Source organism: Nerophis ophidion, linkage group LG11 (assembly GCF_033978795.1).
Source record: "Nerophis ophidion isolate RoL-2023_Sa linkage group LG11, RoL_Noph_v1.0, whole genome shotgun sequence".
In the NCBI taxonomy this organism is placed as follows: domain Eukaryota; kingdom Metazoa; phylum Chordata; class Actinopteri; order Syngnathiformes; family Syngnathidae; genus Nerophis; species Nerophis ophidion.
Window position 1 is genome coordinate 13652382 of NC_084621.1, and position 144179 is coordinate 13796560.

Genomic DNA, 144179 nt, shown 5'->3' on the forward strand with positions numbered 1-144179 from the left:
AAAACGTGCGCAAATCAAGTTTAAGTAAAAAAAAAAAAAAGGTAAAGAATTGTGTAAGTAAGTTTGCAAAAAAAAAATTTAGTCAAGATGAGAAGTGTGAAAAAAAATGCAGAAATTTGAAAGAAAAAATTAAAAATTTGTGAGCAAAGTAACAAAATAAGCAACCATGTGTGTAAAACGATCCATGCAGGAGTCGGAAAATAAAAAAAAGCAAAACGAATATTTGAACTAAAAAAAATTAGTAGAATCTGGTAAAAAAGTTAAATTACAGAGAAGTTAAAAACTATTTTGCGAGGTAACTGGTGACATTTTTAAGAAAAAAAAATTCTGTTTAAGTCTGAACAATTTGTAAAAAAGCATCGTGTTAAAAAAAAACAAAAAAAATGCATGAGTGGGGAAAAAACGTGCGCAAATCAAGTTTAAGTAAAAAAAAAAAAAAAGGTAAAGAATTGTGTAAGTAAGTTTGCAAAAACATTTTTTTGTCAAGATAAGAAGTTGTGTAAAAAAAAAAAAAATACAGAAATCTGAAAATAAAATGAACCATTTGTGAAAATAAGCAACAATGTGTGTAAAACAATCTATGCAGGAGTCGGAAAATAAAAAAAAGCAAAACGAATATTTGAACTAAAAAAAATTAGTATAATCTGGCAAAAAAAGTTAAATTACAGAGAAGTGAACAACTATTTTGCAAGGTAACTGGTGACATTTTTAAGAATTTTTTTTTTGTTTAAGTCTGAACAATTTGTGAAAAAGCATCATGTAAAAAAAAAAAAAAAAAAAATGCATGAGCGGGGAAAAAAACGTGCGCAAATCAAGTTTAAGTAAAAAAAAAAAAAAACGTAAAGAATTGTGTAAGTTTGCAAAAAAAAAATTTAGTCAAGATAAGAAGTTGTGTGAAAAAAAAAAAAAATACAGAAATCTGAAAATAAAATGAACCATTTGTGAAAACAAGCAACAATGTGTGTAAAACAATCTATGCAGGAGTCGGAAAATAAAAAAAAGCAAAATGAATATTTGAACTAAAAAAAATTAGTATAATCTGGTAAAAAAGTTAAATTTCAGAGAAGTGAAAAACTATTTTGCAAGGTAACTGGTGACATTTTTAAGAAAAACATTTTTTTGTTTAAGTCTGAACAATTTGTGAAAAAGCATCGTGTTAAAAAAAACAAAAAAAAATGCATGAGTGGGGAAAAAAACGTGCGCAAATCAAGTTTAAGTAAAAAAAACAAAAAAAAACGTAAAGAATTGTGTAAGTTTGCAAAAAAAAATGTAGTCAAGATGAAAAGTTGTGTGAAAAAAAATGCAGAAATTTGAAAAAAAAATAAAAAATTTGTGAGCAAAGTAACAAAATAAGCAACAATGTGTGTAAAATGATCTATGCAGGAGTCGGAAAATAGAAAAAAGCAAAACGAATATTTGAACTAAAAAAAAATAGTATAATCTGGTAAAAAAGCTAAATTACAGAGAAGTGAAAAACTATTTTGCAAGGTAACTGGTGACATTTTTAAGAAAATAAAAATCTGTTTATGTCTGAACAATTTGTGAAAAAGCATCGTGTTAAAAAAAAAATGCATGAGTGGGGAAAAAAACGTGCGCAAATCAAGATTAAGTAAAAAAAACAAAAAAAGGTAAAGAATTGTGTAAGTAAGTTTGCAAAAAAAATGTTTAGTCAAGATAAGAAGTTGTGTAAAAAAAAAAAAAAAATAATACAGAAATCTGAAAATGAAATGAACCATTTGTGAAAATAAGCAACAATGTGTGTAAAACAATCTATGCAGGAGTTGGAAAAAAAAACAAAAAAAAACGGTTATTTGAACTAATAGTATAATCTGGAACAAAGTTAAATTACAAAGAAGTGAAAACTATTTTGCAAGCTAACTGGTGACATTTGTCAAGAAAAGCTACGTTTAAGTCCAAAGGGGGAACACATTCTGGTGCGAGTTCAGTTAAAAATCAAATAGCTAAATGTGTAGAATTGAAAACACAAGTCCGAAGTCAAGTAAGTGTAGCTTAAATTGGTGGCAACATGGCAAGAAATGGAGGCTACTTTTAGTCATGATTGTAGCTGAAGTGAAGAATAAATAGGAGTCATCACAGCGGGAAGAAGAGGAGGGCATAAATAGTGGAGATGAAGAGTACAACAAGTCGCTGGTGCTTGGCTTTGACAGGCTTGAAGACAGAGGAGGGGGGGGGGTTATGAACTAGAAACTTATTAAACCGGTTTAAGCACCTAAAACAGTGGGATAATAATATTAATAATAATTATAATAATAATACATGCATGTACAAGGGCTGAAAAGATTGCTTGGTGTTGGTCTTGGCTTTTTCACAGTGTGCCAGATAACTTAGTTGTTTTCTTGGGTTTTTTTTAATGGCGCTTTTCCATTGCACGGTACCGACTCCGCCCCGTTGATCAACTGTCACACGGCCCCCTGCTGGCGTCAGCTTACCCTGTTGTGCTGCCCTCAGTCTCCTCTTGGATAACATTCAAAACCGCAGGTAAAAAATTACAAAAAAAAAAAAAAGGTGGTCGTGCAGTGGAAAAGCGTCCAAAAAAAAAAAAAAAAAAGGAGGACTGGAGGATAGCTTAAAGATGGCCGCTCGGCAGGCCTTGGCTAGAAACTCTCACACACACACGCACGCACGCACGCACGCACGCACGCACGCACGCGGCCGTCCTTCACATTCACACTACAAACACGTCTGGATAGATTGAAAACGGTACCTGGAAGTCGCTTTTTAATCCTTTTGTGAGGACGCGGGTACCAGTTCCGTGGCTTTTTAGGACATGATGTTTGGCGAGTTCATGGCCTCATGTCGGGGGCAGAGTGGGCGGGTGTTGGCATGGTGACTTCCAGGTTCCCGCATGCTAGCTGCCTGCTGCTAGAAAAAAAAAATTCAAAATGAAGATCTCCACGACGACGACGACGACACGTTCTCGTGTGCCCGCTTCCACGTTAAAATGCTACTCCAAGATCATGATTAAAAAAAAAAAAAAAAAAAAAAAAAAAAAGCTTATTCGTTTTTTCCCGTGATTTCCCAGGCATCAGGAACGTGGACGCTTGATGTCACTGGTGTGGTCTCAGAACAGTGGGCGTGGCTTACCAACAGAAGAGAAGATCAGAGAGGTAGATTGATTTGAAAGTACAGACTTATTTTCCCAGGACAGGAAGGAAGGAAGGAAGGTGGAATGGGGGAGGGGCTGCTACATGATTCTGGTCCAGTATTGCTGAAGAGTTCCAACACGGACAGGTGAGAGGAGAGGAAAATGTCGGGGGGGGGGCTGGGGTCCACAGTGAGAGCAAAGCGACCTTTGGGTCTTTGCATTTGCAGTTTGTCCGCTTGCACCATCAGGTCCCACACACACCCACACGAGGGCGGTGGACACCCTGGACCAGTTCACGTCCTCAGTTCACGTCCTCCTGGGTTCTGGGGGACGTTTTGCCGAGGGCTACTTGCGCAGGAAGCGTTGCGCCAGGATGGCGGCGTCCAGCGGGCTGACGGGCTGGGCGTCGTGGCCGAGCCGCCTGACCGGGGGGAGGCTGCCGAACTGCCGCTTGCTGAGGAAGCTCTTGGCCTCGTGGATGCTGTTCTTCTCCTCCGCCAGCAGGAGCTGCTGCCGCATGTAGTTCTCGAACTCGTACTGCGACGACTCCTCCGTCACCTTGGCCTGGACCCAGGAAAGAGGTTTTTAGACCGGAAGTAACGACTTTGATGGACTGTAATCCTGACATTAATAACGACATCAGATATCCTCATTTATGCTGTTTCAGTGAAGGCCAAATTGCAGTGATTAAAAAACTAGGGCTGGCCGATACATAGCGGATTTGTCTCTGTGCGATATAGAAAATGACTATATGGTGATATTGGAGTATACCTTCTCACGCAGTTGTTTTTAGCTGCTGGCATTACACTACAGGCTCTTCTCACTCTTTATTGTCTCTGCTTCACACAGAGACAAAAAATAAGCGCACCTTCTTACATACGTCACATACGTATACGCCCTCGCGGAGCAGAGAGGTAGCGGCATGGGTAACGTTAGCTGTGGTGCAAGCGGTGTAGTGCGAGTGGTAATATGACAGAAAGAAAGTGCGAGTCTGGTCACAAGTGAAGGAAGAATTAATTCAAGAAAAACATCAGGGGGTCCATTGTCTGGCGGTGGTTTGGCTTCAAGCGGGAAGATGTTGAACAAGTTTGCGGCAAAAGCGTTAAAGTAGCACCTACTGCTAATGTGTAGCATCATTTTAAAAGTCCCCTGCTAGAGAATGAAGAGTGCTTGAAACTGCTTGTCAACATCTCGCCGGTGACACACCCACAAAATGCTGGAGCAACCATTTCCATATTGTATGAAACAAATAGTCAACAACAGAATTTAATAACATCCACAGGAACCTACCACATAGTGGACATACACTATTTGATTTCCTATTATGCAGCTCATTTTTATTTGACACTTATTAAAATATCTTGTGTGACATCATGCACAAAAGTGCACTTTATTTGTTTTAAACTATTGTAGTGGCATTCTGTACAAAAAGTTCACTTTAATTTAGTGTTGTTTTGATATGTCATCTTAATGACATCATGCACAAAAGTGCACTAATAGCTTGTTTTAAAATGTCTCTGACAATCTTGCACTTTCTGTTTTGGAAATGACATGAATGTTTGTGCCACTGCTTAATAACTGTTTAATAAATACACTTTTAGTTGTGATTTCCCTCTCTGCATGAAAGTTTAAAAGTAGCATATATTAATGCAGTATGAAGAAGAATGTTTGAATGTAGACACATAGAATCATCATACTGCTGTGATTATATGCATCAAGTGTTCATTCAAGGCTAAGGCAACATATGGAGATATATATGGTGTATTGTGATATGGCCTAAAAATATGGAGATATTAAAAAAAGGCCATATCGCCCAGCCCTACTTTATTATTCAAATGTGTACAGAGGTTAAGTCCGCTCATGAAGGTAAGCCATATTTATTTATACAGCATACCGTATTTCCTTGAATTGCCGCCGGGGGGCTAATTATTTTAAAACCTCTTCTCACTCCGGCACTTACCAAAGGCATGCAGTAAATGTAGGCCTGCGCTTCAAAATTTGAGTGTGATGTAAGGATACCTTCATGAAAAGCACATTTAATAAAAAAAAACGTTATTATGGTCTTACCTTTACTTAAAAAATGAAGTCCATGCGCAGCTCCTTCTGATCAAAAGCATTGATAACTTGTTTATAGAAGTCTTCCTTATCTTTCTTCAATTTTAAAAGTCTCTCTTGATGGAAATCTCGCTTTATTACCTCCTGCTTCAATTGAAAGTCCAGTTTAGAAAACCATTTTATTTTAGATATGTAATCCTCCATGTTAAAAGTGCAAGCGAGAGGAAAAAATTAACTCCTGCTGCTTGTTGTCTTTTCTTTTGCAGCCGAGTAGTCGCAAGAAGGATCACTAGCGCCCTCTACCACCAGGAGGCGGGAGTCATTTAATGACTCATATTTGACACACGCAGCTACGGTATATTAATAAAACATAGCTGCTTACTGTTCTCTCTAGCATATTCAATAGCTTGGACCTTAAATCCTACTGAATAGCTCTTAATCTTCCCTTTATGCAATTTCAAATGATTGAAATCAGCCTCCTCCATCTTGAAAATGATGACAGGTGAAGTGTCACTCGTGACGTGACGAGTTTGACCCGGCGGAAATTCTAGACTTGCGCTAATAAAAATAATATTTTGCGAAACGACTTTGACCCGGCGTTAATCCTGAGCCGGCGGTAATGCTAAGCATGCGCTAATTATTTTGCGAATCGAGTTTGACCCGGCAGTAATTCTAGGCAGGCGCATACTATATAACCGGCGGCAATTCAAGGAAATACGTACACGAGTAAATTCAAAAGGAAAATAACAAAAATAAAAATTACAAAATGATTAAAAAAAAAGACATAATGTATATATTAATAATTCTCTCTTTATAATACATTGACCCACTTACAAGGTGTACAATATCTTTACCTGATGCAACCTACCTCTTGTAGATGCTCTGGGTGGTTGACCTGGTCGTCAATGTCCGGCACCACCTGCAGGGGGCCACTCAGCGATGAAACTGATTGCCTGCAATTCCAAAACAAGACCATCAAGGAAACAAAGGCGCCTGTCACGGCCGAGGCATCCAGCAGGGGGAGCCCTTACCAGGAGGCGATGATGTCACTGAGGGACTCCAGCACCTCTCCTGCAGTCAGCCTGTGCTGAGGATCCAACACCAGCAGCTTGCGGATGAGGCAAACCGTGTTCTCCGACACGCGGCCGTCTCTGCAGGGCGCACCGGGAGGATTACATTCACCGGCGTGTGCTACAAACGATCGCACAAATCAGGTCTCTGCGGCACTCACTCTGGGATGGAGTACTCTGCGGCCTTGATCTTGCGGAAGAGCTCTTGAGGTATGCTGTCGTAGAAGGGGAACTGGCCGTACAGCATGGTGAACAGAACCACGCCCAGAGCCCACATGTCACTGGGCTTACCGCGGTACGGGCGGCCTGGAGGCGACACAACTTCATTCAGCCGATAGTCGTACATTCTCACCATTTGGCACAGAACAAAATGCAGAAAAAGTGATATTTAAGAGATGGCTTGGCCTGCAGGAAGTCTTCGATATGTAACTTAAGACCACCCACACTCCATATGGAAGCTGTAAAAACTACAACATGGCTGACGTGGTGGAGACGTAGTTAAAGGGGGCTTGGCCTGGAGGAGGACTTGGACTTCCTTTATTGTCATTCAAATTTGAACTTTACGGTACAGATAACATTTTTGTTGCATTCGCTCGTTAAAATAAAATAGCACTAAGGTGCAGATGTGTGCATTTACAAAATAAGGTGCAGATATAAATAGATTACTGTACGGAGAAATATATTGCACTTTTGCATATGCATCCATGTTTATGGACTTGTGTTATATTCCCGCCATCAGTGTGTGAATGGGTGAATGTGGAAATAGTGTCAAAGCGCTTTGAGTTCCTTAAAAAAAGGTAGAAAAGTGCTATACAAGTACAACCTATGTACCATGTACTAGGGCAGGGGTCGGGAACCTTTTTAGCTGAGAGAGCCAAGAAAGCCAAATATTTTAAAATGTATTTCTGTAAGAGCCATAATATTATTTTTTTTATCACTGAACACAACTAAACACGTGCATTTTTAAGTAAGACCAACATTTGTAGAGTAGAATAGTTCTCTTGTTCTTTGTAATAACATTGCTATTCTGAAGCTAACTGTGGAGAGGGTGTGGCCTGCGGGCCTGCAGCAAAGCAGGGCGTTGCCAGGATCGGCCTCGAAATCAGTGACAGGTGCGTTGATGATGAGTCGACTTGAAAGTGTTTAATGTTGCTCTTTTTATACGTAGAAGAAAAACTAGAGATGTCCGATATTAGTTTTTTTCTTTAATAATGTCCTATACAGGTCAACAAAAAAATCTGCGCTGCACAATTTGACAAACTTTGAACACCACTTTTTTCTATATTTTTATTGTAATATTATCAGAACGTGTTTGTTTTCTTCGTCTTGCTTTGGCCAAAAATAGAACAATCTGAAGTTGTCTTTATTTTTTTAGTTTTAATGCCATGATTGTAAAAGTCCGGCCCGCATGTGCAGAGATTTTCCTCCATGCGGCCCCTGAGCAAAAATTGAGTTTGACACCCCTGGTCTATGGATGCAAATATTCAAGTGTCCACCAGGGCAAACCCAGAATGCCATTTCAATGTTTTTTTTTTTTTTTTTTTTTTTACTTCGTGCAAGGACAACTTTGCCCCTCAGTGACTCAGGGTGATCGGCAAGTTCCCGTCAAGGCAGCGAGTGTAATGATTAACAGGATGAGCCGAGGCAAACAGTTGACTTCTACGTGCTTACATTTGCGTGAAATCGCCACAACAGCAGTAAGTAACATTAAAAACCAGGAAAACTACGAGTGAAATTAACCTTAGGCCTCAATCGGATGCTTCAACATTACACAAGTACGGAGAGGGGGGGGCGCATCATCTACGGGTGAAGTTACAGTTAAAAGCCGCAAGCTATTATGTTGAGCTTGTGACACACACACAAGAAGATAGGAGGGCGTAGATGGGAGTAGCTTCCCTCCAGTGAGTCATCAGTGTGTGACTCACTGACGCTCACTTTTAATTGAGTGCCAGTCACGTTATGTTGACTTGACACACACACACAACCGCCTAACTATCTACAAGGCTTTGAGAGGCTGATTGTAAAAAACATTTTGTCAGCGAGCGCAGATGAAGCGGCGTCAATCAGCAGCACTCAGGACTCATCAGCATGGACAATGTAGTAACGTTGTAAAAGTTGAATGATTAAACACTGGCTTCCTCTTAACACGGACAAAGAAGCTTCCTCTGCAGACACATAATTATTATCAACTGTTGCAGAAAGCTAGGTGGGACAAGGGGGGGAAAAGGCTAATTCGTGTCTCCCCGAGTCCTACATTGCGAAACAACCTGCTTCTCGGTGCTTTGTTACTAACACACTACACCGGGCTGCAGAGCGTTGCACAACACTCCTCGGCAAGATCCCACCAAGGCGCCGTCTCACACCAGTGTGCACACGGTGCAATAAGTCAGAAAAAGGATGTGCTGGTGTCGATTTCAATCTTCTCGCTCACCGCTCAGCACGTCGGGGCTGATATAGGCCGGACTTCCTCTCTGGTCTTTCAGCAGGTCGTCCTCGCTCACCAGGTGCTTTCCTAAGCAGAAGTTGGTGATGGTGATCCGGTGCGTCCTACAAAGCAACACACACAATTCATGAGTGAAATGGTCCAATCAACGCCTCTGTTTCACAACCCTATTTTCTGGACTGTACAGCGCATAAGTCTACAGACCCCGTTTCCATATGAGTCGGGAAATTGTGTTTGATGTAAATGTCAACGGAATACAATGATTTGCAATTCCTTTCCACCAATTATTCAGTTGAATATGCAACAAAGACAACATATTTGATGTTCAAACTGATAAACATTTGTAATGCGGACGTTGTACCGATCCGTTGTGTTGAAGAAGGAGCTGAGCCGGAAGGCAAAGCTCTCAATTTACCGGTCGATCTACGTTCCCATCCTCACCTATGGTCATGAGCTTTTGGTTATGATCGAAAGGATAAGATCACGGGTACAAGCGGCCAAAATGAGTTTCCTCCGCCGTGTGGCGGGTCTCTCCCTTAGAGATAGGGTGAGAAGCTCTGCCATCCGGGAGGGACTCAAAGTAAAGCCGCTGCTCCTTCACATCGAGAGGAGCCAGATGAGGTGGTTCGGGCATCTGGTCAGGATGCCACCCGAACGCCTCCCTAGGGAGGTGTTTAGGGCACGTCCAACCGGTAGGAGGCCACGGGGAAGACCCAGGACACGTTGGGAAGACTATGTCTCCCGGCTGGCCTGGGAACGCCTCGGGATCCCCCGGGAAGAGCTAGACGAAGTGGCTGGGGAGAGGGAAGTCTGGGTTTCCCTGCTTAGGCTGTTGCCCCCGCGACCCGACCTCGGATAAGCGGAAGATGATGGATGGATGATGGATTAATTTCAGAACACGTGACAAAAAAGTTGGAAAAGGTGGCAATAAATACTGATAAAGTTGAGGAATGCTCATCAAACACTTTGTTGGAACATCCCACAGGTGTGCAGGCTAATTGGGAACAGCTGGGTGCCATGATTGGGTATAAAAACAGCTTCCCAAAAAATGCTCAGTCTTTCACAAGAAAAGATGGGGCGAGGTACACCCCTTTGTCCACAACTGCGTGAGCAAATAGTCAAACAGTTTAAGAACGTTTCTCAAAGTGCAATTGCAAGAAATTTAGGGATTTCAACATCTACGCTCCATAATATCATCAAATGGTTCAGAGAATATGGAGAAATCACTCCACGTATGGGCTGAGGAACACTTCCGAAAACCACTGTCACTAAATACAGTTTGTCGCTACATCTGTAAGTGCAATTTAAAGCTCTACTATGCAAAGCAAAAGCCATTTATCAACAACATCCAGAAACGCCACCGGCTTCTCTGGGCCCGAGATCATCTAAGATGGACTGATGCAAAGTGGAAAAGTGTTCTGTGGTCTGACGAGTCCACATTTCAAATTGTTTTTGGAAATATTCAACATCGTGTCATCCGGACCAAAGGGGAAACGAACCATCCAGACTGTTATCGACGTAAAGTTCAAAAGTCAGCATCTGTGATGGTATGGGGGTGCATTAGTGCCCAAGGCATGGGTAACTTACACATCTGTGAAGGCACCATTAATGCTGAAAGGTACATACAGGTTTTGGAACAACATATGCTGCCATCCAAGCGCCGTCTTTTTCATGGACGCCCCTGCTTATTTCAGCAAGACAATGCCAAGCCACTTTCAGCATGTGTTACAACAGTGTGGCTTTGTGAAAAAAGAGTGCGGGTATACAATAACTATTTGTTGAAGACAAATCTTTTAGGCCACAACGTTTTAAAAGCTGCAGGGTTCAAAAGCGTAGGAAAAAAGGAGTGGCTCAGTCATGAGTTCTCTACAGCCGCCATTGCCTCCTGATGTAGTTTGCTTTTCATTCAAACAAACTTTTAAATTGAAGTAAAAAAAAAAAAGTACCAGGTTTTATAGGGTTCTTGTTAGATTTGTATTAATATACAGTAAAAGGTTTGAAGACACGTGCTCATGTTATGGAAGGGTGGGTCCAGAGTTTTGCCTGGCACTGTAGTCAGAGAGGAAACTGCTGCACAACAAAAGTAATGCAAGTCTGATCTATTAAAGGAGAAATGCAGAGTCTAAAAAAGGAACACTTTCGACAAACATGAGTCAACTTGCGGCTGAGCATGATTGTTCATTACTAAGACTGCATGGTGATGTGATGGCAAGCCAATTTGGTATTTACAAAGCTCACAAGCATGCAAAACACGGACACAGGCACGCAGTTTCAAGCGCATACCCACACAATCAGGCCCGGCGAGCAAGCAGGCGGCCTGTGTGAAACCATTAATGCCTTTCCGGATCGCACCGTCCCCCCTCCCCCCATCTGCTTTCTAAAAAAAGGTCAACAGCTTCCCACTGTTCTCTCGCACTTTCACACCACGCTCCCGCACAAACCCTCAATTTCTAGCTCCAGGCTCGTTCTGCAATTTGCAGTCTTAAACGGTGTATTCAAATTCACCTCACACGGGCGGCCCTGTGAGGAACAAGGCGCAACCGCTTTGAGGACCCTCACTCGCGCAGCTCGGATCTTTTGTCTGCACGAATCACGACTTTCTTCTATTCCCACACACAAGATGGTCTAAAGCAGGGGTGTCCAAAGTGCGGCCCGTGGGCCATTTGCGGCCCGCAGCTAATGGTTTACACATCCTGCAAAAATTGCAAAATTTATAGTATTGCAAAAATAAATTAAAAAACATTTTAAAAAAGTGGAATGAGGTGAAATCTAATGAGAAAACGTGGCAATGTTGACACAAAGCTGCCATGCAGGCAGTTTTTTTTCCTTTTGTCTTTTTTTCCATTGCTCAAAAAAAAAAAAAAAGACAAAAAAATCTGTTATAATGAATTATTACTTAAAAATTATCACTTTAAAATGTTTTATGTGGAAAAAATATTGCATATGTTGTGTGGTTGCCATATAAAAACATCAAAGTTTGGACAAAAGAGCATAAAACGAACAAAATAATAGTTCAAATTAAAATCGACAGATATATCGCAAGCTGATCTTGAAATTAAAGTGTCAAAAGTTAAAAAAAAAACTAATAAAAATGCATCACTTTATGAGTGGGGAACCTTTCGGATCTCAAATATATTTAGTAGGATTGTATTTAACTTTTCACTGTGATTACTCAAAAATATTAAATAATTAAAATCAATGATGTCCTGCATTATTGATCTTTGAGGGCTTTAATTGCTAAATAAAAGGAACTCTTCTGAAGGAATCAATAAAGTACTATCTATCTATCTATCTATTGCATATTTCATGCTTACTATAAAAAACAAAGTTGTCTTTAACAGAAAAGGCATAAAACCTTATTTGTTTTACTTTATATCCACCTCAAGTTGATATAGAGATTTACTGGAAGCATTAAATAAAAAATAATAATAATAATTTGACTTATTTTTAACATTTTAGTGACTGAGACCCTCTATGCTCCCCAGGAGCCCTAAGGATAAAAAAAAAATCCATATATTTTGTTATGGTTTGAAAGTTAAAAATATCAAAATGGCCCCCGCATGCTTACATTTTTCTGTGTGCGGCCCCCTGTGGAAAAAGTTTGGACACCCCTGGGCTAAGGGCTGTGCGAAATATCCGTATTATACTTAATAGCAGTGTATTTTTGAGACAATACCGCCATGCCGGTTTCTTTTGATGTGCCTTTGTTACAGCCATTTGCTCTTCTTGCGGCATAGCTCGGTTGGTAGAGTGGCCGTGTCAGCAACGTGAGGGTTGCAGGTTCGATTCCCGCTTGTGTCATCCTAGTTACTGCCGTTGTGTCCTTGGGCAAGACACTTTACCCACCTGCTCCCAGTGCCACCCACACTGGTTTAAATGGAACTTAGATATTGGGTGTCACTATGTAAAGCGCTTTGAGTCACTTGAGAAAAGCGCTATATAAATATAATTCACTTCACTTCTTAGCGCCTGACGGGCAAAGCACAGTGCATCCTCTTTGGCTCACCTCCGCCCTTTGCATGTTTATGGAGGCTCCTCTCTTTGACGCACAATGACAAGATGTGCATCCAACGTAAAAAAAAATATATACGGCGCGCAGTAGCAACTTCTCGACTTCCGAATGGGATTTAACGCTTTGGTCAGCGACTGCATTTGGCTTTTGGTGAGTGACTACAGCTTTATTTACATGTTTATAAGTTTGGACACACCTTCTCATTCAATGCGTTTTCTTTATTTTCATGACTACCGTATTTTTCCGACTATAAGTGGCAGTTTTTTTCATAGTTTGGCCAGGGGTGCGACTTATACTCAGGAGCGACTTGTGTGTGAAATTATTAACACATTACCGTAAAATATCAAATAATATTATATAGCTCATTCACGTAAGAGACTAAACGTATAAGATTTCATGGGATTTATGGATTAGGAGTGACAGATTGTTTGGTAAAGGTATAGCATGTTCTATATGTTATAGTTTTTTGAATGACTCTTACCATAATATGTTAGGTTAACATAGCAGTTGGTTATTTATGCCTCATATAACCTACACTTATTCAGCCTGTTGTTCACTATTCTTTATTTATTTCAAATTGCCTTTCAAATGTCTATTCTTGGTGTTGGGTTTTAGCAAATTAATTTCCCCCAAAAATGCGACTTATATGTTTTTTTTTCTTCTTTATTATGCATTTTCAGCAGGTGCGACTTATACTCCGAAAAATTCGGTACTTATACTTGCTTTTTTATGCTGATATCAGGCCGATTTCAGTATTGAACTGCGGCCACACCTAATTTAAAACGCATTTTCACACTCGTGTGCAGTGGTTTCAGGAGTAAAAAATGCTGACTTGCACAAATAATACACACTCATAAGGAATTAGAAGTTAGTATCAGGAAAAACAACAATGACCGAATAACATAAGTCACGTTAATGCTGCTGCAGTGTGTGCCTATGAATAGTTGCAGACACATTTAACACGCAGGAAGTCAATACGGGACCCAATGTGAGCCCAGAATTGATTTACGACATCCTGCTTTCCTGGACGCTGCCACAGGAAATCGCATCAGTAGTGCATGAACTGCTGAGCTCGTCAATGGCGTCCGAGCACGAAAAACGCAAGCGGAGAGCGTGCTTCTACTTTATTGGCGGGCGAGAATGACGACTGGTGTAGATGGGGAAGAGTGGAAAAGGATGTGAGAAAGGGGTACACTTTGTGTGGACAATGAGCAAGAAAGAGGGGGAGGAAAACAAAGGGAGGGTAAATAAATGATGACAGTGTGTGTGTGTGTGTGTGTGTGTGTGTACATGCATGACGTGCATTGCCGTGTGAGTCAGCTCTGAGCTATGGACCCTTTGGCAGGCCTCTCCTTTGTCTCTGACGGGGACGGAGTGTTCCACTCGTGTGCTCCGTTGCCGCCACCCTCCCGACTAGAGCGCCGTTTCATCACCGGCGCTGTCAATGAACGCTGAGATACGGCACAATGCTAAAAACCTCACTTGACGTGTTACTGCAATCTTCCCGGTGTTCTGCACTCGCTCACCTAACTAAGCAGCCGTGACTCAACATCAAGCTTACAGGAAGCAGCAAAAAAAAGAAAAAGAAAAAAAGAGGCTTTGGGTTTCTATGACTGATCCATCTTGTCGGTGCAAGAATGTGACCCAAGGACTGGCGTGCCGAACCAACAGCATGGGATGTTCTGTACCGGCAGGTTCAAAAGTACTGACCCTTTCCCCCCCGTCTAATGAACAACTTAAGTCCTACCGTTTGTTTAGCACCATGTTGCCCAGCTTGAGGTCTCGGTGCACGATGTTCTTCTGCAGGCAGGAAAGAGACAGGGAAGAATGGTTTTAATTAGGGATGTCTGATAATATCGGCAGTCCGATATTATCGGCCGATACATGCTTTAAAATGTAATATCAGAAATTATCGGTATCGGCTTCAAAAAGTAAAACTTATGACTTTTTAAAAACGGACGTAGGGAGAAGTACAGAGCGGCAATAAACCTTAAAGGAACTGCCTTTGCGTGCCGGCCCAGTGACATAATATCTATGGCTTTTAATACACAGAAGTGAATGCAAGGCATACTTAGTCAACAGCCATACAGGTCACACTGAGGGTGGCCGTATAAACAACTTTAACACTGTTACAAATATGCGCCACACTGTGAACCCACACCAAGCAAGAAGGACAAACACATTTCGAGGGAACATTCGCACCGTAACACAACAAAACAAATACCCTGAAACCCCTTGCAGCACTAACTCTTCCGGGACACGACAATATACACCCCCCGCTGCCCCGTACCCCTAAACCAACCTCCTCATGCTCTATCAGGGAGAGCATGTCCCAAATTCCAAGCTGCTGTTTGGAGGCATGTTCAAAAAAATAATGCACTTTGTGACTTCAATAATAAATATGGCGGTGCCATGTTGGCATTTCAGTAATGCGGACGTTGTACCGATCTGTTGTGGTGAAGAAGGAGCTGAGCCGGAAGGCAAAGCTCTCAATTTACCGGTCGATCTACGTTCCCATCCTCACCTATGGTCATGAGCTTTGGGTCATGACCGAAAGGATAAGATCACGGGTACAAGCGGCCGAAATGAGTTTCCTACGCCGTGTGGCGGGGCTCTCCCTTAGCGATAGGGTGAGAAGCTCTGTCATCCGGGAGGAACTGAAAGTATAGCCGCTGCTCCTCCACATGGAGAGGAGCCAGATGAGGTGGTTCGGGCATCTGGTCAGGATGCCACCCAAACGCCTCCCTAGGGAGGTGTTTAGGGCACGTCCAACCGGTAGGAGGCCACGGGGAAGACCCAGGACACGTTGGGAAGACTATGTCTCCCGGCTGGCCTGGGAACGCCTCGGGATCCCCCGGGAAGAGCTAGACGAAGTGGCTGGGGAAAGGGAAGTCTGGGCTTCCCTGCTTAGGCTGCTGCCCCCGCGACCCGACCTCGGATAAGCGGAAGAAGATGGATAAATGGATGTTGGCATTTTTTTCCATAACTTGAGTTGATTTACTTTTGGAAAACCTTGTTACATCGTTTAATGCATCCAGCGCGGCATCACAACAAAATTAGGCATAATAATGTGTTCATTCCACGACGGTATATATCGTTATCAGTTGATATCGAAATAGGTAATTAGATTTGGACAATATCGGAATATCCGATAGCGGCAAAAAAGCCATTATCGGACATCTCTAGTTTTAATAGGTGACTAGTAGCTCGATATCTGTATGTGATTACATTATCTTGTTTGGAGTTCATACAGCGTCCAAGAAAAATTCCTATGTTCCCCAGTAATTCGTACTTTGAACACAGTTCTCCTGAGACACGACGCTATAGGAGCATCTCGGCAAATGTTGCTTGCATTTTTGGACTTTCCGTGGCAGATAAATGTCATGCCAGACGTCAGGACATGGTGCCTATCATGAGGGCATCACATATAGCCTCAAATCAGTGAGCATTAAAAGAGACCTATTATGCAAAACTATTTATGTATTAGTACCTGTCGATATATCGCGGGTTTTAACTCTGTCGATACAGAAAATGACTATATCGTGATATTCAAGTAAACCTTCTCACGCAGTTGCTTTTAGCTGCTGGCATTACACTCCCGGCGTTTCTCACTCTTTCTTGTCTCTCCTTCTCCCAGAGACATAAACAAGCGAACCTTCTCACATAAGTCACGTGGGCAACGAGCAGAGAGGTAGCGAAATGGGCAACATTAGCTGTGATGCTAACGGTGCGTTGCGAGTGGTAATACGAGAGAAAGAAGGCGCAAATCTGGTAACAAATGAAGGCAGAATTACTTCCCAAGAAAAACAGCAGGGGGTCCATCATCTGGCGGTGGTTTGGCTTCAAGTATGCGGCAAAGGCGTTGCTACAAAAAGTAGCAGCACTGCTATTTAATTTCCTATTATGCAGCTCATTTTTATTTGACACTTATTGAAATATCTTGTGTGACATCATGCAATTAAGTGCACTTTATTTGTTTTAAACTATTGTAGTAGTGTTCTGTACAAAAAGTGCACTTTAATTTAGTATTGTTTTGATATGTCATCTTAGTGACATGCACAAAAGTGCACGAATAGCTTGTTTTAAAATGTCTCTGACAATCTTGCAATTTCTGTTTGGAAATGACATGAATGTTTGTGCCACTGCTTAATAACTGTTTAATAAATACACTTTTAGTTGTGATTTCCCTCTCTGCATGAAAGTTTAAAAGTAGCATATAATAATGCAGTATGAAGAAGAATGTTTGAATGTAAACACATAGAATCATCATACTGCCGTGACTATATGCATCAGGTGTTCATTCAAGGCTAAGGCAAAATATGGAGATATATATATGTATTGTGAAATGGCCTACAAATATGGATATTAATAAAAGGCCATATCGCCCAGCCCTACGTCAGTGGATTATCCATATATAGTAGAAATTTACCCTAAGTGCTTACTTAAGTCCACAATTGTCGCCCAACGCTGTTGTCAAAACCTTCCTTCTTTTTCTCTATCCTCCCGTCGTGGGGCAGACTGGCTCGTACATGCACATGCATCCTCCAGTGATGCCATTTCAAATACAAAGCAGCATATAGTTCAAACTTATATCTGTCAGCAGACTCTATATGGAAGCGCAATAAACTACAACATGGCGGACGGAGGGAGGACGCTGTCGACGTGAAGGCCTATGACTAAGACCGCCCACAAAACGGCGCATTCTGAAGTGATTGTCAGAAAGCAGCTTGAAGATGGTCTGTAAAACATCATTTATGCAACATTTTGACCAAAGAACCACCATTACATCTCATGTACACAACAATGAAATGTTTAAGTGTATAAAAAAATCAATCTTTTCAACATTGTGACCAAAGAACCACCATTACATGTTATTTAGACCACAAGGAAGTGTTAAGTGTGTATATATATATATATGTATATATATATATATATATATATATATATATATATATATATATATATATATATATATATATATATATATATATATATATATATATCGCAGTTTTTTTTCATAGTTTGGCCGGGGGTGCGACTGATACTCCGGAGCGACTTATGTGTGAAATTATTAACACATTACCGTAAAATATTAAATAATATTATTTATCTCATTTGCGGAGAGGAAAAAAATGTCAGCAATCGTCACACACACGTCAACCAATAACAATTCGGCGAGGGAGGGTCAGGGCACAAGTGCATTGTGGGTCATGGGATGCTAACTGCTATATGCTACTGTGGTAGCATATAGCATTCACACACTAGGGACCATTTAGTGTTGCCAATCAACCTATCCCCAGGTGCATGTCTTTGGAGGTGGGAGGGACCTATCCCCAGGTGCATGTCTTTGGAGGTGGGAGGAGCCTATCAACAGGTGGATGTCTTTGGAGGTGGGAGGGGCCTATCCCCAGGTGCATGTCTTTGGAGGTGGGAGGGGCCTATCCCCAGGTGCATGTCTTTGGAGGTGGGAGGGGCCTATCCTCAGGTGCATGTCTTTGGAGGTGGGAGGGGCCTATCCCCAGGTGCATGTCTTTGGAGGTGGGAGGGGCCTATCCTCAGGTGCATGTCTTTGGAGGTGGGAGGGGCCTATCCCCAGGTGCATGTCTTTGGAGGTGGGAGGGGCCTATCCCCAGGTGCATGTCTTGGAGGTGGGAGGGGCCTATCCCCAGGTGCATGTCTTTGGAGGTGGGAGGGGCCTATCCCCAGGTGCATGTCTTTGGAGGTGGGAGGAAGCCGGAGTACCCGGAGGGAACCCACGCAGTCACGGGGAGAACATGCAAACTCCACACAGAAAGATCACGAGCCCGGGATTGAACCTAGGACTACTCAGGACCTTCGTATTGTGTGGCACATGCACCAACCCCTATACCACCGTGCTGCCCTTAATTCAATGAGAATAAACAGAAACTGCGGTTCTGGATCGTTTAGCTTTTTGTAAAATGTGCTCTAAAATGAAGTTGCGGGGGAAGTGAATATTTCTGTAATATTTAAAAAGTCGTCACGCTCAAGAGAAAAACGCTACAAAATTGAAGACTGCATTTGACGTTCTGGAGTGTGTGGGCCTCAAGGCTCACCTTGTGCAGGGCCTCCACCACGCGGACCACGTCGTAGAAGATGATGATGGCCTCGCGCTCGCCCAGCCGCTTTTCCTTGATGACGTAATGCTGGAGGTTGATGAGGTCAGCCGTCTTGTCGCTGAAGTCGTGGGCGCACAGGCAGTCCAGCACCAGGCAGATGCGCTTCTTCATCTTGCGCACCTTGTTGGCCTCCGTGTCCTCCACTATTTCGTAGGCTCGATCCTGGGGGAGGAGGAAGGGTCAGACGGAACAGTCTCACTATGTAAAATGGTGTGGTGTTATAATGCTGAAGAGACTTCTATTAGATGTAAGCAGCTCACTCGACAGACTCATTGACCTTATTGCTACATTTCCCCTACCAGCTTCTGTTACATTTCTCTATCTCACGCCTGTGCGGGTTTTCTTTTTAAGGCCCAGTCGGCACACCTTTGAAAGCTTCTATTACGGTCTAGATGGCCCTGCGTAGATGCAACTATAATCCAATCAATACTTGGGTGCTCAATGAATCTGCCTGCTGTTCTGAGAAGTCTGGCTGGGCAGACAGGATGCAAGAGATGGAACAATAACAAAGTTAGAAGGATGAGGAGGAGGTCGACGGGAAACGCAGGTGAGGGAGGCGTTCGATCACGGGTTAGGGGATGAGGCCTGCAGCAAAACTGTAAACCATGGGTGCCCATTACGTCGATCGGGAGCTACCGGTCAATGGTGTAGGGCAGTTGTTCTCAACCTTTGTTCAGTGATGTCAACATTTTTTTAATTCAAGTACCCCCTAATCAGAGCAAAGCATTTTTGGTTGAAAAAAAGAGATAAAGAAGTAAAATACAGCACTATGTCATCAGTTTCTGATTTATTAAATTGTATAACAGTGAAAAATATTGCTCATTTGTAGTGGTCTTTTGGAAAAAAAGATATAAGAATAACTAAAAACTTGTTGAAAAATAAACAAGTGATTCAATTATAAATAAAGATTTCTACACATAGAAGCAATCATCAACTTAAAGTGCCCTCTTTGGGGATTGTAATAGAGATCCATCTGGATTCATCAACTTTGATCTAAGAAATCTTTAATATCAATATTTATGGAACATGTACACACAAAATCTAGCTGTCAACACTGAATATTGCATTGTTGTATTTCTTTTCACAGTTTATGAACTTACATTCCAATTTTGTTGAAGTATTATTCAATAAATATATTTATAAAGGAGTTTTGAATTGTTGCTACTTTTAGAATATTTAAAAAGAATCACACTACCCCTTGGCATACCTTCAAGTACCCCCAGGGGTACGCCTACCCCCATTTGAGAACCACTGTTTTAGAAAAGCGCTATATAAATCTATCCATCCATCCATCCATCCATCCATCATCTTCCGCTTATCCGAGGTCGGGTCGCAGGGGCAGCAGCCTAAGCAGGGAAGCCCAGACTTCCCTCTCCCCAGCCACTTCGTCCAGCTCTTCCCGGGGGATCCCGAGGCGTTCCCAGGCCAGCCGAGAGACATAGTCTTCCCAACGTGTCCTGGGTCTTCCCCGTGGCCTCCTACCGGTTGGACGTGCCCTAAACACCTCCCTAGGGAGGCGTTCGGGTGGCATCCTGACCAGATGCCCGAGCCACCTCATCTGGCTCCTCTCCATGTGGAGGAGCAGCGGCTTTACTTTGAGTTCATCCCGGATGGCAGAGCTTCTCACCCTATCTCTAAATCTAATCCATTATTATTATTAGTATTAGACAACGATGGGTCAGATCTAGTCTCCGACTTAGATGGGTCAGATCTAGTCTTGGACTTGGATTGGTCAGATCTAGTCTTGGACTTGGATTGGCCAGATCTTAGATGGGTCAGATCTAGTCTCCGACTTAGATGGGTCAGATCTAGTCTCCGACTTAGATGGGTCAGATCTAGTCTCCGACTTGGATGGGTCAGATAGAGTCTTCGATTTAGATTGGTCAGATCTTAGATTGGTCGGATCTAGTCTTAGATTGGTCAGATCTAGTCTTATATTTAAATTGGTCGGATCTAGTCTTAAGATTGGTCAGATCTAGTCCGGTGGCTGGTGCCAAAACCCCATTATGTATACTCCAAAAGCAGCACAGCTTGTTTTCGCACCTGGAAGAGGCCGTGATGATGCACCACTCCATCCTGGTTGTGCAGCAGTGACAGGAGGGAATACTCGGTGTGCAGCAGCATCTTCCCCTGCCGCTCCTCCTGTGTCTCGCCAGCAGAGTCCACTCGCTCCTCTAGCGTCAAGATCTGTGGACAAAAGAGAAAGGGGGGTTGGCGGGGAGAAAAAAACCATTAGGGGTCTTTTAGGGTCGGCTTTGACAGTTTACTGCCATTCGAAGACGGCCCACAGTCTTGACACTAAACCTTTTAATATCGCAGAGGAAGGCAGACTGGAGCCCTTGTGGAGCACAGGAAGCCAGAAGCCAGTTTCTTGAAGGAGGTCACCAAGGGTAACAAGCCGTACATTGCCATCCTATAACGTGACCCCCATCCTCTCCCACTCGCCCACACACTTAACTTGCACTGGATGCCTGCTTTGTGACCATGAACTGCTTAAGGAAAACAACCTGGTGATTGTAGGTTGGGTTAATGTCAACAACATTTTCAAATGGACTCAGAGAGTGTCTACAAAACAACTCCACTAATGTTTTTTGGCTTTTTTTTGTTTTTCTTGCCGCCTCAGAAAATGTTACTTATTGTGACATAGTGCTAATATGTTTTTGTCGTGACTGCTCAGTACATCATGGATAAAAGCGACAATACATTAAAGGCCTACTGAAGGCCACTACTAGAGACCACACAGTCTGATAGTTTATACATCAATGATGAAATATTAACATTGCAACACATGCCAATAGTTTACTAAATTGCAATTTTAAATTTTGCGACGAAATATCCTTCTGAAACATCTCGGTATGATGACGCGTGCGCGGGACGTCACGCATTGTAGAGGACATTTTGTTCCAGCATTGTGGCCAGCTATTAATCGTCTGTTTTCATCGCAAAAATCCACAGTATTCTGGACATCTGTGTTGGTTAATCTTTTGCCATGTATTCAATGACAATGGAGACAACATAGAAGAAAGCTGTAGGTGGGAAGCAGTGTTTTGCGGCCGGCTTTAGCAACACAAACACAGCCGGTGTTTCATTGTTTACATTCCTGAAAGATGACAGTCAACCTTTACTATGGAACAGAGATGTCAAGCGAACACGGTTGGATTGGACCACACACACAAAGTACAGTGTATTATGCAGCCATCATTTTTACCATTCTGTATTCTGAAGGCGATCTATGTCGTGTGCTACTGCAGCATCATTATCAGCAGCGTCCTCCTGACCGTCACCGTCAGCGTCGGGTTCAAAGCGGTATGGCTCTACCCCTTGTTGCTGTTGGGCCTGGCCGAGTGGTCCTGCCACCTCCACGGCTGCCACGGCGCCTCTCACCGCCATCTTCTCTAACTAAATCGCTCCCACTGCCCTCTAGTCTTTTTTTCCTTTCTTTTTTCTAGTCCTTCACTCTCACTTTCCTCATCCAGGAATCTTTTATCCTCGCTCAAATTAATGGGGGCATCGCCGCTTTCTCGGTCCGATTCGCTCTCGCTGCTGGTGGCCATGATTGTAAACAATGTGAGGATGTGAGGAGCTCCACAACCCGTGACGTCACACGCATATCGTCTGCTACTTCCGGTACAGGCAAGGCTTTTTTATTTGCGACCAAAAGTTGCGAACTTTATCGTCAATGCTACTAAATCCTTTCAGCAAAAACATGGCAATATGGCGAAATGATCAAGTATGACACATAGAATGGACCTGCTAAATCTCGTTTAAATAAGAACATTGCATTTCAGTAGGCCTTTAACATTGATTATAAATACTCTACCAAGTGGGACTGAACAAAAAACAAGACCACTTATTCATTTCAAAATGTGGTCATATTTTCTAAATATCAATGTTAAAAAAAATTAAAAATTTGTTGATTGACGTGTTCCTATTACATGCATGAATGCACTGTAGAGTGAGCAAGCTTGACATTTAGAGATGTCCGATAATATCGGACTGCCGATATTATCGATCGGTAAATACTTTAAAATGTAATGAATCGGAAATTATCGGTATCTGTTTCAAAAAGTAAAATGTATGACTTTTTAAAAACCCACTGTACGGAGTGGTACACGGACGTAGGGAGAAGTACAGAGCAGTTGCGTCTCCCAGTCATACTTGCCAACCCTCCCGATTTTCCCGGGAGACTCCCGAATTTCAGAGTCCCTCCGAAAATCTCCCGAGGCAACCATTCCCCCGAATTCCTTCCGATTTCCACCCAGACAACAATATTGGGGGTATGCCTTAAAGGCACTGCCTTTGCGTGCCAGCCCAGTCACATAATATCTACAGCTTTTCACACACACAAGTAAATGCAAGGTATACTTGGTCAACAGCCATACAGGTCACACTGAGGGTGGCCATATGAACAACTTAAACACTGTTACAAATATGCGCCACACTGTGAACCCATACCAAACAAGAATGACAAACACATTCCGGGAGAACATCAGTCTGGCAGTCCGATATTATCGGACATCTCGACTTTGTATGGTAAATGGGTTGTACTTGTATAGCGCTTTTCTACCTTTTTCTAAGGAACTCAAAGCGCTTTGACACTATTTCCACATTCACACAGTGATGGCGCGAGCTGCCATGTAAGGCCCTAACCAGGACCCATCAGGAGCAAGGGTGAAGTGTCTTGCTCAAGGACACAACGGACGTGACTAGAATGGTAGAAAGTGGGGATTCAACCAGTAACCCTCAGATTGCTGGCACGGCCACTCTCCCAACTTCGCCACGCCGTCCCCGTTCAAGACTTATGGAAATTTAAAAACATCACTGCACATCATAACGGCAGCAACAAACCCCGTTTCCATATGAGTTGGGAAATTGTGTTAGATGTAAATATAAACGGAATACAATGATTTGCAAATCCTTTTCAACCCATATTCAGTTGAATATACTACAAAGACAACATATCTGATGTTCAAACTGATAAACATTTTTTTTTGCAAATAATCATTAACTTTAGAATTTGATGCCAGCAACACGTGACAAAGAAGTTGGGAAAGGTGGCAATAAATACTGATAAAGTTGAGGAATGCTCAGCAAACACTTATTTGGAACATCCCACAGGTGTGCAGGCTAATTGGGAACAGGTGGGTGCCATGATTGGCTATAAAAACAGCTTCCGAAAAATGCTCAGTCTTTCACAAGAAAGGATGGGGCGAGGTACACCCCTTTGTCCACAACTGCGTGAGCAAATAGTCAAACAGTTTAAGAACAACGTTTCTCAAAGTGCAATTGCAAGAAATTTAGGGATTTCAACATCTACGCTCCATAATATCATCAACAGGTTCAGAGAATCTTGAGAAATCACTCCACGTAAGCAGCATGGCCGGAAACCAACATTGAATGACCGTGACCTCCGATCCCTCAGACGGCACTGTATCAAAAACCGACATCTATCTCTAAAGGATATCACTACATGGGCTCAAGAACACTTCAGAAAACCACTGTCACTAAATACAGTTTGTCGCTACTTCTGTAAGTGCAAGTTAAAGCTCTACAATGCAAAGCCAAAGCCACTTATCAACAACATCCAGAAACGCTGCCGGCTTCTCTGGGCCCGAGATCATCTAAGATGGACTGATGGAAAGTGGAAAAGTGATCTGACGAGTCCACATTTCAAATTGTTTTTGGAAATATTCGACATTGTGTCATCCGGACCAAAGGGGAAGCGAACCATCCAGAACCAAGGACCGTTGTGTCCTTGGGCAGGACACTTCACCCTTTCCCCCGGTGCCGCTCACACTGGTGAATGAATGATAGGTGGTGGTCGGAGGGGCCGTAGGCGCAAACTGGCAGCCACGCTTCCGTCATTCTACCCCAGGGCAGCTGTGGCTACAGATGTAACTCACCACCACCATGTGTGAATGAATGATGGGTTCCCACTTCTCTGTGAGTGCTTTGAGTATCTAACAATAGAAAAGCGCGATATAAATCTAATCTATTATTATTATTATTTTTATTGTTATCTACGCAAAGTTGAAAAGCCAGCATCTGTGATGGTATGGGGGTGCATTAGTGCCCAAGGCATGGGTAACTTACACATCTGTGAAGGCACCATTAATGCTGAAAGGTACATACAGGTTTTGGAACAACATATGCTGCCATCTAAGCGGCGTCTTTTTCATGGACGCCCCAGCTTATTTCAGCAAGACAATGCCAAGCCACATTCAGCAAGTGTTACAACAGCGTGGCTTCCTAAAAAGAGTGCTGGTACTTTCCTGGCCCGCCTGCAGTCCAGACATGTCTCCCATGGAAAATGTGTGGCGCATTATGAAGCCTAAAATACGACAGCGGAGACCCCGGACTGTTGAACGACTGAAGCTCTACATAAAACAAGAATGGGAAAGAATTCCACTTTCAAAGCTTCAACAATTAGTTTCCTCAGTTCCCAAATGTTTATTGAGTGTTGTTAAAAGAAAAGGTGATGTAACACAGTGGTGAACATGCCCTTTCCCAACTACTTTGGCACGTGTTGCAGCCATGAAATTCTTAAGTTAATGATTATTTGCAAAACAAATAAAAATGTTTATCAGTTTGAACATCAAATATGTTGTCCTTGTAGCATATTCAACTGAATATGGGTTGAAAAGGATTTGCAAATCATTGTATTCCGTTTCTATTTACATCTAACAATTTCCCAACTCATATGGAAACGGGGTTTGTACAGTTTCCATCTTAAAGATCTAAAAAATGATTTGGGAATGTGCGGCGGGCCAGATTGAAAAGCTTAACGGGCCGCATGTGGCCCCCGGGCCTTAATTTGCCCAGGTCTGGCGTATATGGAGGTTCTACAGTACGTAGCAGCAAAATAGAAGTCAAATACTTTGTTGACATTCAGGAAGACATTTGAGGAATTCATCATCTGTCTTTCACACCCCACAGCTGACATGGGAGCATCACCTCGGAGTGAAAAAAAACCCCCAAAACACCCGCACACACCCACCCCATGTTGCCGGAGGACACTCCCACTTCAGTTGATTGACTGCGCTTGATTGCATGCTGCAAAGTTGTTCACTGTACGGCTTTTCTTGGAAGCTGCAGAGTGGCGGCAGAGCTGTGTGAAGAAAACATGCAGCAGACAACGCTGCAGTCGCAGATACGAGGGGCAGCTCTGACTCACCGCACATCGGCGGGAGGTTAAAAGTCGACATTCCAGGTGGGGCACTACCCCTCCACCCGTCTCCCTAACACGCCACGCTTGTGTAACAGACATTGGATAGCCCCCATAAACAGAGCGCACAGACTGCCTTGTTTGTGCCAGACTGAAAGTGGAGGACCATAAAAACGAGCACACACACAAAAGGAAGGTCAAAAGTTTGCGTGTCCACTCTCGCCGAGCGTGATATTTCATCTTCTTGTCAAACCATGCGCACAAAGCAAAAAAGGAACGCCTGACTTACTTTGAGCTGATAGAAGTCGTCGCTGCCGTCTTTTCTGGCTAGACACTGCACTATACTGGGCACTGGTGAGTTGCCCAGACGAGGCCCTGCAAGGAAGGACAAAAAAAAAAAAAAAGGACAGCTGCATGACCAAAAGGCAGGCAACATACCCAAGTGTATGCTCTTGCTGCAGCTCTCTAAAGAAAAAGGGTGTGCACGTGCCCATTAACACCCCACGTGTGATGTTTAGTTTAGCAGATGGGTGGTAGATGAACAGACATTCATGGGGGCTGCATCTTCTAACCTTGCATGGACATAGACCTCCCTCCCACTAATGTCATGGGGATCAGCAAAATTCCTCACATTCTTGTCTCATGCAGGCACACACCGACATCCCACAACGCTTACCTTTTCTGCAGTTTGACAAGCAAATGTACAACAAGCAGATTTTGGGGAAATTACAAACCCCGTTTCCATATGAGTTGGGAAATTGTGTTAGATGTAAATATAAACAGAATACAATGATTTGTAAATCCTTTTCAACCCATATTCAGTTGAATATGCAACAAAGACAACATATTTGATGTTCAAAATGATAAACATTTTTTTTTTTGCAAATAATCATTAACTTTAGAATTTGATGCCAGCAACATGTGACAAAGAAGTTGGGAATGGTGGCAATACATACTGATAAAGTTGAGGAATGCTCATCATACACTTATTTGGAACATCCCACAGGTGTGCAAACTAATTGGGAACAGGTGGGTGCCATAATTGGGTGGAAATTCAGCTTCCAAAAAAATCACATCCTTTCACAAGAAAGGATGGGGCGAGGTACACCCCTTTGTCCACAACTGCGTGAGCAAACAGTCAAACAGTTTAAGAACAACGTTTCTCAAAGTGCAATTGCAAGAAATTTAGGGATTTCAACATCTACGCTCCATAATATCCTCCAAAGGTTCAGAGAATCTGGAGAAATCACTCCACGTAAGCGGCATGGCCGGAAACCAACATTGAATGACCGTGAACTTTGATCCCTTAGACGGCACTGTATCAAAAACCAACATCAATCTCTAAAGGATATCACCACGTGGGCTCAGGAACACTTTAGAAAACCCCTGTCATTAAATACAGTTTGTCGCTACATCTGTAAGTGCAAGTTAAAACTCCACTGTGCAAAGCGAAAGCCATTTATCAACAACATCCAGAAATGCTGCCGGCTTCTCTGGGCCCGAGATCATCTCAGATGGACGGATGCAAAATGGAAAAGTGTTCTGTGGTCTGACGAGTTCACATTTCAAATTGGTTTTGGAAATATTCGACATTGTGTCGTCTGGACCAAAGGGGAAGTGAACCATCCAGACTGTTATTGACGCAAAGTTGAAAAGCCAGCATCTGTGATGGTATGGGGGTGCATTAGTGCCCAAGGCATGTGTAACTTATACATCTTTGAAGGCACCATTAATGCTGAAAGGTACATACAGGTTTTGGAACAACATATGCTGCCATCTAAGCGCCGTCTTTTTTATGGACGCCCCTGCTTATTTCAGCAAGACAATGCCAAGTCACATTCAGCACATTACAACAGCGTGGCTTCGTAGTAAAAGAGTGCGGGTACTTTCCTGGCCTGCCTGCAGTCCACACCTGTCTCCCATCGAAAATGTGTGGCGCATTATGAAGCGTAAAATACGACAGCGGAGACCCCGGACTGTTGAACGACTGAAGCTCTACATAAAACAAGAATGGGAAACAATTCCACTTTCAAAGCTTCAACAATTAGTTTCCTCAATTCCCAAACGTTTATTGACTGTTGTTAAAAGAAAAGGTGATGTAACACAGTGGTCAACATGCCCTTTCTCAACTACTTTGTCACATGTTGCAGCCATGAAATTCTAAGTTAATTATTATTTGCAAAAAAAAACAAAGTTTATGAGTTTGAACATCAAATATCTTGTCTTTGTAGTGCATTCAATTGAACATGGGTTGAAAAGGATTTGCAAATCATTGTGTTCTGTTTATATTTACCTCAAACACAATTTCCCAACTCAAATGGAAACGGGTTTTGTAAAAAAAAAAAAAAGGTTGTAAGGGGGTTATTTACCCAGGATGAATGGCCCAGCTCGCTTGGCATTGCTGCCAGATATCCCAGGACAATGCAGCTTGCTGGCCCTGCCTGAGGTCTCTCCGGCCCCTCTCTCCGACGCACGCCGCTTGGACATACTGGAGCTCTGCGGGGAGGCGGAGCAGAGGATGAATTAGAAGCATGCATCTAAACACACACACGGACGACTTAAAACAATGACTTTTATAAAGAAGGTCGAGAAAATACCAGGAGCTTCAAAGACGCAGTGCTGGCTGAAGGAGAGCTTGATGGCGAGTGACAGGAGGACCTATTTGAAAGTCCCTCCCACACGTTTACCAACACCTCAGTGTCAATGTGAGACCATTACAACTCCCATTCAAAGTAATGGCCACTGGTGTCGAGGACGACACCCCAGATTTCAACCCTCCCCCTCAATAACAGACAACCTACAATTTACACACATTTAAAAGAAAAAAAAAAAAAACAATTTGTCTCGCAGCACTGAGGCACATTAAGCTTTTCCAGCCGGCTTTAGAATAATCCTTCCGCTCTTACTTTGCGCGTTTTATCTGAAAATCTGCACAGGCGGCTTATCTGGACAGACCTTCCTCTGACATGCGTGTGGCGACAAGGCCGCCGCGATGATAAGACAGACCGTGACAGCGTGACACATCGTGACCTCAGCTGGCACCCGCCACCCCAAGACTGGAGAGGTATGCTTTTGTTTACCGGAGCAGCGCAAGTTCCCCATGTGACACAACCGCGTCGGCTTCCCGTAACGAGGAAGTAGTGCCTTGAACCGAGAGAAGCGGTGACTCACTGCTTTCGACTTCCATAGGACGGCGGTGTTTAAATGCTCAGGTGATGACACCATTGGGACGAAATGTGGCCCCAGGCATGAAACATGCGAGAAAAGCAGCAGCGTATGTGAAGTAAACATACCTAGCACTGTGAGCTCGATTTCCTGGTACACTTGCCAGGGTTGTTGTGTATATACACACACGTGTGTGTTTGTGTGTGTCTCAATGTGAAGCTTCACTGATTGGTCCATTTGGAACGGTGGCATCACAACGGGGACGGAATGTGTAACTATGGCTTCACATGCGTTAATGCAAGTCACAAAAAGAAGCAATTAGCCTGAGGTTTGCATTTCTGTGCGATATAGAAAACGACCTCACAACAACCTGGAAAAGTCTACCAGATTACTCTTTATTCACAATTGAAGTTAAAAAGTGGCTTTGGAGCAATCAAAGCTGCTCACACGGTCACTAAGGTGGCCACTATGTTTGACACATCAACTTAACGTGAATTATATTTTTCCATGACAGCATTTTGGTTGTAAATTTTGAGGTGTCTGTTAAAATCTTGGTTATTTTACAAATGATGCCAGATGTGAACAATAGCATGTATTGTCTTTGTGTAATGATGTAAATCAATCAATCAATCAATGTTTACTTATATAGCCCTAAATCACTAGTGTCTCAAAGGGCTGCACAAACCACCACGACATCCTCGGTAGGCCCACATAAGGGCAAGGAAAACTCACACCCAGTGGGACATCGGTGAAAATAATGACCCAGTGGGACGTCGGTGACAATGATGACTATGAGAACCTTGGAGAGGAGGAAAGCAATGGATGTCGAGCGGGTCTAACATGATACTGTGAAAGTTCAATCCACAATGGATCCAACACAGTCGCAAGAGTCCAGTCCAAAGCGGATCCAACACAGCAGCGAGAGTCCCGTTCACAGCGGAGCCAGCAGGAAACCATCCCAAGCGGAGGCGGATCAGCAGCGCAGAGATGTCCCCAGCCGACACACAGGCAAGCAGTACATGGCCACCGGATCGGACCGGACCCCCTCCACAAGGGAGAGTGGGACATAGAAGAAAAAGAAAAGAAACGGCAGATCAACTGGTCTAAAAAGGGAGTCTATTTAAATGAGGCGTGGTTGTATTGTATATTAAGTATATGTCCATGAAAGGGCATTTTATGACTTTTCTTCAATTTATTACTTGCTATGGAATTATTTTATTGTCATCATTTTAGTGCATGATTTTTGCATCCCTTTATTTTAGGCAGCCAGAGACTGCAGATGGAAATTAGCTATTTAGCTATAACCTGATACAGAACATATGTGTCTTTGAGCTTAATGTTTCTGTGAATAGTCCCTTCAAATAAAGACTAAACTAAACTATATCGTGATATTCGAGCCTACGTTCTCACGCAGTTGCTTTTAGCTGCCGGCATTACACTACAAGCTCTTCTTCACTCTTTCCTGTCTCTCCTTCTCACAGACAGCAAGCGCACCTTCTTACATACGTCACATATGTATACGCCCTTGCGGAGCAGAAACGTAGCAGCATGGGTAACGATAGCTGTGGTGCGAGTGGTAATACGACAGAAGGAAGGTGCAAATCTGGTGACAAATGAAGGAAGAATGAATTCCCAAGAAAACCCGCAGGGGGTCCATCGTCTGTCGGTGGTTTGGCTTCAAGTGGGAAGATGTCGAACAGACAACTGTAATTTGTCAAGTGTGGGGCAAAAGCGTTGCTACAAAAAGTAGCACTACTGCTAATATGTAGCATCATTTGAAAAGTCACCTGCTAGAGCAGGGGTAGGGAACCTATGGCTCGGGAGCCAGATGTGGCTCTTTTGATGACTGCATCTGGCTCTCGGACAAATCTGAGCTGGCATTGCTTAACACGATAAATAATGAATAATTCCACTTGTAATCACAGTGTTAAAAATAATGTTCAAAATATAAAACATTCTCATGCATTTTTAAGCCATCCATCCGTTTTTTACCGCACCTGTTCAAGAAGTTGCGTTAATGGTAAGAAGTTATTTATTTATTATTGGTTAGTGTGGGGCTTTCCCTTCTGGGGGTTCTTCAGACCACCAAGCACCGACATGAGAGCCTATTTCAGGGTTACTATTTTTCAATAACTCCCTCAGTTGCTTTCCAGCAATTGTATTTTTCTCTTTCGCTCGCGCTCGCGCTCTGGCTCCAGCCCCTACCCCGTCTCTCCTCCTGGCTGCTGCTTATAACAGAGTGACAGGTGATTAGATAACAAGGCCCAGGTTGGCCGTCTACGCAACTATCGCTGATTTAGAGGCCGGTCCTGGCACACCCCAGTTCACTGCAGGCCCACAGGCCACGCCCCCTCCACAGTTACCTTCGGAATAACAATGTTATTACAAAGAATAAGAGACCTATTATACTCTAGAAATGTTGGTCTTACTTAAAAATGCATGCGTTTAGTTGTGTTCAGTGTTAAAAAAAAATATTATATGGCTCTTACGGAAATACATTTTCAAATATTTGGCTTTTTGGCTCTCTTAGCTAAAAAGGTTCCCGACCCCTGTGCTAGAGAATGAAGAGTGCTTACTGCTCATGTCAACATCTCCATTCGGTGCAACACAACCACACAAACAAAATGCCAAGTCAAACATTTCCAGATCAACACTGTATGGAAAAAATAGTCAACAGCAGAAGGAGATCATGTCCGCAGGAACCTACCACAGAGCGGAGAACATACACTATTCGATTTCCTATTAAGCCACACAACATCACGTGACATTACCGTATTTTTCGGACTATAAATTGCAGTTTTTTCCATATAATCCGGAGCGACTTATGTGTGAAATTATTAACATATTACCGTAAAATATCAAATAATATTATTTATATCATTCGCGGAAGAGACGAAGAAAATGTCAGCAATCGTCACACACACGTCAACCAATAAGAATTCAGTGGGGGAGGGTCATGGCAGAAGTGCATTGCGGGTCATGGGTTGCTAACTGCTATATGCTATATGCTACTGCCGTAGCTATTAAAATGGATCATTTCATCGTTGGCGGTAACTTATAAAAACTGAGAAGGGCTGAACAAAAATGGCGTTGAAAAGGAAATCATGTAGTGCAGATTACAAACTGGACGTAGTGAAATATGCAGCAGAAAAGGACAAGAGGAAGCGGCGCATACCTTTGGAGTTGGCAGAGTTGTTTATAAGCAACATCGAGGAAGAAGATTTCATTGGATTTATTGATGACGAGAGACAGATAGTTTGGTAAAGGTATAGCATGTTCGATATGTTATACTTATTTGAATGACTCTTACCATAATATGTTCGGTTAACATAGCAGTTGGTTATTTATGCCTCATATAACCTACACTTATTCAGACTGTGGTTCACTATTCTTTATTTATTTTAAATTGCCTTTCAAATGTCTATTCTTGGTGTTGGGTTTTAGCAAATAAATTTCCCCAAAAAATGCAACTCATGTTTTTTTCCTTCTTTATTATGCATTTTCGGCCGGTGCGACGTATACTCCGGAGCGATTTATAATACAATAAATACGGTACTTCATGTAATTTTCTTCAATTTATGTTTTCTGATAATCAGTGTAGTAATCAGTTTTATTGGCCAAGTGTGTAACTCACAAGTAAAATACAAAGTAAACTAATATTTGTAAAAAATAAAATTTAACAGTTTGAACGTTAATTATCTTGTCTTTGCAGTCTATTCAATTGAATATAAGTTGAAAAGGATTTGAAAATCATTGTATTCTGTTTTTATTTACCATTTACACACTGTGCCAACTTCACTGGTTTCCGGGTTTGTAGTTGTGGATTAATGCAAGAATTTTCTAAATTCGAAAGAAAAAAAACGGTTTGTGCCCTGGCCGATACGGTTTTGGATGAGGGTTACGATTGCTCTGTTATGCGGAATACAGAGTAATTGTTAATCAGTTTAGCGAGCACAAATGCAGCGTAAATCGGTTTGTGTACGCTTAAAAAAAAAAAAAAGGTTCTAATAAAGACCCCCAAAAATATTTGTTCTGTCCTTCAAGGCTATCAAGAATGTATCATGCGCCACTCGCCAGTTAGCACTTTCGGGGGCCAGAGCGGAGGCAGGACAGTTGGCGGCCATGGATTCTCACTTCCATGAGGCTTTTTTGTGAGAGCAGACAGCAGACAGTGTCATCATAGAGTGTCTCTCGCCCATCTGTCTCCATCCTTGCCACTACTAGTCATCACCCACTGAGTCTGATGAAGCGGCGGCTTTTTTTGAGAAGCCTCTGTGGCGTAAGTCGCAGTGACACAAAGTCACGCTGCAGAAAGTAAGAGAGGATCAGCAAAAAATGTAGACAGGAAATAATATCAGCCTTAAAACCTACTATGTTCCCACGGATAGATGAATGCATTTTCAAATTGCCGGCTTTGAGCAAAAGTTACTTAGATTAGAGTTTAAAAAAATACCCCAAAAGACAGACATACAAGCATTACATCCACTGGCACGATATGTTTTTGTGTGTGTGTTTACAGTGCCGTGCAACTGTGTTGCAACACACTGATAACATCATATCATGGCTACTTTATACAGTTACAAGGAGGAGAGTCGTCCACTCTACTCTACCCCTTTTGGGAGCAAAATCCCTGCATTGAAAGTAGGGCTGGGCGATATGGCCTTTTTTTAATATCTCCATATTTTTAGGCCATATCACGATACACCATATTTATCTCCATATTTTGCCTTAGCCTTGAATGAACACTTGATGCATAAAATCACAGCAGTATGATGATTCTATGTGTCTACATTCAAACATTCTTCTTCATACTGCATTCATATATGCTACTTTTAAACTTTCATGAAGAGAGGGAAATCATAACTAAGTCAATTGACCAAAAGTGTATTAATTAAACAGTTGTTAGGCAGTGGCACAAACATTCATGTCATTTCAAAACAGAAAGTGCAAGATTGTCAGAGACATTTTAAAACAAGCTATTAGTGCAATTTCGTGCATGATGTCACTAAGATGACATATCAAAACAACACTAAATTAAAGTGAACTTTTTGTACAAACGCCACTACAATAGTTTAAAACAAATAAAGTGCACTTTTGTGCATGATGTCACACAAGATATTTCAATAAGTGTCAAATAAAAATGAGCTACATAATGGGAAATCAAATAGTGTATGTCCTTCACTATGTGGTAGGTTCCTACGGACATTATCTCCTTTTGTTGTTGACTATTTTTTTCATACGGTACATTTTGATGGCGTGGCGCCAGTTGGAGATGTTGACGTGCGGAGTAATCACTCTTCATTTTTTAGCAGGTGACTTTTCAAATGATGCTACATATTAGCAGAAATGCTACTTTTTGTCGCAACACTTTTGCCCCGCACTTGACAAATCTGTTCGACATATTCCCCCTTGAAGCCAAACCACCGCCAGACGATGGACCCCCTGCTGTTTTTCTTGGGAATTAATTCTTCCTTCATTTTTTACCAAATTGGCACCTTCTTTCTCTCGTATTACCAGTCGCACAGCTCCGCTAGCATCACAGCTAACGTTACCCATGCTGCTACCTCTCTGTTCTGCGAGGGCATATACGTATGTGACGTATGTAACAAGGTGCACTTGCTGTCTGTGAGAAGGAGACACAAAAAAAAAAGAGCGGGAAGAGCCTGTAGTGTAATGCCAGCAGCTAAAAGCAACTGCTTGAGAGGGTATACTCCAATATCACCATATAGTCATTTTCTATATCGCACAGAGACAACCCCGTGATATATCGAGTATAACGATATATCGCCCAGCCCTAATTTAAATCATCAGACCAGGGTTATTCCAACACCAAGATTTCAGTATCTTTACTAAAATTCATATAACAGCAAATCTTATACATTAAAGATGTTTTTTTTGCAATCAAAGAAAAATGTTGGCAATAAAAAGGAAAGTGAACATACTAGACAACTTCTCTTTATGTAGCAAGTAAGAAAACACTTCACAAGGGCTCCTCTTTTGGTTGCTGTAGCATGACGTAATCAGTCATTTCCTTTTCTATTTTGTCGAAATTATAAAAGGGAAATTATTAATCTACTTGTTTTATTTATTTGTAATATCTCATGGTATTGGTCTGGTTATTTTGTTTTTAAAATGTTCCATTTGCAATTCTGTTCAAATGGAATAAGCACTTGTTTTTTTTATTGTTTGCATACTGTACATAAGTTTCGGGTGATACTACAAATTTTAAAAATTTTGGTGTGGATCCAATACCGAGAACTTACGTGTTGATCATGATTAAAGTTCTTCTGCGGCCAGGGCAGTATTTTCTGGGTTTATAAACAATAAAAAAGATAAAAGGCTTTGTGTTAAGAAAAAAATATTGATACAATCATTGTATTGACTATACAGTCTTGCTCAGAATTTACACACCCAGGGAGAATTTATGATTTCTTGGCCATTCTTCTGAGAATATGAAGAACACAAAAACCTTCCTTCCACTCGTTCGTAATGGTTGTGTGAAGCTATTTATTGGCAAACAACTGTATTTACTCCTTTTAAATCAAAATGACGAAAGAAAGTACCCAAATGACCCTGATCAAAAGTTTACATACACCAGTGACTTTGATCTGATAACATGCACAAAAGTTAACACAAACAGGTTTGAATGGCTATTTAAGGTTCCAATCCTCACCTGTGTCATGTTTGTTTGTAATTCATGTGTGAGTATAAAAGGTCAGTGAGTTTCTGGGCGTCTGACAGACGATACAGATGTTTCTGGATTCTGAATCATGGGGAAGGCAAAATAATTGTCCAAGGATCGGCGAGAAAAGGTAATTGAACTGCATAAAACAGGAAAGGGGTATAAAAGTATATCCAAGGAATTGAGAATGCCAATCAGCAGTTTTCAAACGCTGATTAAGAAGTGGAAAATGAGGGGTTCGGGTTAGACCAGCAAAGATTTCAGCCACAACTGCCAGGAAATTTGTTCGAGATACAAAGAAAAATCCACCAATATCTTCAACTGAAATACAGGACTCTCTGAAAAATGGTGGTGTGGCTGTTTCAAGATGCACAATAAGGAGGCACTTGAAGAAAAATGGGCTGCATGGTCGAGTCGCCAGAAGAAAGCCATTTCTGCGCAAATGTCACAAAGTATCCTGCTTACATTACGACAAACAAGCCTCAAAACCGGTTTGGTAACCGCAGGATTAGGTCTCTGCTTTTTGCAGATGATGTGGTCCTGATGGCTTCATCTGACCGGGATCTTCAGCTCTCACTGGATCGGTTCGCAGCCGAGTGTGAAGCGACCGGAATGAGAATCAGCACCTCCAAGTCCGAGTCCATGGTTCTCGCCCGGAAAAGGGTGGAATGCCATCTCCGGGTTGGGGAGGAGACCCTGCCCCAAGTGGAGGAGTTCAAGTACCTAGGAGTCTTGTTCACGAGTGAGGGAAGAGTGGATGGTGAGATCGACAGGCGGATCGGTGCGGCGTCTTCAGTAATGCGGACGTTGTACCGATCCGTTGTGGTGAAGAAGGAGATGAGCCGGAAGGCAAAGCTCTCAATTTACCGGTCGATCTGCGTTCCCATCCTGACCTATGGTCATGAGCTTTGGGTCATGACCGAAAGGATAAGATCACGGGTACAAGCGGCCGAAATGAGTTTCCTCCGCCGTGTGGCGGGGCTCTCCCTTAGAGATAGGGTGAGAAGCTCTGTCATCCGGGAGGAACTCAAAGTAAAGCCGCTGCTCCTTCACATCGAGAGGAGCCAGATGAGGTGGTTCGGGCATCTGGTCAGGATGCCACCCGAACGCCTCCCTAGGGAGGTGTTTAGGGCACGTCCAACCGGTAGGAGGCCACGGGGAAGACCCAGGACACGTTGGGAAGACTATGTCTCCCGGCTGGCCTGGGAACGCCTCGGGATCCCCCGGGAAGAGCTAGACGAAGTGGCTGGGGAGAGGGAAGTCTGGGTTTCCCTGCTTAGGCTGTTGCCCCCGCGACCCGACCTCGGATAAGCGGAAGATGATGGATGGATGGATGGATGGATGGAAGCCTCAAAACTTCTGGAACAAAGTCATTTGGAGTGTTGGCTTTCTTCTAGCGACTCGACCAAGGGCGGCCCTTCAATGTTTGTAGCACCACATTTATTGTTAGTTTTAAAGCCAAATTACATACATTCTTATTTCTCCACCCTTTTTCGGCTTGCAAGTGGTCTGGGCGTGTGTTGTCTCGCAGCATGCGCCTTGGTGCGCCATTAAGCCCATAAAAACAAAGTATCATTATTTTTCAAAGGTAGTTTAGTAGCTTTAGTGAATAATGTCGTAGCTGAGATAGGCGCCAGCACCCCCCGCGACCCCGAAAGGGAATAAGCGGTAGAAAATGGATGGATGGATGGATGTATACCATCATTAGTAATGGTACACCATACAAAAATGTTATTACACAGCAAACAAAGAAGGATGGACGGAAATTTTGGGTCTATTGTATTTAACTTTTAATAAGGAGGCAAATTTGAGGGCATACCCACCGGCTCAAAAAAGTATCGGTTCCTCACCCTTTATTTTTAAACTGGCTTGACGGTGACATTGCTAGTTTTAAGAGCAGAGGAGCATGTTCGGCAGCGCACCATCACGGAGTACTTAAAAGCAAACATAGTGTGTAGACAGAAAAAGGAGAACGGACGCATTTTGGCTTAAAAACTAACGATAAAGGTGAAGCCATGACACTGAAACACACAGGAAGGTTCTTTAAAAAATGGCTAACTGGCTAGTTGCTAATGTCCATTCGCTATCTGTATTGTTTTAGCTACTTCCAAATCACTAATCTTGCCTCTGTGGCGACAAATAAAGTAAGTTTCTTACAATTATCATTATCACTGAAGGATGAGGAATAGCTAAACATGCTTCACTACACAGGATAAAATAGCTCACCTGCATCACAATATTTACAAATGCCATGAGTGGATCTACCCCTGACATCCACTGTAATGATACCAAGTACAAGAGTGTATCTAGTCGATACTACTATGATGATTACATAGATATTTTTTATCGTCACAAAATTCTTTAAAATTCATATCATATTCACAAACTCGGGAAATAGGTCCTTGGGCACATGAGAACATGAATTATGACCAATGTATGATCCTTTAGCTACTTGGTATCGGATCGATACCTACATTTGTGGTATCATCCAAAACAAATGTAAAGTATCAAACAACAGAAGAATAAGTGATTATTACATTTTCACAGAAGTGTAGATATAACATGTTGAAACAGACTACAAGCAGATATTAACAGTAAATGAAAAACTTGATTAATAATCAATGAATAATGCTTGCTCTTTATAATTTTAACAAAATAATAGGTAGATAAATGACAATATGTATTGCATACGTCAGCAGACTAATTAGGAGCCTTTGTTTGCTTACTACTAAAAGACAAGTTGTCTAGTATGTTCACTATTTTATTTAAGGACAAATTTGTTCTTTAATTGCAATAAGAGACATTTTAATGTACACTAAGATACTTTATTAAAATAAAGCCATTAAAGCATTTTTTTGTGGTCCACTTTATTTAGAAAAGTATCTTGATACATTTTGGTACCAGTACCAAAATATTGGTAACAAAACAACTCCACCTGTAAGATTATAATTATTACATTGAACAGTCGGTTTAAATCAGGAATCGTGTTGAATCAAGGATTGATTCAGAAACAAATCGTCGCCCCAGGAATCAGACTCTGATTGAATTGTTCGGTGCCCAAAGATTCACAGCTCTAGTCCAGGGGTCGGCAACCTAAAATTTTGAACGAGCCATATTGGACCAAAAATACAGAAACAAATATGTCTGGAGCCGCAAAAAAATTAAAAGCCATATTACATACAGATAGTGTGTCATGAGATAGAAATTGAATTAAGAGGACTTAAAGGCCTAATGAAAGCCACTACTAGCGACCACGCAGTCTGATAGTTTATAAATCAATGATGAAATATTAACATTGCAACACATGCCAATACGGCCTTTTTAGTTTACTAAATTGCAATTTAAAATTTCGCGCAAAGTGTCCTGTTGAAAACGTCGCGGAATGATGACGCTTATGTTGATGTGTGCTTGTGACGTTATTGGTTGGAGCGGACATTTTTTTCCAGCCCGATCCAAGCTATAAGTCGTCTACTTTAATCGCATAATAAACCAGTATTCTGGACATCTGTGTTGCTGAATCTTTTGCAATTTGTTCAATTAATAATGGAGAAGATAAAGAAGAAAGATGTAGGTGGGAAGCTTTTAGCCTTTATCAACACAAACACAGCCGGTGAAGCTTTACTATGGAACAGAGCGGTCCAGCGAACATGGATCCCGACCACATGTCAACCGGCAGGTTTCGGTGAGAAAACTGTGGTAATGAGTTGGCTCTTACCGTTGTTTTGAGCGGAGCTTGCGTCCTCCTGCAGCTGCGGACTATTACCTCCTCCCACCGGGGACACTGGCGGTCACCACACCCCTCCGACTTTCAGGTACCATATAATCTCACTAAAACACCAGTAACACAATAAACAGATAAGGGATTTTCCAGAATTATCCTAGTAAATGTGTCTAATAACAGCTGAATCGCTCTCACTTTTTTTTCTAATCCTTCACTCTCACTTTCCTCATCCACGAATCTTTCATCCTCGCTCAAATTGATGGGGAAATCGTCACTTTCTCGGTCCGAATCGCTCTAGCTGCTGGTGGCTATGATTGTAAAAAATGCTCAGATGTGAGGAGCTCCACAACCCTTGACGTCACACGCACATCGCCTGCTACTTCCGGTACAGGTAAGGCTTTTTTATTAGCGACCAAAAGTTGGGAACTTTATCGTCGATGTTCTCTACTAAATCCTTTCAGCAAAAATATGGCAATATCGCGAAATGATCAAGCATGACACATAGAATGGACCTGCTATCCCCGTTTAAATAAGAAAATCTAATTTCAGTAGGCCTTTAAAGGAAACCAAATGAGCTCAAATATAGCTACAAATGAGGCATAATGATGCAATATGTACATACAGCTAGCCTAAACAGCATGTTAGCATCGATTAGCTTGCAGTCATGCAGTGACCAAATATGTCTGATTAGCACTCCACACAAGTCAATAACATCAACAAAACTCACCTTTGTGCATTCATGCACATTAAAAGTTTGACGGACAATATGAGAGGGAAAAAGAAGTGGCATAAAACACGTCTTAGAAAGTCGGAAAAAGTTTTACATGTAAACAAACTACGGTGAGTTCAAGGACCGCCGAAATTAGTAGGACAAAACGCCTCTCGCCAAATAGTCGAATCAGTGTAGCATGTTTAATATAAACAGTGTGCTTTATAACAATTAGGGAGGTTTGTGTCATGTTTGTCCTCCTACAGAAACTATATTAAAACAAAAAACATAATTTTTTATATTTTTTTCCCCTCATCTTTTTCCATTTTTCATACATTTTTCAAAAAGCTCCTGAGAGCCACAAGGGCGGCGTTAAAGAGCCGCAGATTGCCAACCCCCGCCCTAGTCTGTAGCCAGCAAAGCACACCCACATAAATAAAAACATGAAAGATTCTTGAACATTTGACTATGCATAAATACCTAATATAGTGGCCAGTGTCGTGTGTTCGATCCCCTGCAAGTTGCACAATGCAAGTGTCCGTGCACCTTGGACCGATGCAAATGATTCATTGGGAGAGGAGCTCAACAACAAGAACCTCCAGCCTTCAGTACTTCCAAACCGATCCAACCCCTGACACGCGTTTAAAAGCAAAAGGTCAAGGCAGCCAACAAAAGCGCGCCGACCTAGATGACATCAGCGCGGTGACGGCACACATGCAGCTATTCCCTTTCGGACACAGGCAGATACAATCTGCGATGGTATCGCATCGCACCGGAAGGACAGGATCCTGCCGGTGGCCCACGAGACATACAATGGTATGGCTCGCAAACCGAGCGCGTGAGGTGTCGGACTAGATCCGCCTACAGCTTCTTGGTACCGCTGGTTTGGCTCTGCAGGAGCAGCCCACATGCAAAACATGTCAACTGTATAAACGGATGGTACCGCGTCAAAGAAGTGGAGCAGCACGAAGCTCATTAAAAATAGTCCACTACTTGAAACAAAGCAATAGATGCAGTTGTATTAAAATGCAACTTACAGGAAGTGAAAATTTTTGCAGTCATTACCATACTTGCCAACCTTGAGACCTCCGATTTCGGGAGGTGGGGGGTGGGGCGGGGGCGTGTTTAAGAGGGGAGGAGTATATTTACAGCTATAATTCACAGAGTCAAGTATTTCATATATATATATATATATATATATATATATATATATATATATATATATATATATATATATATATATATATATATATATGTATGAATGAGAGAAATACTTTAATTTCAGTGTTCATTTATTTACACATATACACACACATAACAGTCATCTACTCATTGTTGAGTTAAGGGTTGAATTGTCCATCCTTGTTCTATTCTCTGTCACTATTTTTCTAACCATGCTGTATCTTCCTCGTTCTTCTGTTTCGTCGCCTTGTTGTGTGCGCAGTTGTGCTCTGCACTCTCTAAAAGCCGTAGATGTATTGTCCTGTTTAAGAGTGTCACAACATTGCTGTTTACGGCAGACGAACTGCTTTACGGAAGACGAAAACGTGACTGCTGTTGTTGTGTGTTGTTACCGCACTGGGAGGACATTAATGAAACTGCCTAACAATAAACCCACATAAGAAACCAAGAACTCGCCCCTCAATCATTCTACATTTATAACGTCATTGGGCAGGCACGCCGTTTATATTGTGGGAAAGCGGACGTGAAAACAGGCTGTCGACACGTCACTCAGGTCCGCATGAAGCAGGAGGGGGCGTGGCCTCCAGCTCCACCTGAATTTCGGGAGATTTCTGGGAAAAAAAATTTGTTCCGGGAGGATTTCAGGAGAGGCGCTGAATTTCGGGAGTCTCCCGGAAAATCCGGGAGGGTTGGCAAGTATGGTCATTGCTGAGAAATGGAGAAGTGGTCGGAATAAATAGACCCAGCTTCTTCCTACTCCTTTTCGGAAACGTTTTGGGACTAAAAAACGTTTTCAAAAGATTAGCCCACAAGATTAGGTACACTTGTAGGGTTGCAGAGCGAGGACAAAGATAGCAAACAGGGATCTGTTGAGCATCGGTATGACACATGGCTTATTAACGTGCTTGTACACTCTTTCCCATAATAATCATTTATTTGTGGCGGTCTGCTATAAATACATTCTGACAGGTTATGTTAGGTCAGAGCTGGGCAAATATTTGGACTCGGAGGGCCACATTGAGAGAAAAAAATGTGTCTGTGGGGCCATGGTGTATGTGTGGATAAATTAGATGAGCACATATAGATGTAAAAATCTGCTGTACAGTCAGTGTTTCGCTCCCTTTTTTTCCAGGAACACTGAAACCAAAAGTCACAACGTCCGATAGAATTCTAAAAACGTTACGACAGACCACCTAAAAAAAACAACTGGAATTTTACAGGGTTTTTTTTACTGAATGGGACACCCAAAACATACATGAAAATAGGGCTGGGTTACATGTCGTATACCGTATTTCCTTGAATTGCCGCCGGGTATATAGTATGCGCCTGCCAAGAATTACTGCTGGGTCAAACTCCATCCATCCATCCATTTTCTACCGCTTATTCTCTTTTTGGGGTCGCAGGTGGCGCTGGCGCCTATCTCAGCTACAATCGGGCGGGTCAAACTCGTTTCGCAAAATATTATTTTTATTAGCGCATGTCTAGAATTTCCACCGGGTCAAACTCGTCACGTAACGAGTGACACTTCACCTGTCATCATTTTCAAAATGGAGGAAGCTGATTTCAATCATTTGAAATCGCATAAAGGGAAGAAGATTAAGAGCTATTCAGTAGGATTTAAGGTCCAAGCTATTGAATATGCTAAAAAGAACAGTAAGCAGCTGTGTTTTATTAATATACCGTAGCTGCGTGTGTCAAATATGAGTCATTAAATGACTCCCGCCTCCTGGTGGTAGAGGGCGCTAGTGATCCTTCTTGCGAGTACTCGGCTGCAGAAGAAGTGACAACAAGCAGCAAGAGTGAGCTGCGATCGTTAATTTTTTTCCTCTCGCTTGTACTTTTAACATGGAGGATTACATATCTAAAATAAAACAGTTTTCTAAACTGGACTTTCAATGGAAGCAGGAGGTAATAAAGGAAGATCTCCATCGAGACAGAGAGACTTTTAAAACTGAAGAAAGATAAGGAAGACTTCTATAAACAAGTTATCGATGCGTTTGATCAGAAGGAGCTGCGCATGGACTTCATTTATAAGTAAAGGTAAGATCATAACATTTTTTTTATTAAATGTGCTTTTCATGATGGTATCCTTACATCACACTCAAATTTATAAGCGCAGGCCTAAATTTACCGCATGCCTTCAGTGAGCGCCGGAGTGAGAAGAGGTTTTAAAATATTTAGCGCATGCTTGCCTTTACCGCATGCCTTTGGTAAACGCCGGAGTGAGAAGAAGTTTTAAATTAATGAGCGCCCCGGCGGCAATTCAAGGAAATACGGTATTCAATATTGTTGTTCTTTTTTATTTGAGGCAATGTGGAGTACTTGGGGCAATTATAATAATTTAAACAATAGTGGCGGTATAGCTCGGTTGGTAGAGCGGCCGTGCCAGCAACTTAAGGGTTGCAGGTTCGATTCCTGCTTCTGCCATTCTAGTCACTGCCGTTGTGTCTTTGGGCAAGACACTTTACCCACCTGCTCCCAGTGCCACCCACACTGGTTTAAATGTAACTCAGATATTGGGTTTCACTATGTAAAGCGCTTTGAGTCACTAGAGAAAAGCACTATATAAATATAATTCACTTCACTTAAACATCAAATCCTGGACATGTTGAATACATGTAAGTGGCTTCAAAAGTGATTGTTACATTAAGAAATATTTTTTTTAAATAAATAATGGCTGAAAAATTTGAGGAGTGATTAGTCCAGCAGCATCACAGTCAGGAGATTGCGAGTCCATCGCACATTACAAAAACATACGTGCAAAAAGGCCATTTTGGTAGTTTTCACCTTCAAAACCAACGCAATATATACATTTTTTCCATCCATTCATCCACTTTCTACCGCTTATTCCCTTCAGGGTTGCGGGGTGTGCTGGAGCTTAGCTCAGCTACAATCGGGCGGAAAGCGGAGTACACCTTGGACATGTTGCCACCTCATCACAGGGCCAACACAGATAGACAGACAAGATTCTTTCGAAAGAACTAAAAAATGCAATTTCTATAGAAATGTGTGAATGCTGAGGAACTAAAGAGATACTAAAATTTAAGTAGCGTCAGGTAACAAAAAACTTGAGCAAAATGAGTAGAAAAAAAAGATGCCAACATGTTAACAATTAGTATTAGTGAAAACCATATATGTCATTGCGGTGTACACATGCTAAATTAGCTAAAAAAAGCTAGCACGCTGATGTTAGCATTCTTAAATGCTAACGCATGGGTGTCAAACTCAAGGGCCAGGGGCCAAATCTGGTCCGCCACACATTGTTTTATGTGGCCCGTGAAAGCCTGGAAATAATATGCTTTAATAAAATGTTTCATCTTTTTTTTTTTTACTAAATATAATTGTTACTTCCCTTTTGACATTAAAAACAATGTACTGCATGCAATTGAATATCTTTTAAAATGCAATTATTATCAAAATCAAAATATTATATTATGTATTACAAAAATATTTTTTGTAAAAATAAAGATGAAAAACTGTACTTAAATATCTGCCTGACGTATGATTTCCAAAAAAAATATCAATCAAATTGTAGATTGTAAAATGTACATTAAATTGTATGGTTAAATTCCACCGACTGAGTTTTTTTTAACCGTAAAATCAACTTTGGTACTGTTTTTCGTGTTTTAGTGAGACACTAAAACATGGAAAACAACAACAACAGAAAAAACATTTAAACAACAAGGTTGTATGGTGAAAATAATTGCACCTCTGTTGCTAGAATTTTACTGCTAAAAACAGAGGTATTGCTTTTCTGTTCCATTTAATTTATTAAAATATTTTATTATAGGCTGTAAAAAAACACTGCTTTTACTGTAAAATTCTACTGACTTTTTAAAGTAAATAAAAAAAACTGCATCTTATTTTAAAACAATATATTGTTAATGTATTATTTGTACACATGTATTTTACCGCTAAAAACAGTGGTATTGTTTTTCCATTTATTCAATTTTTTTATAAGCTGTGAAAAAAACAACACTGCTTTTAGAGAAACATTTTGGTGACTGAGCTGCCAGGTTTTAAAGTATCCATCCATCCATCCATTTTCTCCCGCTTATTCCCTTTCGGGGTCGCGGGGGGCGCTGGTGCCTATCTCAGCTACAATCGGGCGAAAGGCAGGGTACACCCTGGACAAGTCGCCACCTCATCGCAGGGCCAACACAGAAAGACAGACAACATTCACACACTAGGGACCATTTAGTGTTAATACATTCTTGATGTATTATTTATACGCATGTATTTTACTGACAAAAACAGTGGTATTGTTTTTGCATTTATTAAATTTTTTCATATGCTGTAAAAAAACAAAAAACACTGCTTTTAGTGTAACATTCTGGTGACTGAGCTGCCAGTTTTTAAAGTAAAATTTTCAATATTTTTTTTGCAGCTTATGTAAAAAAAAAAAATCTATTGTTAATGTATCATATATACACATGTATTTTACCGCCAAAAACAGTGTTGTTTTTCTATTTATTAACATTTTTTATATGCTGAAACAAAACTACTTTCACTGTAAAATTTGGGTGATTGAGCTGCCAGTTTTTAAAGTAAAATGTTCAATATTTTTTTTGCAGCTTCTGTAATTTTTTTTTACTGTTAATGTATTATATATACACATGTATTTTACCGCTAAAAACAGTGTTGTTTTCTATTTAACATTTTTTATATGCTGAAAAAAACTACTTTCACTGTAAAGTTTTGGTGATTGAGCTGCCAGTTTTTAAAGTAAAATTTTCAATATTTTTTTTGCAGCTTATGTAAAAAAAAAAATCTATTGTTAATGTATTATATATACACATATATTTTACCGCTAAAACAGTGTTGTTTTTCTATTTATTAAAATTTTTTTATATGCTGAAAAAAAACTACTTTCACTGTAAAATTTTGGTGATTGAGCTGCCAGTTTTTAAAGTAAATTTTTCAATATTTTTTTGCAGCTTATGTAAAAAAAAAAATCTATTGTTAATGTATTATATATACACATGTATTTTATCGCTAAAAACAGTGATGTTTTTCTATTTATTAAAATTTTTTATATGCTGAAAAAAAAACTACTTTCACTGTAAAATTTTGGTGATTGAGCTGCCAGTTTTTAAAGTAAAATGTTCAATATTTTTTTTGCACCTTATGTAAAAAATGTTTCTTGTTAATGTCTTATATATACATATGTATTTTACCGCTAAAAACAGTGTTGTTTTTCTATTTATTAACATTTTTTTATATGCTGAAAAAAACTACTTTCACTGTAAAATTTTGGTGATTGAGATGCCAGTTTTTAAAGTAAAATTTTTAATATTTTTTTTGCAGCTTATGTAAAAAAATATATTGTTGATGCGTTATATATACACATGTATTTTACCGCTAAAAACAGTGTTGTTTTTCCATTTAACATTTTCTATATGGAGCCAAGAAAACTGCTTTCACTGTAAAAATCTGGTGACTGAGCTGCCAGTTTTTAAAAGTAAAATTTTAACATTTTTTTTGCAGTTTATGTAAAAAAATATATTGTTAATGTATTATATATACATATGTATATTCATATATTACTCTTTGTTAAAACCGGCCCTCTCAGGGCCCCCATAACAACAACGTGGAATGAGTTTGACACCCCTGTGCTAAAATGTGTCAAATACCCAAATGTATTACTTTGAGTTGAGTACATTGGAGCATGAACCAACATACGACTACATTAGCTATGTACATAAAAAAGTTAGCAGGTATCATTTGTCAAATTAAAAACACTGACAACGCGTTGTACACCTACAAAAATATGCAAAAAAATATAGCATTCTATTATTAGCATGCTAATGGTGGTGCCCCAGGCCGCTAAACAGTTAGCTAGGGGCCACACTTTGGACGCCCCTGATTTATGGTCTTTCCCCCAAAAGTCAGCTGGGGTTGGCTCCAGCGCACACGTGAGCTCTAATAATAAAGTTGTACGCTGTATAACATGTTGGCAAATAGGAAGCATGCACACGTCTGATCCCTAAAAGTATGTTTCATTAAAATATACTGTATGTTTCATTAGAAAGTATGTTTCATTAAAAAGTATGTTTCATTAGAAAGTATGTTTCATTAAAAAGTATCAGTTTCATTAGGAATATTTCTATGTACTTCATACATGGATCCACCAGCAACAACAACAAGCAGCTGATGGCAGTGCACACATAAACAACAACAACATGGTCAGATCTCATTAGATTGTGGTGTGTGCTCAATGGAAGTTTAAGCAACAATATTTGATATTGTTTGAGTCTTCTTAACCATGCACACCTCACCTTTACCATTCAAAAACCACTTATCTCCAACGCTGTTAGACACTTCCATATAGATTTTGCAACAGGGTAGTCCAATTAATGCATACTCCGCCAAGGCAGTAGTAGTAGTACTAATCATAGTAGTAGCAGCAGTACTAATTGAAGTAGCAGTAGTAGTACTTATTGTAGTTGTAGTACTAATACTATAATACTGCTACAATCAGTACTACTGCTGCTACTTCATATAGTACTACTGCTGCTACTGTAATTAGTACTACTAGTACTGCCAGTACAAATAGTACTGCTACTACTACTGCTACTATGATTAGTATTACTACAATTAGTACTACTAATGAGTTGTGTGCATTGGAGCATGTACCAACATATTCGTAGTAGTAGTACTAATTGCTACTAATTGCAGCAGTAGTAGTACTAATTGCAGTAGCAGCAGTAGTAGTACTAATTGCAGTAGCGGTAGTACTAATTGTAGTAATTATAGTAGCAGAAGTAGCGGTACTAATTGTAGTAGCAGTAGTAGTAGTACTAATTGTAGTAGTCGTACTAATTGCAGTAGCAAGAGTAGTACTAATTACAGTAGCAGTAGAACTAATTATAGTAGCAGTAGTACTATTTGTAGTAGTCGTATTAATTGCAGTAGCAAGAGTAGTACCAATTACAGTGGCACTAATTATAGTAGCAGTAGTAGTAGTACTAATACTTGTAATAGCAGTAGTACTGATTGTAGTAGCAGTAGTACTAAATGTAGTAGTAGCAGTACCAATTGTAGCAGTAGTACTAATAATTATCGTAGTAATAGTACTAATCGCAGTAGTAGTACTAAATGTAGTAGCAATAGTAGTACTAATTTTAGTAGCAGTACTTATAGTAGTAGTATTAATTGTAGTAGAAGTAGTATTAATTGTAGTAGTAGTAGTAGTAGTAATTGTTGTAGTAGTAGTACTAATTGTAGTAGTAGTAACAGTAGTAATTTTTATTGCAGTAGTAGTACTAATTGTAGTAGTTGTACTAATTGTAGTAGTAGTAGTACTAATTGTAGTAGTAGTAGTAATTGTAGTAATAATTGTAGTAGTACTAATTGTAGTGGTAGTAGTACTAATTGTAGTATTACTAATAGTAGTAGTAGTAATTGTAGGAGTAGTACTAATAGTAGTTGTAATACTAATAGTAGTAGTAGTACTATTAGTAGTAGTAGTAGCAGCACTAATAGTAGTAGTACTAATAGTAGTAGTAGTACTAACAGTAGTAGCACTATTAGTAGTAGTAGTACTAATAGTAGTAGCACTATTAGTGGTAGTAGTACTAATAGTAGTAGCACTAATAGTAGTAGTAGTAGTACTAATAGTAGTAGCATTAAAAGTAGTAGTAGTGGTAGAACTAATAGTAGTGGCACTATTTGTAGTAGTACTAATAGTAGTAGCACTATTAGTAGTAGTAGTAGTAGTACTTATAGTAGCAGCACTAATAGTAGTATTAGTAGTACTAATAGTAGTAGCACTAATAGTAGTAGTACTAATAGTAGTAGCACTAATAGTAGTATTAGTAGCACTAATAGTAGTATTAGTAGCACTAATAGTAGTATTAGTAGCACTAATAGTAGTATTAGTAGCACTAATAGTAGTATTAGTAGCACTAATAGTAGTAGCACTAGTAGTAGTAGTACTAATAGCAGTAGCACTAATAGTAGCACTAGATGTACTAATGGTAGTAGCACTAATAGTAGTACTATTTGTAGTAGTACTATTAGTAGTAGCAGCAAAGACAGCGGCCACACAAAGAGGACACAAACGCGAGACAAGTTTGAGTTTTATGTGCGAACTAGGAGACTCTAATGTAACACTAATGTAACACCATTGTAACACTATTTTAACACTAATGTCACACTATTGTCACACTAGCGTCACACTAATGTAACACTAATGTAACACTAATGTAACACTAATGTAACACTAATGTAACACTAATGTAACACTGGTGTCACACTGGTGTCACACTGGTGTCACACACGGGCCGGCAGTGAAGTGTCGCTGTGTCGGTGAGAGAGAGAGCGGAGCCGCAGTTAAAGAAGAGAGAAGGAGGACATATAAAGAAGAGAGGAGGAGGAGGACATTTAAAGAAGAGAGGAGGAGGACATTTAAAGAAGAGAAGGAGGACATTTAAAGAAGAGAAGGAGGAGGACATTTAAAGAAGAGAGGAGGAGGACATTTAAAGAAGAGAAGGAGGACATTTAAAGAAGAGAAGGAGGACATTGAAACTACTAGCATGCATGCATTAGCCGCCGAGGCTAGCTAGCAGGCGAGCTCACCTCAAGCTTCAAGCCTCAAGCTGGCTGGCGGGTTACAAGTCTGGCGTCGCGGCCTCACAACGTCCACATTTCTCGGGGGCAGCGCCGTGGAAGCAGTGCGTGCGTGGAGTTATTCCGCCCGCGTCGTGGTCCGGCTGAGTGTTTGTGTGCTGTGTGAAAGCAGCAATTAGGGAGAAAGCTGCTCTCTCGCCGCTGATCGCATCTTTCCACAGCGACAGCGCCACCTGACAACGGAAGTGACGCACGTCGCTTTTGTGATTGACAGCTCGGCTCGGCCAATCACAAGCGGCGACTGGTTGAGGATGACATTGTTTTATTTTTTTACCTCCCTTGGCGTAATAGAAGAGGAGCCGATGACGTCACTGTTTAAAATCATTAAAGGGCTGTTACTTATTGTGTCACTCTCTCACATCAGACGCCATACCTTCTTTTTTAATTATGTTTTTCATAAGAAGTGGGACGAAAATAATGTCTTCCCATAAATCAGGGGTGTCCAAACTTTTTCCACAGGGGCCGCACACGGAAAAATGTAAGCATGCGGGGGTCATTTTGATATTTTTCATTTTCAAAACATAGCAAAATATATGGATTTGTTTTTAATCCTTAGGACTCCTGGGGAGCATAAAGGGTCTCAGTCACTAAAATGTTAAAAAATAAGTCAAATTATTATTATTTTTTAATATAATGCTTACTATAAATCTCTATATCAACTTGAGGTTGATATAAAGTAAAACAAACAAGATTTTATGACTTTTCTGTCAAAGACAACTTTGTTTTTTGTAGTAAAACTGAAATATGCAGTATTTAAATAGAGAGATAGTACTTTATTGATTCCTTCGGGAGAGTTCTTTTATTTAGCAATTAAAGCCCTCAAATATCAATAATGCAGGACACTATTGATTTTAATTATTTAATATTTTGGAGTAATCACAGTGAAAAGTTAAATAAAATCCTACTAAATATATTTGAGATCCGAAAGGTTCCCCACTCATAAAGTGATGCATTTTTATTATCATTTTTTTTTACTTTTAACACTTAAATTTCAAGATCAACTTCCGATATATCTGTCGATTTTAAGTTTGAACTATTATTTGGCTTGTTTTATAGCAACCACACAACACATGCAATATGTTTTCCACATAAAACATTTTAAAGTGATCATTTTTAAGTAGTAATTCATTGTAACATAGATTTTTTTTTTTTGAGCAATGAAAAAAAAAAAGAAAAACAAAAGGGAAAAAAAATGCCTGCATGGTGTCATGATCCACTACTTGGATCATGGCATGTTTTGGTTTTGTTGTTTTGTATCACCCTGTTTAGTATTTGACAACCTTAGTTCCTGGTGGCACTTCCTGTTTTGTTTCTGTTGCCTAGCTACGCATTTAGTGTCACCTGTCTCTTGTTTGTTGTCGCGCAGCTGCCTCCTAACTTTCTGTCCCTATTCAAGCCGGCCTTTGTTTGTTTTTTTGGTCTCGCTGTGTAGTTTGCCTCCCATGCAACGGGTGACGTGGCTTTCCCGCATTGTGGTAAAAACCCTTTTGTACTCGTTTAGCTTCCATGCTATTTTGTTCATTTGTTTTCCTAACTCACATGCTAGCGTCTTTTGTTCTTTCTAGCTCACATGCTAGTTCAGTTGTTTTTGTTTGATAGTGCCTTCGTGCAAGTATTTTGGTTCTTAGTTTGTTCATTAGTATATAAATAAATCAACATTCTTACCTCAACGCTGTGTTCCTTTCCGCTTGCATCCACGAGAGAGCGCAACCACACCAGCAATGCCAGCCAAACGTCACACATGGCAGCTTTGTGTCAATATTGCCACTTTTTCTCATTAGATTTCACCTCATTAAACTTTTTTTTAAAGTTTTTTTTTTTTAACTTTTGCAATACTATCAATTTTGCAATTTTTGCAGAATGTGTGGCGGGCCACACATTGGACACCCCGGCCATAAATGTAAATATTTTAAAATTGTAAACTTTATGCAAGTACATTCCTCTAAAACAGGGGTGTCCAAAGTCGAATTTTGTAGGGCGAACCAACTATAATAATAACTATAATGCAACTATCCAACTAATGTCTCGTGCAAGGGTTTTTAACCTTTTTGACCTCTGGGCCCAACTCTAAATTTTACCACAACTAGTGTGTGTGTGTGTGACAGTCATTAGTACTTTAACTTCACTTATATATAATATATATATATATATAAATATGTACATATTAATATATATACATATTATATATATGTATATATGTATACATACATATATATACATATGTATATATTCATATGTATTTATATGCATATATACATATGTATATATATATACACATATGTATGTATGTATGTATACATATCTATATATTTATGTATACAAATATATATACATATGTATATATGCATACATGTGTATATATGTATATATGTACATATGTATATATAAATACATGTGTACATATATATAAATATATGTATGTATACATGTATATATGTACAGATATATACATATGTATATATATGTATACATGTATACAAGTGTATATATATGTACATATGTGTGTGTGTGTGTATATATATATGTATATGTATACTTATATGTATGAATATATATGTATGTATATATATGTATGTGTATATATATGTATGTATGTAAATATATATAAATATGTATATACATATGTATATATGCATGCATGTGTATATATATATACACATATGTATGTATGAATGTATATATGTACATATGTATATATAAATACATGTATATATATAAATATATGTATACATGTATATATGTACAGATATATACATATGTATATATATACATGTATACAAGTGTATATATGTACATATATGTGTGTGTGTGTATATATATATATATATATATATGTGTGTGTATATACATATATGTATATGTATACTTATATGTATGAATATATGTATGTACTGTATATATATGTATGTGTATATATATATATATATATATATATATATATATGTATATATATATACTGTATATATATACAAATGTATGTATGTAAGGCCTATATCAGTAGTTCTCAACCTTTTTTCACCAAGCACCACCTCAGAAAAAAACGTGGCCCTCCAAAAAATAGCATAATGAGCAACATTAAAATACAATATTATAGTAGGGCTAAGTATTCATTAAAAATATTTCTTTTTCAAACAAGTATAGTGAATAACTTTGGCCACTGTAACATTACACACAGTTTGAACAGTAACACTGTGTTTAAACATATAGGAAAATAAAACACTACATTAATCATGTGATCTTTTAGCATAGCACAGTTTAAGAATCACTGGCCTATCATTTTGTTTAGCCTTCTTACAAAATTGGACAACTACGTGCACCGTGTTTTTATTAAAGTTTGTACTTTTATTCAAAGTTAGAGCAGACAGAAAGTGAGCAAAACATGACTAATTGCGGCGGCATGGAGAAGTGGTGCCAGGTTAAATAAGATCTGCTTCGTCCTGCTTCTTTCCGGGCGTGTTGCATTGTTGCCAAGTGGAATCATTTTCTCTTTCGGCAAATGTCGTTAAGCGTGTTCAAATTAAACTATGACTAAGCCAACCCTTTCAGAGGCCGTCCACCACGGTGAGTGCACCTGCACCAACTTTGAACACAGATAAATAATTACATCACATGAGCAGCTTTATTTACATCAACTAAACGGCCCAAAACAACCTTAAACTCTATCAGTCTTTCCCATATTGCTACCTGGAGTCATGTGTGCACCAGTTCAACTTTACAAACCCTGTTTCCATATGAGTTGGGAAATTGTGTTAGATGTAAATGTAAAAAAATACAATGATTTGCTAATCATTTTCAACCCATATTCAGTTGAATATGCTACAAAGACAACATATTTGATGTTCAAACTCATAAACATATATATTATTTTTGCAAATAATCATTAACTTTAGAATTTGATGCCTGCAACACGTGACAAAGAAGTTGGGAAAGGTGGCAATAAATACTGAAAAAGTTGAGGAATGCTCATCAAACACTTATTTGGAACATCCCACAGGTGTGCAGGCTAATTGGGAACAGGTGGGTGCCATGATTGGGTATAAAAGCAGCTTCCCAAAATGTGCTCAGTCTTTCACAAGAAAGGATGGGGCGAGGTACACCCCTTTGTCCACAACTGCGTGAGCAAATAGTCAAACAGTTTAAGAACAACGTTTCTCAAAGTGCAATTGCAAGAAATTCAGGGATTTCAACATCTATGGTCCAAAATATCATCAAAATGTTCTGAGAACCTGGAGAAATCACTCCACGTAAGCGGCATGGCCGGAAACCAAATTGAATGCCCGTGACCTTTGATCCCTCATATGGCACTGTATCAAAAACCAACATCAATCTCAAAAGGATATCACCACACGGGCTCAGGAACACTTCAGAAAACCCCTTGTCATTAAATACAGTTGGTCGCTACATCTGTAAGTGCAAGTTAAAACTCTACTATGCGAAGTGAAATCCATTTATCAACAACATCCAGAAACGCCGCCGGCTTCTCTGAGCCCGAGATCATCTAAGATGGACTGATGCAAAGTGGAAAATTGTTCTGTGGTCTGATGAGTCCACATTTCAAATTGTTTTTGGAAATATTTGACATGGTGTCATCCGGACCAAAGGGGAAGTGAACCATCCAGACTGTTATCGACGCAAAGTTGAAAAGCCAGCTTCTGTGATGGTATGGGGGTGCATTAGTGCCCAAGGCATGGGTAACTTACACATCTGTGAAGGCACCATTAATGCTGAAAGGTACATACAGGTTTTGGAACAACATATGCTGCCATCTAAGCGGTGTCTTTTTCATGGACGCCTGCTTATTTCAGCAAGACAATGCCAAGCCACATTCAGCACGTGTTACAACAGCATGGCTTCGTAAAAAAAGAGTGCGGGTACTTTCCTGGCCCGCCTGCAGTCCAGACCTGTCTCCCATGGAAAATCTGTGGCACATTATGAAGCGTAAAATACGACAGCGGAGACCCCGGACTGTTCAACGACTGAAGCTCTACATAAAACAAGAATGGGAAAGAATTCCACTTTCAAAGCTTCAACAATTTGTTTCCTCAGTTCCCAAACGTTTATTGAGTGTTGTTAAAAAAAAAAGGTGATGTAACACAGTGGTGAACATGCCCTTTCCCAACTACTTTGGCACTTGTTGCAGCCATGCGATTCTAAGTTAATTATTATTTTAAAAAAAAGATGAAAAGTTTATGAGTTTGAACATCAAATATGTTGTCTTTGTAGCATATTCAACTGAATATGGGTTGAAAAGGATTTGCAAATCATTGTATTCCGTTTATATTTACATCTTACACAATTTCCCAACTCATATGGAAACGGGGTTTGTAGATATGATTGACAACATACATTGTACACGGCTAATCTGCCAATTAAGACTCAGTAAGCTAAATAGTTCCAAACAAAACCACAACAAAAGGCATTTTAAATGGCAGCGGACTTATTTCAGTCGCACACGCGTTCCTGCATTGACTCAGCGGTGCAGTCGGGCCCCAGGTTAAGGGCCACGATAAACAAGTTTGGAGGTTTGCGTCTTTAGTGGCGTGCCCACCTTTTTGAGAAGAGGAACTTGTTGACGATGTAGTCATGCAGTATAAAGGTCACGTCCTTTATGAGAGGCTCTTTTAAATCACGTTGCAGTTATTTTGCTGCACCTAAATAATTGTATTGGCTTAAAAGCTGGGTATTAAAATTAATCATTTTAACGCCAAGTACATGTAATTAATACACAAAATGAGAAGCATATATAGAATACTATTTTTTTCAATGCTAAAGGTGCTAGTCAAGATATTCTTCGCCTGGGCATAATTTTTACCCCCTAATTATTAATAATTTTAACGTCAAGTACATTTAATGAATACACAAAATGAGCAGAATATATAGAATATTACTTATTTTTTTCCTTTAGCTAAACGTGCTAGTTGAGGTATTTTTCGCCTGGGCACAATTTTTTTTGTAATTATTAATAATTTTAACATCAAGTAAATTAAATTAATACACAAAATGAGCAGCAAATATATAATACTATTTTTTTTCCCTTAGCTATACGTGCAAGTCCAGATATTTTTTACATGGGCAATTTTTTTTTTTGTAATTATTAATAAGTTTAACGTCAAGTAAATTTAATTGATACACAAAATGAACAGCATTTATAAAATACTATTTTTTTCCTTAGCTAAACAAGCTAATCAAGATATTATTTACCTGGGCAATTTTTTGTTGTTGTAATTATTAATAATTTTAACGTCAGTTAAATTGAATTAAAACACAAAATGAGCAGCATATATATATAATATATATATATAAAATACAATTTTTTTCCTTAGCTAAACGAGCAAATCGAGGTATTCTTCACCTGGGCTCAATTTTTTTTTATTATTATTAATAATTTTAACATCAAGTAAATTAAATTAATACACAAAATGAGCAGCAAATATATAATACTATTTTTTTTCCCTTAGCTATACGTGCAAGTCCAGATATTTTTCACCTGGGCAAATTTTTTTGCTAATTATTAATAATTTTAACGTCAAGTAAATTTAATTGATACACAAAATGAACAGCATTTATAGAATACAATTTTTTTCCTTAGCTAAACGAGCAAATCGAGGTATTCTTCACCTGGGTACAATTTTTATTTTTTTTAATTATTAATAATTTTAACATCAAGTAAATTAAATTAATACACAAAATGAGCAGCAAATATATAATACTACTTTTTTTTCTTTAGCTATACGTGCAAGTCCAGATATTTTTCACCTGGGCAAATTTTTTTTGTTGTAATTAATAATTTTAACGTCAAGTAAATTTAATTGATACACAAAATGAACAGCATGTATAGAATACTATTTTTTTCCTTAGCTAAACAAGCTAATCAAGATATTATTTACCTGGGCAATTTTTTGTTGTTGTAATTATTAATAATTTTAACGTCAATTAAATTGAATTAAAACACAAAATGAGCAGCATATATATATATATATATATATATATATATATATATATATATATATATATATATATATATATAATAAAAATTTTTTCCTTAGCTAAACGAGCAAATCGAGGTATTCTTCACCTGGGCACAATTTTTTTTGTAATTATTAATAATTTTAACATCAAGTAAATTAAATTAATACACAAAATGAGCAGCAAATATATAATACTATTTTTTTTTCCTTAGCTATACGTGCAAGTCCAGATATTTTTCACCTGGGCAAATTTTTTTTTTTTGTAATTATTAATAATTTTAACGTCAAGTAAATTTAATTGATACACAAAATGAACAGCATGTATAGAATACTATTTTTTTCCTTAGCTAAACAAGCTAATCAAGATATTATTTACCTGGGCAATTTTTTGTTGTTGTAATTATTAATAATTTTAACGTCAATTAAATTGAATTAAAACACAAAATGAGCAGCATATATATATATATATATATATATATATATATATAATACAATTTTTTTCCTTAGCTAAACGAGCAAATCGAGGTATTCTTCACCTGGGCACAATTTTTTTTGTAATTATTAATAATTTTAACATCAAGTAAATTAAATTAATACACAAAATGAGCAGCAAATATATAATACTATTTTTTTTCCTTAGCTATACGTGCAAGTCCAGATATTTTTTACATGGGCAATTTTTTTTTTGTAATTATTAATAATTTTAACGTCAAGTAAATACACAAAATGAACAGCATGTATAGAATACTATTTTTTTCCTTAGCTAAACAAGCTAATCAAGATATTATTTACCTGGGCAATTTTTTGTTGTCGTAATTATTAATAATTTTAACGTCAATTAAATTGAATTAAAACACAAAATGAGCAGCATATATATATAATACAATTTTTTTCCTTAGCTAAACGAGCAAATCGAGGTATTCTTCACCTGGGCACAATTTTTTTGTAATTATTAATAATTTGAACATCAAGTAAATTAAATTAATACACAAAATGAGCAGCAAATATAAAATACTATTTTTTTTTCCTTAGCTATACGTGCAAGTCCAGATATTTTTCACCTGGGCAAATTCTTTTTGTTGTAATTATTAATAATTTTAACGTCAAGTAAATTTAATTGATACACAAAATGAACAGCATGTATAGAATATTACTTTTTTCCTTAGCTAAACAAGCTAATCGAGATATTATTTACCCGGGCAATTTTTTGTTGTTGTAATTATTAATAATTTTAACGTCAATTAAACTGAATTAAAACACAAAATGAGCAGCATATATATATATATAATACAATTTTTTCCTTAGCTAAACGAGCAAATCGAGGTATTCTTCACGATTTTTTTTGTAATTATTAATAATTTTAACATCAACTAAATTAAATGAATACACAAAATGAGCAGCAAATATATAATACTATTTTTTTCCCTTCGCTAAACGTGCAAGTCAAGATATTTTTCACCTGGGCACAATTTTTTTTCCTAATTATTAATCATTTTAACGTCAAGTAAATTAAATGAATAAACAAAATGAGCAGCATGTATAGAATACTATTTTGGAGGAATTATTCGCTATAAACAGCGCCCTCTGCTGTCATAATTAGTGCATCACCACTCAAACGACTTCCCCCCTTCAACAAATATATTGCAAAACATAACTTTTAATATCTTTCAACTGCCATATCCATCCACCCATTTTCTACTGCTTGTCCCTTTTGGGGTCACGGGGGTGTTGCTGGAGCCTATCTCAGCTGCATTCGAGCGGAAGGCGGCGTACACCCTGGACAAGTCGGGGCATATAAACATCATAATTGCATCGATATGCACTTTTCTGTATTCACCAATAAAAAACCAATACATTCATTAAGATATTTACATAATAAATAATGAAGAGTTGAGGCTGCAATGACTCACGCGTCACCCGAGTCGATTCAACAACGTGCGGGGAAACGTACTTGGGTCTTTTACCCCGCATCACGTCCTTTAAAATACATTAAAATATATTATTAATAATGTTTTATTTTTACTTTATTTATTTATTTAATTGATGCATTTGCAATTATTATTTAGTATTTCAAAAATATATATATATATCATAATAATAATAATTAAAGCTGCAAGCAGCGATGGACGGGTCCGCTTTGGCTGCTGCCCCCGCGACCCAAGCCCAGATAAGCGGTAGAAAATGGATGGATGGACAGAAAGCCGCCATTTTTGACAACAGCAGCAGCGCAATGGTTCTTTGCGGGCTCATAAAATCCAAACTGGGGTAGAAAATAAAACTCTTTCTTTAACTTTTAATCAGAAGGGTTCTCTCTCTCTTCTGTGCTTATTTGAAGCCGAAACGACAAACGGCCTCAGAGGAGATAATGTTTGAAAAAAAAGCGACGTCCCGTCCTTTGTGAATGACCGAGCATTTCATGGAAGATGCTTTTATACCCAACCATGGCACCCACCTGTTCCCAATCAGCCTGTTCCATCCATCCATCCATCCATTTTCTACCGCTTATTCCCTTGTGGGGTCGCGGGTGGCGCTGGCGCCTATCTCAGCTACAATCGGGCGGAAGGCGGGGTACACCCTGGACAAGTCGCCACCTCATCGCAGGGCCAACACAGATAGACAGACAACATTCACACTCACATTCACACACTAGGGACCATTTAGTGTTGCCAATCAACCTATCCCCAGGTGCATGTCTTTGGAAGTGGGAGGAAGCCGGAGTACCCGGAGGGAACCCACGCATTCACGGGGAGAACATGCAAACTCCACACGGAAAGATCCCGAGCCTGGATTTGAACCCAGGACTGCAGGACCTTCGTATTGTGAGGCAGATGCACTAACCCCTCTGCCACCGTGAAGCCCAATCAGCCTGTTCCACATAAGTGTTTGATGAGCATTCCTCAACTTCCTCTGTCTTTTTTGCCACTTGTGCCAGCCTTTTGGAAACACGTTGCAGGCATCAAATTCCAATTGAGCTAATATTTCCAAGAAAAAACTAAATTTAGCAGTTTGAACGTTAAGTATCTTGTTTTTGCAGTCTATTTAATTGAATACAAGCTGAAGTGAAGTGAATTATATTTATATAGCGCCTTTCTCTACTGACTTAAAGCGTTTTTACATAGTGAAACCCAATATCTAAGTTCCATTTAAAGCAGTGCGGGTGCCACTGGGAGCAGGGGGGTCAAGTGTCTCGCCCAAGGACACAACATCAGTGACTAGGATGGGGGATGTGGGGATCGAACCTGGAACACTCAAGTTGCTGGCACCAACCGAGCTATACCGCCCCTAGTTGAAAAGGATTTGCCAATCGTTGTATTCTGTTTTTAATTTACCATTTACACAACGTGACAACTTAACTGGTTTTGTAGTAAAAAGTCACCCATGATATCAACAAGAGCTACGTATCGCTTCTTATTTTAAATCATTTTTTAAAAAATACATTTTTTTTTTTTTTGTGGGATATGAGCTATCAAAGTGAAAAAAATCCCACCCACCCTCCGATGTAGAAATGTCAAACCGCCATTACCTTTACAGCAAAGTTTGTGCGTGTAGGTTGGAGTCCCTCCTTGCATTGTACAAGCCGCCCTACACCTGTGTGTGTGTGGGGGGGGGGGGGGGGGGGGAGGAGAAACACCTGAAGGTTTTCTGGTCTGCGCAGGTTGCAGCAAACATGTTTTGCTGGCACAGACTTTAATGCACGGCCGCCGGGGGCAGAACCCTTAGGGTCGTCACAGACCGTCCATCATGGCCAGGAGGTCGTCTCCTCTGCTGCTGGCACTGGGGGCGTGGTCCCGCGACTCCCGACTTTCGCTGAACTCTCCCATGATTTTCGCCAACTCCGCATTTGTACTTTGGTCCTGCGGAACAAGGAGACCGTTATTTAACACCGGTTGACTTCCCAAGTTGCAAAACAAGTAAATAAAAGTGAATGGAATGAAACTATTGCCAGTATAAAATGTCATTAACTGTGCAGGCAGTGAATCATTTAGCGTCATTTCCAGACCGGTTTATAAGCCACACCCATTAAAATTTAGGATTTTTTTTACCCGCCGGACTTTTTATTTCTTATTTTTGTCCTGTCCAGCTTCTCAGGCAAATAATATAGTTGATGTACAAACCCCGCTTCCATATGAGTTGGGAAATTGTTTGATTTGTTGTTAAAGGCCTACTGAAATGAGATGTTCTTATTTAAACGGGGATAGCAGCTCCATTCTATGTGTCATACTTGATCATTTCGCGATATTGCCATATTTTTGCTAAAAGGATTTAGTAGAGAACATCCACGATAAAGTTCGCAACTTTTGGTCGCTCATAAAAAAGCCTTGCCTGTACGATGTGCGCGTGACGTCACGGGTTGTGGAGCTCCTCAAATCTGAACATTGTTTACAATCATGGCCACCAACAGCTAGAGCGATTCGGACCGAGAAAGCGACAATTTCCCCATTAATTTGAACGAGGATGAAAGTTTCGTGGATGAGGAAATTTAGAGTGAAGGACTAGGAAAAAAGAAAAGAAAAAAAAAGGCGATTGCAATGGGAGTGATTCAGATGTTATTAGACACATTTACTAGGATAATTCTGGGAAATCCCTTATGTGCCTATTGTGTTGCTAGTGTTTTAGTAAGATTAAATAGTACCTGAAAGTTGGAGGAAGCCGGAGTACCCGCTGAAAGGATTTAGTAGAGAACATCCACGATAAAGTTGGCAACTTTTGGTCGCTCATAAAAAAGCCTTGCCTGTACCGGAAGTAGCAGACGATGTGCGCGTGACGTCACGGGTTGTGGAGCTCCTCAAATCTGAACATTGTTTACAATCATGGCCACCAACAGCTAGAGCGATTCGGACCGACAAAGCGTCAATTCCCCCATTAATTTTAACGAGGATGAAAGTTTCGTGGATGAGGAAATTTAGAATGAAGGACAAGGGAAAAAAAAGAAAAGAAAAAAAGGCGATTGCAATGGGAGCGATTCAGATGTTATTAGACACATTTACTAGGATAATTCTGGGAAATCCCTTATGTGCCTATTGTGTTGCTAGTGTTTTAGTAAGATTAAATAGTACCTGAAAGTTGGAGGAAGCCGGAGTACCCGCTGAAAGGATTTAGTAGAGAACATCCACGATAAAGTTGGCAACTTTTGGTCGCTCATAAAAAAAGCCTTGCCTGTACCGGAAGTAGCAGACGATGTGCGCGTGACGTCACGGGTTGTGGAGCTCCTCAAATCTGAACATTGTTTACAATCATGGCCACCAACAGCTAGAGCGATTCGGACCGAGAAAGCAACAATTTCCCCATTAATTTGAGCGAGGATGAAAGATTCGTGGATGAGGAAATTTAGAGTGAAGGACTAGGGAAAAAAAAGAAAAGAAAAAAAAAAGGCGATTGCATTGGGAGCGATTCAGATGTTATTAGACACATTACTAGGATAATTCTGGGAAATCCCTTATCTGCCTATCGTGTTGCTAGTGTTTTAGTAAGATTAAATAGTACCTGAAAGTTGGAGGAAGCCGGAGTACCCGGAGGGAACACACGCATTCACGGGGAGAACATGCAAACTCCGATTAGCAGCACTAAATGGGCCCTAGTGTGTGAATGTGAGTGTGAATGTTGTCTGTCTATATGTGTTGGCCCTGTGATGAGGTGGTGACTTGTCCAGGGTGTACCCCGCCTTCCGCCCGATTGTAGCTGAGATAGGCACCAGCGCCCCCCGCGATCCCAAAAGGGAATAAGCGGTAGAAAATGGCCACGGGTGTGTTGACCGTCAGAGTCTCTAAGAGAAGTCACGCAGCTGCAGCAGGACGGAAGCTCCGCTGATGTCTCCGGTAAGAGCCAACTTATCCATCCATCCATCCATTTTCTACCGCTTATTCCCTTTCGGGGTCGCGGGGGGCGCTGGCGCCTATCTCAGCTACAATCGGGCGGAAGGCGGGGCACACCCTTGACAAGTCGCCACCTCATCGTAGGGCCAACACAGATAGACAGACAACATTCACACTCACATTCACACACTAGGGCCAATTTTAGTGTTGCCAATCAACCTATCCCCAGGTGCATGTCTTTGGAAGTGGGAGGAAGCCGGAGTACCCGGAGGGAACCCACGCATTCACGGGGAGAACATGCAAACTCCACACAGAAAGATCCTGAGCCTGGATTTGAACCACTGTGAAGCCCAAGAGCCAACTTATTACCACAATTTTCTCACCGAAAATTGCCGGTTGACATGTAGTCGGGATCCATGTTCGCTTGACCGCTCTAAACCATACTAAAGCTTCACCTTCGGGAATTTTAAACAAGGAAACACTGGCTGTGTTTGTGTGGCTAAAGGCTAAAAGCTTCCCACCTACATCTTTCTTCTTTGACGTCTCCATTATTAATTGAACAAATTGCAAAAGATTCAGCAACACAGATGTCCAGAATACTGTGTAATTATGCGATTAAAGCAGACTACTTATAGCTTGGATCGGGCTGGAAAATAATGTCCGCTACAACCCGAGATGTCAAACCGCGATATTTTCAACACGACAGTTCGCGGGAAATTTAAAATTGCAATTTAGTAAACTAAAGCGGCTGTATTGGCATGTGTTGCAATGTTAATATTTCATCATTGATATATAAACTATCAGACTGCGTGGTGGGTAGTCGTGGCTTTCAGTCGGCCTTTAAAGCGGCCGCCTTAACGACAAAACGCTGCGGGAAACCTGCATAAACCTTGTACCTTTGTAGCTTGAATGTTTATAAATCCATACGACAGCTCATCTGGTCTCGACATTAACGCCTCTCTGTAAAAGCAAAATGTTTGGAAAAAATCAATAAATAAGATACTTTATGACTTGCGAAAGGAGAACCGGGACTCACTCTTCCTCCTGGTCAGTAGCAAAGAGGTTGACCCGGAAGCTACTGTCCGAGTTCCCGGGAGGTTTCTGGACGTCCAAGCCTCCCATGAGCCGGGCCAAGAGATTGAGCTCCTCTTTGGCCAGCGGGTTGGGAGCAGCGTTGACCTGCCAGCACACCCAGCTTCAATACACACACCTAACCAGGCCTACAGTCGGAGAACGTCCTTCACCTTGGTGTGCTGAGCAGAGTTCTTCGCCGTCCCCGACATGTGTGTTTCCACTGGCCGGCACACGCCGTACCTGCACGGGAGCCAAGGCAAGAACTATGAGCACCAGAAAGCACTAATCTTTTGATTCCTTTTTCAAAGAGTCGATTCATCTAAATAAATAATTCCAAAAAACTGCTGCATAATAGACTGTATTTATGTTATTCACATGTGAATAATGCTGTATAATAGACTGTATTTATGTTATTCACATGTGAATAATGCTGTATAATAGACTGTATTTATGTTATTCACATGTGAATAATGCTGTATAATAAACTGTATTTATGTTATTCACATGTGAATAATATTGTATAACAGACTCTATTTATGTTATTCACATGTGAATAATGCTGTATAATAGACTGTATTTATTATATTCACATGTGAATAATGCAGTATAATAGACTGTATTTATATTATTCACATGTGAATAATGCTGTATAATAGACTGTATTTATGTTATTGACATGTGAATAATATTGTATAATAGACTGTATTTATGTTATTCACATGTGAATAATGCTGTATAATAGACTGTATTTATGTTATTGACATGTGAATAATGCTGTATAATAGACTGTATTTATGTTATTCACATGTGAATAATGCTGTATAATAAACTATTTATGTTATTCACATGTGAATAATATTGTATAACAGACTCTATGTTATTCACATGTGAATAATGCTGTATAATAGTCTGTATTAATATTATTCACATGTGAATGATGCTGTATAATAGACTCTATTTATGTTATTCACATGTGAATAATGCTGTTTAATAGACGGTATGTATGTTGTTCACATGTGAATAATATTGTATAACAGACTCTATTTATGTTATTCACATGTGAATAATACTGTATAATAGACTGTATTTGTTATTCACATGTGAATAATATTGTATAATAGACTGTATTTATGTTATTCACATGTGAATAAGGCTGTATAATAGACTGTATTTATGTTATTCACATGTGAATAATATTGTATAATAGACTGTATTTATGTTATTCACATGTGAATAATATTGTATAACAGACTCTATTTATGTTATTCACATGTGAATAATGCTGTATAATAGACTGTATTTATTATATTCACATGTGAATAATGCAGTATAATAGACTGTATTTATGTTACTCACATGTGAATAATGCTGTATAATAGACTGTATTTATGTTATTCACATGTGAATAATGCTGTATAATAGACTGTATTTATGTTATTCACATGTAAATAATCTATAATAGACTGTATTTATGTTATTCACATGTGAATAATGCTGTATAATAGACTGTATTTATATTATTCACATGTGAATAATGCTGTATAATAGACTGTATTTATATTATTCACATGTGAATAATGCTGTATAATAGACTGTTTTTATATCATTCACATGTGAATAATGCTGTATAATAGACTGTTTTTATGTTATTCACATGTGAATAATGCTGTATAATGGGCTGTACTTATATTATTCACATGTGAATAATGCTGTATAATAAACTGTATTTATATTTTTCACATGTCAATATTGCTGTATAATAGACTGTATTTATGTTATTCACATGTGAATAATGCTGTATAATAGACTGTATTTATATTATTCACATGTGAATAATGCTGTATAATAACCTATATTTATATTATTCACATGTCAATAATGCTGTATAATAACCTGTATTTATATTATTCACATGTGAATAATGCTGTATAATAGACTGTATTTATTTTATTCACATGTGAATAATATTGTATAATAGACTGTATGTATGTTATTCACATGTGAATAATGGTGTATAATAGACTGTATTTATGTTATTCACATGTGAATAATGCTGTATAATAGACTGTATTTATGTTATTCACATGTGAATCATATTGTATAATAGACTGTATTTATGTTATTCACATGTGAATAATGCTGTATAATAGACTGTATTTATGTTATTCACATGTGAATAATGCTGTATAATAGACTGTATTTATGTTATTCACATGTGAATAATATTGTATAATAGACTGTATTTATGTTATTCACATGTGAATAATATTGTATAACAGACTCTATTTATGTTATTCACATGTGAATAATGCTGTATAATAGACTGTATTTATGTTATTCACATGTGAATAACATTGTATAATAGACTGTATTTATGTTATTCACATGTGAATAATATTGTATAATAGACTGTATTTATGTTATTCACATGTGAATAATGCTGTATAATAGACTGTATTTATGTTATTCACATGTGAATAATGCTGTATAATAGTGTCAACGCAAATCCCATAGGACTGATGGAAGGATGGTCAGTGCCTGAGAACTGCTGCCTACCACCATGACCCCGCACTCCCTTCCCTCTGTTGCTGGACATCTCGAGACGTCCGTTGTAATATGTATATGTGCTTTGCTTTGGAGGTTTTTTATCTCACCTTTTGTGTAAGGGGCGCCGGAAGTTGGCAGACCCGTCAGAGATCCTGTTCTGTCTGCCTGTAATGTTTGTCTGATCTTGAATGGGATTGTGCTGAAAATTTTGATTTCCCCTTGGGGACTAATAAAGTATTTCTGATTGTGATTGTTGTGTTGATATCAGCTATAAGTATCAGCACATGCCTTTTGCTCAATTTTCCCCATTTGATGAGTCACGGCCTAAAAAAACAATCCATTTTTGCATTCCTGTTATTAAAGTTCCTGGTCAGGCTGATGAGAGACGTGAACTCGGTGATGGACCCCAGGAAGATTAGCGGCTACTGTTTAGCAGCTAATGGGGATCCATTAAAAAACAAATAAAGGACAACATTGTCGACTATAAAGCTCGTTAGCCTCCTTTTGTTACGAGCGAACGACGGCAATTAGGAAGTGTTATTGCAGTTGGAACTGTCACAACACCTATTGTTCTTGCAAAATGTTGATTGGAAGTCAGAGGTGGGCTCTTGTATTTACTCAAGAAACTATCTTCTACCCATGGCTTCCCCGAACTCCTCCCTTTCTACACTGTGGACCAGCTCTATACTCTGTGCAGGATCCTGGAGGGTTCATGGGAGTTTGCCCAACCAGTCTACATGTGCTTTGTGGACTTGGAGAAGGCATTGGACCGTGTCCCTCAGGAAGTCCTGTGGGGAGTGCTCAGAGAGTATTGGGTATGGGACTGTCTGATTGTGACGGTCCACTCCCTGTATGATCAGTGTCAGAACTTGGTCCGCATTGCCGGCGGAAAGTCGGACACGTTTCCAGTGAGGGTTGGACTCCGCCAAGGCTGTCCTTTGTCACACATTCTGTTCAGAACTTTTATGGACAGAATTTCTAGGCGCAGTCAAGGCGTTGAGGGGATCCGGTTTGATGGCTGCAGGATTAGGTCTCTGCTTTTTGCACATGATGTGGTCCTGATAGCTTCATCTGGCCGGGATCTTCAGCTCTCACTGGATCGGTTCGCAGCCGAGTGTGAAGCGACCGGGATGAGAATCAGCACCTCCAAGTCCGAGTCCGTGGTTCTCGGCCGGAAATGGGTGGAGTGCCATCTCCGGGTTGGGGAGGAGACCCTGCCCCAAGTGGAGGAGTTCAAGTACCTCGGAGTCTTGTTCACAAGTGAGGGAAGAGTGGATGGTGAGATCGACAGGAGGATCGGTGCGGCGTCTTCAGTAATGCGGACGCCGTATCGATCCGTTGTGGTGAAGAAGGAGCTGAGCCGGAAGGCAAAGCTCTCAATTTACCGGTTGATCTACGTTCCCATCCTCACCTATGGTCATGAGCTTTGCGTTATGACTGAAAGATCAAGATCACGGGTACAAGCGCCCAAAATGAGTTTCCTCCGCCGGGTAGTGGGTCTCTCCTTTAGAGATAGGGTGAGAAGCTCTGTCATCCGGGAGGAACTCAAAGTAAAGCCGCTGCTCCTCCACATGGAGAGGACTAAGATGAGGTGGTCACGGGGAAGACCCAGGACACGTTGGGAAGACTATGTCTCCCAGCTGGCCTGGGAACACCTCGGGATCCCCCGGGAAGAGCTGGACGAAGTGGCCAGGGAGAGGGAAGTCTGCGCTTCCCTGCTTAGGCTGCTGCCCCCGCGACCCGACCTCGGATAAGTGGAAGAAGATGGATGGCTGGATGTACAATGTTCTACAAGCTGAGCATTAACAGCCTTTTTTTTTAAGTTACATATTGCACAACCCAAACTTGCGGAGAGAGAATGGTGACGGTGTAGCCAGTGTGTTATGCTGAAACCAGCGGAATTACAAAAATATGTAGCTGAAGTGCATTCAACCGTGCTGAGAATGCAAAATACCTTCATGTTGTCAGGTGTGAAATAGGCGGTCATCAGGAAAATCTTCTCGGTCGATTACGTCAACTAATCGCGGCGACACCACTGTATTTTTCCGACTATAAGGCGCACTTAAAATCCTTTCATTTTCTCTAAAACCGACAGTGCGCCTTCTAACCCGGTGCAACCTAATGTACGGCATAATTCTGGTTGTGCTAACCGACCTCAAAGCTATTTTATTTGGTACACGGTGTAATAAGTGTAACCAGTAGATGGCAGTCACACATAAGAGAAACGCCAGTAAACAACACCAAAACTTTAAATGTTCCATTGAGAATATAGAACATTATACACGGCGCTCAAAAATCTGTAAAAAAATATATATTTTAGTACGGACAAGCGGTAGAAAAACAAATGGATGGACTTCGGTAAGCTATGAAGCCGCACCACTTGGATTGTCGGCACATTAAACATACCAGTATTATTATGGACCGCAAAATGGCACCTATTAGCAGACATCATCTGCTCTTTTCTTTCGCAATTTTATGCAAAACCAACGTTTCTTACCTTCTGGTACTTGCTGATCTGTATTTGAGATCTGCATGAGTAATGAATATGTGCGTGTATCCGCCATTGTAGTCCGTGGGGACACCATAGTTGATAAGCTTCTTCTTTTTCGCTACCTTTTAATGTGGTATTCATCCATTTCTAATATAAAGTAGCATAAAGTTTTTACTTACATCTGTCAGTTGACTAGCTGTCAAAGCGCTAAAAACTGTAGTGAGTTTACATTATTCACCCACGGAACTTTAGTTATTAAAGGGTTCCGGTTGGACGGTTTTTCACAGGACACATTTCCGGCGTTGATGTTGCACTACTGAGCCACGGATGAGGAGATGCTGCTCTGTTATTGATTGAAGTAAAGTCCGAATATCATTAAAACAGATAGTGTTAGAATAATTGTATCTAAGTTGTCACAAAATTTGTGTTGCCAAGAGTTCCCGGCGAGAAGACAAAAGCTGTCTTTAATCCTACCAAGAAGAAGGCTTGTAAAAACTCCACTGTGTAGGATGGGAAGCAACATGAAGGTGTTCTGTTTTTTTCATGTATTGTAATCCACAGAAAGATATTGTCCTGACCCGAGAACTACAAAGCGGAAAGGAAACAGGACGAGACTCCCCTCAAGGCAACCTTTTCTTTGAACCGTTCACGACCTTTTCTTTGAACTGTTTTGTAAACAAAGGCAATGGCTGTTTATGACCCCACTCCCTTAGAAACAGCTGTTGCCATGTAATCAGGGAAAGTCCAAATAAAAGAGACGGCGTACAATCTTTGTGGTGACACTGTACAGGGTACAGGTGTACGCGTTTCTCCTCAATTGAGTCAAATGTAATTCTGTCTGTTTAATTCCTTGCTTCTTGTCTTGTTTAATATATGTCATCAGTGTTTGGACCTGACAGTTAGTTCTATCTTTTGACACTTCCACTCCCGTCCTTGCACGCTACACCGCTACAACAAAGATGACGGGGAGAAGGAGAGCCACGTAAATAAGACCGCCCCCAAAAAAACGGCGCATCCTGAGGAGACGGTCAGGAAGCTACTTGAAAATGGTCTGTGAAACATCATCAATGCTACCAAAGAAGCACCATTACATGTTATCTAGACCACAAGGAAGTGTTTTACATTTAGAAAAACATCATAATATGACCCCTTTAATGCGCCTTATAATCCGGTGCGCCTTTTGTACGAAAATAGACCTGAATAGACCCGCTCATCGGCAGAGCGCCTTTTATTACGGCGCGCCCTATGGTCCGAAAAATATGGTAATTGCATGTTGGAGAACGACTTACATGTTTGTGCCCAGTTTGGTGACTCGGTCTCCGAAGAGCTCAAAAGATCCTTGGCAGAGAGCAGCTGCGTAGTTTCCACCGTTGTTGAACTGCAGCCTGCCTGATTCCTCGCCAGTACAGCTAAACATCCTGGAAGTATTGATCAGTCAGCACTTATGACACTAATGAGTTCATTGTAAAAAAAAAAAAACAGTACAGGAAACAGGTAACGGACGTGACTTTCACAATAAAAACTGAGTAGCAACATTTGAAGGTGCATGCAGAGTAGGGCCGTATTTATACCAGGAATTGATTAACGTTGAAAAACTTGTTGGAGTGTTACCATTTAGTGGTCAATTGTACGGAATATGTACTGTATTGGCACTGCGATGAGGTGGCGACTTGTCCAGGGTGTACACCGCCTTCCGTCCGATTGTAGCTGAGATAGGCACCAGCGCCCCCCGCGACCCCAAAGAGAATAAGTGGTAGAAAATGGATGGATGGATGTACTGTACTGTGCAATCTACTAATAAAGGTCTCAATCAATCAATCAATGTGGCCTTAAAACCGAGAAAGACACAAAAAGACGCTTGTTTGCGGCCATTTTTTTTACCCCTCTGGAAGAATTATGATTAATTCTTCACCTACTCAGTGGCCGAGTGGTTAGAGTGTCCACCCTGAGATCGGTAGGACGCTAGTTCAAAGCCAAAGACTATAAAAATGGGACCTGTTACCTCCCTGCTTGGCACTGAGCATCAAAGGTTGAAATTGGGGGTTAAATCACCATAAAATGATTCCCGGGCGTGGCCACCGCTGCTGCTCACTGCTCCCCTCACCTCCCAGGGGGTGATCAAGGGTGATGGGTCAAATGCAGAGCATCATTTCACCACACCTAGTGTGTGTGTGTGTGTGATAATCATTGGTACTTGTTTTTTAAACAGGAATCCCGTCAGTCAGCATTCAAGTTGGAGCAGACATTGTACAGTAAGTGCTTGTTTTAATACGTTCCTTGTTTGTTGTTGTTGTTTAGCACTTAGCAAAACTGCTGCATGATGCTTAGCATTTCATTAAAACCGATTTGAAAACGTACAGCTCATCCTCCTTACATTCAGTCTTAAACATTATAAGATTCTAGATCATTAGACCCAAAGTAATACCTGATTAGTAGTGTTGTTGTTGAAGGGATCGGTTAGGGGCATTTCTGTGCTGCTGACCTGTCTTTGCTCGGGATGGTCTCCTGCTGGCCCCACTATGGACTGGACTTTCACTATTATGTTAAATCCACTATGGACTGGACTCTCACTATTATGTTAGATCCACTATGGACTGGACTCTCACACTATTATGTTTTATCCACTATGGACTGGACTCTCACTATTATGTTAGATCCACTATGGACTGGACTCTCACTATTATGTTAGATCCACTATGGACTGGACTCTCACACTATTATGTTAGATCCACTATGGACTGGACTCTCACACTATTATGTTAGATCCACTATGGACTGGACTCTCACACTATTATGTTAGATCCACTATGGACTGGACTCTCACACTATTATGTTTTATCCACTATGGACTGGACTCTCACTATTATGTTAGATCCACTATGGACTGGACTCTCACTATTATGTTAGATCCACTATGGACTGGACTCTCACACTATTATGTTAGATCCACTATGGACTGGAGTCTCACTATTATGTCAGATCCACTATGGACTGGACTCTCACTATTATGTCGGATCCACTATGGACTAGACTCTCACTATTATGCTAGATCCACTATGGACTGGACTCTCACTATTATGTTAGATCCACTATGGACTGGACTCTCACTATTATGTTAGATCCACTATGGACTAGACTCTCACTATTATGCTAGATCCACTCATCGTCCATTGCACAGGTTGCCTAGGGGGGAGAAGTCCCCTCATCTGAGGTCCCCTCCAAGGTTTGGCATTGTCCCACTGAGTTGTGAGTTTTTCCTTGCCCTGATGTGGAAACTGAACCGAGGATGTCGTTGTGGTTTGTGCAGCCCTTTGAGACACTGGTGATTTAGGGCTATATAAGTAAACATTGATAGATTGATTGATTGATTGTCTCAGATAAGGATTGTGAATGATAGGCAACATTTTAAAAAGGTGCAGTTTCCCTAATCCAACAACCTATCATTTAAAGACTCAGTACAAAAAAAAATAGTATCCACTTCCAACTATGGTGGTTCTTGAGGCAATAATAGCTAAACATTCAACTTGTTGATGGTTAGAATCCAAAGAAAGAACAGTAATGCAATTATCTTAATCCCGAGATTACAGTCTAAACATAGATTATTGAGATGGTGAAGGGTATTAGTAGGTAGTATGCTACCTCAGTAAAAGCATTTAAGTCCCATCTTAAAACTCATTTGTATACTCTAGCCCAGTAATTCTCAAATGGGGGTACACGTACCTCTGGGGGTACTTGAAGGTATTCTAAAGGGTATGTGAGATATATTTTTTTAAATATTCTAAAAAATAGCAACAATTCAAACATCCTTTGTAAATGTATTTATAGAATAATACTTCAACAAAATATGAATGTAAGTTCATAAAGTGTGAAAAGAAATGCAACAATGCAATATTCAGTGTTGACAGCTAGAGTTTTTGTGGACATGTTCCATAAATATTGATGTTAAAGATTTCTTTTTTTGTGAAGAAATGTTTAGAATTAAGTTCAGGAATCTATTACAATCCCCAAAGAGGGAACTTTAAGTTGATGATTACTTCTATGTGTAGAAATATTTGTTTATAATTGAATCACTTGTTTATTTTAGGTTTTTTTTATATCTTTTTTTCCAAATAGTTCGAGAAAGACCACTACAAATGAGCAATATTTTGCACTGTTATACAATTCAATAAATCAGAAACTGATGACATAGTGCTGTATTTTACTTCTTTATCTCTTTTTTTCCAACCAAAAATGCTTTGCTCTGATTAGGGGGTACTTGAATTAAAAAAAATGTTCACAGGGGTTACATCACTAAAAAAAGGTTGAGAACCACTACTCTAGCCTTTATATAGACCCCCTTTTTAGACCAGTTGAACTGCCGTTTCTTTTCTGCCCCCCTCTCCCTCCGACTGGACTCTCACTATTATGTTGGATCCACTATGGACTGGACTCTCACACTATTATGTTAGATCCACTATGGACTGGACTCTCACACTATTATGTTAGATCCACTATGGACTGGAATCTCACTATTATGTTAGATCCACTATGGACTGGACTCTCACTATTATGTTAGATCCACTATGGACTGGACTCTCACACTATTATGTTAGATCCACTATGGACTGGAATCTCACTATTATGTTAGATCCACTATGGAATGGACTCTCACGATATTATGTTTGATCTACTATGGACTGGACTCTCACTATTATGCTAGATCCACTATGGACTGGACTCTCACTATTATCTTAGATCCACTATGGACTGGACTCTCACTGTTATGTTAGATCCACTATTGACTGGACTCTCACACTATTATGTTAGATCCACTATGGACTGGACTCTCACACTATTATGTTGGATCCACTATGGACTGGACTCTCACTATTATGTTAGATCCACTATGGACTGGACTCAGACTATTATGTTAGATCCACTATGGACTGGAGTCTCAATATTATTTTAGATCCACTATGGACTGGACTCTCAAACTATTATGTTAGATTCGCTATGGACTGGACTCTCACTATTATGTTAGATCCACTATGGACTGGACTCTCACACTATTATGTTAGATCCACTATAGACTGGATTCTCTCACTATTATGTCAGATCCACTATGGACTGGACTCTCAATATTATGTTAGATCCACTATGGACTGGACTCTCACTATTATGTTAGATCCACTATGGAATGGACTCTCACTATTACGTCAGATCCACTATGGACTGGACTCACACTATTATGTTAGATCCACTATGGACTGGACTCTCACTATTATGTTAGATCCACTATGGACTGGACTCTCACTATTATGTTAGATCCACTATGGACTGGACTCTCACTATTATGTTAGATCCACTATGGACTAGACTCACACACTATTATGTTAGATCCACTATGGACTGGACTCTCACTATTGTGTTAGATCCACTATGGACTGGACTCTCACACTATTATGTTAGATCCACTATGGACTGGACTCTCACACTATTATGTTAGATCCACTATGGACTGGACTCTCACTATTATGTTAGATCCACTATGGACTGGACTCTCACTATTACGTTAGATACACTATGGATTGGACTCTCACTATTATGATGGATCCACTATGGACTGGACTCTCACAATTATGTTAGATCCACTATGGACTGGACTCTCACTATTATATTAGATCCACTATGGACTGGACTCTCATTATTATGTTAGATCCACTATGGACTGGACTCTCACTATTATATTAGATCCACTATGGACTGGACTCTCACTATTATGTTAGATCCACTATGGACTGGACTCTCACTATTATGTTAGATCCACTATGGACTGGACTCTCACTATTATGGGGAGTGTCACCCACATCTGCGGTCCTCTCCAAAGTTTCTCATTGTCATCTCATTGGGTTGAGTTTTTCCTTGCCCGGATGTGGGATCTGACCTGAGGATGTCGTTGTGGCTTGTGCAGCCCTTTGAGACACGTGTGATTTAGGGCTATATAAGTAAACATTGATTGATTGATTGCGTAAGCCCTTGTTTCAATCATCTTGACCGGTGTGAGCATGTTCAAGTGTAAAAAGGTCACCTTATTAGGCCCGGGGTTTGTGTACCGTGCGGTACGGGGCCGCTGGTGGGGAGCACAAATCGACCGTTGGAGTTCTGCACTTTGTCCTTGAGGAATATAGACACCTAGCCAGGAACGGATCACAAAGTGTGGTGAGCAAAAGGACGTGTGCTCGGAGAAATGGAGAGACTCACTCTGATGTGCATATCCTGGAAGAAGATAAGGAGAGTCTGCCGAATCAGCTGAAATTCCCCGCTCGGTAGCGGCGTGTACATCTGAAAAGACAAACAACAAAATGAAGGAACGCGACTGGACGCTGCTTTTACTTTCAACATCCCACACACGGCTGGTCCAAATGTTGCTGCGGCGGCGAGGTGGCACCTCGATGAGCTGCTGGTACGTCTCGTCCACCTGGCTCAGGATGCAGGCCGTGTCTTTCACAAAGTCCTTGATGGCGTCCATGTGGTTGAAGGACACCAACAGGATGTCTTTGGGCCGGGGACAGAGGAGCACCTGGTACTTGAAGGCCATGGTCATCAAGTCATAGAGCTGGAAGGAGAGCACGCTGCAGTTCAATCAATCAATCAATCAATCAATGTTTATTTATATAGCCCCAAATCACAAATGTCTCAAAGGACTGCACAAATCATTACGACCACAACATCCTCGGAAGAACCCACAAAAGGGCAAGGAAAACTCACACCCAGTGGGACGCCAGTGACAATGCTGACTATGAGAAACCTTGGAGAGGACCTCAGATGTGGGCAACCCCCGCCCCCCCCCCCCCCCCCCCCCCGCCCCTAGGGGACCGAAAGCAATGGATGTCGAGCGGGTCTAACATGATACTGTGAAAGTTCAATCCATAGTGGCTCCAACACAGCCGCGAGAGTTCAGTTCAAGCGGATCCAAGACAGCAGCAAGAGTCCCGTCCACAGGAAACCATCCCAAGCGGAGTCGGATCAGCAGCGTAGAGATGTCCCCAACCGATACCCAGGCGAGCGGTCCATCCTGGGTCTCGACTCTGGACAGCCAGTACTTCATCCATGGTCATCGGACCGGACCCCCTCCACAAGGGAGGGGGGGACATAGGAGAAAGAAAAGAAGCGGCAGATCAACTGGTCTAAAAAGGAGGTCTATTTAAAGGCTAGAGTATACAGATGAGTTTTAAGGTGAGACTTAAATGCTTCTACTGAGGTAGCATCTCGAACTGTTACCGGGAGGGCATTCCAGAGTACTGGAGCCCGAACGGAAAACGCTCTATAGCCCGCAGACTTTTTTTGGTCTCTAGGAATCACTAATAAGCCGGAGTCCTTTGAAGGCAGATTTCTTGCCGGGACATATGGTACAATACAATCGGCAAGATAGGCTGGAGCTAGACCGTGTAGTATTTTATACGTAAGTAGTAAAACCTTAAAGTCACATCTTAAGTGCACAGGAAGCCAGTGCAGGTGAGCCAGTACAGGCGTAATGTGATCAAACTTTCTTGTTCTTGTCAAAAGTCTAGCAGCCGCATTTTGTACCAACTGTAATCTTTTAATGCTAGACATAGGGAGACCCCAAAATAATACGTTACAGTAATCGAGAGGAGACGTAACAAACGCATGGATAATGATCTCGGCGTCTTTAGTGGACAAAATGGAGCGAATTTTAGCGATATTACGTTAGCCCACCTCCGCCAGCAGAGGGAGACATGCAGTGTTTGCAGGGCCTATTCACATCTGGCTCAGTAATGCAGAATAAAGTTAAGTCCCATCTTAAAACTCATTTGTATACTCTAGTCTTTAAATAGACCCGCTTTTAGACCAGTTGATCTGCCGTTTCTTTTCTACTCTACCCCCCTCTCCCACTTGGAGGCGGGGGGCAGAGGTTCAGTGGCCACGGATGAAAAGCTGGCTGTCCAAAGTCGGGAACCTGGGTTGGACCACTTGCCTGTACATCGGTTGGGAAAGTCTCTGGCGGTGGTTTGGCTTCAAGCGGGAAGACGTCGAACAGACAACCGTAATTTGTCAAGTGTGGGGCAAATGCATTGCTAGAAAAAGTAGCATTGCTGCTAATATGTAGCATCATTTGAAAAGTCACCTGCTAGAGAATGAAGAGTGCTCAACACCTCCATTTAGTGCCACACCAACAAAATGTTGAGGCAACCATTTCCACATCAACACCGTATGAAAAAATAGTCAACAACAGAAGGTAGGAACCTACCACATAGCGAGGGACATACACTATTTGATTTCCTATTATGCAGCTCATTTTTATTTGACACTTTTTGAAATATCATGAGTGACATCATGCACAAAAGTGCACTTTATTTGGTTTAAACTATTGTAGTGGTGTTCTGTACAAAAAGTGCACTTTAATTTAGTGTTGTTTTGATATGTCATCTTAGTGACATCATGCACAAAAGTGCACTTTATTTGTTTTAAACTATTGGAGTGGCGTTCTGTACAAAAAGTTCACTTTAATTTAGTGTTGTTTTGATATGTCATCTTAGTGACATCATGCACAAAAGTGCACTCATAGCTTGTTTTAAAATGTCTGACAATTTTGCACTTTCTGTTTTGGAAATGACATGAATGTTTGTGCCACTGCTTAATAACTGTTTAATAAATACACTTTTAGTTGTGATTTCCCTCTCTTTGATTAATAATATATACACACTGTGCAAACATAAAAAAAGGTAAGCTTTTAGTCATTTTTAAAATGTCACAATTTTACAAAAACAACAAAAAAATTGGCAATATTGTAAAAAAATAATAATTGGTGACGTTAGTAATAATTGTTTGTAATAATATTGACAAAAGTCATATTTTTACTCCAAATATGTCACCGTTTTAAAAGAACAACAAAAAAAACGTGCAATATTGTGATGAAAGTCAGAACTGCATACGACAAAAGTCACAATTTTATAAGAACTTAAAAATTTGGCAATATCATTATAAAAATCGGAATTTTACCTGGAAAAATGATGACAAAAGTCATCATTTTATTCAAATAATGTCATTTTTTTACAAGATCAACAGAAAAATGGCAATATTTTGATAAAAGTCAGAATTTTGTACGACAAAAGTCACAAGTTTAAAAGAAACTTAAAAATGTTGGCAATATAATAATAATAATCAGAACTTTACTTGGTAAAATTATGACAAAAGTCATAATTGACAAAAGTCATAATTTTACTCTAAATATGTCACCGTTTTAAAAGAACAACAAAAAAAACGTGCAATATTGTGATAAAAGTCAGAACTGCATACGACAAAAGTCACAATTTTATAAGAACTTAAAAATTTGGCAATATCATTATAAAAATCGGAATTTTACCTGGAAAAATGATGACAAAAGTCATCATTTTATTCAAATAATGTCTTTTTTTTTACAAGAACAACAGAAAAATTGCAATATTTTGATAAAAGTCAGAATTTTGTACGACAAAAGTCACAAGTTTATAAAAAACTTAAAAATGTTGGCAATATTATAATAATAATCAGAATTTTACTTGGTAAAATTATGACAAAAGTCATAATTGACAAAAGTCATAATTTTACTCTAAATATGTCACCGTTTTAAAAGAACAACAAAAAAAAAAAGTGCAATATTGTGATAAAAGTCAGAACTGCATACGACAAAAGTCACAATTTTATAAGAAACTTAAAAATTTGGCAATATCATTATAAAAATCGGAATTTTACCTGGAAAAATTACGACAAAAGTCATCATTTTATTCAAATAATGTCATTTTTTTTACAAGAACAACAGAAAAAATGCAATATTTTGATAAAAGTCAGAATTTTGTACGACAAAAGTCACAAGTTTATAAGAAACTTAAAAATGTTGGCAATATAATAATAATAATCAGAATTTTACTTGGTAAAATTATGACAACAGTCATAATTTTACTCAAAATATGTCACCGTTTTAAAAGAACAACAAAAAAAACGTGCAATATTGTGATAAAAGTCAGAACTGCATACGACAAAAGTCACAATTTTATAAAAAACTTAAAAATTTGGCAATATCATTATAAAAATCTGAATTTTACCTGGAAAAATTATGACAAAAGTCATCTTTTTATTCAAATAATGTCATTTTTTTTTACAAGAACAACAGAAAAATTGCAATATTTTGATAAAAGTCAGAATTTTGTACGACAAAAGTCACAAGTTTATAAGAAACTTAAAAATGTTGGCAATATTATAATAATAATAATCTGAATTTTACTTGGTAAAATTATGACAAAAGTCATAATTTTACTAAAAATATGTCACCGTTTTAAAAGAACAACAAAAAAAACGTGCAATATTGTGATAAAAGTCAGAACTACATACGACAAAAGTCACAATTTTATAAGAAACTTAAAAATTTGGCAATATAATTTTAAAAATCGGAATTTTACCTGGAAAAATTATGACAAAAGTCATCTTTTTATTCAAATAATGTCATTTTTTTTACAAGAACAACAGAAAAATTGCAATATTTTGATAAATGTAAGAATTTTGTATGACAAAAGTCACAAGTTTATAAGAAACTTAAAAATTTTGGCAATATTATAATAACAATCAGCATTTTACTTGGTAAAATTATGACAAAAGTCATAATTGACAAAAGTCATAATTTTACTCTAAATATGTCACCGTTTTAAAAGAACAAAAAAAAACGTGCAATATTGTGATAAAAGTCAGAACTGCATACAACAAAAGTCACAATTTTATAAGAAACTTAAAAATTTGTCAATATCATTATAAAAATCGGAATTTTACCTGGAAAAATGATGACAAAAGTCATCATTTTATTCAAATAATGTCATTTTTTTTACACGAACAACAGAAAAATTGCAATATTTTGATAAAAGTCAGAATTTTGTACGACAAAAGTCACAAGTTTATAAGAAACTTAAAAATGTTGGCAATATAATAATAATAATCAGAATTTTACTTGGTAAAATTATGACAAAAGTCATAATTGACAAAAGTCATAATTTTACTCAAAATATGTCACCGTTTTAAAAGAACAACAAAAAAAACGTGCAATATTGTGATAAAAGTCAGAACTACATACGACAAAAGTCACAATTTTATAAGAAACTTAAAAATTTGTCAATATCATTATAAAAATCGGAATTTTACCTGGAAAAATGATGACAAAAGTCATCATTTTATTCAAATAATGTCATTTTTTTTTTACAAGAACAACAGAAAAATTGCAATATTTTGATAAAAGTCAGAATTTTGTACGACAAAAGTCACAAGTTTATAAGAAACTTAAAAATGTTGGCAATATTATAATAATAATAATCTGAATTTTACTTGGTAAAATTATGACAAAAGTCATAATTTTACTAAAAATATGTCACCGTTTTAAAAGAACAACAAAAAAAACGTGCAATATTGTGATAAAAGTCAGAACTACATACGACAAAAGTCACAATTTTATAAGAAACTTAAAAATTTGGCAATATCATTTTAAAAATCGGAATTTTACCTGGAAAAATTATGACAAAAGTCATCTTTTTATTCAAATAATGTCATTTTTTTTACAAGAACAACAGAAAAATTGCAATATTTTGATAAATGTAAGAATTTTGTATGACAAAAGTCACAAGTTTATAAGAAACTTAAAAATTTTGGCAATATTATAATAACAATCAGCATTTTACTTGGTAAAATTATGACAAAAGTCATAATTGACAAAAGTCATAATTTTACTCTAAATATGTCACCGTTTTAAAAGAACAAAAAAAAACGTGCAATATTGTGATAAAAGTCAGAACTGCATACAACAAAAGTCACAATTTTATAAGAAACTTAAAAATTTGTCAATATCATTATAAAAATCGGAATTTTACCTGGAAAAATGATGACAAAAGTCATCATTTTATTCAAATAATGTCATTTTTTTTACACGAACAACAGAAAAATTGCAATATTTTGATAAAAGTCAGAATTTTGTACGACAAAAGTCACAAGTTTATAAGAAACTTAAAAATGTTGGCAATATAATAATAATAATCAGAATTTTACTTGGTAAAATTATGACAAAAGTCATAATTGACAAAAGTCATAATTTTACTCAAAATATGTCACCGTTTTAAAAGAACAACAAAAAAAACGTGCAATATTGTGATAAAAGTCAGAACTACATACGACAAAAGTCACAATTTTATAAGAAACTTAAAAATTTGTCAATATCATTATAAAAATCGGAATTTTACCTGGAAAAATGATGACAAAAGTCATCATTTTATTCAAATAATGTCATTTTTTTTACACGAACAACAGAAAAATTGCAATATTTTGATAAAAGTCAGAATTTTGTACGACAAAAGTCACAAGTTTATAAGAAACTTAAAAATGTTGGCAATATAATAATAATAATCAGAATTTTACTTGGTAAAATTATGACAAAAGTCATAATTTTACTCAAAATATGTCGCCGTTTTAAAAGAACAACAAAAAAAACGTGCAATATTGTGATAAAAGTCAGAACTACATACGACAAAAGTCACAATTTTATAAGAAACTTAAAAATTTGGCAATATCATTTTAAAAATCGGAATTTTACCTGGAAAAATTATGACAAAAGTCATCTTTTTATTCAAATAATGTCATTTTTTTTACAAGAACAACAGAAAAATTGCAATATTTTGATAAAAGTCAGAATTTTGTACGACAAAAGTCACAAGTTTATAAGAAACTTAAAAATGTTGGCAATATTATAATAACAATCAGAATTTTACTTGGTAAAATTATGACAAAAGTCATAATTGACAAAAGTCATAATTTTACTCTAAATATGTCACCGTTTTAAAAGAACAAAAAAAAACGTGCAATATTGTGATAAAAGTCAGAACTACATACGACAAAAGTCACAATTTTATAAGAAACTTAAAAATTTGTCAATATCATTATAAAAATCGGAATTTTACCTGGAAAAATGATGACAAAAGTCATCATTTTATTCAAATAATGTCATTTTTTTTACACGAACAACAGAAAAATTGCAATATTTTGATAAAAGTCAGAATTTTGTATGACAAAAGTCACAAGTTTATAAGAAACTTAAAAATATTGGCAATATAATAATAACAATCAGAATTTTACTTGGTAAAATGACAAAAGTCATAATTGACAAAAGTCATAATTTTACTCTAAATATGTCACCGTTTTAAAAGAACAAAAAAAAAAACGTGCAATATTGTGATAAAAGTCAGTACTGCATACGACAAAAGTCACAATTTTATAAGAAACTTAAAAATTTGGCAATATCATTATAAAAATCGGAATTTTACGTGGAAAAATTATGACAAAAGTCATCATTTTATTCAAATAATGTCATTTTTTTACAAGAACAACAGAAAAATTGCAATATTTTGATAAAAGTCAGAATTTTGTATGACAAAAGTCACAAGTTTATAAGAAACTTAAAAATGTTGGCAATATAATAATAATAATCAGAATTTTACTTGGTAAAATTATGACAAAAGTCATAATTGACAAAAGTCATAATTTTACTCAAAATATGTCACCGTTTTAAAAGAACAACAAAAAAAACGTGCAATATTGTGATAAAAGTCAGAACTACATACGACAAAAGTCACAATTTTATAAGAAACTTAAAAATTTGTCAATATCATTATAAAAATCGGAATTTTACCTGGAAAAATGATGACAAAAGTCATCATTTTATTCAAATAATGTCATTTTTTTTACACGAACAACAGAAAAATTGCAATATTTTGATAAAAGTCAGAATTTTGTACGACAAAAGTCACAAGTTTATAAGAAACTTAAAAATGTTGGCAATATAATAATAATAATCAGAATTTTACTTGGTAAAATTATGACAAAAGTCATAATTTTACTCAAAATATGTCACCGTTTTAAAAGAACAACAAAAAAAAACGTGCAATATTGTGATAAAAGTCAGAACTACATACGACAAAAGTCACAATTTTATAAGAAACTTAAAAATTTGGCAATATCATTTTAAAAATCGGAATTTTACCTGGAAAAATTATGACAAAAGTCATCTTTTTATTCAAATAATGTCATTTTTTTACAAGAACAACAGAAAAATTGCAATATTTTGATAAAAGTCAGAATTTTGTACGACAAAAGTCACAAGTTTATAAGAAACTTAAAAATGTTGGCAATATTATAATAACAATCAGAATTTTACTTGGTAAAATTATGACAAAAGTCATAATTGACAAAAGTCATAATTTTACTCTAAATATGTCACCGTTTTAAAAGAACAAAAAAAACGTGCAATATTGTGATAAAAGTCAGAACTACATACGACAAAAGTCACAATTTTATAAGAAACTTAAAAATTTGTCAATATCATTATAAAAATCGGAATTTTACCTGGAAAAATGATGACAAAAGTCATCATTTTATTCAAATAATGTCATTTTTTTTACACGAACAACAGAAAAATTGCAATATTTTGATAAAAGTCAGAATTTTGTATGACAAAAGTCACAAGTTTATAAGAAACTTAAAAATATTGGCAATATAATAATAACAATCAGAATTTTACTTGGTAAAATGACAAAAGTCATAATTGACAAAAGTCATAATTTTACTCTAAATATGTCACCGTTTTAAAAGAACAACAAAAAAAACGTGCAATATTGTGATAAAAGTCAGTACTGCATACGACAAAAGTCACAATTTTATAAGAAACTTAAAAATTTGGCAATATCATTATAAAAATCGGAATTTTACCTGGAAAAATTATGACAAAAGTCATCTTTTTATTCAAATAATGTCATTTTTTTTACAAGAACAACAGAAAAATTGCAATATTTTGATAAATGTAAGAATTTTGTATGACAAAAGTCACAAGTTTATAAGAAACTTAAAAATTTTGGCAATATTATAATAACAATCAGCATTTTACTTGGTAAAATTATGACAAAAGTCATAATTGACAAAAGTCATAATTTTACTCTAAATATGTCACCGTTTTAAAAGAACAAAAAAAAACGTGCAATATTGTGATAAAAGTCAGAACTGCATACAACAAAAGTCACAATTTTATAAGAAACTTAAAAATTTGTCAATATCATTATAAAAATCGGAATTTTACCTGGAAAAATGATGACAAAAGTCATCATTTTATTCAAATAATGTCATTTTTTTTACACGAACAACAGAAAAATTGCAATATTTTGATAAAAGTCAGAATTTTGTACGACAAAAGTCACAAGTTTATAAGAAACTTAAAAATGTTGGCAATATAATAATAATAATCAGAATTTTACTTGGTAAAATTATGACAAAAGTCATAATTGACAAAAGTCATAATTTTACTCAAAATATGTCACCGTTTTAAAAGAACAACAAAAAAAAACGTGCAATATTGTGATAAAAGTCAGAACTACATACGACAAAAGTCACAATTTTATAAGAAACTTAAAAATTTGTCAATATCATTATAAAAATCGGAATTTTACCTGGAAAAATGATGACAAAAGTCATCATTTTATTCAAATAATGTCATTTTTTTTACACGAACAACAGAAAAATTGCAATATTTTGATAAAAGTCAGAATTTTGTACGACAAAAGTCACAAGTTTATAAGAAACTTAAAAATGTTGGCAATATAATAATAATAATCAGAATTTTACTTGGTAAAATTATGACAAAAGTCATAATTTTACTCAAAATATGTCGCCGTTTTAAAAGAACAACAAAAAAAACGTGCAATATTGTGATAAAAGTCAGAACTACATACGACAAAAGTCACAATTTTATAAGAAACTTAAAAATTTGGCAATATCATTTTAAAAATCGGAATTTTACCTGGAAAAATTATGACAAAAGTCATCTTTTTATTCAAATAATGTCATTTTTTTTACAAGAACAACAGAAAAATTGCAATATTTTGATAAAAGTCAGAATTTTGTACGACAAAAGTCACAAGTTTATAAGAAACTTAAAAATGTTGGCAATATTATAATAACAATCAGAATTTTACTTGGTAAAATTATGACAAAAGTCATAATTGACAAAAGTCATAATTTTACTCTAAATATGTCACCGTTTTAAAAGAACAAAAAAAAACGTGCAATATTGTGATAAAAGTCAGAACTACATACGACAAAAGTCACAATTTTATAAGAAACTTAAAAATTTGTCAATATCATTATAAAAATCGGAATTTTACCTGGAAAAATGATGACAAAAGTCATCATTTTATTCAAATAATGTCATTTTTTTTACACGAACAACAGAAAAATTGCATTATTTTGATAAAAGTCAGAATTTTGTATGACAAAAGTCACAAGTTTATAAGAAACTTAAAAATATTGGCAATATAATAATAACAATCAGAATTTTACTTGGTAAAATGACAAAAGTCATAATTGACAAAAGTCATAATTTTACTCTAAATATGTCACCGTTTTAAAAGAACAAAAAAAAAAACGTGCAATATTGTGATAAAAGTCAGTACTGCATACGACAAAAGTCACAATTTTATAAGAAACTTAAAAATTTGGCAATATCATTATAAAAATCGGAATTTTACGTGGAAAAATTATGACAAAAGTCATCATTTTATTCAAATAATGTCATTTTTTTACAAGAACAACAGAAAAATTGCAATATTTTGATAAAAGTCAGAATTTTGTATGACAAAAGTCACAAGTTTATAAGAAACTTAAAAATGTTGGCAATATAATAATAATAATCAGAATTTTACTTGGTAAAATTATGACAAAAGTCATAATTGACAAAAGTCATAATTTTACTCAAAATATGTCACCGTTTTAAAAGAACAACAAAAAAAACGTGCAATATTGTGATAAAAGTCAGAACTACATACGACAAAAGTCACAATTTTATAAGAAACTTAAAAATTTGTCAATATCATTATAAAAATCGGAATTTTACCTGGAAAAATGATGACAAAAGTCATCATTTTATTCAAATAATGTCATTTTTTTTACACGAACAACAGAAAAATTGCAATATTTTGATAAAAGTCAGAATTTTGTACGACAAAAGTCACAAGTTTATAAGAAACTTAAAAATGTTGGCAATATAATAATAATAATCAGAATTTTACTTGGTAAAATTATGACAAAAGTCATAATTTTACTCAAAATATGTCACCGTTTTAAAAGAACAACAAAAAAAACGTGCAATATTGTGATAAAAGTCAGAACTACATACGACAAAAGTCACAATTTTATAAGAAACTTAAAAATTTGGCAATATCATTTTAAAAATCGGAATTTTACCTGGAAAAATTATGACAAAAGTCATCTTTTTATTCAAATAATGTCATTTTTTTACAAGAACAACAGAAAAATTGCAATATTTTGATAAAAGTCAGAATTTTGTACGACAAAAGTCACAAGTTTATAAGAAACTTAAAAATGTTGGCAATATTATAATAACAATCAGAATTTTACTTGGTAAAATTATGACAAAAGTCATAATTGACAAAAGTCATAATTTTACTCTAAATATGTCACCGTTTTAAAAGAACAAAAAAAACGTGCAATATTGTGATAAAAGTCAGAACTACATACGACAAAAGTCACAATTTTATAAGAAACTTAAAAATTTGTCAATATCATTATAAAAATCGGAATTTTACCTGGAAAAATGATGACAAAAGTCATCATTTTATTCAAATAATGTCATTTTTTTTACACGAACAACAGAAAAATTGCAATATTTTGATAAAAGTCAGAATTTTGTATGACAAAAGTCACAAGTTTATAAGAAACTTAAAAATATTGGCAATATAATAATAACAATCAGAATTTTACTTGGTAAAATGACAAAAGTCATAATTGACAAAAGTCATAATTTTACTCTAAATATGTCACCGTTTTAAAAGAACAACAAAAAAAACGTGCAATATTGTGATAAAAGTCAGTACTGCATACGACAAAAGTCACAATTTTATAAGAAACTTAAAAATTTGGCAATATCATTATAAAAATCGGAATTTTACGTGGAAAAATTATGACAAAAGTCATCATTTTATTCAAATAATGTCATTTTTTTACAAGAACAACAGAAAAATTGCAATATTTTGATAAAAGTCAGAATTTTGTATGACAAAAGTCACAAGTTTATAAGAAACTTAAAAATGTTGGCAATATTAAAATAATAATCAGAATTTTACTTGGTAAAATTATGACAAACGTCATAATTGACAAAAGTCATAATTTTACTCAAAATATGTCACCGTTTTAAAAGAACAACAACAAAAAAACGTGCAATATTGTGATAAAAGTCAGAAGTGCATACGACAAAAGTCACAATTTTATAAGAAACTTAAAAATTTGGCAATATCATTATAAAAATCGGAATTTCACCTGGAAAAATGATGACAAAAGTCATCATTTTATTCAAATAATGTCATTTTTTTTTACAAGAACAACAGAAAAATTACAATATTTTGATAAAAGTCAGAATTTTGTATGACAAAAGTCACAAGTTTATAAGAAACTTAAAAATGTTGGCAATATTATGATAATAATCAGAATTTTACATGGTAAAATGATGACAAAAGTCATAATTTTACTCTAAATATATCACTGTTTTACAAGAACAACAACAAAAAAATTGCAATATTATGATAAAAGTCATAATTTTATACGGCAAAAATCCCATTTTTATTAGAAACTTGAAAATGTTGGCAATATTATAATAATAATCAGAAGTTTAAAAGTAGCATATATGAATGCAGTATGAAGAAGAATGTTTGAATGTAGACACATAGAATCATCATACTGCTGTGATTATATGTGTCAAGTGTTCATTCAAGGCTAAGGCAACATATGGAGATATATATGGTGTACTGTGACATGGCCTAAAAACATGGAGATATTAAAAAAAATATCACTTTCGGATCTCAAATATTTTTAGTTGGATTTTATTTAACTTTTCACTCTGATTACTCCAAAATATGAAATAATTAAAATCAATGGTGTCCTGCATTATTGATCTTTGAAGGCTTTAATTGCTAAATAAAGGAACTCTCCTGAAGGAATCAATAAAGTACTATCTATCTATCCATCTAAATGCTGCATATTTCCGTTTTACTATAAAAAACAAAGTTATCTTTGACAGAAAAGGCATAAAACCTTATTTGTTTTACTTTATATCAACCTCAAGTTGATATAGAGATTTACTGTAAGCATTAAATAAATAAATAAAATAATAATTTGACTTATTTTTAACATTTTAGTGACTGAGACCCTCTATGTTCCCCAGGAGACCTAAAATTTAAAAACAAATCCATATATTTTGTTATGGTTTGAAAATTAAAAATATCAAAATGGCCCCCGCATGCTTGCATTTGGAAAAAGTTTGGACACCCCTGGCCAGCCCTACTTTGAACATGTTTCAATGTTTATGAAGACAACAAAATCAAGTTCAACCCAAATTTGATCGAGAATTGAAAGCACATTATCTTGTCATTTTCATGTTTCTGGATAATACATTCCAGTCTTCAGTTTCAGAACAAAAATACAAAATATTCCTGTTCAAAAAGAAGCAGGTAGAACGCGATCACCTTGTCCATGCTGGCTTGATTGAGCCTCATGATGGAGGCGTGAGCCAGCCTGTCGAAGACCGTGCGCAGGGCCTTCTTGGAGTACAGCTCCTGCGGCTTGAAGAGCTCCTCCAGGAACTTTTTGTTGAACATGGTGGTGATGATGTCGTTCATAACTGGTGGAGGACAGGGGAAGAGCGGGAAGGCTTAGCAGAGGATACACGACAAGATGGCAGGTAAGAATCTTATGTGGTAGGACACCTTTGACAAAGCATTTCCTCATAATAGAGGCTAATACTAATTGATTGATTAAAACTTGTATTAGTAGATTGCACAGTACAGTACATATTCCTTACAATTGTACAATTGAAAAGACAAAATTATGAGCGGCAACGCTCGAGTTACATTGGCAATTAAAATATATATTTTTTCCGCATCCGTCATTTTTTATTTAACTGGCCCTCGGTGGAAAAAGTTTGTACATCCCTGGTATGTGTTAAAGCCCAACTATTTGAAAGAATACATCCATTGCAAAATTATGAGCGGCAACGCTCGAGTTTCATTGGCAATTAAAATATTTTTTTTTCTGCATCCGTCATTTTTTATTTAACTGGCCTTCTGTGAAAAACGTTTGTACATCCCTGTATGTGTTAAAGCCCAACTATCTGAAAGAATACATCCATTGCAAAATTATGGGCGGCAACGCATGGGTTTCATTGGCTATTAAAATCTTTATTTTTTTCCGCATCCGTCATTTTTTATTTAACCGGCCCTCGGTGGAAAAAGTTTGTACATCCCTGGTATGTGTGAAAGCCCAAATATCACCTATTATTTGAAATAATACATCCATCCATCCATCCATTTTCTACCATCAATGGCAAAATAATGAGCGGCAACGCTCGAGTTTCATTGGCAATTAAAATATATATTTTTTCCGCATCCGTCATTTTTTATTTAACCGGCCCTCGGTGGAAAAAGTTTGTACATCCCTGGTATGTGTGAAAGCCCAAATATCCCCTATTATTTGAAATAATACATCCATGGTAAAATTATGAGCGGCAACGCTGGAGTTTCATTGGCAATTAAAAAATATATTTTTTCCGCATCCGTCATTTTTTATATAACCGGCCCTCGGTGGAAAAAGTTTGTACATCCCTGGTATGTGTGAAAGCCCAACTATCACCTATTATTTGAAATCATACATCCATGGCAAAATTATGAGCGGCAACGCTCGAGTTTCATTGGCAATTAAAATATATATTTTTTCCGCATCCATCATTTTTTATGTAACCGGCCCTCGGTGGAAAAAGTTTGTACATCCCTGTATGTGTTAAAGCCCAACTATCACCTATTACTCAAAAGAGTACATCCATTGCAAAATTATGAGCGGCAACGCTCGAGTTTCATTGGCAATTAAAATATATTTTTTTCTGCATCCGTCATTTTTTATTTAACTGGCCTTCTGTGGAAAAAGTTTGTACATCCCTGGTATGTGTTAAAGCCCAACTATCACCTATTACTCAAAAGAGTATATCCATTGCAAAATTATGAGCGGCAACGCTCGAGTTTCATTGGCAATTAAAATATTTTTTTTTCTGCATCCGTCATTTTTTATTTAACTGGCCTTCTGTGGAAAAAGTTTGTACATCCCTGGTATGTGTTAAAGCCCAACCATCACCTATTACTCAAAAGAGTATATCCATTGCAAAATTATGAGCGGCAACGCTCGAGTTTCATTGGCAATTAAACATTTTTTTTTCTGCATCCGTCATTTTTTATTTAACTGGCCTTCAGTGGAAAAAGTTTGTACATCCCTGTATGTGTTAAAGCCCAACTATCTGAAAGAATACATCCATTGCAAAATTATGGGCGGCAACGCTCGGGTTTCATTGGCTATTAAAATCTTTATTTTTTTCCGCATCCGTCATTTTTTATTTAACCGGCCCTCTGTGGAAAAAGTTTGTACATCCCTGGTATGTGTGAAAGCCCAACTATCTGAAAGAATACATCCATTGCAAAAATAACGAGCGGCAACGCTCGAGTTTCATTGGCAAGCTAAAGTGGACACACACATTAACACAAACACACGTTATTGAAATGATACCCCTTTTTCTGTCATCCACTTTTCAGCCAGCCATTTAATGAATTAAAACCAACATTTGTGTTACTTTGCCAAACTAACACGACGTTGCTACGACCGAAGAAGCGCGTGTTTACATGTTCGCGGCAGTTGCGTTGCTAAGCTAGCGAGCTAACCTTTCTTCGCTTTGTCAGCGGGGATATTTTGAGCCCGCAGCCGCTGGTCCAGGATGTAAAGCATCTCCCCGCCGAGGTTGATAAAGAGCAAAGGGAGAGTCCTTGACGACATGATTAAGTCCTCGCTTGGAAAAAGAAGACAGAAAGCTTGTTGTTGATGATGATGATGATGGCGGTGGTTGCTATGCTTCACTGGTTGCCAAGCCACTGAGACAACAGCCAATCAGGGCGCTCGACGTCATCAAAACAGGACCGAGCTTCCAAAAAATGGTATATTTTTAAAGATAAACAGGTAGCATAGAAATGTTTATCAATAATATTATTATTGCAACAAGCTAATTCTTTTCTACATAAATGTTGATGCATGAAAGTAAAACCGACATTTTCCAATGGGGTTAATAATTTAAAATTATCATTGGAAAATTATAAAAAATATAAAAGCCCTTAAATAGATTTTGTTATTAGATTTAGATTACAGTATTTCCTTGAATTGCCGCCGGGTATAAAGTATGCGCCTGACTTGAATTACTGCCGGGTCAAACTCACTTCGCAAAATAATTAGCGCATGCTTAGTATTACCGCCGGGCAGGGGCGACGCTAGTTATTTTGGGCCCCATGAAAATAATCTTTACAGGGCCCCCAACACATAATTTCATCATTAGGGGCCTCTCTGGGCCCCCCTCCATCATGGGCCCCTAGAATCCGTCTTCTGTACCCCCCCTTTTCGGCGCCCCTGCCGCCGGGTCAAACTTGTGACGTCACGAGTGACACTTCCCCTGTCATCATTTTCAAAATGAAGGAGGCTGATTTCAATACCAGTAATTTGAAATCGCAGAAATGGAAGAAGATTAAGAGCTATTCAGTAGGATTTAAGGTCCAAGCTATTGAATACCGGTATGCTAAAAAGAACAGTAAGCAGCTATGTTTGATTAATATACCTGTGGAGCCGACGGTTCGACAGACAGGCCGGGCACGCTGATGGCGGCGAGGAGACGGAGGAGGAGCGGAAGAGTGACCTGGACTGAGGTTTTATTGAAAAATAAACAAAGTCAAACTTCTCAAGCTATGTCCTTTCTTGGTGGTCCTGGGAACCCGCAAGACGACGGCTTGAGACCGTCACAATACCGTAGCTACGTGTGTCAAATATGAGTCATTAAATGAGTCCCACCTCCTGGTGGTAGAGGGCGCCAGTGATCCTTCTTGCGACTACTCGGCTGCAGAAGAAGTGAAATGAGTGACGTGATGTGTGCTGGAGGAGGTGAAGTGAATTATATTTATATAGCGCTTTTCTCTAGTGACTCAAAGCGCTTTACATAGTGAAACCCAATATCTAAGTTACATTTAAACCAGTGTGGGTGGCACTGGGAGCAGGTGGGTAAAGTGTCTTGCCCAAGGACACAACGGCAGTGACTAGGACTCTACCAACCGAGCTAAGACAAAGGAGACGAGGGACACAAAAGAAGAGAAGAGAAAAAAACGAAGAAGACAAACAGGAAGGAAACAAATAAGGAATAAAGGAAAATCTCCATTAAGACAGAGAGACTTTTAAAACTGAAGAAAGATAAGGAAGACTTCTATGAACAAGTTATCGATGCTTTTGATCAGAAGGAGCTGCGCATGGACTTCATTTACAAGTAAAGGTAAGGCCATAATAACATTTTTTTAAATTACATGTGCTTTTCATGATGGTATCCTTACATCACACTCAAATTTTTACTGCATGCTTTTGGTAAGCGCAGGAGTAAGAAGAGGTTTTAAATTAATTAGCGCCTCGGTAGCAATTCAAGGAAATACGGTAGCCTTTTTTTTGTCTGTTTGAATTTTTGTATCTTATCCTATTTTTTTTTTTCTCAATTATTATTTTTATTTGTGCCTCAGACTGGAAGTCTCTTCAGAGAGTGGTGAGGATGCCGGAAAAGGTCATCAGGACTCTTCTTCCTCCTATCCGAGGGATGGCAAAGAAGCCGCCGCCTGACCAGGGCTTGGAAATTCTGCAGAGACTCCTCCCACCTCCACCAAGGACTGTTTTCACTGCTGGACTCTAGAAAGAGGTTCCGCAGCATCGGAAGCAGAACACCCAGGTTCTGTAACAGCTTCTTCCCACAGGCCGTAAGACACTTGAATGCATCATGATAATCCCCTTAATTCCCCCCAAAAATGGATTAACTGGCTGGAATAAAAAGACAATATAACATACATCTATAAACAAGGATGCTTATGAAAAAGTGCAATATATTTATCCGTACAGTAATCTATTTATTTATATCTGCACCTTATTGCTCTACCATGAGCTAATGCAACAACATTTTGTCCATATCTGTACTGCATAATTTAAATTTAAATGACAATAAAAAGGAAGTCTAAGTCTATATTTTATTTGTTTTTGCTTTAGTTATCTTTCCTTTACATGTTTTGCTCAACCTGATGGATGTTTGAAATAGTGGAGATGTGTTAAAAGTGCCTTGGTTCTTATGTACATTGAGAACACGTGTTTGTATGTAGATTGTTCAATAAAATAAACAAAAAACAAAAAAAAAATTGTTTATACAAACAGTCAAGCTTCTTAACATGATCTATGTATTTATAGTTTCAAATTGGAAAAACGAGGCCTTCCTTTTTGCTTTCATGCAATAACAATAATGAAGTATTTCTAAATAAAAGTAAACAGGGACAGAAGTGGAGCCATTTCTAAATCAAATTTAATCCAGACAGCAAATTTTGTATGGACTTTCTAACAACAGACAAACAAAACCCGATATAAATATATTACATGTTCACATTAAAATGTTTCGGTGTCACAAAGTTAAATATAATGCGAAACATAACACCAGATATGTCTTACCTTATACCCGCACACCATAATAATACTTGGATATTTAATGCGCGGACAATCCATCAAGTGGTGTGGCTTCATAGCTTACCAAAGTCGTACTAAAACATTCAGATTTTTGAGCGCCGTGTGTCCATTCATCCATCTTCTTCCGCTTATCCGAGGTCGGGTCACGGGGGCAGCAGCCTAAGCAGGGAAGCCCAACCTTTTCTCTCCCCATCCACTTCGTCCAGCTCTTCCCTGAGGATCCTGAGGCGTTCCCAGGCCAGCCGGGAGACATAGTCTTCCCAACGTTTCCTGGGTCTTCTCCGTGGCCTCTTACCGGTCGGACATGCCCGAAACACCTCCCTAGGGAGGCGTTCGGGTGGTTCCTGACCAGATGTCCGAACCACCTCATCTGGCTGCTCCCCTTTTGGAGGAGCAGCGGCTTTACTTTGAGTTCCTCCCGAATGGCAGAGCTTCTCACCCTATCTCTAATGGAGAGAACCGCCACCCGGTAGAGGAAACTCATATGGGCCGCTTGTACCCGTGATCTTGTAATTTCGATCAGAACCCAAAGCTCATGACCATAGGTGAGGATGGGAACGTAGATCGACCGGTAATTTAAGAGCTTTGCCTTCCGGCTCAGCTCCTTCTTCACCACAACGTCCGCATTACTGAAGATGCCACACCGATCCTCCTGTCGATCTCACCATCCACTCTTCCCTCACTGGTGAACAAGACTCCGAGGTACTTTAACTCCTCCACTTGGGGCAGGGTCTCCTCCCTAATGCGGAGATGGCACTCCACCCTTTTCCGGGTGAGAACCACGGACTCGGACTTGGAGGTGCTGATTCTCATCCCGGTCGCTTCACACTCGGCTGCGAACCGATCCAGTGAGAGCTGAAGATCCCGGCTAGATGAAGCCATCAAGACCACATCATCTGCAAAAAGCAGAGACCTAATCCTGCGGTTACCAAACCGGATCCCCTCAACGCCTTGACTGAGCCTAGAAATTCTGTCCATAAAAGTTCTGAACAGAATGTGTGACAAAGGGCAGCCTTGGCGGAGTCCAACCCTCACTGGAAACGTGTCTGACTTACCGCCGGCAATGCGGACCAAGCTCTGATACAGATCATACAGGAAGTGGACCGCCACAATCAGAAAGTCCAATACCCCATACTCTCTGAGCACTCCCCACAAGACTTCCCGAGGGACACAGTCCAATGCCTTCTCCAAGTCCACAGAGCACATGTAGACTGGTTGGACAAACTCCCATGCACCCGCAAGGACCCTGCCCAGAGTATAGAGCTGGTCTACAGTTCCACGACCAGGACGAAAACCACACTGTTCCTCCTGAATCCGAGGTTGGACTCCGCTCCAGTACAGTACACCTGAATAGACCTTACCGGGAAGGCTAAGGAGCGCCGTGTGGAATGTTTTATATTATCAATGGTACATATAAAATACTGGTGTTTTCTTGAGTCCTATTGGCATCGTAGTGCAGTCTACATGTATCTCTTATGTGTGACTGCCATCAACTGGTCAAACTTGTCATTACACAATGTACCAAATGAAATTGCTTCCATGTTGGTAAGAAAAAACAGAACTATTACGCACATTAGGCGCACCGGGTTATAAGGCGCAGGGTCGAGTTTTAAGAGGGGAAAAAAAGGATTTTAAGTGCGCCTGATAGTCCGGAAAATACATGCATGCCAACAGCTGGAATGCATTAAAGTACCGAGTCGTATGATTATAAAGCACAGACATGGTGAGTAATCCTGCCTCAGGCTCAGCCAATCAGAGGCCACAATACTGAACATCACAGTCTCATTGTTTTGATGTCATCTAGTACAGGGGTGTCCAAACTTTTTCCACAGAGGGCCGCACACGGAACAATGTGAGCATGCGGGGGCCATTTTGATATGTTTCATTTTCAAAACATTACAAAATATATGGATTTTTTTATTTTTTATCCTTAGGGCTCTTGGGTAGCATAGAGGGTCTCAGTCACTAAAATGTTAAAAATAAGTCAAATTATTATTATATATTTTTTTTTATTTAATACTTACAGTAAATCTCTATATTAACTTGAGGTTGATATATAGTAAAACAAAGTTTTATGCCTTTTCTGTTAAAGACAACTTTGTTTTTTATAGTAAAACTGAAATATGCAGTATTTTGATAGATGGATAGTACTTTATTGATTCCTTCAGGAGAGTTCCTTTATTTAGCAATTAAAGCCTTCAAAGATCAATAATGCAGGACACCATTGATTTTAATTATTTCATATTTTTGAGTAATCACTGTGAAAAGTTAAATAAAATCCTACTAAATATATTTGAGTTCGAAAGGTTCCCCACTCATAAAGTGATAAATTTGTATTACTTTTTTTTTATTTTTAACACTTAAATTTCAAGATCAACTTCCGATATATCTGTCGATTTTAAGTTTGAACTATTATTTGGTTTGTTTTATGCTCTATTGACAAAACTTTGATGTTTTTATATGACAACCACACAACATATGCAATATTTTTTCCATGTAAAACATTTTAAAGTGATAATTTTTAAGTAATAATTCATTATTACATAGATTTTTTTTATCCTTTTTATTTTTGAGCAATGGAAAAAACAGAAAAAGACAAAAGGAAAAAAAAAAAACTGCCTGCATGGCAGCTTTGTGTCAACATTGCCACTTTTTCCTCATTAGATTTCACCGCATTCCACTTTTTAAAAATTTTTTTTTAAATTTTTGCAATACTATCAATTTTTGCAGAATGTGTGGGGGGCCCGTAAACGATTAGCTGCGCGCCGCAAATGGCCCCCGGGGCCGCACTTTGGACTACCCCTGATCTAGTAGGACTGTAGTACTTGTATTTTTTTTTTTGTATATTTAATTTAAGACTTAGTTCAGGGCAAAATTACGTAGGATATATTTTGTTACCAATAACACAGATTTGTATGGACTTTATAAACAACAAACAACAACCCCATATAAATTTATTACATGTTCACATTAAAATGCTTCACAGTGTCACATGGTTAAATATATGTTGAATCAAGATGTTTTAATCCAAATTGCTTATTTGGCAGCAATGTAATTCCAACTTAACCCACTCAGACCCTACAGTCTTATCCCTAAAGTTTTATCCGTCAGGGCCAGCAAGAACATCTCTGCTAATTGATAAAAGTTAATTTTATTTTTAATTGACTTTCCATAAATATACAACAGTATTCATATTCTCTTCATGTCATATTAGGCTACAGTGTTGCTGTTTTTAAGTTAGAGCTTGTATCCAATCAAAATTTATCTGCATGAATACTGCCAGAGGCCTTCTGAACCAACATTAGCGGTGGCTGTGCAGTGTAAACACACGGAGGGCATACAGACCACAGACAGTTGCGACAGCTGATCGGATCACGAGTTGTTGACAATAGCCCACCTAGGCAGCCTTACGTAGAACATGACTGTGATTGGATACTCACTTGTCACTCCCGAGTATCCAATCGCAAGTTGTGATTTACGAAGCCATACCCGGCCAGCGGTGAAATCAGCGGCCCTCACTTTTTTAACCAACAAAGTAGAGCAAAACGTTGATTAGGCGGCAGGTATATATTGGCAAGGGTATTTTCAAGAAGGATATTTAAAGAGAGACTAGATCTTGTGAGACGGGGTCAGGAAACCCTGCCCACCTCAACCGACGCACGGTTTGGTGCTAGCAGGGGTGTATAATGTAGCCTGGAAGAGATAGGGATGCATGGGATTCTGGGTATTTGTTCTGTTGTGTTTATGTTGTGTTACAGTGAGGATGTTCTCCAGAAATGTGTTTGCCATTCTTGTTTGGTGTGGGTTCCTGTGTGGCGCCTATTTATAAGAGTGTTAAAGTTGTTTATATCACAACTCTCAGTGTAACCTGTATGGCTGTTGAACAAGTATGCGTTGCAGTCGTTTAAGTGCGTTCATGGAAGCCACGTACGACTTGTGGCTGGGCTGTGCTATATATTTCTACAAATATTGTAAAGGGCGGTAAAAGCAGCGCCTTCATAGCACGCCCATATTCATGTTGAAGGGCGAAAATCAGCAGACATTCGCGAGAATAGTTGCTCTGAAATTCGGGAGGGTTGGCAAGTATGATGCTGTCAAACGGCATTAATTTAAAACTCGTGGGCCGCACTAACATTACATTTTCATATTAAGGTGCGGGCCGCCAGTCTGAGACCCCTGGTTAATACATAGCACAAAGCAAAAAAAACAACAACTCTGTAGGCAGTGTTATTTCATTTGAAATTTCCAAAGAATTTGGGGCTCCCATTGTTTTCTTTATTTTGTGTTGTGAAACGGGTCGAAATGGCTCTTTGAGTGGTAACGGTCCCCGAACCCTGATCAAGTGTATACAAGGTAACCAGATTGCACATTTGGCAGCAATGGAAGTCAAACTCATTTAATGCTCAGACACTCACGTGGTATTGGAAATCCACATTTGATCAATGATGAAAGCTAAGCAAGACAAAGCTGCCCCAAAAAAAATAAACATGAGCTGTTTAAAAAGAATCTCTTTTATGAATGATTAAACCTCTCCATTTCGGATGCGCATTTCTCTGGCCATCCTGCACACTTCTAATATCCCGCAGAAGCAGGACATGAGGGCGTCGTTGCAAATGGTCCCCTGTGGATGGACAAGACATAGGCAAACGTGACTCCCCAGTCTCGGACCAAGACTGATGCAACCGCGCTTTCTCAATGGCTTATGAACTAACATTTCCTTTCTTGCCCAAGAGCTGCTGAAATCAAAGCGGCTTCCTTCCCTCAACAGATAACTTCCACATACCTGGATGCCGTAAGTGAGCCTCATGTGAGTCCTCATGGCCGTTATGCCCCCGGGGAGACAGCCCAGGCAGCAGTTCTCTCCGTACTTGTTTGCTGTGTAGCAGGCCAATATGTTGGGACAGATGCATCCGAAAGCACCTGTGCACGGAGAGGATAATGATTTATTGTTTGGAAGGTGTGATTAAAACCTGGGTTAAATGCGTGCATGCTCACAAATAAACAAATCACTGCAGCAGGAGCAGAGGCCCGTGCTCCACTCTCCCGTTTGGATGTTGGTCCCATAGCCGCCGGCGCCGGGTTGGTGGGTCACTGCTGGGTTTGACATGTGGCCCACTGGTTCTGAGGTTTTAAAAACAAGACTAGTCAGGAACTTCTACGCTATTCCTTACAACAGACAGCAAATAAAAGGTAGTTTTGTTATCAATTCTCGGAGTAATGACCTGAATCTGAATCTTGCCACATCCTGTAATTCCCACTTAAGAGGTAGGTAATACGCCTAAAAGATGAAGCCTGGTGTTATTCACATGCTCCGTGTTTAGCACCGGTGGTTACATATCATTTCAATGTTTGCCATCCAACAATTTGGACTAGAAATACGCTTTAAGGCATGTTTTTCAGCATTATTGTCAGGTGAAGTGATAAATGCAATATGCGCAAACATGCAGTTTTCCCTACCTCAACTCGTTTAAAAAGGGAATATTCTGCAAGACGGAGTAGGAAGAAAGTCACTTACCAGAAGAGCGTGTCAGTCTGCGCTGGTCCTGATCAGACTGATGAGCTTCACGCCACACAGGAAGTAGGGGCTCGGGTTGAGGTTGTGGTTATTGGCGAAATAAACTGACGATTGCGTATCCCCCCCCACCCCTCCCGTGCACAATGTGCATCACCACATGACGCATTCTTAATTGACCTATCATCAACAAGTAATTATCTTTCTGTTTATTAGAGATTAATGGCAGATAGAGCAGAAGAGAGTCAAGTCGGATGGACATTTACTGGCTCTTAGCTTCTGTCTGAGGAGGAGGAGGAGGAGGAGGAGGAGGAGGAGGAGGAGCAGCAGCAGCAGCAGCAGCAGCATCGGCGGCGGCTTTTTTCTTCTGTTTCTTCTTCTGCACTTCCTGGAAGACCTGAGAGAGGAGACGCCAGACCACAATGTCAAGAGGAGACATTTGATGCACATGTTTTAGGTACACGCGTCACTGTTGACGCAATTCACAGGAAGAGTACATGATGTCCCAAACACTTAACAAGATTTGGAGGCTGAATAAGCTGACTGACAAATATTTCTAAATCTCTTTATAATAATGCGAATAATTGTATGTCTTGAGGCTTATTTTAAATGCATAAGTTGCACCCCCGGCCAAACTATGAAAAAAAACTGCGACATATAGTCCGAGAAATACGGTATATGTTCATCCAAAATGCAAAAATGCGTGGTTATCTGCGTGATGACAAATTGAACTGGAAGCAGTATTTTAGCTTTAGTTTTCAGCATAACAGAAACGTCTTTGTTCTGCAGGATAACGTCCACATTTTCAAAAGGAGGAGTAAAAAAGTCTTCCTTTCTGTCCAATACCACATGAAAGTGCTTGCTTTTTTGCCATCTTATTTGTCCAGCTTCCATACTCCTTTTTATACACTTTACAAGAAACACGTTGGCGGCAAACTCCGTAGCTTGCTCGCTTGTGCACGCTAGTTTTCTCAGACTCTTATTTTGGTAGCGCAGCCAGAATTAAGCAGCGCTTTTACTGTGAAGACAGGAACTGTGCAGTTGGTCTTTATAGTTTTGACGGCAGGTACGGCGCGAGAGTCTGTTGGAACAAAAAGTGTTTCTCGTCTTCCTGTCGGTCATTTTTTCTTAATACCGTATTTCCTTGAATTGCCGCCGGAGCTCTAATTAATTTAAAACCTCTTCTCACTCCAGCGCTTACCAAAGGCATGCGGTAAATTTAGGCCTGCGCTTAAAAATGTGTGTGTGATGTAAGGATACCATCATGAAAAGCACATTTAATAAAAAAAACGTTATTATGGTCTTACCTTTACTTATAAACGAAGTCCATGTGCAGCTCCTTCTGATCAAAAGCATCAATAACTTGTTTATAGAAGTCTTCCTTATCTTTCTTCACTTTTAAAAGTCTCTCTGTCTCAATGGAGATTTTCCTTTATTACATCCTGCTTCGATTGAAAGTCCAGTTTAGAAAACTGTTTTATTTTAGATATGTAATCCTCCATGTTAAAAGTGCAAGCGAGAGGAAAAAATAAACGATCGCTGCTCACTCTTGCTGATTGTTGTCACTTCTTCTGCAGCCGAGTAGTCGCAAGAAGGATCACTAGCGCCCTCTACCACCAGGAGGCAGGAGTCATTTAATGACTCATATTTGACACACGCAGCTACGGCATATTAATAAAACATAGCTGCTTACTGTTCTTTTTAGCATATTCAGTAGCGTGGACCTTAAATCCTACTGAATAGCTCTTAATCTTCTTCCCTTTATGTGATTTCAAATGATTGAAATCAGCCTCCTCCATTTTGAAAATGATGACAGGTGAAGTGTCACTCGTGACGTGACGAGTTTGACCCGGAGGAAATCCTAGGCATATTCTAATTATTTGTCGAAACGAGTTTGACCCGGCGGAAAATCTAGACATGCGCTAATAAAAATAATATTTTGCGAAACGAGTTTGACCCGGCAGTAATTCTAGGCCGGCGCATACTATATACCCGGCGGCAATTTAAGGAAATATGGTAAAGTTCTGGCAGCAGCCAGCGTCATCTCACAAGACCCTCGGGTGCCGTGAATGTCAATCAAGTGACAAAAGTTTGGTTTTGGTGAAGATTTAGGATCACTAATTGTTACATCTGTTTTTTTAATGCCTGGCTGGCGATCGACTGACATACCCTTCGCCAGACTGGGAGCTCGCGACCGACGTTCTGGGCACCCCTGTCCAACATGCAAAGAGTCCCTGGGATACAACTACCCTCACAAGAATGCGCAAAATGTAGGGATGGGGCTAAAAAGTAGGGTTGGGGGTGCATTGGTCCTGGCCCTAAGTCAACATGGATCACATTGTGGACTTCCATCTTTAGTATGAGACATACCTTTATACAAAAGGCCTTCTTGGCCACCCAGCGGCGAGTGGCTCTCCTGTAGTACTCTGGCGGGAAGGTGTAGGTGATGCCCAGCTGCTCGCACACAGTCTCGAAGGCGTCGTAGCGGACAAGCCTCAAGTTCTTCAACAACTTTTTCCTCCTGTCGATGGCCATGAGCATGCGTCTCTTATTGGCTTTGTCCTGGAATTTTAAGACGCTCGTGAAAACGAGGTATATACATACAAAAGACAAAAACAGTGAAGTTGGTACGTTGTGTAAATGGTAAATAAAAACTGAATACAATGATTAGCAAATCATTTTCAACTTATATTCAATTGAATAGACTGCAAATACAAGATATTTAATGTTCAAACTGAGAAAAATTACTTATTTCATGGCAGCAAAACATTGCAAAAAAGTTGGCACCGGGGCATTTTTTACCACTGTGTTACATGGCCTTTCCTATTAACAACACTCAGTAAACCTAAGGAACTGAGGAGACACATTTTTTAAGATTTTCATTTGGAATTCATTCCCATTCTTGCTTGATGTACAGCTTAAGTTGTTCAACAGTCCGGGGTCTCCGTTGTGGTATTTTAGGCTTCATAATGCGCCACACATTATTGATAGGAGACAGGTCTGGACTACAGGCAGGCCAGTCTAGTACCCGCACTCTTTTACTATGAAGCCACACTGTTGTAACACGTGGCTTGGCATAGTCTTGCTGAAATAATCAGGGGCGTCCATGAAAAAGACCTTGCTTGGATGACAACATATGTTGTTCCAAAATCTGTATGTACCTTTCAGCATTAATGGTGCTTTCACAGATGTGTAAGTTACCCATGCCTTGGGCACTAATGCACCCCCATGCCATCACAGATGCTGGCTTTTCAACTTTGCGCCTATAACAATCCGAATGGTTCTTTTTCTCTTTGCTCCGGAGGACACGATTTCCACAGTTTCCAAAAACCATTTGAAATGTGGACTGGTCAGACCATGGAACACTTTTCCACTTTGCATCAGTCCGTCTTAGATGAGCTCGGGCCCGGCGAAGACGACGGCGTTTCTGGGTGTTGTTGATTTTTTTTTTTTTTTTGAGACATGTTTAATCGATTTATTCATGAACAGACACGAACAGTTATTGAGTACATTAGTATTTGTTTCATAACATAGCATTTTGCCTTCACAACAGCTGCTCTTTACATGTGGACCCCCATCTCCCCGTCCTCCTCAGTCCTGATGTTAGACCTTCTAGAAGGCCGACTCGCTTTCACAGTGTTGGAAAGTCACGTTCCACAGACGAGTGAAACCCTGACATGTATTCTTCCACTCTGCTACTACTCCTCCACATGAAAGCGCCGGAGGACCCTCTTTCTGCGGAATGTTAGCCCCGTCGCCGTCGATCCTCCGCGAGCGCGCTATGACAATCAATGCACCTGATTGGTTTGCCTGCTGGAATGTTTGATATTTGAGGCCAGCCCCGCCAAGAGCGATGACTAGCGAGCGCAGCTGTTGTCGAAGAGCAAGGAGCACAAAAGACTTCACAAAAACCCCAACTATTTTAGCGGTAAACATGCTTCCAGAATTTGTCCCTCTAGTCTAGATCGTACGGAAGAAAAAAACTGGTCTATTAAAATACTATATACTGAGCCACGCAGCTCCAAGTATATAACCATGTTTTTTTTGTTGCTGTTGTTGTAAAGAAAACCCTTCAAATTCTCTTATAAGAAAATACAAAACATTATTATAAGGTGGTAAATTGCTTTTTGTTTTTATACATAAATATATATAGGGACTCCATGTTTGGAAGTAACAGTGTGTAACTGGGTGTTGTTGATAAATGGCTTTGCATAGTAGAGTTTTAACTTGCACTTACAGATGTAGCGACCAACTGTAGTTACTGACAGTGGTTTTCTGAAGTGTTACTGAGCCCATGTGGTGATATCCTTTACACAATATTTACGAAAAATTGCAAAGTTTCCCAGTATCTTGTCTTTGCGGTGTTTACAATTGAATATAGGCCGAAAAGGATTTGCAAATTGTATTCTGTTTTTAATTACCATGTACACAATGTGCCAACTTAACTGGTTTTGGGTTTTGTATTTAAACATGTGAAATCATCCTTAAAACCCACAGAAACCTACAGCTAAAAGTGTTGATCTCATAAAAATGTGTACATTTTCCAACCACAGCGATCGACACAGGATATCCTGCCGTGCACGTGGGCCAACGACCGGGGGTTGGGGAGGAAACACGTTCACACTCTAAAGCTCGTTGAAGTTTATTGTGCGGTGTCCCATCATGTCGACTCAACTCTGCCTCACCTTGTGATGTTTGAGTATATGCTCCTGTAGGTTCCGGATTCTTGCCGTGAGAATGGCCACTGCACACACACAAATGCTAAAGTCAGTGCGTGTGACAATCACAATGTGCTTGTGTGGGAGTAAAAAAAAACGACTCACCCTTCACTTCCACTGAGCTGCGGTCCTTTTCATCGCGCTGCACTTTTCTGATCAGCTGCTCCGTTTTCAGCCGGAGTTTTTCAGTCTGAGGGGACAAACGCACAACATCACCCTTGTGTGGTGTTCAGGTCTGTGGGACCCGTTTTAATGTTTCATTAAAAGAAAATGTATATAATAAATTAATTTTTCAAACTGAGACTCACTGACGTTGGCTCATTTTCAGTGAAGAACATATATCAGAATACATATTTAATGACCACACACCATACACCCCCTCTACACATTTCTATTACTTATAAGATGTCTGGGTCCTCTGGACCCGGGCCTAAGAGAAGTGTGGAAATTGGTGTTCTGTGTACCACCCACCCACACCCACACACAGCAGGCCTAGACAGGAGGAGGACAGAGTGTAAGTACACAGAACATCAGAGGGTCAAATGTGCGAGAAAATGAGAGCAGACAGTGTTGACAAACAATGTTGCAACCTTGTGTGGGAACTGCAGGTGCAGAAACACAAAAGAAGAATCCCTGCGGCATGCAGAAACTGGCAGAGAAATTTTCCGTGCAACGTTCATATTGTTTACCTTATCCCAATAAACATCTGTTCAGTATTTTAACAAAAAAGTGTTGGATTGTGAGGCATTAAAAACCCCAAAATGCAAGGGGTCCATCAGACCCACAAACGCTGGCCGAGTAACCACAATATGAACATTACACAAGGGTAACACTTGTGTAAGTGTCATCACTTCATAATGCAAAAGTGATTTACTGCAACTTTTTCAGTTTTGTGGCCTCATAATTATATCATCATCATTGTGTAAGATAGCGGGTAACATTGATAACAGGTCGGAGGAGAGCTTTAATTTGCTCCATACAATTTTTCATACATTCGTACCACACTGCAAAAAGTTATTTAAAAAAAAAAAAAAAAAAGAAAAAAAATACAAAAATTAAGGGTATTTTATTGGAACTAAGCACAATGATCTTCCAATAGAAGAAGAAAATCTGGCTTGTCAAGCCTTTCCAAAACAGGTCAAATTAGCTAACCTCAATGAACCCATAAATAGCCTAAAATAAGTATATTCTCACTTATACCAAGTGCACTTTTCTTGGTAGAAAATACAAGACGAGACCTTTTTGCTCAATATGTTGTAAAATATTCTTAAATAAAGTCGATGCTAGTGCCATTATCTTCTTGACATAATAATATGCGCTCAGCATTACATTTCTTGAAACTAGCAAACTTATACTAAAAACTAATTTATTGTTCTTAATGGAAAGGCAACAAGGCAACCGCTTGTTACTCTCGGGGTCTCCTAGCCGCTCAGGCAAATCATATAGTCTAAAAATGTATTTTTCCATCGACAACATGACATCATCGCACCAAGTGCGTGCTCTTTCAGTCAATTAGTGCGCATATATGTGCTGAAAATTTTAATTTTCCTGAAGGAACTCTCCTGACGGAATAAATAAAGTACTATCTAATACAGGGGCGCTCACACTTTTTCTGCAGGCGAGCTACTTTTCAATTGACCAAGTCGAGGAGATCTACCTCATTCCTATTTATAATTTATATTTATTTATTTATGAAAGAGACATTTTTGTTAACAAGTTAATGGTGTTTAATGATAATACAAGCATGTTTAACCCACATAGATTCCTTTCTTTCATGAAGACAAGAATATAAGTTGGTGTATTACCTGATTCTGATGACTTGCATTGATTGGAATTAGACAGTGGTGCTGATAACGTCCGCATTTTCAAATGGAGGAAAAAAAAAGTCCTCCTTTCTGTCCAATACCACATGAAAGTGGTTGGATTTGGCATCTCATTTGTCCAACTTGCATACTCGTTTTCAAACACTTTGTTATGAGAGTAGCATATGTGTGTGGCCCTTTAATGTCTGGCAGCAGGTGAGTGACGTCAGTGAGTGTGTGGGTGGGCAAGCAAGTGAGAAAGCGGTCGCTGAGGGCGGAGGAGAAATACATTGGCATCAAACTCCGTAGCTTGCTAGCTTGTGCACGCTAGCTTTCTGAGACTCTTATTTTGTTAGCACAGGCAGGATGAAACAGGTCTTTTATGGTGAAGACAGGAACTGTGCAGTCGGTCTTTAGAGTTTTGACAGTAGGTACGGAGTCTCTAGAAATAAAATGTGTTTCTCTGCGTCCGCCCTGTTAGTGATTTTTTTCTTAAATATGAGCTCGCAGCAGCCAGCGTCATCTCACAAGATCCTCGGGTGCCGAGAATGTCAAACAACTGACGAAAGTGAAGTCTTGGTATGATTGTTCATTTTTATGTCTATTTTTTAATGCCTGGCTTGAGATCGACTGACACACCCTCCGAGATCGACCAGTCGATCGCGATCGACGTAATGGGCACCCCTGATCTAATATATACAGCCCGGCCAACAATTTTTTCTTTTGTAATTTTGAAGAATTTATCTGAATGTGCAGGAACTACTTCTGTTCAAAGTTGTTAGAAATGTCACTTGTTAAATGTTTGATTGATTGATACTTTTATTAGTAGATTGCATAGTACAGTACATATTCCGTACAATCGACCACTAAATGGTAACACCCCAATAAGTTTTTCAACTTGTTTAAGTCGGGGTCCACGTTAATCAATTCATGGTAAAAATTAATTAGTCACTTTACTGTACTATGCCAACTGTACATCTATAGGAGTACTTATTTTCTATTGTTTCATTGAAAATAAAACTGCAAAGTCCATTTGGCTGTTTTAATAATGAGACACAATTGTGTCAAAGTCATGATTTTTTTTTCCTGCTTGAAATAAGAAATTATTACTTTAAAAAAGTAGTTGTATATTTGTGAGTGTTAATGAGATGGCTTTGCATCAGTTGATATTCTGGTTTCAAGCATGTTTTACTCAATATATGTCATCATTTTTTTTTTCCCAAGATGGCACTGCTGTAGTGGCTGCTGTTGGCAGGAGCTTTGTGCTCTTGTGTCATCCTTTTGTGTTTCCCTCTTGTTTTCATGTGTTATTATATATATATATATATATATATATATATATATATATATAATAACACATGAAAAAATAATATATATATATATATATATATATATATATATATATATATTATTTTTTTTGCCTTTTGGTCCGGGACCCTTGGGGACTGTCTGACAAAGGGTGGCACTTTCGTGACCTCTGTGGTGCTTTTTTGTGGACTTCTGGATCTGCCTCCCGGGAGCCTTTCGGCCATGGAGACCAGCTGCTGGGCCTCTGCCACACCGGAGTTGGTTTGGAGGGACTGGAGGAGATGTGGATGAGGGGACAGGACTGCGGAGCTAGCACTGAGCGCTGGGACGGAGAGGCTTCGCGGTGTCTTGGCTGGGTGAGCAGGTGTCGGACACCTCAGTCACCTTGGACGTATCCTCGCTCATCCATGCGGACTGGACATTGGCCGATAGTGGAGTCGGCTGTCTTGGTTGCTTTGTTGGGTCTGCTTCTGTCTCTGGCCATGCTCCCTCCACCCCAGCGGACGATTGCGTGGAACACCGCAGAGGCCACCACAATTGATATGTTTCTTTTACTTTTTATTCATAGCTGTATGTAGAAGTGTCTGGTTGTATCTGCTGCTTTAATGTCTTTAATGTCCTCTGTGTTCTTTGATGTTTCCCTTTTACACACATGTAAGAGGGATGTGTACTATGGCTATGATTTGTTTTTTTTCCTTGGCCTCAGTCTGCACCCCCTCTTCAGGGCCCAGGCTAAGACTGATTTTTTTATTTTATTTTAATCTTATATTTTTTTCTTCCATTCCCTTCTTTCCCCCACACCCCTTGTTTACCTGTATCTCGTCTTTTTTTTTGTAAGGGGCGCTGGAAGCCGGCAGACCCGTCAGTGATCCTGTTCTGTCTCTCTGTAATGTCTGTCTGATCTTGAATGGGATTGTGCTGAAAATTTTAATTTTCCTGAAGGAACTCTCCTGAGGGAATAAATAAAGTACTATCTAACCTAATCTAATCTAATGAAATCTCAGCAACAAGATGTAATATCTTACTGAGATCATTAAGGACCAAATCCCTTAAAACAAGTAAAACACTAACATAAAATCTGCTTATAGAGAAGAATGATCTTATCAGACAGAAAATAAGCAAATATCACTCTTATTTCAGATATTTTATCTTACTTAGTTTTCAGTTTATTATTAATAGTATTAGTATTATTAATTTACAACGGCATTCTTTTTGTATTGTTTCAGTTACACAAATTCCTTTGTGATCTCACCCAGAAGGTCATCAGCTCTGGACCCCGACTTAAACAAGTTGAAAAACTTATTGGGGTGTTACCATTTTGTGGTCGATTGTACGGAATATGTACTGTACTGTGCAATCTACTAATAAAAGTTTCAATCAATCAAAGCTGTTATCCCAATCTTGCGGTTAGAAGTCATCAGGTACTTACATGATTGGCCAGCTCCAATGAAAGAAGTCTTTTGACAATACCGTCTGTCCTGGAGGGAAAAAAAATAATTAATTGCAATCAATAGAGACTAATTATGAACGCATCAATTACGGATGATGCGATCAAGGTTTTGTGCTGTTAAATCTGATACCGACCATCCATCGTTGTGACATCGACCGATAACAGTACTGATCACATGTATTAACTGTACATTTTTATTTGTTTTTATGGCGAGTGATATTGATAGTTTAACAGTATCAAAACAACACTCATACTCCTTATTTTCTTTTTACATAAAGTTGTTTGAGCAAAACAAAGTCAGTACCGTATTTTTCGGATTATAAGTCGCTCCGGAGTCTACGTCGCACCGGCCGAAAATGCATTAAAAAAAAAGGAAAAAAAACATATATACGTCGAACTGGAGTATAAGTCGCAATTTTGGGGGAAATGTATTTGATGAAATCCAACACCAAGAATAGACATTTGAAAGGCAATTTAAAATAAATAAAGAATAGAGAACCACAGTCATAATAAGTGTACTTTATATGAGGCATAAATAACCAACTGCTATGTTAACCTAACATATTATGGTAATATGTATACTCTAGCCTTTAAATAGACCTCCTTTTTAGACCAGTTGATCTGCCGCTTCTTTTCTTTCTCCTATGTCCCCCCCCTCCCTTGTGGAGGGGGTCCGGTCCGATGACCATGGATGAAGTACTGGCTGTCCAGAGTCGAGACCCAGGATGGACCGCTCGTCGGGACCCAGGATGGACCGGTTGGGGACATCTCTACGCTGCTGATCCGCCTCCGCTTGAGATGGTTTCCTGTGGACGGGACTCTCGCTGCTGTCTTGGATCCGCTTGAACTGAACTCTCGCGGCTGTGTTGGAGCCACTATGGATTGAACTTTCACAGTATCATGTTAGACCCGCTCGACATCCATTGCTTTCGGTCCCCTAGAGGGGGGGGGGTTGCCCACATCTGAGGTCCTCTCCAAAGTTTCTCATAGTCAGCATTGTCACTGGCGTCCCACTGGATGTGAATTCTCCCTGCCCACTGGGTGTGAGTTTTCCTTGCCCTTTTGTGGGTTCTTCCGAGGATGTTGTAGTCGTAATGATTTGTGCAGTCTTTTGAGACATTTGTGATTTGGGGCTATATAAATAAACATTGATTGATGGTAAGAGTCATTCAAATAACTATAACATATTGAACATGCTATACCTTTACGAAACTATCTCTCACTCGGAATCCATAAATCCCATGAAATATTCTTCCTCGATGTCGCTTCTAAAGAACTCTGCCAACTCCAAAGGTATGCGCCGCTTCCTCTTGTCCTTTTCTGCTGCATATTTCACTACGTCCAGCTTGTCACCTGCACTACATGATTTCCTTTTCAACGCCATTTTTGTTCAGCCCTTCTCACTTTTTAATAAGTTACCGCCAACGAAAAAAATGATCCATTTTAATAGCTACGGAAGTAGCATATAGCAGTTAGCATCCCATGACCCACAATGCACTTCTGCCATGACCCTCCTCTGCCGAATTCTAATTGGTTGGCGTATATGTGACGATTGCTGACATTTTCTTCGCCTCTTCCGCGAATGAGATAAATAATATTATTTGATATTTTACGGTAATGTGTTAATAATTTCACACATAAGTCGCTCCTGAGTATAAGTCGGCCAAACTATGAAAAGAAACTGTGACTTATAACCCGAAAAATACGGTAGTACACAATAACTAAACAAAAGCCAAAACGACTATCTACTACCCATCTTGCCCTTTAAGTCCTCCTGTTTCCTGAGTTTGTGAAACATTAACAAACACAACAAAAATAGCAACCTAATCGCTCAAGTATTATATTCTGATAACCTTAGTTTTGACAACACCTCCAACTTATTGATAAAGTCACCCTCCCCTTACGTGTTGTGTACTTCTGGCCGTGACAATGCTAACACAGCAAGAGTAGTTACTCTTATTACTCTATTGTTTCATTTCTTTTCTTACTTTCTACTGTAACATGGTTTTGTCGACACTTCACAAATTTACTGACTTCTTATTTCTTGGTGTTAAAGTTAGCTTGGAAGTTAGCTTAGCTATTGGCAAGTCGGCTTCTGTCTTGCTATCGGCGTGTAACATGTTTAGTCTCATTCTTCTGTGATATTGGATGCTACCTCAGTAGAAGTATTTAAGTCCCGTCTTAAAACTCATTTGTATACTCTTGCCTTTAAATGGACCCCCCTTTTAGACCAGTTGATCTGCCGTTTCTTTTCTTGTGGAGAGAGGGGGCACAGGTTCGGTGACCATGGATGAAGTGCTGGCTGTCCAGAGTTGGGAGCCGGGGTGGACCGCTCGCCTGTGCATCGGTTGGGGACATCTCTGCGCTGCTGACCCGTCTCCGCTCGGGATGTTCTCCTGCTGGCCCCACTATGGACTGGACTCCCACTATTACGTTAGATCCACTATGGACTGGACTCTCACTATTATGTTAGATCCACTGTGGACTGAACTCGCACACTATTATACTAGATCCACTATGGACTGGACTCTCACACTATTATGTTAGATCCACTATGGACTGGACTCTCACTATTATGTTAGATCCACTGTGGACTGAACTCTCACACTATTATGTTAGATCCACTATGGACTGGATTCTCACACTATTATGTTAGATCCACTATGGACTGGACACTCACACTATTATGTTACATCCACTATGGACTGGACTCACACTATTATGTTAGATCCACTATGGACTGGACTCTCACTATTATGTTAGATCCACTATGGACTGGACTCTCACACTATTATGTTAGATCCACTATGGACTGGACTCTCACACTATTATGTTAGATCCACTATGGACTAGACTCTCACTATTATGTTAGATCCACTATGGACTGGACTCTCACACTATTATGTTAGATCCACTATGGACTGGACTCTCACACTATTATGTTAGATCCACTATGGACTGGACACTCACACTATTATGTTACATCCACTATGGACTGGACTCACACTATTATGTTAGATCCACTATGGACTGGACTCTCACTATTATGTTCGATCCACTATGGACTGGACTCTCACACTATTATGTTAGATCCACTATGGACTGGACTCTCACACTATTATGTTAGATCCACTATGGACTGGACTCTCACTATTATGTTAGATCCACTATGGACTGGACTCTCACTATTATGTTAGGTCCATTATGGACTGGACTCTCACACTATTATGTTAGATCCACTATGGACTGGACTCTCACACTATTATGTTAGATCCATTATGGACTGGACACTCACACTATTATGTTAGATCCACTATGGACTGGACTCTCACACTCTTATGTTTGATCCACTATGGACTGGACTCTCACTATTATGTTAGATGCACTATGGACTGGACTCTCACACTATTATGTTAGATCCACTATGGCATGGACTCTCACACTATTATGTTAGATCCACTATGGACTGGACTCTCACACTATTATGTTAGATCCACTATGGACTGGACTCTCACTCTTATGTTAGATCCACTCCGGACTGGACTCTCACTATTATGTTAGATCCACTATGGACTAGACTCTCACTATTATGTTGGATCCACTATGGACTGGACTCTCACCATTATGTTGGATCCACTATAGACTGGACTCTGACTATTATGTGTGATCCACTATGGACTGGACTTTCACAATATTATGCTCGATCCACTCGACGTCCATTGCACCAGTCCCCTTGGGGGATGGGGGGTCACCCACATCTGTGGTCCTCTCCAAGGTTTCTCATTGTTTTCCTTGCACTGATGTGGGATCTGAACAGAGGATGTTGTTGTGGCTTGTGCAGCCCTTTGAGACACCTGTGATTTAGGGCTATATGAATAAACATTGATTGATTGATTGATTGGTTATTGGTATTTTTGTAGGTACAAATTGATGGATAACTTGCTTTGAAATCGTAAGCCGAGGGATGAAAGCTTTTTATTTTTATTTTATATAAATTATCCTACAATTACAGATGCTTTTTTTTTTTCAATTTTCAGAGATCTAATTTAAAAAAAATTTTTAGGCCATCTCTTTGCTTTCTTGGTGCACGTATGTGTCATACGTCAGCAACAAAAAGGAGGTTTTGTAACCTGTATGCAGTTTTGTTAAGGTGTTGTTATTTTTCCACCAAATAAGCCATTACAAAAATCAGTTTGAATCGAGTATCGATTGTGAATCAAATCCTCACCCAAAGAATGGGAATCGAATGGCAAGGTGCCCAAAGATTCACACCAATAACTAAAAATGTCCGACAATGGATTTTTTGCCAATATCCAATATTCCGATATTGTCCAACCCTTAATTATCGATTACGATATTATAATTATCGATTACGATATTAACTGATACTGATATATACAGTCATAAAATTAACACATTATTATGCCTAATTTGGTTGTGATGAGATGGCGACTTGTCCAGGGTGTACCCTGCCTTCCGCCCGATTGTAGCTGAGATAGGCACCAGCGCCTCCCGCGACTCCAAAGGGAATAAGCGGTAGAAAATGGATGGATGGATGGTTGTGATGCCGCGCGGGATGCATTAAACAATGTAACAAGGTTTTCCAAAATAAATCAACTCAAGTTATGGAAAAAAATGCCAACATGGCACTGCCATATTTATTATTGAAGTCACAAAGTGCATTTTTTTTTTTAACATGCCTCAAAACAGCAGCTTGGAATTTGGGACATGCTCTCCCTGAGAGAGCATGACGAGGTTGAGGTGGGTGAGGTTTATGGTAGGGAGTAGCGGGGGTGTATATTGTAGCGTCCCGGAAGAGTTAGTGCCGCAAGGGGTTCTAGGTATTAATTCTGTTGTGTTTATGTTGTGTTACGGTGCGGATGTTCTCCCGAAATGTGTTTGTCATTCTTGTTTGGTGTGGGTTCACAGTGTGGCGCATATTTGTAACAGTGTTAAAGTTGTTTATACGGCCACCCTCAGTGTGACCTGTATGGCTGTTGACCAAGTATGCTTTGCATTCACTTGAGTGCGTGAAAAGCCGTAGATATTATGTGATTGGGCCGGCACACTAAGGCAGTGCCTTTAAGGTTTATTGGTGCTCTGTACTTCTGTACAGCCGCGTTTCAAAAAGTCATTCATTTTATTTTTTGAAGCCGATAATTTCCGATATTACATTTTAAAGCATTTATCAGCCGATATTATCGGACAATCTCTAGCAATAACAATTGAATATTTGTATATATAGCAAAGTTAAAACACATGAAATTTCATGTATTAGATTTTTTTTTTCTGTCAATATGGAAACAATGCAATAATTTAGTAAGAAAGATGAAGTATCTACATTATTCCCAGGCTTTCGCAAGCCACATTAAATGACGTGTCGGGGTGGATTTGGCCCCCGGGCCTTGAGTTTGACACGTGTGGTTTATGGAAACACATATTTAGCTGCTATCTTGTCCGCCGAGGGACTAAAACGAAATACACCGTCAACCGGAATGTATCTATGTTTGAAATCGGCATAAATAGACTTTTAAATAGACTCCCTTTTTAGACCAGTTGATCTGCCGTTTCTTTTCTTTTTCTCCTATGTCCCACTTTCCCTTGTGGAGGGGGTCCGGTCCGATCCAGTGGCCATGTACTGCTCGCCTGTGTATCGGCTGGGGACATCTCTGCGCTGCTGATCCGCCTCCGCTTGGGATGGTTTCCTGCTGGCTCCGCTGTGAACGGGACTCTCGCTGCTGTGTTGGATCCGCTTTGGACTGGACTCTTGCGACTGTGTTGGATCCATTATGGATTGAACTTTCACAGTATCATGTTAGACCCGCTCGACATCCATTGCTTTCCTCCTCTCCAAGGTTCTCATAGTCATCATTGTCACCGACGTCCCACTGGGTGTGAGTTTTTCCTTGCCCTTATGTGGGCCTACCGAGGATGTCGTAGTGGTTTGTGCAGCCCTTTGAGACACTAGTGATTTAGGGCTATATAAGTAAACATTGATTGCTTGATTGAAATGATTACGTACATTCCACAAAAATCACCCAGTACTGATCAGCGGTGGATCGATCCGCACATCCCTAATATTAATGTTTAATGTTGCAAAGTCATTAGCTGTGTGTTGGTGTTTACGTTTGAGCCAGGGGTACAGCCGCATAGTCCATCTTCAACATGGTGGGAGGAAGGTCGCTGAGTTGACTCTGGGGGCCTTGAGGGCAATAAATAAAAATATTAATAAAAGTATCAGTTGTCCCAATGTACAAAAAAGTACCAAATACTAAAATTGATATTTGAAACTCATAACATACCTGGGTCTTTTTTCTTGGCTGTGCGAGCATATTGTCGTACTAATGGTGGAGAGGTAAAGCTCCCTGACACTGTGGAGAGAAGACATTCATATATTAATGCGTGTTTCTACGTGTAAACTGTGCAAAGAAGTAGTTTACTGTGATCAATCAAAATTCCAAACTATGAATAATCTGACAATAATAATCGTTTGACGGCACTAACGCGAACATGAGTTTTATTTTGATATATTTGGAAATAACCATGGCATTGATACATAATACCCTTTTTTTTCTTTTAAAACATCCATCCATTTCCTACCGCTTGTCCCTATCGGGGACATATTCCCTTATTCCGTAAGTTTCTTTACCCGTGCAAAATCAAACGCGATTAATGTAGATCAAAAAGTAATATTTCATCGTGATGAATCAAAATTAATCCACAGCTACCTTGGGATGAATTTGATTACATATTTAAATTCCATCCATCCATCAATTTTCAACCGCTTGTTCCTTTTGAGGTCGCGGGGGTCGCTGGAGCCTATCTCAGCTGCATTCGGGCGGAAGGCGGCGTACATCCTGGACATGTCGCATGGCCAACACACACAAGTTATTTGGCACAATTAAAACAATAATAATAATTAAAAAAAAATTATATATATATATATATATACATTTTTTTTTTTACTACTTTACTAAACGAAAACTGCAGGTATTTTATTTTGATATATTTGGAAATAACCATGGCATTGATGCATAATACTTATTTTCTTATTTTAAAACAGCCATCCATTTTCTCCCGCTTGTCCCTTTTGGGGTCGCTGCAGCCTTTCTCAGCTGCATTCGGGCGGAAAGCGAGGTACACCCTGGACAAATCTCTACCTCGTCACAGGGCCAACACAGATAGACGGACAAATTATTTGGCATAATGAAAAAAATAATAAATAAATATATATATATATTTTTAAATTGAATTATTATTATTTTTTCTATTTCACTAAATGAAAACTACAGGTATTTCTTTTTACATATTTGGAAATAACCTTGGCATTACAACATTATACTTATTTTTTTTTAATTGTTAAACATCAACCCATCCATTTTCTACCACTTTGGACGGGACTCTCACTACTGTGTTGGATCCACTTTCGACTGGACTCTCACGGTTGTGTTGGATCCACTGTGGATTGGACTTTCACAGTATCATGTTAAACCCGCTCGACATCCATTGCTTTCAGTCCCCTGAGGGGTGGGGGGGTGTTGCCCACATATGCTGTCCTCTCCAAGGTTTTCTCATAGTCATCATTGTAACCGACGTCCCACTGGGTGTGAGTTTTCCTTGCCCTTATGTGGGCTCTACCGAGGATGTCGTTGTGGTTTGTGCAGCCCTTTGAGACACTAGTGACAAGGGACGGCGTGGCGCAGTGAAGAGTGGCCGTGCGGAACCCGAGGGTCCCTGGCTCAATCCCCACCTCGTCACGTCTGTTGTGTCCTGAGCGAGACACTTCACCCTTGCTCCTGATGGTTGCTGGTTAGCACCTTTCATGGCAGCTCCCTCCATCTGTGTGTGTGAATGGGTAAATGTGGAAGTAGTGTCAAAGCGCTTTGAGTACCTTGAAAGTAGAAAAGTGCTATACAAGTACAACCCATTTATCTTTTATTCATTTATTACTGATTTAGGGCTATTTAAATAAACTTTGATTGATGATTGAATAACATCTACGGCTTTTAGAGGCTTCACGGTGGCAGAGGGGTTAGTGCGTCTGCCTCACAATACGAAGGTCCTGAGTAGTCCTGGGTTCAATCCCGGGCTCGGGATCTTTCTGTGTGTAGTTTGGATGTCCTCCCCGTGAATGCGTGGGTTCCCTCTGGGTACTCCGGCTTCCTCCCACCCCCAAAGACATGCACCTGGGGATAGGCCCCTCCCACCTCCAAAGACATGCACCTGGGGATGGGCCCCTCCCTGGGGATGAGCCCCTCCCACCTCCAAAGACATGCACCAGGGGATAGGTTGATTGGCAACACTAAATGGTCCCTAGTGTGTGAATGTGAGCGTGAATGTTGTCTATCTGTGTTGGCCCTGCGATGAAGTGGCGACTTGTCCAGGGTGTACTCGCCTTCCGCCCGATTGTAGCTGAGATAGGCACCAGCACCCCCCGCAACCCCAAAAGGAAATTAAGCGGTAGTAAAATGTATGGATGGATGGGCTTTTAGAGAGTGCAGTGCACAACTGCGCACACAAAAGCTGTATATATACTCCTCCCCTCTTAACCACGCCCCTTACACCCAACCTCTTGAAATCGGAGGTCTCAAGGTTATGCGTGTAAGTGGTGTACCTAATGTAGTGGCCGTCTGCACATGCGCAGTTAGCTGTCACTACGAGACTGTTTGCTAGCAAACGATGCTACTTGTTTGCTGACACGCAACAATGGATGATAACATTCGACATAGAAAAAACGTATCACTAAAGTTGTTATTACCCGATATATTTGAACAAATAGTGCGGTATTTACTCCTGTGAAAACATACCACGGCTGACTTTGGGTCCCGACAGCACAGGGCCGCGGAGGGCGCTACTCTCTCGCAGAATGGCCGACGAGGACTTGAAAATAGTCCGCAAGGTGATGTTAGTAAACATGGCTCACTTTCTAATTGACAAGTCACAAATGTAAGAGACGCGACTCAGGACTCGCACTCGTCTCCTATTTCTGCGTCGCCATTTTGGATAGACCAGACTAGTTGCTGTCGATTGGAGCCGAGGGAGGATCCCAGAACACATCGATCCGGAGGAGCGGAACAGGGTGGATCCCAGATCAGGAGGAGCGGGACAGGGAGGATCCCAGAACACATCGACCAGGAGGAGCGGGACAGGGAGGATCCAAGAACACATTGATCAGGAGGAGCGGGACAGGGAGGATCCCAGAGCACATCGATCAGGAGGAGTGGAACAGGGAGAATCCCAGAACACATCGATCAGGAGGAGTGGAACAGGGAGGATCCCAGAACACATCGACCAGGAGGAGTGGAACAGGGAGGATCCCAGAACACATCGATCAGACACAGCAGGAGGAGTGAGTTTGTGTTTATTTGGAACATGCAAGCATACATGTATCATACATGATACATGACAAAAACTGGAAATTGTCATGTATCATACGTGATACATGACAATTTCCAGTTTTTCTATTCAATATGTTGGAAAAGGAGTAGGAAAAATGCAGAGCTTATTTAATCCTACTCATTTTCTTTTACATAAAAGTTGCTAGAACTTTTGTTCACTTCCTGTTCTCAATTTATTCACAATATACTCCATAAGTAATCACAACAAATAAATAAATAAATAATATTGGGTGAAGTAAGCCACATTTCATATTGGGGAGATGAGTAAGTTTATTTTGAAAATGAACGGATGGATGAAATAAATTCAGAATGTCAGAATGGGGGGGGGACGATGGCGTGGTTGGTATGGGGGGCGTGGTTAAGAGGGGAGGAGTATAATTCAACAACTCGAGTATTTCATATATATATATGAAATACTTGACTTTCAGTGAATTCTAGTTATATATATATTTATTTTATGATATATATATATATATATATAAATAAAATAAATAGTTGAATTTCTGACGGCACCTATCAAATACACAGTAATAAAAACACAGTGGTTCTACTAACTGTACTGTGCTTGCTGGTTACTAAAAAAAACAACAACACTTACCTTTCAGTATTTGAGTAACCTTTGTTCTGCCATTTGCGTACTGTCGAGCGTTCTCCGAATCCGGGAACATCCTTCACGGATTTGTTGTAGACATCTGCAAATGTGAACGGGATGTTGCTTCCAGGTATCAGCATAGCCATCTTTGTCTCAGCATAAGTTACACCATCGGGTCTCCATTTTGCAAGATGGCCCATAATATTAGGTTGTGAACGATTCTGCGCTGCGGACGCTTTGTGCTTCGCTGACCGTTCATGGCTGAGTATATCCTATCAAATACACAGTAATAAAAACACAGTGGTTCTACTAACTGTACTGTGCTTGCTGGTTACTAAAAAAAACAACAACACTTACCTTTCAGTATTTGAGTAACCTTTGTTCTGCTATTTGCGTACTGGCGAGCATTCTCCGAATCCGGGAACATCCTTCACGGATTTGTTGTGGACATCCGCAAATGTGAACGGGATGTTGCTTCCAGGTATCAGCATAGCCATCTTTGTCTCAGCATAAGTTACACCATCGGGTCTCCATTTTGCAAAATGGCCCATAATACTGGGTTGTGAACGATGCTGCGCTGCGGACGCTTTGTGCTTCGCTGACCGTTCATGGCTGAGTATATCCTACCAAATACACAGTAATAAAAACACAGTGGTTCTACTAACTGTACTGTGCTTGCTGGTTACTAAAAAAAACAACAACACTTACCTTTCAGTATTTGAGTAACCTTTGTTCTGCCATTTGCGTACTGGCGAGCATCCTCCGAATCCGGGAACATCCTCCACGGATTTGTTGTAGACATCCGCAAATGTGAACGGGATATTGCTTCCAGGTATCAGCATAGCCATCTTTGTCTCAGCATAAGTTACACCATCGGGTCTCCATTTTGCAAGATGGCCCATAATATTAGGTTGTGAACGATTCCGCGCTGCGGACGCTTTGTGCTTCGCTGACCGTTCATGGCTGAGTATATCCTATCAAATACACAGTAATGAAAACACAGTGGTTCTACTAACTGTACTGTGCTTGCTGGTTACTAAAAAAACAATAACAACACTTACCTTTCAGTATTTGAGTAACCTTTGTTCTGCCATTTGCGTACTGGCGAGCATTCTCCGAATCCGGGAACATCCTTCACGGATTTGTTGTAGACATCCGCAAATGTGAACGGGATGTTGCTTCCAGGTATCAGCATAGCCATCTTTGTCTCAGCATAAGTTACACCATCGGGTCTCCATTTTGCAAGATGGCCCATAATATTAGGTTGTGAACGATTCTGCGCTGCGGACGCTTTGTGCTTCGCTGACCGTTCATGGCTGAGTATATCCTATCAAATACACAGTAATAAAAACACAGTGGTTCTACTAACTGTACTGTGCTTGCTGGTTACTAAAAAAAACAACAACAACACTTACCTTTCAGTATTTGAGTTACCTTTGTTCTGCCATTTGCATACAGGCGAGCATTCTCCGAATCCAGGAACATCCTTCACGGATTTGTTGTAGACATCCGCAAATGTGAACGGGATGTTGCTTCCAGGTATCAGCATAGCCATCTTTGTCTCAGCATAAGTTACACCATCGGGTCTCCATTTTGCAAGATGGCCCATAATACTGGGTTGTGAACGATGCTGCGCTGCGGACGCTTTGTGCTTCGCTGACCGTTCACGGCTGAGTACATCCGTTCGGCCGCCGTGTTCAATGGAGAAGTCTGTTCTACAAAATGTACAGGCAACATACCCATTCCCCTTCAAACTCTCCTGGATAAATTGAAATTCTTGTATCCATTTGTTTTGGAACTTGCAAGCATATTTCTTCATTTTGCTCGTCGACGGTGTAATATTTTGGGTTGGAGTCAATAACCAGGCGACGTGATGAAGTTACGTCTCTTTACTGTGGGCTTCAGAACAGGCTCCCTAATGCAGGGGTCACCAACCTTTTTGAAACCAAGAGCTACTTCTTGGGTACTGATTAATGCGAAGGGCTACCAGTTAGATACACACTTAAATAAATTGCCAGAAATAGCCAATTTGCTCAATTTACCTTTAATAAATAAATCTGTATATATAAAAAAATGGGTCATTACGTTGTACATTTTTTTCCCTTTTACGGAAGGTTTTTTGTAGACAATAAATGATGAAAAAAACACTTAATCGAACGGTTTAAAAGAAGAGAAAACCCGAAAAAAAAAGAAAATTAAATTTTGAAACAGTTTATCTTCAATTTCGACTCTTTAAAATCCAACCGAAAAAATTAGGAGAAAAACTAGCTAATTCGAATCTTTTTGAAAAAATTAAAAAAAGAATTTATGGAACATCATTAGTAATTTTTCCTGATTAAGATAAAATTTTGAATTTTGATGACATGTTTTAAATAGGTTAAAATCTTCTTTGAAATTTGATTCTACAGATTTTCTAGATTTGCCAAAATATATATTTTTTAATTTTAATCATAAGTTTGAAGAAATATTTTACAAATATTCTTCGTCGAAAAAACAGAAGCTAAAATGAAGAATTAAATTTAAATGTATATATTATTCTTTAAATAAAAAAAAAATACTTGAACATTTTCAGGAAAGAAGAGGAAGGAATTTAAAAGGCAAAAAGGTATATGTGTTTAAAAATACTAAAATCATTTTTAAATTTGTATTTTTTCTCTAAAATTGTCTTTCTGAAAGTTATAAGAAGCAAAGTAAAAAAATAAATGAATTTATTTAAACAAGTGAAGACCAAGTCTTTAAAATATTTTCTTGGATTTTCAAATTCTATTTGAGTTTTGTCTCTCTTAGAATTAAAAATGTCGAGCAAAGCGAGACCAGCTTGCTAGTAAATAAATACAATTTAAAAAATAGAGGCAGCTCACTGGTAAGTGCTGCTGTTTGAGCTATTTTTAGAACAGGCCAGCGGGCGACTCATCTGGTCCTTCCGGGCGACCTGGTGCTCGCGGTGACCCCTGCCCTAATGCATATGTTCCTTGACTGCACTTAAATGTAGAATATATTTATATTATTCATATATTTTATATATATATGTAATATATATATTATTTATTATTATCATCATTGTTTATTGTGAGCGAACTGTGGTGCTGAATTTCCCCCAGGGATCAATAAAGTACATTCTATTCTATTCTATGTACAGTAGATGGCAGTATTGTCCTGTTTAAGTGGGTCACAACTGAGTCAGGTCTGCATGGAGCTGGAGGGGGCGCGGCCTCCGGCTCCGCCTAAATTTTGGGAGTTTTTGGGAGAAAATTTGTCCCGGTAGGTTTTGGGGAGAGGCGCTGAATTTCGGGAGACTCACAGAAAATCCGGGATGGTTGGCAAGTATGAATGTGGTTATTCTTCTTTGTGCTTTGTAAACACTTTAGAGATGTCCGATAATAGCGGACCGCCGATATCATCAGCTGATGCTTCAAAATGTGATATCGGAAATGAACGCTGTTGTATCATCCACAAACAATACTACTTTTAAATCTTTTGTAACTTTACAAATGTCCTTTCTATAGAGATTGAATAATGTTGGTCCTAGTATTGATCCCAGAGGTACACCACAGGATATATTTAGTGTTGTAGATGTGTGTTCGCCTAGCTTCACGTATTGTTTCCTGTTCGTCAAAATAACTTATTATCCAGTTTAAGACTAACCCTCCAATGCCATATCAAACTAGTTTTTTCGATTAAAATATCGTGATAAATTGTGTCAAATGCTTTAGTTCGATCCATAAACACTGCTGACGCACATTTTTGACCATTTATTGCATTGGTAATTTCTTCTGTAATTTCAATTAAAGCCATCAGAGTTGAAACATTAGCTCTGTATCCATATTGCTTCTCTTCGAGTATTCTATTTTTCTTTGTGAAACTCTCTAATCTGTTATTGGACGTTTTTTCAAGGATTTTTAGAAAATTGTGGAAGTAAAGAAACAGTTCTATCATTTGTAAATTTGTCTCCAGTCTTACAAATTGGTACAACTTTAGCTATTTTCATTTGGTTTGGAAATGAGCCTGTTTGATGCTAGTTTAAAAGAGGAGGAACGACCCAACCTCGGATAAGTGAAAAAAGATGGATGGAAAAAACGCAAAGACACCAAAACGCCGGTCTTGTGTCTCATTTCTTTGCCCTCCAGGACTGAGAACACTTGTTCCAACAGATATTAGGATGTTTATTAGAACTTTAGACAGCAAAGGGCCCTGATCTCTGAGACTCTGTAGTCTGGACATAAAATCACCTTTAGTCAATGTTTTTTTAAATTTTTTTAGATGTAACCACTTTTGTTTTATCTTTATTTTAGCCTTGTTTTATTGGTTGCATTCTCAATCTTTTGTTTATTGTGTATGGCTTTTACTGTGTGAGCTACAAGAGGTATCTGAATTTCCCAAAGGGGATCATTAAAGGTGCATTACCGCCACCTACTGTATTAGAGTGTGAACCAGGGTTACCTCCTTTCTTCCTCCCTCACTTACATACATACATATATACATGTACCTTGCCACACTAAAATATTTTCCAAAAACTCTCGTAGAAACCTCACTAAAAAATGATGGTTGCTGCTGAGTACTAGTTTGAGAGTAACCTCCTTCTGTCCATGTCTTTCTGAGTTTTCTCCTTCCCTTACTGTATTTTCCACAATGAATAATTGCATGTTCGACCGACTCTACCGCGTTGCTAATGTCCCGTCTTCCTGTTCGGTTTTGTTGACTAGGTGCATTGTCTTATTCCGTCTGGTGTGTCCCAGGTACATCTTTTGTGCTCCCCCTTACAGTTCTTCCCACCCCTGCTTGGGTTCTGTATTGCATATTCTTGTCTGTTGTACTCATGTTCTAGTGTACTTGCCACTAAAAATATTTTCTTTATTTTTGCCTCTGCCTTACTTAAAGGTACCTCTCTGTGCTTGCCAAGCATTTGCTTTGCCAGCTATGAAAGTATTGCTTTACCCCTCACTAATAACTTCAGCAATAATTATTGAAATTATATCTTCCTTTATAAAAATGTGTGCTTTTTCACTCAATTTTATATACATTTTGTTTTTGGTACTATATCAATAAATAAACATGCATTGCCCGTACTGCTGAGCTAATAATGGAACATCATATACGGAATAGTCGTTAACTGCTCTTTCTAGATACAGGGGTCGGCAACCCAAAATGTTGAAAGAGCCATATTGAACAAAAAATACAAAAACAAATCTGTCTGGAGCTGCAAAAAAATAAAAGCCATATTACATACAGATAGTGTTTAATGAGATATAAATTGAATTAAGAGGGCTTAAAGGAAACCAAATGACCTCAAATATAGCAACAAATGAGGCATAATGATGCAATATGTAAATATAGCTAGCCTGAATAGCATTTTAGCATCAATTAGCTTGCAGTCATGCAGTGACCAAATATGTCTGATTAGCACACTCCACACAAGTCAATAACATCAACAAAGCTCACCATTAAAAGTTTGGTGTACAAAATGAGACAGAAAAAGAAGTGGCATAAAACACGTCTTAGAAAGTCGGAGAAAGTTGTACATGTAAACAAACTACGGTGAGTTCAAGAACCGCCAAAGTTAGTAGGACAAAACGGCGCTCGCCAAATACTCGAATTAGTGAAGCATGTTTAAAAAAAACCAGTGTGCTTTATAACAAATAGGTTTGTGTCATGTTTGTTTTCCTGCAGAAACCATATTAAAACAAAAAAATGTATGTTTTTTCCTTGATTTTTTTCCCCATTTTTCATACATTTTTGAAAAAGCTCCGAAGGGCCACTATGGCGCTAAAGAGCCGCGGGTTGCCGACCCCCGATGTAGAAGGATTGTGCGTCACAAAATAGTATTGCTTTTCATTTAAGTAGGTTAAAAAAACTAAAATAATGGTACAACTGTATTTAAAAGAAGGAAAAAACTATTTATTAGAAGAAAAAAAATACAGGTTCTTATGCAAGAGTCAGGTGGTCCTTCTAGGGAAGAACCAGCACACATCAAAAAAAAAAAAAAGTAGGAAAAACATTTTAAAACCTTCTATGCTAGTTGCGTTCAAAGGCAAAATACATTCATTTTCAGTTCTTACCGTGTAAGACGCAAACAAAAACTGAGCTGAGCATTAAAAACTTTAGAAAATATTTTTTTTTCATTCTGACATACAAAATGTAACTGTAATGTCCCAAAATATCCAGCAGAGAGAACCAGACCACCGTCTGCCTAAATGAATTCCACTTGTATCCCATCCCATTCAACAATTCTATTCAACATTTCGACACTATTACATTTTTTTTAACATGTCTCACAGGTTTTTAACTTGTTAAAGACAACTTAAGGCATTGCTTCTAGCTGCTTTCTGTAGGATGGCTTCAGGTACGATTTGCTCTCAGACTTTGACTTGGTTAACCAACAGGAAGTAATTTCGCGGAAGTGACTATTACAGCTTCAACTCTTCTGGGAAGGCTGTCCACAAGGTTGCGGAGTGTGTTTAAAGGAATTTTCCCACCGTTCTTCCAAAAGCGCATTGGTAGGGTCACACACTCTCAGTCTCCGTTCTAATTCATCTCAAAGGTGTTCTATCGGGTTCAGGTCAGGACTCTGTGCAGGCCAGTCAAGTTAATCCACACCAGACCGGGCTCGGGATCTTTCTGTGTGGATTTTGCATTTTCTCCCCGTGAATGTGTGGGTTCTGTCCAGATATTCCGGCTTTCTTCCAAAAGCACATTGGTAGGGTCACACACTCTCAGTCTCCGTTCTAATTCATCTCAAAGGTGTTCTATCGGGTTCAGGTCAGGACTCTGTGCAGGCCAGTCAAGTTAATCCACACCAGACCGGGCTTGGGATCTTTCTGTGTGGATTTTGCACTTTCTCCCCGTGAATGTGTGGGTTCTGTCTAGGTATTCCGGATTTCTCCCACTTCCAAAGACATGCACCTGGAGATAGGTTGATTGACAACACTAAATGGTCCCTAGTGTGTGAATGTGAGTGTGAATGTTGTCTGTCTGTGTTGGCCCTGCGATGAAGTAGCGACTTCCGCCCGATTGTAGCTGAGAAAGGCACCAGCACCCTCCGTGACCCCGAAGGGAATAAGCGGTAGGAAATGAAAGGATGGATGGACATCATCCAACTGCTGTTTACCGATTATAGCGTACAAGAAATAAAAACAAATTTAGCTCCACAAAGCATTGCAGTCACTATAGTGCCAACAATATTTGGCCACCCATCCAAATGATGAGAATCAGGTGTCCTAATCACTTATAGGCACTGAGACTGTTCCTACAAACATTTGTGAAAGAATGTGCCGCACTCAGTAATTTCCAGCGTGGAACTGTCATATGATGCCACTGAGCGCAACAAATCCAGTTGCGAAATATTCCGAAGTCAACTTTATTAAAAGAAAAGTGAAAAGTTTCGGAACAACAGCAACTCAGCCACCAAGTGGTATGCCAGGTGAACTGACAGAGAGGGGTCGGCGGATGCTGAAGCGCATAGTGCAAAGACTTTCTGCACAGTCAGTTGCTACAGAGCTCCAAACTGCATGTGACCTTCCAATTAGCCCACGTACAGTACACAGAGAGCTTCATGGAATGGGTTTCCATGGCCGAGCAGCTGAATCTAAGCCATGCATCACCAAGTCCAGTGCAAAGTGCGGGATGCAGTGGTGTAAAGCACGTCGCCACTGGACTCTAAGCAGCGGAGACGTCTTCTCTGGACTGATAAGTCACACTTTTCCATCTGGCAATCTGATGGACCAGTCTGGGTTTGGAGGTTGCCAGGAGAACGCTACATTTCGGACTGTCAAGTGAAATTTGGTGGAGGGATTATGGCGTGGGGTTGTTTCTCAGGAGTTGGGTTGGGCCCCGGCGGTACACGGGTTAGTGTATGTGCCCTACAATACGAAGGTCCTGAGTAGTCCTGGGTTCAATCCCGGGCTCTGTAACTTTCCGTGTGGAGTTTACATGTTCTCCCCGTGACTGCGTAGGTTCCCTCCGGGTACTCCGGCTTCCTCCCACCTCCAAAAAAACATGCACCTGGGGATTGATTGGCAACACTAAATATACCAAAGCCTATGTTAAGGTAACGTGCGGAGTTCCCCAGGGTTCGGTCCTTGGCCCTGTACTCTTCAGGATCTACATGCTGCCGCTGGGTGACGTCATACGCAAATACGGTATTAGCTTTCACTGCTATGCTGATGACACCCAACTCTACATGCCCCTAAAGCTGACCAACACGCCGGACTGTAGTCAGTTGGAAGCGTGTCTTAATGAAATTAAACAGTGGATGTCCGCTAACTTTTTGCAACTCAACGCCAAAAAAACGGAAATGCTGATTATCGGTCCTGCTGGACACCGACCTCTATTTAATAATACAACTTTAACATTTGACAACCAAATAATAAAACAAGGTGACTCGGTAAAGAATCTGGGTATTATCTTCGACCCAACTCTCTCCTTTGAGTCACACATTAAAAGCGTTACTAAAACGGCCTTCTTTCATCTCCGTAATATCGCTAAAATTCGCTCCATTTTGTCCACTAAAGACGCCGAGATCATTATCCTTGCGTTTGTTACGTCTCGTCTCGATTACTGTAACGTATTATTTTCGGGTCTCCCCATGTCTAGCATTAAAAGATTACAGTTGGTACAAAATGCGGCTGCTAGACTTTTGACAAGAACAAGAAAGTTTGATCACATTACGCCTGTACTGGCTCACCTGCACTGGCTTCCTGTGCACTTAAGATGTGACTTTAAGGTCTTACTACTTACGTATAAAATACTACACGGTCTAGCTCCATCCTATCTTGCCGATTGTATTGTACCATATGTCCCGGCAAGAAATCTGCGTTCAAAAGACTCCGGCTTATTAGTGATTCCTAGAGCCCAAAAAAAGTCTGCGGGCTATAGAGCTTTTTCCGTTCGGGCTCCAGTACTCTGGAATGCCCTCCCGGTAACAGTTCGAGATGCTACCTCAGTAGAAGCATTTAAGTCTCACCTTAAAACTCATCTGTATACTCTAGCCTTTAAATAGACCTCCTTTTTAGACCAGTTCATCTGCCGCTTCTTTTCTTTCTCCTATGTCCCCCCCTCCCTTGTGGAGGGGGTCCGGTCCGATGACCATGGATGAAGTACTGGCTGTCCAGAGTCGAGACCCAGGATGGACCACTCGTCGGGACCCAGGATGGACCGCTCGCCTGTATCGGTTGAGGACATCTCTACGCTGCTGATCCGCCTCCGCTTGAGATGGTTTCCTGTGGACGGGACTCTCACTGCGGTCTTGGATCCGCTTGAACTGAACTCTCGCGGCTGTGTTGGAGCCACTATGGATTGAACTTTCACAGTATCATGTTAGACCCGCTCGACATCCATTGCTTTCGGTCCCCTAGAGGGGGGGGGGGGGTTGCCCACATCTGAGGTCCTCTCCAAGGTTTCTCATAGTCAGCATTGTCACTGGCGTCCCACTGGATGTGAATTCTCCCTGCCCACTGGGTGTGAGTTTTCCTTGCCCTTTTGTGGGTTCTTCCGAGGATGTTGGAGTCGTAATGATTTGTGCAGTCCTTTGAGACATTTGGGATTTGGGGCTATATAAATAAACATTGATTGATTGATTGATATGGTGTGCCGTTAACCAGTTTTTGTAATTTCCTGTGCCTTTAAATTCATAAGTCAATCCGTGACGTCATCGCCCCTTTAAATCACGTCTTTGTCAGAACGGCCGGTTTCAGCCTGAGTCAGTCAAACCAGTCTGGTGTCTCGACGACAGAGCGGTAGCTGGCAAGTGAGAGTGTCTAAATCTGTTTTGGCGGTTGTGCATAAACTGTTTTGTGACTGGATGGAGATGGAAGGGGATAGTGACGGGATGTATGAGGAAAGAACGGACATGGATAGGACTAGAGGGGAGAGAGGAGGGAGTGAAGGAAAGTCGAATGCTAAAAGAGTGCACGAAGACGAAGATGTAGATAAGAGGAAAAGGGTTATGGTAGATGAATATAATTTATACATTTAAATCAAGTCAAGATATGATTGACATTAGCTTGATGACACTGGTTAAGGCGTTAAAAAAGGACTTTGGAGAGGTGGAGATAGCGAAGGTGCTCAGGGAGGGACTGCTTTTTATCCTAGCCTCTGGTGAGGGCGGTCGCATTCTCCGTTCCCTCCTTCCCTGCTTGCCCTCTTTGTCTTTGTCCTTGTCTGAACTTTTTAAAAGCCTCTTTCTTTGCGCTGTCCTCTAATCCAAATTCCAATATGAATATGATCAGCTGGACTCTTGACGCTATTGACAGTCTTTTCGACAAGAAAAAGAGGTTCGGGGGAGCCTGGCTGCCCTGATGGAACCATCGCTGAGGGTTACGTGCGGGACTCCTGGAACTCATGTGCCTCTCAGCTCTTTCCATCGAGGACGTCGAAGACATCTACCTATTTGGGGCTGTGATCACGGGGCATTTGCTGATTGGGCTGGGCATTGCTCTGGTGTATCGACAAATTCGGAAGACGATGGCAGCCACTCAAGGGGCCCAGCGGCTGTTCAACGCAATGGAAGGATTGGGTCGGGCTGTGGGAACACAGACTTGTGCGATTTCTGAGTTCCATCCATCCATCCATCTTGTTCCGCTTAGCCGAAGTCGGGTCGCGGGGGCAGCAGCCTAAGCAGGGAAGCCCAGACTTCCCTCTCCCCAGCCACTTCGTCTAGCTCTTCCCGGGGGATCCCGAGGCGTACCCAGGCCAGCCGGGAGACATAGTCTTCCCGTGTCCTGGGTCTTCCCCGTGGCCTCCTACCGGTTGGACGTGCCCTAAACACCTCCCTCGGGAGTCGTTCGGGTGGCATCCTGACCAGATGCCCGAACCACCTCATCTAGCTCCTCTCGATGTGGAGGAGCAGTGGCTTTACTTTGAATTCCTCCCGGATGGCAGAGCTTCTCACCCTAAGGGAGAGACCCACCACACGGCGGAGGAAACTCCTTTCGGCTGCTTGTACCCGTGATCTTATCCTTTCGGTCATGACCCAAAGCTCATGACCATAGGTGAGGATGGGAACGTAGATCGACCGGTAAATTGAGAGCTTTACCCTCCGGCTCAGCTCCTTCTTCACCACAACGGATCGGTACAACGTCCGCATTACTGAAGACGCCGCACCGATCTGACGATCCACTTCTCCCCCACTCGTGAAAAAGACTCCTAGGTACTTGAACTCCTCCACTTGGGGCAGGGTCTCCTCCCCAACCCGGAGATGGCACTCCACCCTTTTCCGGGAGAGAACCATGGACTCGGATTTGGAGGTGCTGATTCTCATTCCGGCCGCTTCACACTCTGCTGCGAACCGATCCAGTGAGAGCTGAAGATCCCGGCCAGATGAAGCCAACAGGACCACATCGTCTGCAAAAAGCAGAGACCGATTTCTGAGTTGAATCGCAAAATGGATCTCATCTTGGAAAAGTTTGCAGAGAAGGAATAATTAATTGGAACTAAAAGAGGTCCAGCATGGACAAGCAGAGAAGACAAGTCAATATTTTGTCTTCTCGAAGGAAAACTACTTTTTTATCTACGATTTGGACTCCCTGAATGGCCTTGGCATGGAACAGGCTCAACTGAAGAAAATCTCCTGAAGAAGACTTCTCAAAGATAGACACTTTTGACCTTCCTTTTTGTCAACAACATCTGTAGCCGAACTTTATCGGCCACAGCCATACAAAAACCCTTCACCTCTCCCGAGTTAATTGGGCATACGCACACACGACCCCGACCCTTAAATCAACACCCTCACCAACGAGCGGCGCTACAGAGCGAACAGCGGGCCTGCGCAAACCCAACCCTCCCTCTGTTGCAAGTTGGTGTGATATCTGTATGTTTAATGTGTGCCATGCTATGTGAGGTTTTTTTCCTTGGACTCAGACTAGACCTCTGCTGAGGGTCTAGCCTTGGACTGATATTTTTTTTACTCCCCCCCTTTCCTAATGTCACCCTTTTATCTTTTTAAGGAGCGCTGTAACCGGCTGATCCGTCAGCGGTCTCGTCTTGTCCCCCCCCCCTGTAACGTATGTCTGCTCTTAGCGGGACTGTGCCGAAAATGTAATTTCAGTTCTGATGTGTCTTGTACATGTTGGAACGGACAAATAAAATCATTCTGATAAATGCAAAAATGGAGAGCAAAAGAACAAAGCAATAAAGGAAAAAAATAATCGAAGTGGGAGAATGAAAAGGGGGCAAGGAGTCATTACAGGAATCCCAAGAGGAGAACATTTCGATGATTTGAAAAGAGAAGTAAAAGGAAGAACTGTCACTATGATGAAAAGAATGATGGCATTTAGCAGGGGTGCCCATTACGTCGATCACGATCGACTGGTCGATCTCGGAGGGTGTGTCAGTCGATCTCAAGCCAGGCATTAAAAAATAGACATAAAAATGAGCAATCATCAATCATACCAAGACTTCACTTTCGTCAGTTGTTTGACATTCTCGGCACCCGAGGATCTTGTGAGATAACGCTGGCTGCTGCGAGCTCATATTTAAGAAAAAAATCACTAACAGGGCGGACGTAGAGAAACATTTTATTTCTAGAGACTCCGTACCTACTGTCAAAACTCTAAAGACCGACTGCACAGTTCCTGTCTTCACCATAAAAGACCTGTTTCATCCTGCCTGTGCTAACAAAATAAGAGTCTCAGAAAGCTAGCGTGCACAAGCTAGCCAGCTACGGAGTTTGATGCCAATGTATTTCAGCGACCGCTTTCTCACTTGCTTGCCCACCCGCACACTCACTGACGTCACTCACCTGCTGCCAGAAATTAAAGGGCCACACACATATGCTACTCTCATAACAAAGTGTTTAAAAACGAGTATGCAAGTTGGACAAATGAGATGCCAAATCCAACCACTTTCATGTGGTATTGGACAGAAAGGAGGACTTTTTTTTTTCCTCCATTTGAAAATGCAGACGTTATCAGCACCACTGTCTCATTCCAATCAATGCAAGTCATCAGAATCAGGTAATACACCAACTTATATTCTTGTCTTCATGAATGAAAGGAATCTATGTGTGTTAAACATGCTTGTATTATCATTAAACACCATTAACTTGTTAACAAAAATGTCTCTTTCATAAATATAAATAGGAATGAGGTAGATCTCCTCAACTTGGTCAATTGAAAAGTAGCTCACCTGCAGAAAAAGTGTGAGCGCCCCTGGCATTTAGGAACGGTGAAAAGAGAGTGAATCTGTGCTAGTGCAGTTTGCAGAGGTAGTCCTCCCAGAAAGAATAATGATTGGGTATTTAAGCTTCTACATTAAAGCTTACGTGCCCCCCCACCCCCCAGTATGATGTTTCAAGTGCCAACGCTATGGGCACACAGCTAGTGTGTGTGCCATGCTAAGATGAGATGTGGAGGCAGTGAACAGGTCAAGAGTTGTAACTGTGGCGGGAATCACACCAGTGTATGGGGGCTGCCTCAGAAGAAAACAGGCAACAGAAGTACAGCAAATCAGAGTTGAAAGAAATATTACATACGCAGAGGCAGTTAAAGTAAGAAATCAAGAGGTAGCAAATACAGGTATTCCATGGACAAACTAGTTGTATTCCTGGCTTATGTAATAAACTGTACAGAACAGGCTAGCAATAAGACTGAGAAGATCAAAATAATTGTCAAAGCAACGGCAAAGTTTTTAAATTTAAAAGAACTATCTTGGGAACAGGTGCAAGGAGAACTACAGAGAGAAGACGAGACGGAGTCATGTGACCACAATCCAACGCCATGTTCATTGTTCAGTGGAATTTCAGAAGTTTGATAGTAAATGGACAGGAATTCAATCAATCAATCAATCAATGTTTACTTATATAGCCCTAAATCACTAGTGTCTCAAAGGGCTGCACAAACCACTACGACATCCTCGGTAGGCCCACATAAGGACAAGGAAAACTCACACCCAGTGGGACGTCGGTGACAATGATGACTATGAGAACCTTGGAGAGGAGGAAAGCAATGGATGTCGAGCGGGTCTAACATGATACTGTGAAAGTTCAATCCATAATGGATCCGACACAGTCGCAAGAATTAAAGGGATATATTAATAATATGAAAAATAAACCACATACGTATTCAAGAAACATGGCCGAAGCCAAAATTAAACTTTATAATATAACGACGTACAGATAGGAATGATGGGCAAGGAGGAGGATGTGCTATATTTATTAAAGAAGACATGCCCATCATCCATCCATCATCTTCCGCGTATCCGAGGTCGGGTCGTGGGGGCAACAGCCTAAGCAGGGAAACCCAGACTTCCCTCTCCCCAGCCACTTCGTCTAGCTCTTCCCGGGGGATCCCGAGGCGTTCCCAGGCCAGCCGGGAGACATAGTCTTCCCAACGTGTCCTGCGTCTTCCCCGTGGCCTCCTACCGGTTGGACGTGCCCTAAACACCTCCCTAGGGAGGCGTTCGGGTGGCATCCTGACCAGATGCCCGAACCACCTCATCTGGCTCCTCTCCATGTGGAGGAGCAGCGGCTTTACTTTGAGTTCCTCCCAGATGGCAGAGCTTCTCACCCTATCTCTAAGGGAGAGACCCGCCACCCGGCGGAGGAAACTCATTTCGGCCGCTTGTACCCGTGATCTTATCCTTTCGGTCATGACCCAAAGCTCATGACCATAGGTGAGGATGGGAACGTAGATCGACCGGTAAATTGAGAGCTTTGCCTTCCGGCTCAGCTCCTTCTTCACCACAACGGATCGGTACAACGTCCGCATTACTGAAGACGCCGCACCGATCCGCCTGTCGATCTCACGATCCACTCTTCCCCCACTCGTGAACAAGACTCCTAGGTACTTGAACTCCTCCACTTGGGGCAGGGTCTCCTCCCCAACCCGGAGATGGCACTCCACCCTTTTCCGGGCGAGAACCATGGACTCGGACTTGGAGGTGCTGATTCTCATTCCGGTCGCTTCACACTCGGCTGCGAACCGATCCAGTGAGAGCTGAAGATCCCGGTCAGATGAAGCCATCAGGACCACATCATCTGCAAGAAGCAGAGACCTAATCCTGCGGTTACCAAACCGGAACCCCTCAACGCCTTGACTGCGCCTAGAAATTCTGTCCATAAAAGTTATGAACAGAATCGGTGACAAAGGACAGCCTTGGCGGAGTCCAACCCTCACTGGAAATGTGTTCGCACTTACTGCCGGCAACGCGGACCAAGCTCTGACACTGATCGTACAGGGAACGGACCGCCACAATAAGACAGTCCGATACCCCATACTCTCTGAGCACTCCCCACAGGACTTCCCGAGGGACACGGTCCAATGCCTTCTCCAAGTCCACAAAGCACATGTAGACTGGTTGGGCAAACTCCCATGCACCCTCAAGAACCCTGCACAGAGTATAGAGGTGGTCCACAGTTCCACGACCAGGACGAAAACCACACTGTTCCTCCTGAATCCGAGGTTGGACTATCCGATGTAGCCTCCTCTCCAGTACACCTGAATAAACCTTACCGGGAAGGCTGAGGAGTGTGATCCCACGATAGTTGGAACACACCCTCCGGTCCCCCTTCTTAAAGAGAGGAACCACCACATGCATTATACAATATTAAAGACATGCATTATACAATATTAAATGTAAAACAAGAACTAGAAATAGTAGAAATATGGAATAATAAAGAAATATAAAAAGTGCTAAACTTCTATAATACATGCAAGAAATTCATCAACTGGAAACTATAATCGAGCACTGGAGTGGCGATATCATTTGGTGTGGTGACTTTAATGCACATAGCACAATGTGGGGTGAAAGGGAAATATCGGAAATATTTTTGGAGGAAAAAGAACTGGTTTGTGTGAATGATGGGTGGGGAACAAGGTTAGGTGTAGTCACGGGTAAAGAAACAGCAATAGATTTAACACTAGTGTCACAAGGGCTAGCAGGAAAAGTAAATAAATACAGCACTATGGGAAGTGAGCACTATCAAATCTTCATTCAGATAAAAATAAATCAAAAGGACAGAAAGCATTAGGATAGAAGGAAGATTGAAGTATAATCAAGGTGACTGGGGGAAAATTGAGGGGAATTACCGACACAACATTGAAAGGAAGTGGATTTAAATCAAGATACTGAACAATTAAATACAGATTTTACAAAATGCATAATTGAAGCAGCCAAACAGAGCATGCCAAGGAAGATAGTGCCGTGGTGGACACAAGAGTGGACATTTGCAATAGAAGAAACTGAATAGAGCATTTAGAATATTGAGAAGAAACACAATTTCCAAGATATGATCCAATATAAAAAGGCCCCAAGCTAGATTAAGGCATGTTATTAAAAAAAAAACAAGAAAACACTATTGGAGAACTTTTGGTGAAACACTAAAATAGAATTACTCCTTCAGGCCAAGTGTGGGGAATGATCAAGAGAATGTCAGGGATCGGAAAAGAACATAAAAATCATGTGATGAAAGATGGAACACGGTGTGTGTGGTAGAAAATAAAGAAAAAGCAGAACTTTTAGCAAAAAACTTTGTTCGGGCTCCAGTACTCTGGAATGCCCTCCCGGTAACAGTTCGAGAAGCATTTAAGTCTCACCTTAAAACTCATTTGTATACTCTAGCCTTTAAATAGGCCTTTTTAAACCAGTTGATCTGCCGCTTCTTTTATTTTTCTCCTATGTCCCCCCCTCCCTTGTGGAGCGGGTCCGGTCCGATGACCATGGATGAAGTACTGGCTGTCCAGAATCGAGACCCAGGATGGACCGCTCGCCTGTGTATCGGTCGGGGACATCTCTACGCTGCTGATCCGACTCCGCTTGGGATGGTTTCCTGTGGACGGGACCCTCGCTGCTGTCTTGGATCCCGCTTTGAACTCAACTCTCGCGGCTGTGTTGGAGCCACGATGGATTGAACTTTCACAGTATCATGTTAGACCCGCTCGAGGGGGGGGGGGGGTGCCCACATCTGAGGTCCTCTCCAAGGTTTCTCATAGTCAGCATTGTCACTGGCGTCCCACTGGGTGTGAGTTTTCCTTGCCCATATGTGGGTCGTAATGGTTTGTACAGTCCTTTGAGACATTTGTGATTTAGGGCTATGTAAATAAACGATTGATTGATTGAATGTGCACGGTAATGATAATTTAAGAAATGTAGAAAAACTAAAGAGAGAAGAAACAGTTTAAAGGAAGACAACGATAATGGCTTTACCAACACTATGGACATGATTTTTTCTTTGGATAAATTGGTTCGAATTTTAAAAAGGGTTAAAAATACGACGCCAGGCAAAGACCTGGTGAGTTATCAAATGATTAAAAACTTAGGTAGCATCGGCAAAGAAGTGGTCTTGAAATTTTATAAGAAGAAGGAAAATTACCAGCAGAGTGGAAAACAGCTGTAATAATTCCGATATGCAAGTCGGGGAAAGACCCGGAAGAGGCAGGAAATTATAGGCTGATAGCTTTGACCTCAAATTTGGGCAAAGTAATGGACAAAATGTTTAATGAAAGACAAATATATTTTTTAGAGTCAAAAGAAATAATAAACTACCAAAGTGGTTTTCGCAAAGCAAGAAACAAACGACCCAGCAGGGCAGCTGGAAGAGGAAATTAGAAAGGGACAAATAAATAAATAAAGAAAATAAATAAAGAAAGTATAATTGCAGTATATTTTGACATAGAGAAAGCGTATGATATGTTGTGGAAACAGGGATTGCTGAGGAAACTAAATAAGATTGGGATTAGAGGGAGAATGTACAGATGGATAAAATACTTAACAAGTAGAACATTATTAGTAAAAATAGAGAATGAATATAGCAGAGAATAAGTGGAAAATGGGACCCCACAAGGGAGTATAATAAGTCCAGTACTATTTCCCATAATGATAAATGAAGTTTTTAGTGAAGTGGAAGGGTTAGTGGAAGTGGCATTGTTTGCAGATGATGGAGTGATGCTGAAGAGAGGTAGAAGAACAAATCCTATAGAAAAAAAGATTCAAAAGGCGGTAAATAATATTAAAGACTGGGGAACGGCTTGGGTTTTAAGAGTCTCTGTTGGAAAGACAAAAGTCATACATTTTACAAAGAGGAATGTACAAAACAAGCTCCAAATAAAACTCTATGGAGAAAACATAGAAGAGGTACAAGTATTTAAATATTTGGGAATATGGTTTGATAAAAATATGAACTGGTCAAACCACATCAGCAAAATAGTGGAGAAAAAGTAAAAAGGTGTTAAATATAATGAGGGCTTGGAGGGGTAAAGATTGGGGGGCTGATAGGTTGACATTGAAAACAATATATAATCACTTTAATTCCACCTGTTATTGATTACGGATGCCCATCCATCCATCCATTTTCTACAGCTTATTCCCTTTCGGGGTCGCGGGGGGTGCTGGCGCCTATCTCAGCTACAATCGGGCGGAAGGCAGGGTACACCCTGGACAAGTCGCCACCTCATCGCAGGGCCAACACAGATAGACAACATTCACACTCACACACTAGGGCCAATTTAGTGTTGCCAATCAACCTATCCCCAGGTGCATGTCTTTGGAAGTGGGAGGAAGCCGGAGTACCCGGAGGGAACCCACGCATTCACGGGGAGAACATGCAAACTCCACACAGAAAGAATCCGAGCCTGGATTCGAACCCAGGACTGCAGGAAATATCCCGAGCCTGGATTCATTACGGATGCATTATTTATCAATCTGCTTCAAAAACACTACTTGGGAAAATAGACCGGATCCAGTCGCAGGCTTTAAGGTTATGTTGTGTAACTACTAAATCAACCCCAGTTGCAGCGTTACAAGTAGAAATGAACGAAAAACCTTTGGACATGAGGAGAGATCAACTCTCAGCAGTTTATTGGGCAAACTTAAAAGGATCCCAAGCAAGGACATCCAACTCGTCAAGTGCTACTAAACTGCCAAGAGAAGAAAAAAAATTAATAGTTTTGGGTGGATAACATATGTAACAAAGATCAAATTGACAATATTAAAGTTAGCCCTACAGTACCAATTCCTGCAATACCAGCGTTGATGTATGACAACTCAAATGTAAACATGCAATTACTAAAGAATATAAATACTTACCAGATAGAACAATAGATTGAGGAAAAGTTTTTTTGGACATCATCATTAAATATACAGATGCATCAAAAACTTTAAATAGTAAGGTAGGAGCTGCAGCAGTTATCCCACAAGGAAACATAGTATTAAATAAAAAAAAATCAGTGATAACTGCCTTATACATTCCTAACAATGCCACCGGAAAAACAGTTTAACACCCATGACTGCAGCCCAGCCCACAGTGACAACCTTATCAAGTTTGCTGACGATACCACAGTGGTCTGGCTCATCTCCAGGGGTGATGAGGCTGCCCACAGGGAGGAGGTCCTGAAGCTGACGGCCTGGTCTTCGGAGAACAATCTCGCTCTCAACACCAGCAAGACCAGAGAGATCGTCGTGGACTTCAGGAGGAGCAGCACCGACCCTGCCCCCCTCTACATCAACGACGAGCTGGGGAGAGGGTCCACATCTCTAACAACTTCTCCTGGACAGTCAACACCACATCAATCATCGAGAAGGCTCAGCAGCGGCTACACAGCCTGAGAGTCTTCGGAAACTCAATCAATCAATGTTTATTTATATAGCCCCAAATCACAAATGTCTCAAAGGACTGCACAAATCATTACGACTACAACATCCTCGGAAGAACCCACAAAAGGGCAAGGAAAACTCACACCCAGTGGGCAGGGAGAATTCACATCCAGTGGGACGCCAGTGACAATGCTGACTATGAGAAACCTTGGAGAGGACCTCAGATGTGGGCAACCCCCCCCCCCCCCTCTAGGGGACCGAAAGCAATGGATGTCGAGCGGGTCTAACATGATACTGTGAAAGTTCAATCCATAGTGGCTCCAACACAGCCGCGAGAGTTCAGTTCAAGCGGATCCAAGACAGCAGCGAGAGTCCCGTCCACAGGAAACCATCTCAAGCGGAGGCGGATCAGCAGCGTAGAGATGTCCCCAACCGATACAGGCGAGCGGTCCATCCTGGGTCTCGACTCTGGACAGCCAGTACTTCATCCATGGTCATCGGACCGGACCCCCTCCACAAGGGAGGGGGGGACATAGGAGAAAGAAAAGAAGCGGCAGATCAACTGGTCTAAAAAGGAGGTCTATTTAAAGGCTAGAGTATACAGATGAGTTTTAAGGTGAGACTTAAATGCTTCTACAGAGGTAGCATCTCGAACTGTTACCGGGAGGGCATTCCAGAGTACTGGAGCCCGAACGGGTTACAAACTGCAACCTGAAGCCTGACCTGCTGCTGACCTTCTACCGCTCGCCCATCGAGAGCCTGCTGACCTACTGTACTACAGTATGGTACGGCAGCAGACAGGGAGAGGCTGCAAAGGGTGGTCAAGACGGCTCAGAAGATCATCGGCCGCCCTCTCCCCTCTCTGATGGACATCTACACCTCCCGCTATCTCAACAGAGCCAGTGTCATCATCAAGGACAGCGCCCACCCTGGCTCTGACCTGTTATACCTGCTGCCCACTGGGACGGGCTACAGGTGCATGAAAACCAAGACAAACAGGCTAAAGAACAACTTCTTCCCCAGGGCCATAACTGCACGGACTGTCCCATTGACCCTCATAACTGCCTTCTCTTCGGTGCAATAAACCACCCTGTTTATTTCATGTAGATAGTCATTTCACCCACTGTATAAAGTCACATTTGCACAGAGTGTAGATTGTACAGAGGGTATTGAGTGGACACTGTTCTCTTCCGCACCATTCTTTACACTTCTATATATTTACACATTGTTTTCTTGCATGCACACATCACATTGTATGGAATGGCCTCAATCTCGTTACCCTGCATAATGACAATAAAGCTGATTCTGATAGAGGAAAATAAAGCAAGGAAAGTAGGAATGTGCTTGGACTCCAGCAGTGCTTCGATTAGCATAAAAAACATAGCATCAGAAACAAGACAAGATTTAGTTTATGACATAGTTCAGGCAATTTACCATGAATTGATTAACGTGGACCCCGACTTAAACAAGTTGAAAAACTTATTGGGGTGTTACCATTTAGTGGTCAATTGTACGGAATATGTACTGTACTGTGCAATCTAATAATACATGTTTTAATCAATCAATCAATCAAGTAATCGGATAAATAAAGCGGGAGGTGTGGAAACATTTCTCTGGGTTCCTGCTCATGTAGGAGTTGTGGGGAATGAATTAGCAGATATGCAAAATAAGAAAGCACTAAAACAGAAGTAAACATGGAGATTAAGCACAGTAAAGAACATCATTAAGATAGAACACTATAAAAAGTGGCAGGATAATTGGAATAAGGAAAGAAGAGGTAGAGAGTTTTACAAAGTCCAGGGGAGAGTAGGTGTAATGAGAGGAGGGGGTAGAAATATCAATCAATCAATCAATCAATCAATCGTTTACTTATATAGCCCGAAATCACTAGTGTCTCAAAGGGCTGCACAAACCACAACACAAAGCACTACGACATCCTCGGTAGGCCCACATAAGGGCAAGGAAAACTCACACCCAGTGGGACGTCGGTGACAATGATGACTATGAGAACCCTGGAGAGGAGGAAAGGAATGGATGTCGAGCGGGTCTAACATGATACCGTGAAAGTTCAATCCATAATGGATCCAACACAGTCGCGAGAGTCCAGTCCAAAGCGGATCCAACACAGCAGCGAGAGTCCCGTTCACAGCGGAGCCAGCAGGAAACCATCCCAAGCGGAAGCGGATCAGCAGCGCAGAGATGTCCCCAGCCGATACACAGGCGAGCAGTACATGGCCACCGGATCGGACCGGACCCCCTCCACAAGGGAGAGTGGGATATAGGAGAAAAAGAAAAGAAACGGCAGATCAACTGGTCTAAAAAGGGAGTCTATTTAAAGGCTAGAGTATACAAATGAGTTTTAAGGTGAGACTTAAATGCTTCTACTGAGGTGGCATCTCGAACTGTTACCGGGAGGGCATTCCAGAGTACTGGAGCCCGAAATGAAAACGCTCTACAGCCCGCAGACTTTTTTTGGGCTTTGGGAATCACTAATAAGCCGGAGTCCTTTGAACGCAGATTTCTTGCCGGGACATATGGTACAATACAATCGGCAAGATAGGATGGAGCTAGACCGTGTAGTATTTTATACGTAAGTAGTAAAACCTTAAAAAGTCACATCTTAAGTGCACAGGAAGCCAGTGCAGGCAGTAGGACCAAAGAAGACATTACTAGAATGAGATTAGGACATACATATCTAAATAGTTCACTAAAATTAATAGGGAAACATACTACAGGACTATGTGATTTTTGCCATCAGATGGAAAATGATGACCATGTTTTCATACAATGTAGGAAATACAATAGAGAAAGAGAAATACTGGAAAGTAAGTTAGCGAAAGAAAATATTAGGTTAGCAGTGGAAGATATATTAGGATTGCATTCAGAATACAAAGGATATAAAGCAATCTACACATATTTAAAAAACATTGGATTAAATCAAAGAATATCGAGTAGGGATCCACCTCGGTCCACACTCCATTACAGTAGGTGGCGCTAATGCACACCAGATGGTTGCTTGCCAACCGCCATTAAACAAAAGAAGAAGAATCAATGGTGGCAGTTTGTCTTGTGTGCGTTGACGACCAAAAGTAAGTTTTGTCTTATATTACAGCATTTGAACTGAATGCCTTGTTATTTCTGCAAGTTTGGTGCATTGTATGCCAAGTTCAGGTATTTTTGGGTTATTGAGAGATAAATAGTCTCGTTGACGGCGTTTCCATTCATGCTCAGTTCATTTAACGCCATTGCAACTGCGACAGCGCCATTTTTGGAATTGAATTGAATTATATTTATATAGCGCTTTTCTCTAGTGACTTAAAGTACTTTACATAGTGACACCCAATATTTAAGTTACATTTAAACCAGTGTGGGTGGCACTGGGAGCAGGTGGGTAGAGTGTCTTGCCCAAGGACACAACGGCAGTGACTAGGATGGCGGAAGCGGGAATCGAACCTGCAACCCTCAGGTTGCTGGCGCGGCCGCTCTACCAACCGAGCTATGCCGCCCCTAGATGGCGACAGAGACCACATAATCGCCCTTTATGGCTCTGACGCTTAGAATCTGTTGAATTTCATCCATCCATTTCCTACCGCTTATTCCCGTTAGGCACCAGCGACCCTATCTCAGCTACAATCGAGCGGAAGGCGATGTACACCCTGGACACGTCACCACCTCATCGCAGGGCCAACACAGAGACAACATTCACACACTAGGGACCATTTAGTGTTGCCAATCAGCTTATCCCCAGGTGCATGTCTTTGGAGGTGGGAGGGGCCTATCCCCAGGTGCATGTCTTTGGAGGTGGGAGGGGCCTATCCCCAGGTGCATGTCTTTGGAAGTGGGAGGAAACCACTTTATGCATAGTTAAGTGCAGTTTATGCAGGGGTCACCAACGTGGTACCAGGTCGCCCGTAAGGACCAGATGAGTCGGCCACTGGCCTGTTCTAAAAATAGCTCAAATAGCAGCACTTACCAGTGAGCTGTCTCTATTTTTTTAAATTGTATTTATTTATTAGCAAGTTGGTCTCGCTTCGCTCAACATTTTTAATTCTAAGAGAGACAAAACTCAAATAGAATTTGAAAATCCAAGAAAATATTTGAAAGACTTGGTCTTCACTTGTTTAAATAAATTCATTTATTTTTTTTTACTTTGCTTCTTATAACTTTCAGAAAGATAATTTTAGAGAAAAAATTCAACCTTAAAAAATGATTTTAGGATTTTTAAACACATATACCTTTTTAATTCCTTCCCTGTTCTTTCCTTACAATTTAAATCAATGTTCAAGTAAATGTATTTTTTTTTTATTGTAAAGAATACATACATTTTAATTTAATTCTTCATTTTAGCTTCTGTTTTTTCCACGAAGAATATTTGTGAAATATTTCTTCAAACTCATTAAAATTCAAAAAATTATTCTGGCGAATCTAGAAAATCTGTAGAATCAAATTTCAATCTTATTTCAAAGTCCTTTGAAATTCATTTAAAATTTTTGTTCTGGAAAATCTAGAAGAAATAATGATTTGTCTTTGTTAGAAATATAGCTTGGTCCAATTTGTTATATATTTTAACAAAGTGCAGATTGGATTTTAACCTATTTAAAACATGTCATCAAAATTCTAAAATTAATCTTATTCAGGAAAAATGACTAATGATGTTCCATAAATTTTGTATTTTTTCAAAAAGATTCGAATTACCTAGTTTTTCTCCATTTTTTTCGGTTGAATTTTGAAGAGTCGAAGCTGAAGATAAACTAGATTAAAGAAGGACAAAGACTACAAGAGGATGCTCACCTTGCCAAGGAGAGTATGGCAAAGGAAATGGAACGGCGCGGACGCTTAAAGAAACCGGAGAAAGACTTACACATTGCCCATATTGTCAAGTCTTTCCTGTCGGAGTCTGACGATGATCCAATGTCAACGTTAGCTCCGCCCTCTGCTGACATGCTTCAGCTCCCATCAACGGCTCATATGAAACCTGCTGCCGCTATCTCAACGACACAGCCATTGACAACGATTCCCATTCCTGTCCAAGATGCACAAACTTGTGTCCCGACTTTAGTAGCCCCCACTATTGTTCCTGTCTCTTTCACCTTGCCTGCATCTGTGTCTTCCACAAGTCAACAAATGCCAGTCTTTCCCACATCAAGATATACATCAACAACGACACATGCAGCCGCAGTGCCACAAACCATGCAAACGTCTGTACCACAACCACCAGTTCCAACTGGTGCACCTCATCCAGCCGGACAGTATGTTCACTACACCTTACCATCTGCTACTCCAGGCCCGGGCAGCACTACCCTGGTCCTTCCTGGGCAACGAGATGCTGATCGCTACATCCTATGGCATTCCCAAACCAGTACTTCCAAGGTTTGAGAGTGGACTTTGCTCTACTCCATATGGCGCTAGAGAACTTGATGAATTGTAGAAGAAAGTCTATGGTATGACTTTGAGCATTACCTCCAGCCGTCACAGCAATGTAGCTTGTCACCAATGGAGCTATTTACGCTGTCGGCTATAAAACTGCATGTGTATGAGGAGATGGGGAGTCCCAGAACTCAATCTGAGCATCTGACTCTGCAAGAAGCACTGCCGCCACCATTTTCACCTTAACCCTCTCCGTTCAGACCTTACTTGGTATGCTGTGTACTTTAGATGCGAGCTCAAATGTGGTTCTCACGTTGACTGCCTCATAAGTAAAATGCCTTCTACTCGCCGAAACGGATTTATGGAATACCGTCTTTGCCGAGGCATCCTACAGCCAGGTTCCAATCAAACTTACACCCTGGCTCCAAGTTAAAGCTCAAGCTAAGCGCCTGGCCAGCAGAGTCACTCACCTCTAACAACCCGAAGCCTCCTCCTGCCAAGAAGGAGCATAATAGTCCATGGCCCGAACAAAGAACAGCATCAGTTTTCCTATGTTCCGGTGAGACTGGTAGCAGCCAGAGCACCAACACGACAAAGTCACAACCCTTTAAACCTAGTTCTTATTGTCCATTTTGCAACAGTAAGGAGCATTATCTCAACTCATGTCTCGACTTCAAGAAACTGAATACCAGTGAGATCAATAAGTGGATCCAAGAAGGTAACAGATGTTGGAAGTGCAGTCGTGGCCCCAAAGCTGCAGCAAGTACGCTTAAACGCCCTTGTAAATTATGCAGAGACGCACCTCACTGTACTGCATGACACGATCCAAAAGTCATCTCAAGTCCTGATGATGAGTAACCAA

General features: G+C 39.8%; 5 protein-coding genes across 9 annotated transcripts in view; all 5 read right to left on the bottom strand.

The window, feature by feature from the left end:
* Window positions 1-2993: 2993 nt before the first annotated feature.
* stk40 (serine/threonine kinase 40) lies at window positions 2994-50272 on the bottom strand. 2 transcript variants are annotated; one of them, XM_061915129.1, is made up of 11 exons: window positions 50028-50272; window positions 28358-28484; window positions 26278-26363; window positions 20867-21010; window positions 18761-18985; window positions 14434-14486; window positions 8663-8778; window positions 6393-6537; window positions 6193-6312; window positions 6030-6114; window positions 2994-3670 (listed from the first exon to the last, which is right to left on the bottom strand). In XM_061915129.1, the coding sequence occupies exons 2-11, from the start codon at window positions 28473-28475 to the stop codon at window positions 3452-3454; spliced, it is 1311 nt and encodes a 436-aa protein (XP_061771113.1). In that variant the 5' UTR covers window positions 28476-28484; window positions 50028-50272; the 3' UTR covers window positions 2994-3451. The 2 variants fall into 2 exon arrangements, with proteins under 2 accessions (XP_061771113.1, XP_061771114.1); XM_061915130.1 differs by lacking the exon at window positions 50028-50272 and adding an exon at window positions 28586-29030.
* Window positions 50273-53386: 3114 nt separating this feature from the next.
* oscp1b (organic solute carrier partner 1b) lies at window positions 53387-93689 on the bottom strand. Of its 2 annotated transcripts, none has more exons than XM_061915132.1 (10): window positions 93635-93689; window positions 88558-88712; window positions 75399-75566; window positions 75212-75292; window positions 75039-75142; window positions 70261-70389; window positions 64104-64173; window positions 63896-64038; window positions 63756-63819; window positions 53387-60900 (listed from the first exon to the last, which is right to left on the bottom strand). In XM_061915132.1, exons 2-10 carry the CDS (start codon window positions 88708-88710, stop codon window positions 60772-60774), a joined length of 1041 nt encoding a protein of 346 aa, XP_061771116.1. In that variant the 5' UTR covers window positions 88711-88712; window positions 93635-93689; the 3' UTR covers window positions 53387-60771. The 2 variants fall into 2 exon arrangements, with proteins under 2 accessions (XP_061771116.1, XP_061771115.1); XM_061915131.1 differs by lacking the exon at window positions 93635-93689 and adding an exon at window positions 90793-91008.
* A 4174-nt stretch (window positions 93690-97863) lies between these two features.
* Window positions 97864-99314, bottom strand: LOC133561682 (cornifelin homolog). Of its 2 annotated transcripts, XM_061915136.1 has the most exons (5): window positions 99165-99301; window positions 98872-98927; window positions 98645-98770; window positions 98433-98569; window positions 97864-98270 (listed from the first exon to the last, which is right to left on the bottom strand). In XM_061915136.1, the coding sequence occupies exons 2-5, from the start codon at window positions 98891-98893 to the stop codon at window positions 98172-98174; spliced, it is 384 nt and encodes a 127-aa protein (XP_061771120.1). In that variant the 5' UTR covers window positions 98894-98927; window positions 99165-99301; the 3' UTR covers window positions 97864-98171. The 2 variants fall into 2 exon arrangements, with proteins under 2 accessions (XP_061771120.1, XP_061771121.1); XM_061915137.1 differs by lacking the exon at window positions 98872-98927 and having other exon boundaries at window positions 99165-99314.
* A 41-nt stretch (window positions 99315-99355) lies between these two features.
* On the bottom strand, window positions 99356-117517 carry mrps15 (mitochondrial ribosomal protein S15). 2 transcript variants are annotated; one of them, XM_061915135.1, is made up of 8 exons: window positions 117247-117517; window positions 114742-114804; window positions 114566-114641; window positions 108419-108467; window positions 103985-104069; window positions 103847-103905; window positions 101532-101723; window positions 99356-99558 (listed from the first exon to the last, which is right to left on the bottom strand). In XM_061915135.1, exons 1-8 carry the CDS (start codon window positions 117353-117355, stop codon window positions 99424-99426), a joined length of 768 nt encoding a protein of 255 aa, XP_061771119.1. In that variant the 5' UTR covers window positions 117356-117517; the 3' UTR covers window positions 99356-99423. The 2 variants fall into 2 exon arrangements, with proteins under 2 accessions (XP_061771119.1, XP_061771117.1); XM_061915133.1 differs by having other exon boundaries at window positions 114742-114810; window positions 117247-117511.
* A 21824-nt stretch (window positions 117518-139341) lies between these two features.
* Window positions 139342-144179, bottom strand: part of csf3r (colony stimulating factor 3 receptor) — a 50971-nt gene continuing 46133 nt past the window's right edge. Inside the window, exon 17 of the mRNA XM_061915138.1 lies at window positions 139342-144179. This exon is cut by the window's right edge and continues 3314 nt beyond it. The gene's annotated coding sequence lies outside the window, so the exon portion shown is untranslated.

Coding starts and splice junctions, on each gene's coding strand:
- stk40 (XM_061915129.1), bottom strand. CDS start 28,475: ATGTCCAAGCGGCGTGCGTCGGAGAGAGGGGCCGGAGAGACCTCAGGC. Junction 26,364..28,357: donor AGCTGGGCCATTCATCCTGG/GTAAATAACCCC, acceptor CCTTCCTTGCAG/GGCCTCGTCTGGGCAACTCA. Junction 8,779..14,433: donor AACATGGTGCTAAACAAACG/GTAGGACTTAAG, acceptor GTTGCTTTGTAG/GACGCACCGGATCACCATCA.
- oscp1b (XM_061915131.1), bottom strand. CDS start 90,904: ATGTCGTCAAGGACTCTCCCTTTGCTCTTTATCAACCTCGGCGGGGAG. Junction 63,820..63,895: donor GCTACTGACCAGGAGGAAGA/GTGAGTCCCGGT, acceptor TTGCTTTTACAG/AGAGGCGTTAATGTCGAGAC. Junction 60,901..63,755: donor TAAACATTCAAGCTACAAAG/GTACAAGGTTTA, acceptor CTTGTTCCGCAG/GACCAAAGTACAAATGCGGA.
- LOC133561682 (XM_061915136.1), bottom strand. CDS start 98,893: ATGTGGCAAGATTCAGATTCAG. Junction 98,570..98,644: donor CTGCAGTGATTTGTTTATTT/GTGAGCATGCAC, acceptor CTCCGTGCACAG/GTGCTTTCGGATGCATCTGT. Junction 98,271..98,432: donor GGCTCACTTACGGCATCCAG/GTATGTGGAAGT, acceptor GTCCATCCACAG/GGGACCATTTGCAACGACGC.
- mrps15 (XM_061915133.1), bottom strand. CDS start 117,355: ATGTTTACTAACATCACCTTGCGGACTATTTTCAAGTCCTCGTCGGCC. Junction 114,811..117,246: donor GGGACCCAAAGTCAGCCGTG/GTATGTTTTCAC, acceptor TTCTCTCCACAG/TGTCAGGGAGCTTTACCTCT. Junction 108,468..114,565: donor GCTGTACCCCTGGCTCAAAC/GTAAACACCAAC, acceptor TTTTCCCTCCAG/GACAGACGGTATTGTCAAAA.